At 38.9% G+C, this 134469-nt stretch overlaps 4 protein-coding genes across 9 annotated transcripts; 2 read left to right on the forward strand and 2 right to left on the reverse strand.

The window, feature by feature from the left end:
- The first annotated feature begins 2972 nt into the window (after window positions 1-2972).
- On the forward strand, window positions 2973-60839 carry RNF19A (ring finger protein 19A, RBR E3 ubiquitin protein ligase). Its single transcript, XM_066547640.1, has 11 exons — window positions 2973-3097; window positions 6018-6172; window positions 39431-40181; window positions 45972-46180; window positions 48098-48242; window positions 48795-48957; window positions 53342-53456; window positions 55467-55628; window positions 56289-56502; window positions 58133-58276; window positions 58644-60839. Exons 3-11 carry the CDS (start codon window positions 39565-39567, stop codon window positions 59317-59319), a joined length of 2445 nt encoding a protein of 814 aa, XP_066403737.1. The 5' UTR covers window positions 2973-3097; window positions 6018-6172; window positions 39431-39564; the 3' UTR covers window positions 59320-60839.
- Window positions 60840-65340: 4501 nt separating this feature from the next.
- SPAG1 (sperm associated antigen 1) lies at window positions 65341-103051 on the reverse strand. Of its 2 annotated transcripts, XM_066564995.1 has the most exons (20): window positions 101991-102016; window positions 101770-101794; window positions 101541-101682; window positions 100829-100988; window positions 100382-100507; window positions 95708-95775; window positions 93718-93836; window positions 93136-93241; window positions 90816-90946; window positions 90100-90206; window positions 87523-87685; window positions 83148-83567; window positions 82666-82765; window positions 80400-80552; window positions 75991-76163; window positions 73334-73475; window positions 72310-72436; window positions 68952-69116; window positions 66690-67067; window positions 65341-66521 (listed from the first exon to the last, which is right to left on the reverse strand). In XM_066564995.1, the coding sequence occupies exons 3-20, from the start codon at window positions 101678-101680 to the stop codon at window positions 66390-66392; spliced, it is 2910 nt and encodes a 969-aa protein (XP_066421092.1). In that variant the 5' UTR covers window positions 101681-101682; window positions 101770-101794; window positions 101991-102016; the 3' UTR covers window positions 65341-66389. The 2 variants fall into 2 exon arrangements, with proteins under 2 accessions (XP_066421092.1, XP_066421098.1); XM_066565001.1 differs by lacking the exons at window positions 101770-101794; window positions 101991-102016 and adding an exon at window positions 103001-103051.
- Window positions 103052-104493: 1442 nt separating this feature from the next.
- Window positions 104494-108286, reverse strand: POLR2K (RNA polymerase II, I and III subunit K). 5 transcript variants are annotated; one of them, XM_066547670.1, is made up of 4 exons: window positions 108201-108286; window positions 105864-105927; window positions 105059-105151; window positions 104494-104649 (listed from the first exon to the last, which is right to left on the reverse strand). In XM_066547670.1, exons 2-4 carry the CDS (start codon window positions 105922-105924, stop codon window positions 104627-104629), a joined length of 177 nt encoding a protein of 58 aa, XP_066403767.1. In that variant the 5' UTR covers window positions 105925-105927; window positions 108201-108286; the 3' UTR covers window positions 104494-104626. The 5 variants fall into 5 exon arrangements, with proteins under 5 accessions (XP_066403767.1, XP_066403785.1, XP_066403757.1 ...); XM_066547688.1 differs by having other exon boundaries at window positions 108116-108286; XM_066547660.1 differs by having other exon boundaries at window positions 108190-108274.
- Window positions 108287-117415: 9129 nt separating this feature from the next.
- FBXO43 (F-box protein 43) lies at window positions 117416-121211 on the forward strand. The gene is made up of 4 exons (XM_066547701.1): window positions 117416-118899; window positions 119766-119868; window positions 120687-120872; window positions 120963-121211. Exons 1-4 carry the CDS (start codon window positions 117416-117418, stop codon window positions 121209-121211), a joined length of 2022 nt encoding a protein of 673 aa, XP_066403798.1.
- The last annotated feature ends 13258 nt before the right edge of the window (window positions 121212-134469 follow it).

The raw sequence follows: 134469 nt of genomic DNA on the forward strand, positions 1-134469 counted from the left end.
TGATGGGCTGGAGACCAGATGATGAATTCCAGAACCTGCAGGAAACATGAAATTACCTAATAAAAAAATAGAGTTTGACTTTGCCAATTTTATGTTGAAGACAATGGTTGAATATTCAGATAAAAAATTTCAAAGGGAGACTCAGTTGCGATCAGAGACATGAAAATATTTACCCATCATATTTGATACTCTTCCAATATGACTTTAAAGAAAAGACCACCAACATATGAAATTCTGGCCCAAGGTGCCGATTTTACACTACCATGAGACAACAGTGTTTCATATGTAAATATTGAAATTATACAGAGGCCAGCAGTCCACATAAGCACAGATTATGGGAAGGATTTACAAAATTGAGACACAGTTGTCTATCTCATACCCATTTCTCCATTCCTTACCACCAAGAAGAAAAGCACTTTCCTTCTTAAGCCCTCTCTGCTCACCTCTCTTCATGTTGATATGATTTTTACCCTTCCATGTTTGACAGCATGTTGTGTGTGCTTATGCCTCCTCAGAACACATCAGATGCTTTGCTGGGAGGGCAGTACTTTTGTATTGTAATATAATACTTTGTACTTTTCTGCCAGCAACTGAATTAAATACCCACAAAGGTTAAATCCTAGATGTTCTTCAGAAAGTGTTTTGGAAAGACAGGCTAGTTAGCATTCTTAAACCTTGTATGCCTCACCAAATGCAGTGTGCATAAAGTATTTCCTCTCTGCTCAAGAGTTTGAACAGCCCCTACTTTTCCTTAATACCTCTTTGTCATCCTGTTCTATAATAATAAGCTAGCAAGCAAGCAAACAAATGTATCTTCCTTACATACCAAAATAAACAACTGCCAGTTTTGGTGTACAGCTTGTGCAGAAAAGAGTTTCTTTCTTCCCCATGCTTAGTGTATTTTGTTAATTGACTATTTTGAATACTTCTGATGAAAAGCACCTACTTGGCTGCAGGCTCTCTACTGCCAAGCTCTCAGCAGGGTGGCTGGCTGGAGGTTTGCTTTGTCCCTCATCAGCTTCAAGGAGAAACCATCTCACCACCACAGTGACTGCTCCATGTCCCAGTGCAGAATTTTAAAACACCAGGGTTCTGTTCCCCTCCTATTCTCCAGCATTAGCCAAGATATTTCAGAACATTTGTACTGATTTGCTGAATCCCTCTGGACATTTAGAAAGTAATATATTACTGAATTGCTTTGCTGGCTGGTTTTTGTTTTATTGGTAGCTGCACATTTGAGCTGGTAAAATGGTTTGCTGTTGCTATTCCAAAATTTGTTCATTAACCTACCATGCTATTCTATCTACTAATCTTTTTGTTTCTCTCTTCATTTTCTTTCCCTCACGCACCACCATTCTTGTCTTTTTCTCATTTTATGAGCTAATTCCCTTTCTCTAATTCCCTTTTTCTGTATCAAATCCCATACATAACAAAGTGTCCAAGATTTTACTCTGCAAGTTGTTGTATGTAATAAACTTCTGTATATCTTATCCAGGTGAACACAATGGCACCACTTACACACCCTAAGTGACATGTACGTGTTTGCAGTACTGGAGCCTGAGCAACTCACCTAGCCACTGGCTTTTACAAGCCAAGAGGGAACTACTGTGGTTTGTACACAACATGCCAAAATTCCAGTATAATCTCATTGGTGTTACCCTTATTTTCCACTTCCCCTCCCTGTTTGTTCTAACTGCCTATTCTGTCATTTCAGATTAAGTATCTCACCGTGGAATCACTTGTATTTACTTTTAATTTGATGTACTGGAAGTAGTCCTATTGACTTAAACGGAACTATGCACATAAATAAAGGTAAGTATACGTGCAAGCCTTTAACTGATGGTACACTGCAAATCCCACAGGAAAAGCATGGTACATTTTATTCATTTTACTATCTCTGCACATGTTAAATGCAGGCTGGGTGATTAATAACTTTTTCCAGAGTAAGTTTTCAGGTTTCATACAAGCTTAATGGAAGAACCACTAGTCATAAGCACAGGATCAGCTCCAGTTCCACAGAATACTGAAACGGCAGTGTGAATTATTAACTAGGGGGGGGAAAAAAAGCACACGATTTAAATCCAATGTAAAAATAATGTAGGCAGAGAATTCTGAAACATGCCCGAGGAGATTCGGAGTTGGGCCAGGAGTGGAGGTCAGGAGCAGCAAGCCGGCTGTGGGAGAGGGCGGCAGCTACGATAGGGTTGCAGAGGGAGGGAATCCCGTGGAAGACCGGATGGAGGTCGGTAGCAAAAGGAGAGGAGAACCAGACCTCAGGGACGGGTGAGCGATACAGGTCGGCCGGAGGCAGCCCAGGGCTGGGGCTGCTGGACGCCCGGGGCTGACCGCAGCACACGGCCATGCCTGAAGGAAGAGATGGGGGCTTGTGGGCAAATTCTGAGGCGGCTTCTGTTCCAAATGGCAAGGGGAGGCGAAAAGAAGGTAAATCTGTATCTTGCAGCACTGAAACAAGGTTTTGTCATTTTGGCAAGTGAATCAGCGCTCAGCAGCCCGACCTACTGAAACGCCCCGATAATTCATTCTTCGCCTCGCGCTTTTCCATTTCCATAGGTGTGAAGCCCACGGAACTGTACATGCATACAACGCTGTACCTTGTGCTGCTACTGTGGCTGGCAGCGCTGCGGCGTCCCCCGCCACGGGGGCAGAGACACCGCACCCACCCGGCCGGCTCTGAGCATCCCCCGCACCGCGCCGGGGGCGGCAGCGAGCGGGGACCGCGGGAGGCGCCCCGGCCCCACCGTGGGGTCCGCAACGCTGCCGCCCGCCGGGGCCGCCCTGCCGGGGGCGGGCGAGGGGCGGCACCACCGTGCGCGTTGAGCTCAGCGCGTCGCGGAAACCGACGGTCCGGGCGCCGCCTCCCTGCCGGGCAGCCCCGGCCCCGGCCCCGGCCCCGGCCCCGCGTCGCCCCGCCCCGCCCCGGCCGGGCGGTGCCGCCCCCTCCGTTCCTCACTCGCACTCACACACACATAGACACACACACACATAGACACACACACACAGACACACGGAGGCACTTCCTGCGCGGCGCCGGGCTCGGGCAGGCGGAGCAGCGCCGCTTCCTCCCGCCGACTCACAGGTATCAGGGGTGGGTCCGCGGCGGGGCGGGGGGCGCCGAGGGGCCCGGCGGTGGCGGCGTCCCCCGGCTCGGGCCTCCGCCGGCGGCCGCCGCCCTGAGCGTGGCGGCGGGTGAGGGGTGGAGCGGAACCTCCGAGCCGGAGCCGCCTCTGGGCGGGAGCCCGAGCCCGGGGGAAAGAGGGCCCGAGAGCGTCCTGGGGGCCGGGGGGAAGTCGGCGGCGTCCCCCGCTGCTGCTCACATTGCTCGAGGGTGAAGTCATCGTGGCCATTGTCTCCCCCCGGGCGGAGCGAGCGGCCCGTGGCGGAGGAGGGGGGCACGGCCGGCCCCGGGGCTCGGGGAGCTCCGGGTGGGTCCCGCTCGGCCCCGACGCGGTGTGCGGGGAGGAGCTGCCGCCCTCCGCCAGCCTGGGTGGGCCGCGGGGCCCCTCGGCCGGCGCCGCGCTCCCACCGCCCGGCAGCGGGCCGGGGGCCTGGGAACTCCGGCTCTTGAACTTGCGGGGCACCGGGAGACCTGGCACGGGGAGGGGAACGCGAGCAACCCCCGGGCCTCCAGCGCCCCGGGGGCAGCGTTCGCACCTCCCCCCGGAGAGCTTCTCGTTGACCCCTCCGTGGTGTGTTGCCCAGCCCGGATCCGGTGGGTCGGAGCAGTTTGCAGGGATAGTGCATCTCGGCCGTGAAGGCGGTGGGGGACAAGCAGTGGGAATAGCCCGCCGCGTCCTGCCGGGTGTTTTCCTTGCATAGGTCCTTCTGCAAAGCTGGGAGTTTTCCACCTAGCAGTTTGCTAGACACACACAGCAGCTACTGCAGGCGCACCTTTGAAAGATAGGGAAGAATTGGTAACAAACTGTGTGAAAGCCAGCGTGCATGTAAGTGAGCTGAAGAGGTGATGGCTGGCAAAGGGAAGGCTCCTTCTGCCTTTCTCGTTCTGCTCCAGTACTGCCTCTTGACAGAAAGAAATGGGGCTTTGCCAGAGGGGTAGGAGTGGAATGGAGTTATGGGGATATACCAAAGGGACAGTAGTAGAATGCTGTTAGTGCTGAGCAGAGAAATCAAAATTTGAAGCTTTCATGCCCTTGTGGTTGCTTATTGGATATATGTCTGTGTTTTTCCATGAGGAGCACAACAAATCTTGTTTCTGTTGAAATACTGTAGTTGGCATCGGTACTGATTAGAGCTCTATCTCAACTGTCATCAAGGATAGCATTATTTTATTAAGCACAGTTTGGGGAAACACATCTTGCAGGGCTTAATTCTGGAGACAAAACTAAACATAAATTAATTTTGAAAATTAATTTTCCCCCTCAGTGTTTTTTTACTAACTAATCTTTTTGTTAGTCAGAGACCATATTTCACTGTCTGATTAAATGTGTCTTTTTAAATTCGATGGAAAAGAAAGTTTCTGGTTTAATATCCAGGTCAGACTGAAGTAAAATTCTGAATTGCCCACCTAACAGAATTCACTTGAATGCTTAGAAATGATGGCTGTGTAACATTACTTAACAGTTTACAAAATCTGATACTTATTTAACTGTAAACATTTAAATGCTTGTACTTCAAGCTTTCAGAAAGCTGAGAAAGCACTTTTTTATTTTTAATTGCATGTGAACTCAGCCTGTTTGTCCAGAAAATGAAAGTTTTGCTTTTGCACAATGATAATAATGCTAATCTTAAAAACGAGTTCAGTAAAAGGCTTACATATGTATAACTCTTCTGTGTACATATTTCTTGAAGTATGCCAGTTTCAACTGCATTTTATACAATTCAGCATTTATAAAATGCTGAATTCAAGCTGTTATGTTTATGTTGTCAGCTATTTTTGATTTTGTGGACATAAGATCCTAATTTCTAAAAGAAGGAGCTGAAATGTTTAAGTGTGTTTTTCTTCTCTCCCCTCCAACTTAAATCTGTCAGACAAATGACACATTCCTTATGCAGAGCAATCATCAGATTTTGATTAATTGTACTAGCTGAGGCTCAGGAGGAAAGAAGATGCTTGACAGATGTATTTGTTTACCTTCGTAGTGTGTACAAATTCTGGTCTCTCCATTAGTAAATGAATCATTAAAACTCCCTTAGCTAGGAGATTCCCGGTTAACATTATTAAATGCATTAGGAAAACTTGGTTTATGTAAATATTATCAACCTGTGAAAGAACACAAGCCCTTGAATTCTTATAGCAGTTAGGTAGAGTCTTTTGTGGTGGAAAATATATGTTATACATTTTCTTTCTCCCATATTCTTAATTAACAGCATTTAGCTACTATTCCCCTATGAGAAACAGGGGAGCTACTATGAGAAAAAATTCAGACTGAATTTGTTTGGTGAGTAGGTGATTCTTCCTAACTAGTATGGTAGGTAGGGTTTTCTCTCTGTTCACTGAGCCTGTTTGATTTGTGCTTAGTCTTATTAAAGTATTCCTTACAAAGATCCAACACAAATACCAGTCCCCTTCCTTCCAGGGTGACAGTGTAGGATGCCTAAATCTTTTCATAGGTCTTCTGAATCCTGGTTTGGAAGCACTAAGAAAGATCTTTGGGCTCTGAAGTACAACTATAGTGCTCTGGACCACTGTCCTCTGATGGCCTTTAGCCAAGCTCATGCTCTCCATTATGGGGTCAGTTTACTCTGGCCCATGGTCAGACATCCATATTAACTTTGTGATTTGTTTTCTGAATTGTGCCTAAACATCATGTACTGGCCTAGCAGAATAAATTTAAATACCTGAATTAAATGAACTGATGGATACATGTTTTGGGTTCTACTCCTAGTGTGATTTCTGGTTTGTAGCTGAGATGTGAGTCAGTCCAATTCTTTCTGAGGGTCGGTGAAAGCTCTTTGAATGATTAATAAAAGTATTAATTTAAACACTGGCTTATCCATGTAGAAGCTGATTTCAGATTTTTGTCTTGTGTTTGTCTTAGCTCTGTTTCCATTGTGCCTTCTGTGTTAGCTGATGGAAGATGTGTAGCTGAATGAATTGGTGTACCTAGTACAGCTTCAAGACCCTGGGACTGGTGTTGGATCTTACTGCTAAAAGCATGTGAATTGCACCTGGAGATAGACTTCTACCAAGAAGGTAAAAAGTTACATTCAGTCTTAGAGAACTGATTGTTTATATTAGTGTTGCAATGTACCATTTTTCCCCAAGTAGGAAGAATATGGAAGAGGCTGTATCAGTACCTCTTAAAACAGTTGTTTAGGGTTTTTTTTATGTTCCTATTTTTTGCAAGAGGAGACTTCCTTTTCTTTATGAGTCTCTGAAGTGGAAGTTTTATTCTTGTTTTATTTTTAGTTAATTTCGAGTAGTTTGTATTTTGAATCATCAATGAAATAATCTTTAAGGAAAACCATATACCTTTGTGTGTTGTATATAGATTACACTTGAGATACTGTTGTGCTCTATTTTAACCCAGAAAGAAACTTTCAAGTAGAATTACACTCTTCCCCCTTAAGTATTCACCTGAGGGATTACTTCAGCAGATTTCTTCAGGCACTTAAAAAATTTATTTTATTTCTTGGTGCATTGTAATAATAAATAGGTGTTTAGTCTGTTGCTGATATTTATGTATTGACAGATTTCTTCCAAACTTGTGTAAACTTACGTTCACCTCATTATTGCAGATCTTTTTGTAAGTTTGTTTTTTAGTTGATGGAAAGAGACTGTGGAAGAGATTTCACTCATCTGAGTCATAAGGTGTCTTAGTCTTTTCTTCAGTGATCTTGACTGTTCCATGTACATTTCTGGTGGTTCTCAAGCACTTCATAACTGTGTTTTACCTTGGTTTTGGTTGCTGGTCCTTCTCTGGCATGAGTTGCTTGTTTTTTCTCCTCTCAATGCAAGTACTGATTCAAAGCAATGGGTATCTAGAAATAGCTGTAAATGCTGTGTGGGACTAGAATATTACAGGACTCTACAAGAACTTTTCTTCCTGTTGTGAGCATGTCTTATGCCAGTTTTAGAATGGTCCTTGAGTTTTCAAAGTAGAATTTGTAGAAGGAAGAAAGGCCCCACAGGTGAGCTATGAGATGTCATTTGTGATACGACCCTTAGGTCTTCCATCATTATGGCAAGTGAGAAGGAGTTGTGTGTCTGTTTTGCTTTACCTTCATTGATGTTGTAGCATACTTCTTAGAAGAATTAACCATACCTTGGGGCTTATCCATGGAACAACAAAAAGTAGAAGTACTTACATTTTAGGTTACTTTTTTTTGTAATGGAAGGATTACTGTAGATTTTTCCACTTTTAAACTGTAGATTGAAGGCAGTCACCTGCTGGGCAGCTGGTAGCCTCCTGTTGGACGTGTAGCCAGACACAAAATGAGAACAGTTGTTGTGGGGTTTTGGGTTTTTTTGAAGGGTGAGTTTCCAGAGATTCACTTTGCATCTAGACATACTGCACCAGTCTGAAAAGCTGATATAAGAGTTATTTTAACATAAAGCAACTTAGCAAAATGACCTAGTGAAATGAGCTTTAAGTTTCATATATACAGGTGTTTCCTCAGGCATTAAAACTTCCTCTCTTTAGAGGCCACCATATCCCCATATGATGTTCTTCAGCAAGACATTTAAAGGGCACCTTGCAGAAATAAATGTTTGTACCAATTGAGTTTGGTATAGTCACTTGTTTTTGCTTCCTAAATAGAGCACAACTCTGTTAATGCAAGTATCCTGTTATTGTTCAGCACAAACTGTCATTGTGGGACTATGTCAGTTCTGTTCTGCTTCCATTTATAGTCGAGACAAATTACTGTTAAACAAACATTTTTCCATAGGTCCTTTAGTTGCTCCCATAAGGCAGATTAGAGTTTACTCTAAATTGGAGCGCCTAGCTGTCCCCTTCTGTTGTTCCATTTAGTGGATGAAGAACTGCTTCAGCAAAAGAACTAACTCTGGGGAAATTGTGTGCAGTAAGAATCATGTTGTTTGTTCTCATTGTGTTTCACTGATGCTGCATATCCTTAATAAATAAAATTACCACTTTTAAGTTTCTTGGTTAATCAGATTTTTCACATAAAAACAAACTCTGTGAGCCACATCAAGTAATGAAGTTTTATTTTTATCCTAAAATGCTTAATATGTCAGACTGTTCCAGCTGTAGTGTTTAGGTGCATTGTGTACGACTTCTGGTGAGACAAATTTACACATATTTTCAAGAAATGTTTTTTAGGGAGTGCAAAGTGGTCTTGCACCTTAGGGATCTTCTGAACAGTGGAGGTTCAGATGGGACTGAGGGTTTTGGTTGAGGCATGGGGCTTTGGCAGTGCTGCCTGCTAGTCTTCTGGATATGATGGCACCACAGCACTAGTGCTGCTATGCCTTGTTTTTATTTTTAAGTATTTATACAAAATAACCTTGTTAACTGCTCTTAGACAAATAAGAGTCTTTCATAGCACCATAACAGTTGCATTCCAGAGGAAAAGAGTATTGGTGTTGCTGTGTCTAAATGCGTCATTCATCTGTTTCCTTTGCTAAAAGTACATGGTGCTCAGAACTCACTGTATATTTCTGTGAAACTGGACAAGGGGAGGGATGTTTTGGCAGATCTTCTGCAGTATTGCCATTCAGACCTCAATCTCAGGAAGAAACATTTATACTTTTTTTTAAGAAATTGAAGGCTTTTTTTATGTAAATTAGATAGTTGATGAGTGCTTTCAGCTTTTTATGACCTGCAAATTGGGGTCATGTGCCAAGGCCCTATTCAGTGTTGCAGCTCTTCCTTGTATCAAGATCTAATAGGACTTTCCCAGTAAATGTTTTATTGAGTATTAATTAACATCTGTACAGGAACTGTGTATAATAAGTGACAGTGCTGACAGAGAGTGGTTGTTGCAACATACTGTTTGGATTTCCTCCTTCATATCAAGATGGTTTTGTAGGGAACTTCCAGGTGTCCCTCAGACTTCTGATAGTGGAAGAACGTTTGGATGGGAATAAATGGTGATTGTGGTGACATCATTCTACTGGCAAAGTTGAAGCCTGATAACATTTTCTTCTGGTCAGTGATTGGGAACTATCTTACTCTGAGTCTGCCTTTCATGTTTGATAAGCAATCTAATACATTGATCAATGCAAAGAAATGTGTCTGGAAGGTGGAGCGTGTTCAAGGTTACTTTATTTTTAGATTGTGTACTGGGAAAATGACTTTAATCAAAGTGTTCTCCACTGTGTGTCCTAATGGAGGTGCTCTGATTTGGTGTTCTACTATACTATTACGTCAAATATAAACGGAATAAAGCATTTTAAATTACCTTTTTTCTCCTGCGTTGAAGACCTTGCTTCAGTTTACTGAGACAAGCAGCTACCTTTTCACTTTCATTTTACTTGTGAAGCTGTATCTGATACTTACTTTTTGTGTGATTCTGCTTTTTTCAAAAGAAGTTAAGCTTTCCTTTATATGATACTGCTAAAAACATCTTGGGAGACCAGGAACCCTTTTACTCAGGGTCAGAGATGGAGGTATCAAGCTTCCAGCTCCTTTTTAAGTGAAGGGAATGATAGTGCTTATAGTCTGTGAAGCCAGGCTGTTGCTTTCCTGAAGTGTAAGATTTTACAGTCAGTGTAAGTTTTATCTGTGGGACAACATAGAGAGGAAACCTAAAAGGCACACTGCTCTTCATTTCACACCACCATGGTTTTAAGCCATCTGCCTTTTGATTGAGAGATTTTAGTACCTAATGACCAAAAGTATTTTCCTCATGAAGTGACTAGTTTGGGTTTTTTTTAATCTTCTCTCTTTCTTTACCTTCCTATTCCTATTTGCAATTGCACTTTCTTCCCTTTATGTGCCAGTATGCTTTGTTTGGACTTTGTGGTGGTTTCTTCAGTATAGCTGAAGAAAAGTAGACTTCGCCTTCTGTGACCTGACACCAGGCAGAAATTCAGCCAGGGCAAGAATAGAAGAGAGCTTGTAAACTCAGCACAGGACTCCTGAGTCTTTCCATTATTAACAATTAAAGATGATTCCAAGATAAATTAGGTAATGGATTAACTAACTCATGAAAAGAGAACAAGGATAAACAAAGAGAAATATCCTGCTTTGCAAGAATTTAGATTATTAGGATCACATGCTGCCTGCATGTCTGGGAAAGGAAGAACAAACTTCCCTGTTTTCAGTGTTTAATTTAGTTAGTAGATAAGGTATATGATGTGCCAGATTAATTCAACAGCAAAAGATAAGTTTAAACTTTGCAGGAGGTGTTTTTAGTGGGGAATGGGTTAAGAAATGGAAGCATCCTGTTTAGTCCTGCCCAGCAATGCCACAGCTTTTTCTTTTAAACAGTAAGCAGTGAAAACAGTTTCTTCCTACCTCCTACACCCTGTCCTAATCAGCATAATATCTTGGCTGGATCTAGACCAAGAACTGCTGATTGAGTAAAACACTAAGACAGTGACATGGTTTTGTTTTCATTGTTCCTTTTTTCTGCTTTGTTTCTGAGGTGTGAAATATTGCTGGGTTTTTTTTTTAGGGCTATACAGTCATATCCTTTTTCTTATCTCAAACGTCATACAATATTGCCTTTCTGTTTTAAGGGTAACAAATAATTTGGAAGTAACAGTTGCAACCTAAATTATCTTTCACAAGCTGGGGGATCTTTGCACTATATGCTTTTTAAAGCCACTTTATGGAAAATTACATATGCACAATTAACGTAAAAGCCACAATATGCTGCATTTGTGGGATGGAGTTTCTTAAACTATCTGTATATTTGCTTTTGTTTCTCTCTGGTGGATAAAAATAAAAAAAAATTGGTAATAAAGAATATTTGATATGGTTGGTATTTCTTATGAAATGGTGAAAATGCACCTCTAAGTATGCAGATGAATAGTTTTATTGTGCTAAAAATCATTCAGTGAGAGAATAAATTAGAATCCCAAAAGGAAGGAGCTTCCAATTGGCAATACACTGAAGAGAAATGCAACACTTCAGGGGAAGCCTTGGGTAGATTGATGCTTTTATCTGTAAAAATGCAGCGTGGGTAGTGAAACTCTGTAAAATGCAGTCCTTTTGAAGTTAGAGCTATTCACCTTTAAAGTTCATCCCTGAAATAGGGTGCTTTGTACAGTGTTACTGTAGATTAGTACTTGGATATGGGTGACTTTGGAGTATTGGGTGATGAAGTCTTGTTTTGGTGATCTGATTTTCCTTCAAAAAAAGGGGGTTTATTAGATTTGACTTCATTATCACAAGTGTCAAGTCATAAAAACAATTGACTGGAGTATAGCTTTGAGTGTGTTTTATTGAAATCAGTACCTACTTGGAGTAACTTTAACTTATCTAATTTTCATTCTGCAAAACAGTGCATTTTGTAGGTGAAGAATGGCTCAGGTTTTCATTGTGTATAGAATGGAAGAACTCTGTCTATTGTAAAGACAGGGAAAATAGCTCTAGGATGCTGGTAGTTTAAGTGTTTCTCAGAAACCATGATAATGAGTGCACTAGAAATACTAGAAAGGGCAAGGTATGCCTTCTGCAGCAATTACATGACTGGTTTGGCCAGGCTTTGAAATGTGAAGGATTGCACATGCAAATGGAGAGTGAAACAGATTCTGCCACTGTATGCAATTAATTGTAATTTTAAGGTTTCAGGTGAAAGTCTCAAATGTTAAGAAAGGCCAGAATTAAAGTTGAAGAAGCAACCATAGCTGGATTTTCATTTGTGCCTACCTTTATTAAGTTACTGTTCTTAATTACACAACTGTGGTTTTTTGGGTTTTTTCCCCCTGCAGAAGCATTTTTCAGAATACAGTTGCTGTCTCTACTGGGGCATCCATCTACTTTGGGCAGAAATAAACCTAGTTTCTAGGGCAATTATTTCCATTGAATAAGAGATATAATGCAAATAGAGCAAAAAAGATTTTTATCTTGTCTGAAATAGACATCTGAATCTTGGCCGTGTTTGGTGGGGTAGGGATGTGTGTACAGTATTGATACTGCAGGTATCTTTGATCATATTTACTGTGTAACATGCCCAAGAACTTAGTTTCATTTAGACTATCTCAGGTCAGGCATCTGAGGTGGTAAATAAATTAATCCTTAATCATGTTCTAATATTGCATCTATTAACAGGGATAATAACCATGCTACTTCAGTGGAATGAGAATGGTTTTGACTATTTCAGCAATATGAATCTAACATATTGGTGCTCTGCAATGGCTTAGGGGAAATCAATTTCTGCTTTCAATGTAGCATTATGCAGTAGTTATTTGCTTGTTTATTTATTTATTTGGGGGGGGGGGCACAATGAGTAAGAATAAACAAAATCCTGACCAGTGACCTGATAAGTGTGTACCAGGCAAAGATAGTACTGGGGGGGAAGGGATAAAAGCCATGCAGTTAAACTGTCATAATGTGCTTCAGCAATCATTTCCAAATGCAGCTTCATCAAGTAAAGAGAATTATTTCTAATGTAGTTTGTGTGTTGTTTTCTATCCATTAAAAATAATAACTGAAGTCATATCAGGAGGTTTGGAAGCTACTCACTAGGCAGACTGCTGCTGTTTGAGCTAGTAGTATTTAATGGTACTGTGTCATGCTTTATAGGGATTGACCCCAGACAGTGTGATCTATGTGCTTGTATAGAGTGTTTTATCTCTGTCTTTGGACTGTAGAGGATGGGCAATAGAGGAAGGCTTACTTTGAAAGTACAAGCTGCTTCTGCTGTTTTTCTTTTTGTCACTGGCAATGTAACTTTTACTTTCTGCATCATTAATAGTGTTTTATGCAAATCCTGTTCATATTTAGCCAGTTAAGATTTTTTTTAGGCAGATACCTTAGTTGATCTAAACCCATATCCTTTTCAATACCTAATCTGATGTCTTTCCTTTTTCTCTCCTGTGATTTGGAGAGGCTTTCCCTTTCTGTTTCCTGTTCAACTACTCTGTAGAATCTTTCTTGCCTTTGTTGGCTTGTTTTCCTCCGGTGTTTGTGATCAGCCAGTCCGTTCTGTCTCTCATACATAATCTCTTATTACTTGTGCTAAAGTTCACAGATTGCTTTCCCAAACAACATCTGATGGCTTCCTCACTCTGCAGTCCCCTTTTTTGTTCTTGTATTTTTCTCTTTAGCATGCTCTGATGGAGTTGCTGTTCAACCATCCAGTTTTGGTGCAGGTTTCTGCCTTTCTGGCAGCCACCACTTTGACTATTGCTAAAATTGCAACACAGTTTAGGTTGAAATCCCACCCTCTCCACTTTTGGTTGAAGTTTCTTCTACATTGCTGCCACTTATTAGTTGGATGTTGGAAAGGATAAATCAGCTTCCTACCTTTATTTTCTGGTACTTTGATCAAGGCATATTTTTCACCTGGAAGTGAAAGGAAGATTCTGTTCAGTTCCAGGCTGGATCAAGTTTAGTAGGGATATTAGCAGATAAAATACATGCTCTTTGCTGAAGACTCGGTATCTTTTTCTCATATTCCCAATAACTTGCAAGGATGGATATATTCACATTGCTGGAAGGGTGATAAAATGTACATCCAAATTATACAGGCCAGAATTCAAATTCCAGCTTCAAAGTGTGCTAGTGTTGAACATTTCCAGAGAAAATACTGCAAGTTTTTTATTTATTTTCTCTTCTAGGATAATTTTCTCCATTAGATTGTTGTGGTTTTTTGAGCTGTGGTGGTTTTTTTGTTATTGTTTTAAATACTTTGGTTGAAATAAGAGTTCTAAAGAACATTCTAGTGTATAACTTCCAGCCCAGTTTGCTTGAGAAGATTCTAAGCAGGTTGGAAAATAGGATGTTAGAGCGGGAAGTGTCAGGCAGTCATAATAATAACTAGCCTTTCTTTTAACAAGAAAATACTTCTTTTGAAGTAAATTACTTGCTAAACTCTAAAAATGAGGTGAGTCACAGTGCCTTTAACTTACTACTTTATTTTCTGTTTTCAATAGCATGGTTATATTTTTCCAATTGGACTTAAGCTGGCTGTGTGCTTGGATTCTCCTCCCCCATAACATCTGCTGTTTAACCATGAGGTGCTGTATCCATCCTTGCTTTACAAGCCTGCTGCTGCTTTTTGTAGGACTGCTGTGCTCTGTTGTGTGCTGCTGGTATCCAGCACCTCTAGAGTGAGTTCTGGTAAATGATTGCCTTCTGGAGTTAGTGTATAAGCTAGTTTGGAAACTTGGCTAGCGGGACATTGTTAATTTAGCAAATAACCACACTGATTTAAATTGTTAATACTTGTTACCACCTTCTACTTATTAATGACTTTCTCTTGGAATTTACCAACCTACAGCCATTCATATAACGCAATTGAGTGTCCCTGCTCCTATTCAGATCCAAAGATTTAGCTTAAACCTCTGTTACAGGCAGTTTAAACGAAATGCCTGAGCTCACTCTGAAGAGTGAAAGGTGGCCCTGTTCTGAATTTGTGCTTCAGGGTGGGTTAACCTGCAACAAGAGATAGCATGGGCCATTGCTTGTACTAATTTAACCCTCTGAAGCTAATTCAGTGGGGGCTGCTTCTGTAGGATCTGAAAATATGTAGTGAAGCTTACTGAGGATAAAGCTCCTCTATACCAGAGCTTCTTGCTCTGTACATTGGAAAAGTTGTATTCTCTTTAGTATTTAAATATTTTAATATTTTAAAATGCATCCATATCTACCTACATTCATGTTGATCCGTGTCTCTGTCACACTGAGTTGCTTTGTGCATTGTTGGAGGAATTTATGTTAAAATACAAAAAACCTGCAAGCTAACCTGCTGCCTAATTGCACATTAATATAATTTTGTAAATGTATTTTTTCATGCTGAAATACATTTCTTAAAGGTATATTTAGCTTAATTAGTCTTAAGCAAGTCGAGATGTTACTGTAACTTCAGTGATAACTGATTTATAAAACAAGAAGTATGTTTGAACTGAAACTGAGGGCACATTGAAAACAAGTGATGTAGTATCTCATGGAATTATGCAATCTAGCTTAAAGGGGGATTTTGTGTTGTTAGTTTGTTTGAACTATCATGTCCCTAGGTATTTTACCACATTATTTTGGTGATGCTGAGGATTTTCTTCATATATTTACAGCTTGAAGTGACATTACTGTTTTCTTGTCACTGTGATCATTTATTTTATGCTTAGGGCCACAGAGCATGCATGGCTTGCTAGTACTGTGAAATAATACCCGGTGGTTGCTTTCTTTTAATAAAGTAGCAAGATAAAGATTAAATTATAAGTTCTAGCAAGTAACATAAGGAAATGCTTGAAAGATCTCCTGCACTGACAAAGTTTGTTTTTCAGAAGTTTAAATAGCTTTTCAATGAAATTATACACCTGCTTCCTCTAATGTATTTGTGTAACATTTTTCTTTGGAACTGCAGGAGGAAATAAATGGTTTCAAGTAAACAGTGAAGCTCTTGACTTCAAAGTACTTCTTTCAAAAGTGAAACAACTTTCCTTTCTTAAATAAATAAAAACCAAACATACCTTCCCATCTTAAATTTGTTATTTGTATGTATAAATCTGAAGGGAGTTTCATCTTCAGTCTTTCATAGCAAAAAACTATTACTGTCAGACACCTCAAATTAGATTATATTAGGGACCTGGTTTAGTGGTGCACTTAGAAGTGTTAGGTTAACAGTAGGACTCAATGGTTTTGGATGTCTTTTCCAACATAACTGATTCTGTGAATTTGTGTTGGAAAAGGTTTACTGGACTTATTTTAATTTTTCATATCTTTATTGTAGTGGTGTAAAAAGAAAAGTTGTCCATGGAGATGAGCTCTCTGGTTGAAAGAGAGAGAGAGATATTTTTTTTGTAGTGGTACTGCAGGGCAGTGTCTTTTCTTCTTCAGTGACTCCTTACCTAGAGTATCCCAAAACCAGACTAGATGGCATCTATCTCATGCTTTGCTTAACCAGGACATTACTTAAGGAATATAATTAAAATAGAATAGTTTTTACTGGCAAACGTTGCTTAATTAGGATGTCTGTAGATACTTGATTTTCAAATGCATACAAATATGCAGAATTGTTGGATGCCCTTTTGTTTTTGTTTTTCTTATACAGCTACAGTATTGAATGCTGCTGAAATTTTGTCATGTTGAGGTTTCACTGCCAGTTCATTTCTTCTGCAGATCTGACCTGTGAGGATTGCTTCCCCACATTCTCCTGGGATGCCATGTGTTTAATATTCTTGCTGTGTCTGTATAAGTGTGTGGTTAGCATTTTAAAAGAGGTGATGCTTTTTGTTTGCTTTGGTCTGTTACCAAAACTTTTTATTAAAGTTTTCTCCTTTTATATTATGCTCTGTAATGAAGTGCTTTCAGCAATCTCTTGGAAATAATGTAATTTCCAAGATTTTTACTAGTTCAGCTCTATTTCACAGCAGCTTTTTGGTAGCTTTGGAGAAATATTTATCAAGTCCATGACTGGTGAAATATTTTATTCTTGTTGACAAGCCAGAGCAGGTATGAACTACATACAAGTACAAGGACTATGTTTTATTAACTTAATGACTTCCTCTTACCTTTATTCAGGGCATAATACTAAATATTTGTATCAAAATTGTGAAATTATTTGGCACAAGAAATCTCTGTCACAGCTAGATGAGATTGTACTTTGATTCATTAGAACAAAGCTACTTTAATTCTTTTTTAAGGAAGCTTTTCTTCTCAAGTTTGTTTATTAGTTAGAATCAGTTACATTATAACATAGTATATATAATATATTGCTTTTCATCATGTATTTGGTATTTTGGGAAAGATTAAAAATAAAAACCAACACATTTGCTGGAAAACTGAGATTCTAATAAACATTTATATGGCCATAAAATTTTAAGTTCAAGGTTATCTGTGTGGTTTAATACTTATAACCAGCTTGTTCCTCAGCAAAAGTTGTGGGTTAATACTCTTTTTTAAAGGCAGACTTTGAGTTGCTAGAACATCTGAAATCCAAGGCATCAGTTAAAAAATTCTCCTTCTTGCCAGTTGTGATTGCAGACTATTCTATAGCTAATTATTATATTTCTGAGGCATTTAAAATAATGAGGAAAAATAAGATTTGGAATAAAAATAATTCTTCTGAATAATTGGATTGGTGTTACAACATTAGATTTCTTAAAAAAAAAGAATTAATTTGAAAAAATGTGTGGACTCTTATAGAGGTTATACGTAATGACAAGGGAATATGGAAATTAGAGAGAGTTATTTCACCCCATTCTGTAGAGGAAAAACTAAGAAAGTTTACTGATATGCAGAGGATCAGAGTGCTCCTGTATTCCTTTTCTTTTGGTAGCTGATACTACGATTCACAGGAGTTCAAATTTCCCCTCCACTTTTAAAATTAAACCAGTCTGAATCCAAGGTGCTTCCTCAGCCCAGAATGGTTAAGGACATAAATTATATGTTGGTTTGGAGAGACAAGTTCCTTTCTGACCCCTCTGGATGGCTGGTGAAAACTTGGCAGCTTGGGATTAAATCAGTGTCAGCTGAAAGACATCCAGTCTGCTTCAGGGTGATTCTATCCCACCTTTAATAATGCTTCAAAATGAGAAAAAAATGTGCCATCAGTTTGCCATAAAATTTATTATTAAGAGAAAAATTGTGCCTGTTCAGGATTCAATTTTATTAATTTCCTTCCCCCATAAATTAGTTTTGATTGAGGGACTGGGGGGCAGGGAGAATATTTTGGTGCAAAGTTGAAATGCAAGTGATTATTGTGGTCTCTAGTTGGGGTTATAGTCTGGTTCTGTTGTTCTTTTCTATATGCAATTAGACAGCTGTCTTAAAATGCCATGTGACATCCTGAATCAAAATAATCTGGGTATTGACTGCCATTTTAACTTTTTGTAGAAAGGATTTCTCTTGAATAGCTGGCTTCTCTATTTTTTTTTAACCTACTTATTTTTCACTCCTCTTAAATAGCAGATGGACAGACCAGAAGAAATGGTGTTCAAAGATGACAGGATTTTGCATTTGCATGGGAAAGTGATTTCAGAGGTTGTTGGTGTCATTGTATGTTCCTTCTCACAGTTCATTGAAGGAAGTCCTAGTGAAATGTAAATGCATTATCAACAACGTGTCTGTAAAATGGAGGCCCGGAGTTGTTGGAAATAAAGCCTCTTGTGTGGCAAAGCTGGAAAGAAAATGAAGGGTTCACTGTAATTTGGCACTGATGCTTGTTTGGCTGCCCTCCCAACTTTCTTATCTTGGCTGGTGTTCCATCAGTCAGTGAACTTGGATATGGATCATGATGCATCAGAAAGACACCTGTGATATGCCATAATATAAAGAAAAAGAAGACCCAAATCTGTTTTCCTTTTCTGAACAATCCATAGTTACTCTACTATCTGTTAAAACTATGATTTTTAGATCAATTTGTCTGTTGAAGTTCTGTCACTTTAAAAAAGAATGAATCTTGTGTAAGATCAAAAAAAAATCAATGGTATTTCTTCTCAAGATTTGTTATTTCAGCCTGATTAATTTCCTGTTTTTCTGCTGACCATTGACAAAAGGAGAAACAAGTATTCTCCAACTGTAAATCTAGAAAATATGTAATTGACTGTATTACAGGTGGCTGTGTGTGGCTGTAAATGATGCAGAGATTTATGCAGTACTCCCCTCTGTCAAGCTCTGGTCATGCTCTTACTTCCCTGGGTAGCACTGCTGTTCCAAGGCTTCACATCTTTTTGGGTGGAAATTCAGTTCTGATATTAGAAAGATGAGGATAAGTTAGAACTTCTGTCCTCATACTATAGTGTGAGAACAAGAATATATTCAGTTGGATTGGTGGCAAATTAAATACTGATTTTTGAAGGAGCAGGTTTTTGGGTTTTTTGTGTTTCATTAGGCTGTTGGGCTCATTGCCATAGACTTTCTTGGGTGTTCACAGTGCTGAGAGAAGAGATTTGGTATTTCTATGGATGGCAGTATAGAAGTACTAGAACATACTGGCAGGAAGATAAATGTACTTTATGAATCTGAAACCACTCTGACAAGTTAAAAGTTCATGTTTAGGGGCTGGGACCAATAGAAAATTTGTTGCACCTGTCATTTGCACAGTGGAGTCCTACATAGGCTGCAGACAGGATCCTGAACTCATAAAATTGAGAGTGACTTGTTATGATCTGGTGAACTTGGAGGGTAGTCAGGAATGCTGATTTATTTAAATAACAGCATGTGTTTTCTCATGGCTACTGATATCTTGAAATGTAATAAAATTGTAATATCTTGTATGATTTATATTTGGGTAAAATATAGATTGGCCTTTTCCTATTGAAAGACTATGTCTTAGACAAAAGCTACATCCACTCGCTTTCAGTCAAGTACCTAAGCACTTTCAACAGGGGTTTTTTTAGCATGATGTAGTTCATTCTGTAATTTGCAAATTTATGAATTAGTAGACAGTTGGAAGTTTGCAGTTTCTTTTACAAAACATAATCGAATTAAGTTATTGCTTAAATAGCTTTTTAAAAATAAAATTGGGGATTACAGTAGTATATTATTGAAATCCTTTCAGGACTTATATTTCTGAATTAGTTTTAGTGATAATATAGCTGGTTTGGCCTTTTACATATTTATTTCTCTGTTAGGGAAGATTGCTTCACTTTGGAGAAACAAACCAAGGCCTTCAAGCGTTTCAAATCATTTTGTCATAACCTTTCCTTCTAAAGGTATCAGCACTTTCCTGTTATAATTTACAGAGTCAATACATTACATTCTTTGAAATTGTTTTTGTCTGTTTTTTATCAAGTGTTTGTCTTTCCTTCTAGCTCCATATGTCTTTCCTTTCAAGGATGAGAAAAGTGTACTGTTGAATGGCATTAAATACCTCCAGGCTGCCATTACAGACTGTATATTTTGCCAAGCAGAGGAAAATGTAAAGGGTCCTTCTCCAGTGATGTCAGTCCTGTGGTGGGTATTGTAAATAGAGCAGGAGATAAAAGAGAGAAATAGTTGTTTGTACTGACACAGTCTGGGAATATTTGGGACAGATGATGGAGTTACATATGAAGGAACAAAAAACATGCTTTGTTTCTGTTCCAAATGGTGGTGGGATTTTTAAATGATTTTGAGGACAGCCCATGGTGGTGAGTGGCCTGGTGTGCTACATATATTAGAGTACAAGCAAAGGAGAGCAAGTTGTGGAGTTATTGTGGCTTAGTGCTTAGCAGCTCAGACAGAGGAGGCTGATCATTGCTGCCATCCCAGCCTGCCTGTGAGCTAAGACATGTTCTCCTCTGCCCATTGTCAGCTTTTCTGGGCATTGTCTCTGAGAGTTTGGCAAGTCACATTATCTGGCTGCTTCAAACATCTGTCTGTAAAATGAGTGATGCCTCCTTTCTCTTCATGCTTTGTTTTTAAAATTTATACTAGATATGAAAAAAAGCACTTACACATGTGATAAGTGTATGATAGAAGGGAAATATTCTTGGTAGGTATTCATTTGGACTGGGGCTGCTACATCAAGTAAACATCAAAGAATTCCTCTTCTTAGGAGTTTGTTAGCAGCTCCAAGTATTGTGTATACAACTGTGCATGCAATACTTAGAACTGACACTATCTTTTATAAGTAAGATTAATACTTCACATTATGAAACCAGGCATTCAGGTTTTTTGTTATATTTCATTCAAAATGTATTTGGTCTTAAGCAAAAAAACCTCCACCAAATATTGTGAGAATATTTGAGAATCCAGAGCAAAGGTTTCCTAATGTTTAAAAATATAGTGCAACTGCTCTGAGAATGTTATAATGTCTGTATTTTGGATCAGGGGTTGGGGTGGGTTTTTAAAATTTTCTTCTGCTTTTATTTTCTTAGAGAAGCCTTGTTCCATCTTTATTTTATTTCTGTGAAAATTTGCAAGGAATAGCAAATTTTTAGAAAGTGGTTCTGAGCATTTTCTTGAAAGACTGATTGTTGTGGCACCAAAATTCTGAACATTTCACATACAGCCACACTTTTTCAGCCATTGTAGCAAGTGGTGAGGTACTTACATTTTGTATCACAGCTGCTGGGCATCAAGTCAATGATGAGAGACTCAAGTGAGAAGGGAGAATGCTTCCTTCTGCTCTTGATTCTGTCAGGATGAGAGGCTTGAGACAAAGAGTGAGCTGTCTACCTTCAGTTCAAAGGATGTATAGGAAAACATCATGGGTAGAGGCAACAAGAAGAGGTAGAAGGAAAAAGGATAAGTGAGGAAGAGTAGGAAGTAAAGGTTGCATGAAGGAACTGAGGGTGATGTAGACTGTAACAGCTGGTTTTAAACCAGATCTCTCTTTTTATGACAGCTGTCCCTACTTCACATTTTTGCTCTCAAACTAGAGCACCTGCAAAGAAAATTATAAAAGGAAAGAGGAGACTGTTTACAGGTCCTTAACCCCTGCTAATTATTGACCAACATCTGGGGAGGAGGGATGGAAAGGTTTAAATGAAGCTTTGCCATGCACAACCGTCTCATCCACCACCTGTGTCTGTGTCTGCTGTTGTTGTCTGCTGTGTCTTCCTTTGAGATGTATTCCACAAGCCCTAGTTCAAAACACGCTGTAGCAGACTGTGGTGTCCTTGAGAGAAGGCATTCTTCCAGGTTTGTTGTGCTCCTCAGAAACCCACTGGCCAGCATTAATCAAATCTGTCACGGGGATAGGAGTTTCAAAGACAAACTAATTCTAGTTAATGCTAGCTAAGTCTTGTCACTTGGTGTCTGCAAATTATTAAATTGCAGAAAATTTGTGTAAGAGAACCTTCTCATGCCCTGGCAACAGAAAAAATACTATTGGCATTTAAATCATTAGACAACAGCCATGTTATTGGAGTGTGCTGGGATATAAGCTTAAGATAGGGAATGCCAGAACAAGGAGTCTGTGGCACCTCACTTGTAGAGTGTTTGTAGTGTTGGGCAAGGCCCTTATAGAATATTTAGGTTTTTTCCTATATGCCAGGTGTTGATCAGCAGGTCAGTGCTGTCAATGCTCAGTCTAAGTTTTGGACCTATACAGTCTTATATTGGTGCAAAACAGCCTTAGAACTTTGGCAGCCCACAATATCAGAATCTCATTTCAGGTGACAGCATTAGCTTTGGTGTTTGTTTCTCATTTTGCAAATTTGGAAAATAATCTTCCATTGCAGAATTTCTATGAAGGTTTCACAGGACTGCTTTGAAGATTGATTTGCTAATGATTTTGAAGCCTTCAGTCTGGTAAAAATATCTTAAGGATTTGTGTGGTATTTGTGAATTCAGTGTTGTATAATGTTGTTATAAAGCAAAAAATATACAACATGTAGGTATGGAGCCTCATTTAGTATGGAAATGAGAAAAAGCTGTTGCTGGAATGAGACCACTCCAGAAAAATCAGTATGTCTATGTGATTCTTCAGGAAGTTCTGAAGCTGGACACAGCCTTTAAGATCTCCCCATGGCCTGGAAATGACTGCTAGAGCACTAAGTGGCATCCAGCAGAGGTCTTCTAGCTTCTCTTACTGCATCTCACCTACCTGATGCTGTACTTCTCATTGCTGGAGTGGGAAGCAGTTGGCCCCACTTAATTTGTGTCTGCCTGTCCTGGATAGTTGGATCTTTGTTGTGCACAGGGGAAGAGATGTCCTGATGTCCCTGGAAACGGTGACAAGGATCAGGTATCACAGCCAGCCATCATAGGTGCTGAAACTGGACCAAAATTTGCATTGCCTTACAGTGCACCAGCTACACTGTCAATTGGCTGGCTGGGGGGATGCTGAATTTAGTTTTTATGGACAGCTTGCTTTCTGGAATCCTTAATTTTTGAGCACTCAAGCGTGCAATATTAAATGTCCTGGTAGTTCTTAGTGTAGCTTTCTGTGCCTCTGTTACCTGAAGAGTATTTGATAATACTCTTCAATATTACTCTTCAGTTATACTAATTTGATAATTTGTGTGTCATAAGCAGATAACTTATTTATTGGGGAAAGGACTTCCTGGGGGGCAGAAGGAGGGTAAGATTTTGTCTTCTGTAATCACATTAGCAGTGGTGAGGTGGCAATTGCTTTCACTTGTTTTTGCCAGGTATGGCATGGGTGTGTAGAATTTTAATGTACTAGAATTAAGTACACTCTAGGAAACGGTTCTATATGAAAAACTGAGTTGTTTAACACAAAGGTTTTGTTGTCCTTGTTGCTAGAAAAAGACTTGGTAGCTCAGTTTTTTTGGTGGATCTTGATACTGTAGACAAACATGAAAGGACTAGAAAAAGTGTTTTTAGTAAGGTAGAAAGTCAAAGTATAAACCAGAGTTGTCAGAAATACTGAAACATGGACATGATCCAAACTTCTATATTAATTTCCTTCTTTGTTATCAGGCCAAACTTAAGGAAGGAGTAGATGACACACAATTACTCTACACCAATAAATACCTGATAAGGAGAGGGCAGTTTCTGGACACTTGTGGGTTTTCTCTTACTGTCTTGAGAACAATTTGTGTTACATCCTTCCCTTCTTTCCCTTCTTTCAGTAATTTGAGGTTAGGTCAGATTAGTGAACAAACAATACTGCATCTACATGTCAATTGTATAGAATTCTGCTTTCTACGGTAGGTTGACTTTCACTCCACACATTTCATATTTCTATTCTCTTTCTCATTTTTCTTCTCCCTCCTTCTGTCTCAGCTGAACAGTCTTGTATGATTGTGGCTTCAGAGACAACTATGTTACTGGACATTTGGAGAGTAAGGAGAGAGGGACCAAGACAGGGAAACCTGTGAAGTTTTAGTAGTGCTTTGCTCTTTCATTGAAAAGCCGCAAATGCAGCTGAAGGTGCTGGAACTTCTCTAATGGGGAAGTGTGGGCAGATACAAACTACCTCAGTTATATCAAAACCGAAATTTAAACAAAATGGTGTGTTTTAGTGTAGCTGTTATCTTCCCAGAAAGGAACAGTCAGCCTGACCAGAAGGTATTTAAAAAGGCTGCACTCAGCATACATTTAATTTTAGGTTAAGGCTTGCTAGTATAAGTAAATAACATAAGTCTTGTGAGTTTTAACAGTCCCTTTTTGGGCACAGTGTTGTGCCATGTAAGTTGACCTGGCAGATTGTTCTTCTAGTTTATTTGCATTTATCATTCATAATCTCTACTGTACTGATGTTTGAATCCTTTTTAATATGCCTTGGCCTTTCAGCTTCCTTAAGTTCCATCACATGACTCTCACATTTGTACCATTGTGATAACTGCAAGGTGACAACAGATTTGCTCTTCAGAGGAGGGATCTTTAATAATACTGGCTAAAACTGCAGCAGAGTACTTCTGTAGCTGCGCACAACTTGAAGAGAGTGAGGAATCATTTATGTTCTTTCATACAGTATTTGATAATTTTCTGTCCCTGGAATTATTTGAGGATTAGTAGGATTGCAAATCAGAAAGGGCAGAAATAAGGACAGAAAGTGAATTGTTACAAATACTTTTGTTCATAATCATAAAAGGTGTGAGCATGAAAGAAGTGAATGACAGAACAGCTAAAAGAACTTCAGAATTAATTTCTGAATAACTTTTCTGTTACAGCTTTTTTTTAATGCAATTTTGAGTAATTGTTTAGAAAATAGAATAAGCTCCCCTTACTGAAAATAGACAGTATACCAGAAGTGTTAAAGAAGCTGCATTTTTTTCAGAATAGAATTTGTTATCTACTGTGTTCACTTACAGACTTGAAGCTTCTAAATAACTATTAAATCATTAAAGCTCCTGTTTTATCAACTTACCTAAGTTAAAATGATCTGATTTAAATGTCTCACTTGTAGACCACTAGAGCTCTTTTGACATTCTATATGCCTTATTTCTTAGGTAAAGACACTGAAAAAGTTAATCCTACAATGCAAACAGATGTGCAACCAACATTTTTGTAGGGGACTTTAGTTCTTCAGTGACAGTGATTGTGCTTGTTTTATTCTCTGTTCTGGCACTGGTGCAGTGTATGATTCATTTTTGTCTCATGCTAGCTTTAGCAAGGAAACCACACACATACTGCAATGTAACAAGGCTAGAGAAGTACATTTCAGACTGAATATAAAACAGTCATCAAGAATATTTATTTGCTCTGTTGAAGTTTCACCCTGCATTATAAAGCAGACTTGCAGGGGAAAAAAAAAGCTCTCGCACAGATGAGTTTCACATTTGCTGTAGGCACTTCTGTGCTGCCTGAAGAATGGAGCTGGTGGTAACACTCTATTCTGAAATCCCAAATACTTTCAGAGTTTGTTTATTCTTGCTGTTTCTTCCTCCCCACCCACCCTGAGAAAACATACCACATTTTAAAATTTGTTTCAATGGCCAAAAGAAAGGTCTGGGTTCAGACTAGAGCTTAGGAGTTGCACCTGCGTAGTAATCCTTACAGCTGAGGGGAGGAAAGCTGTGATATCCAGATTTGATATCCAGATTTTCTAAAGAGCAGCTGGCATCATATCCAGGTATTTTGTACTGATCTAGTCTTGCTGTAAGATAGCAAATACAAATACAGATTTGTCCAGATCACAGTGCACTGAGTTGGAACTGGATAGTAAGCTACAGTTAACTCAGTAATGTTTAGTAGTGTCACCAGGTCATCTAGAGACAGATGTGGCCCTTTGTGAATATGAAACTCAAAGTTCTTTGTGTTTGGTTTTTGTTTAAATGTCAACATCTTCTCTGGTTTGTCTGGTGTCTCTGTCAGATGCTCAGTTTGCTTCCCAAGATGATTTTCATTAACAGACTCATGTCAAGAGCTGTGGAAGCTAAGTGTCATTATCTTTGAGTGTTCAATGCAAGTTTATAAAATCCATGTTATGAATCTGTTTCAGAATGCTGTCCTCAGTTAGGGTTCTTCTGTTTCATCTGACACCTGCTGGAGGTCAGGTAGAAGCTCTGACTGAAGTGAGAAGCCTTTTATTATAAATATATGAGGTAGCTGAGAGTAAGGCATGAAGATGGTTGCAAGGTCATTTTGCTTACAGACTCGAGTGTGAGGATCTGTGACATGAGCCATCCATCACACTTGTGAGTGTGCCTTGGTGGTTTTGTGTAGCTTGCTGAGAGTGAATGCTACATTTCTGAGTGAAGAGTCAGAATGTTGCTGGTGTTGGATTGGTGCAAAGGGGAGCCCTGGTCACTGTAAAAAAAACCAAACAAACAAAAACCCAAAACAATAGGGGGGACCTCGGAGTTATTTTTTAAATATCTTTTTGGTATTATTGTTCACTCCCCAGGCAACCAGTGTGAGGTATTGTGCCACCACCACAGACCAGTGTCTGCAGGCAGTTTCAGCAATCACTTAGTCTTCAGCAATCCGCAGAGTGTACAAACTGTTAGCTTTGGCTCTGCTTTCTGCTTTTAGAATAATTCAAATATTTCTTACTTGAGGCATCTGGTTTGTTTTTGGAAGGTGGAGAAGAAGGCAGATGCGCTGCCGTCTGCCCTCGTTGTGTCTGGGCCAGGCGGGGTGGCCCGAAGGGACAAGGTGTGCCGGCCGGGGGCTGCTGCTGCCTTCGGGGCCGCGCCTCTGCCCCGCCGGCTCTCGCTCTGCGGCCGCCGCGGCCCTCGGCTCCTGCTGCACTGCTTCGTGCCCCTCCTGGCTCTGCTCGGCTGAGAGAATTTACCTGAAGCCTGCATAGCGAGCCAGTCACATGGACAGACCGTGCCAGATACAGCTCTAATCTCGGGCTGAAAAATTGAATTTGTCCTCCCTCTCTTCCTGCTCTTTTGCATTCGTGTTCGGATGCAGGAGCGCGAGCTCTGAGTTCCACGGCACAAGGGAGAATGAACGTGTAACTATTTCTAAAGCGTCTGCTGGCAAGAGAGCTCTGACGTCAGGAGAGCGGGGTGAGGTTTTGTGTGCGCACTTGCAGCGGCTCTGCTCTGGGACCGAGGCGTGCTGGAATGGAAACAGGGCTTGGGGGTGGCACTGGGAGTCGTCCTTGGGGCCTGCTACTCCCTCTATGGCCTTTGTGGGTAGAAAATGTACTTGATAAACTATGTTTGTGCCATTTGTTTATTACAGGCATTTCAGAATATTCTGTAAATATTTGTGCTGGACACTACTGCAGGATATTGCTTTTAGCTCTTTGAACTGCAATTACAGTAAGAGTTCTTTGCTGGTGTTTCAAGTGAAGATATTCTTTAGAGGCAAACTAAATATATTGCTCAAGGATTTCCCTTCCCCCCCCGCCCCCCCCCCCCGTTAACACTAGGTTTAGATAAGCAAAAAGAAAATAAATCAGTAATCAGCTACTACAATTTGAAATTCTTAATGGTTAACTTGCAAGTAGAAAGAAAACAAGGACTCAAAGACACTGTGAGTTTAAGAGCCACCAGAGAAACTGGTATTTTAGATTTAAGATGAACAGAGATTTGACTTTTGTTATTGCTGACTAAACAAATATCTATGACCTGAAAATTAATATGAAAGCCTCTGTGTTATACTCAGTTTAAGGTACTTGTTTCATCTAAAATTTATCTGGCTGCAGACGGCTCAGGAAAGCTATATTTAAGGCCATCAGAACAGAATGGAGCAGTGGATGCCACTGTGACAGGATTCAGAGTCATGCTGTAGGGTTGCAGCTGAATTAAAAATAAACCAGAAGCTTTTGTGTTTGGAAATTGTTTGCGCTGCTTTTTAAAGGAAGAAATCTCAACCCTTGAGGGCTGGATCTCAGGTTTAGGCTAACAGGTACTCATGGTTAGAGGCAGCATCTTCTGTACTAATTCAGTTTACCAAATCTGATGTTTCTGTGGTCTAGGAAGCTTTTAAATCTGACTTAAGGTGTTGGGTTTTTTTAGAGATCTACTAAAAAGAGTACGGTTGAAGGCATATTACCAGTGTTACTATTTAAAAACCACAAAGCATGGTTTTACCTCAGAACCTGAAATAAAACAGGTTTGTTTGGAGGCTGTAATTAGGAAGCGTTTAGCTGTTCTAAATAATGGAGAAAATAAGCACAGTAGCTTTTCTGTGAATTGCATTATGCTTGCTTTGTATTTTCTGCCTGTAACTGCTGGAAATAGGTAATTTCTCACAGTCTGTTGCAGAAAGGGGCCCAGCTAATGATGTTTCTATAATTATGTAGAAAGAGCTGTTTAAGATGATGCTTTTGAAGGAAAAAAGTAACGTTCAACACAGAAAAGGTACATGAGTTTGAATGTGAGAATGTGAGGGGGTGAGTGGAAAGGAAAAGGCTTTGCAATCCCTCCTCAAAAGCATGAGGCCAAGGGAGTTGTATTTCAGAAATACTTACTGTGCTGTGAGGCCTGGCAGTGGAGGTGTAATTCACTAATTAACAAGTAACAGAGCAAGTGGAATAGTGCACCTCTTGGCACACGCTCGTTTGTGTCACTGAGCACTAAAGGCTGCTCTAGCATCCTCAGCTGGCAGAGGAACATCACTGTAGGTCTTCTGCAGGTCTTTTTTGACTTTGTATTCTGTTGCTAAATGTGTGAAACGTAGCAGGAAAACTCTGAGTATTTATTTTTTAAAATTTGGTGTGAAGCTTTCTGACCATCCTGAATGTGGCAGCACTGTCAGGATCTTGTCAGCACTTTGTGACCCAGTGTGTCACCTGACACGAGGCCTCTGGCTAATGCAGTGGTGTGCAGGGGATTCACAAACTCCCCTGTGTTGATTCATGCTTGGACACCGTTAAGGCAATAACGCCTAAGAAAGTTTCACAAGATTCAGTCTTTAAAGCCACAAGTGGGTGTTTTTGTGATGACTTTTCTACCCATTTTATGCAGCAGTTGTTTTGCATAGAGAAACTCTGCTTACTCCTCAGTCTGTGTTGATGTCAGTGAAAAATGTTTGGAAAAACTCTCATCAACCTGGCTAAATCCTGCTGTGTGCTGACAGAGCATATCTTCTGGCATAGTGTGATGTTGTTGTAGGTGGGATAATTGTGCTGGCAGAATAACTCCTCCTATTGGCACGTACTGTATTTCCAGCATAGGTACAGCATCAGATGTACTTTAAATGACTGGCATTCAGCTTTTTCTTGCTGTGTGCTTTCAAAGTAGTGTTTACACTATTTACAGTGCTAGTGGAGTCTGCCTGTAAATGCTGCTAGATCATTCCCCTTCTCCTGCGCTGAATGGGCTCTGTCTTTTCAACCTGGTGGGTTTTATTCATTTCTTTTCAGCTGGACTAGAATAATCTTTTCCATTATTTTTTTTTCCAAAGACACATCAGTAAGATTTAAATTTTCACCTAGTGTAGTCATAAGCAAAGATCTGTGGCTAGTCCCTTGTCTTTGCCTTCCTTTTCTAATGTTCTTCCTTCATTTTACATTAAGTTCAGCTGTGAGATAAGTTTCATGGTACTTCTGCCATTTCCTGACGCCAATGGTTTTTCTGGAGGCAGCGAGTTTCCTGTCTGGAAGCTACAGGCAGTGTTTCTGGCAGGATGGAGTATTTTTGTTTCCCTGGCTAGACCTTTCCCTGTCTTTGTTTTTGTCTCTTTTCTCTCAGTTGTTCTTTCTTTCCCTTTTTTTTTTTTTTTTTTTTTTGTTTTGTTTAATCTTGGGCTATATTTGATATTGCAGCAGTTAATTTAGAACTATTATTCCAAAAAACTGACATGGTGATTTGAAGTATATCCATGCAGGATTTTTCAGTTAACGTGCTTGGCAGAATAAATTAATAGGTCAGGCTGCAGGAGAATTCGAATGTGTTTTGCTAGGTTTTGACCTAATCTCACCTCTTGAGTGAACAGGAGCTGTTGGTTAGGCTGGTGCAACTTTGTACCTGACCTGAGGGCAGTTTCAGAAGTTGTGGCATTAGCCATAACAGAGTTCAGAAAACTCTGTCATAGTTTCTGTCTGTATCCCTGACTTGCTGCTGCTAGAATAGACAGGCATGGATTATTCACTCAGTCATCCAAGCTTTTCTGAAAGTTTTCTATTTAATTATATTTACCAAAAGTATTAATTCTCTGTAACAAGATATCAAAGAAGACCAAAGCAGGGCAGTTGTTCAGTTCTCAAGGGCTGAGATACTGGCAAGGTAAGTTACTGTGAGTTGTCACTGTGACTTCAGACACTGACCAAGTTCTTATCCCCGTGGGTAAGGTCTTGTTAGTCAGCCTAACCTGATGTCTTACCTGGACAGCCTAACCTGGAAGAATTCAAAACTCTTGGTAACTTTTTAGCAATTCCAAATCCCTTTTAATTAGTTTTCTTTAAAAGTTTTATGCAAAGTATATCTGTATATACGGGGGGGGGGGGGTTTGAATGGTAAAATAGTACCAAATGTTAATCAAGTAATCCATTAACAGCTCCTAGGATTTCTTAGTTGGAGGCAAAGCTATTTCAAGATTGGGGGGGAAGGGGATATTGGTGTTTGTGAATTGTTTTTCTATATTTTTTCTTTATCTCCCTTGCCTCCAAAATAGAGGTTGATTATGCCAGAGATAAAACAGAGCTGGGAGATGCTGCCAGTCAGACAGTCAATAATATCTTCCCTCAGTGCAAGACAGAAACTCTGGCTCTTGGTGAATTTAAAAATCATTAGGAGCCAGGAACTGCAATCTGTAACCTGTTATATATCCCCTCAAGCTGCTGCCTCTGGTATGCTGTTCAAATTCTGTTTGTGTGCTCTCTCCGGTACTCCTGTTCATGGTTCCAGATCCCTCTACTGCAATATTTGTCCCATCTCATTTCTTGCTATGCCTTATTTCATTTGTTTTTGTAGTGGGGCAAACTTGTAAGCCTGCTTGAAAACAAAAGCTTGTCAGAATTCAGTATGTAGCCATAACTGTTTGACCAGGCAAAATTACAGACCTAAAATGAAATCTGCTTATTCTGGAAATCTGTTGGTATTGGTTATTTTCATTTTGGAACATTTTCTGTAGGAATGATCTCAGCATTCGAGAGTGTTGCAATGTTTTCCACTTGCAGGGATGGTGACACTGCAGGAAACAAAAACTGTCTTTTGTTATTTCACTGGTGTATGTCTTTAATTATTTTGCAATGTATAGTGTAGAATAAAAAGCAACTGCAGCAATGAAAGTATTAATACAGATAGATTAAACCTCTTTTTTTGGTACATAGTAGACGCAGCTTGTGCAGTTTTTAAATCTCTTAGTGTTCCACTTTTCAGACCACTAGCTAGTAAAATATTTTAGAACAATACTTATTTTTATGTATCTATATATAGATATATAAATCTCTTCACAATATTCAGAAGTGAACATACATGCCCATCGTTGCGCTGAGAGAACACATTCAGTTACTTTTGCAAGAAAAGCATAGTGTGAGGATTCTAATGATTAAAGGATTAAAGTAGTTAAACGTTTTGGTGATTTTTGTTTTGCTTCCTTCTTGGTTTTGTTGTGTTTTTCTTCCTTCAGTATTTCCAAGCCTTTGGTTTCCTCTTGGCAGAGTTTGGTGTACATTTGTTTGCAGAAGGCACCAGAGTGCACAGGAGAAGCTTTAGACACGCAAGCGCGTGCGTGGTTGAACTAAGATTGCTCTGCTGAGTTAGATAAGGGAAAATTGCAAATAGTCTTACTGGCAACAGACACAGGCCTGCAGATACACAAATAGAAAGCATCTCTCCACTGAGTTCTTAGCTTTGGTTGACCACTGCACACAACATACCCAGATTTAATGCTGCTGACTTGGAAAATTAATGTTTTTAGAATTTAAGGAATTCTTTCCCTTTTGCCACCAGACCGAGGGAGGCACTTTGGGTGTACTCTCTTCTTTACAGGCATTATCTGCAAGAGGAAAAGTTTTGCCAGTCATTTGTTCAGAGACTTTCAGAATGAGCTGAGCAGCTTGTGAGACTTCCTTTCCTAATAGCAGCTGTCATGGACACATGATACAGGATGTATTGCTCATAAATTTCTAAGGAAGAAGCATAACTTTTTTTTTTTAATAAGCTGTTGAAGATTTTTCTAGCTGTCAGGGTTAGTTTGTCATGTGCTACATACCATTGTGAATTTTAAAACAGAACATTGTATATCAGTTCACTTTTGACAGTTCTGTAGGCTTCTCTGTATTTTAAATACTGTCAATCTTTTGATTTTCATGCCTGGTCAGTCTGACTCTCTCAGTCCTTGAGCCCAAGTTCATAGTCAATCTGTTTGTGTCATTGTTTTACAAACAATATTGCTTTGTTCTGTAAGTGAAAATAGAATTTCCAGATAATTGACACAGGACCTTAAGGAAAAATAAAGTGCAGTCAGAACAAACTGAGACATGGTAACAGTGCAGTAGGGGTAATTTAATCTCTCCTTCACAAATGCTTTTCTCTTAATTTTGTATAATAGTATCCATGAATATCAGGGGGTTTTAATAACATCAAATCGAGGAATTATATGGGCTGAAAGGGGCGTTAAAGATAATCTAGTTCCAGCCCCCCTGCCCTGCATGGGCAGGGATACCGCCCACTAGATGAGGCTGATCAGGCAACCTGGCCTAGAACACTTCCAGGAGTGGGGCATCCATAGCTTCTCTGGGCAACCTGTGCCAGTGCCTCACTATACTCTGAGGAAAGAATTTCTTCCTAACATCTAACCTAAATCTCCCCATAAGAAGTCAGGTGAGACTAATTATTAGAAGACTTTCTCTAAAATAACTGACTGCATTGTAGCAACTTCCATATGTTAAAGCAACTCCTGTTGCTCCTGAAACACCCCTTGTTCCTCACTTGGCACTTGTCTAATGGTCTACATGTGCCAAGCTGGCTTATTCCAGAGGGTTTGACTTCCTCTCAAATTAGGGGTAAGGGCCCTACCCTATTCTGCTTACCATGCTGATATGGGCATGTCCCAGATTGTGTCAGCACCTTCACTGAGCCCGCTGTGAGCTCCAAATTAGTGAGTGAGTGCTTGGTATGGTACTTGCTGGGAACTCTGCTCCCAGTCTTTTGGGTTTACATAAGTTAAGTGATATTATGACGCTGTTTTTCTGTCATTTAAAGATGATATGTGAAGTTTAAGTCTTGGCATGGCAAATTTCTAAAGGTTTTGAAAAACTTTTGAGTTAGTTGTGGATTTGGGAATTGTGTTTTTGGAATAATGGCCTCTGCAGCTATCAACAGTCCATTGTAAGCATAAAGAAATGAGATGTAATTAACTAAATGATCAAGTGATTTTCACTCTGGAAAGGATTTACTACTACTATGAGCAACTCCAGTAACTTTTGTAATAAATGTTCTTCATGCTATAAGAAAAGCATTCACATACATAGCTCTTAGAACAAAGCAGGATAGAAAGTAAAAGATACTTTCACAGGAAGGTATCTGAAAGGTAAGACTTCCATAACACGTTAATTACCATATTGGTGCTCTTTTTTGAAGGAGAAAAGTCATGATGAAGTAAAATTTAATGAGCATATATTTAAAGTAGTTTTACACAGTTCAGTTTGATTTAAATGAATTATTTAAGAGGCTTTGACAACTTTTTTTGCATCCTGTATGTCATACTGTAACAAATCACTGTAAATGTTTAATAAGTATCTGTATGTTTGAGTTTGTGTGAAAAGCTTGAGAAATCTTCTGATACAAATTTGTTAACTTTCTTTTGAAGAATTAACTGTTCAATTTAGTACAAACACTATCAACCCTTTCTTTCACCTTTTATTAGAAATCAAAGAAGACAAATCAAAAATGCCACACAAATTAAGTTGAAGTGTCTTTACAGTCTTTGAAACTCCACATGGAAAATGTTGCTATTCTTGATCTTAGAATATGAAGGGATATATGCTGAAGGAGTCAAAAGCTATTCTGCTAATTGTAGCAGTTAAGCATGTCACCTGCACAATATGCGTTTGCCTAATACAATGTGCTGCATTGTGTTACCATTAAAGGATTCATTTTTCATCTTAGTGCATATAAAGGTTCTGCCAGAACCTTTGTTGTTTCAACATAATTTTCATCTGTTTTCTTCCAAGTTGCAATGTTGGTTCTGCTTGTACTAAATCATCTGTAATAAAAGTAACAGTCCTAACATGCCCTGACACCATGTGCATTGACATGACTATGGTGAGATGTTTTTCATGGGACAGAGTGTTGCAGAAGCACAGAGATGTCAAAATTTAACCTTGTCTAAGATGTTAAACTTTTCCAGGCTGTTCATCACTCTTAACTCTGTAGTGCCAGATGTATACTTGAACCTGAGGCATGTGTAAAGTGCGTAGGGATACACTCTTTTAGAAATCTTCAGGCAAAAGTGTTTGTATTTTTCCCCCAGTTTTAAACACTGCTGTGCAATGAGCTGACATTTAAAGGATGGCCATTGAAATCAGGTACTTGTTTGCCATTTCAAAATCCTGTGTGTTGGTATTTAACTGAGTAGCTTCAGCTCTTCCATCTTTTCGTTTTACATTTTATTTCACTATGTTTATAGTTCTTAGACCATGGATTAGATGGAAAGGAAAACTTGTTTTTTGATATCTCATTTAGATGATTACTGATGTCTCTATGTTAACAACATCACAGCTTAGAAATTTTAGAATTCTGTGTGATTGGTAGGAGATGCTTATTGGAAGAGGGAGGCATAAATTCTCTGTGATGGTGGTTGAAATTCAAGTTCTGAAGGTTAGTTTATTTGTTTTACGTCTCTCTTTAAGCTGGATCAGTGCATTTCAGAAAGCAGCTAGAGAGTACAGATGTTGGGAATTGCAGATGTCAGAAAGGAAGCCATTAGGAGTCAGTTTCAATCAAAAAGTAGCTTTCAGTATGCTAACAGAGTAGGAGGAGCAAATGCCTAAGATGAAGAGAGTTTATTTGGAACAGTGTTTAAGAATCCCTGTATCTCGGGCTGTTGTATGAGTCCAGTCTGGCTAGCTCTGGACTCTGGCCCACACGGTCTTACATAGACCAAGTAAAAGATGAGAAGCGCTCTTCTCCACGTGGGGACGAGTGTCCTGTTCATTGGCTTGGGAGGAGACACTTCCAGGTGAAACCTTCCAGGTGAAAAAGAGGGGGTGACATTTTTGCAGTGGAGTGTTATACCCGAGGGGATGGGGGTGAGGGTAGAGGACTGCGGCCATTGGGATACCATTGAGGAGGGGCGAGGGGAGGGGTAACCAGGGGCCAGAGCACCAGGGGATATAGCAGAGGGGTGCATGAGGGAAAGACCATGTGACATAACATAGTCAGTACAAATTTCCAATCAGCCAGTGCAAAACAACAACTAAATAAACTGTTTAGTGCAATACAACAGAACAGAAGTCTAGATTTACTATTTAAGCACCAATTACATGAGGGAATAGTTAAGGTGTTTAGTGAGGATGTAGTTACATCTATGTTTATGGTGGGTTCTCACCTTTCCTATGCTGATGTTTAAGCCTGCCTTTGTTTTGCAAACGTGTGAAGCTGTTTGCCCTGATGGCAGACTTTTTGCCCCAGATTGGACATGTAATGGAAGAGTAGGCAGCATGCTGAGCTTGTGCCTCTGGTGTGTTTGGAGGACATTTAGCAGCATGAGGGAACTGATCTCCCCCAGTAGCTGGGCTTATGGAGGTAGGCGTTTGTCACTCTTTTCTTGCAAAATCAGCAGAGTTATTCTCAGCTGCACTTAGGGCATTTCCAAAGTGTTTTGAAATTGGTGAGAAAAGCAAAGATTGTGCCATGGAGAGCCATATGAGAAGATACTTATCACCCCAGTCATCTGTTCAGTTGAAATCTTCTCCTTTGGCAAGATTATTCCCAATTCCTTTCCCTCTGCCTCCATTATAAGGTCACCAACAGCATTTACTTAAAGGAGCATGGTCAAAACAACTATTGAAGGCATTTAGCTGGATGCTTATTAGGTTTCCCTAGCAAATAGTTTAGGCAGGGTTGCAGAAGGAACAGATACCAGCTTAATACTGAGCTTCAAGTAGTTGCAACTCTAAATGTCCTTTATGTATCTTCAGATGACAAGGTGTGTTTGTGCTGTGGCAACTGGTGTTTTGTGGTAAGTCTGTGGCACAAGCAGAATGCAAAGCACGGCTGGAATTCGGATTTATGGTAGGGCTTTGGGCATGGCGGGGAGCCAGAAATACGGTTTTTCTGTAGTCGGTAAGTGCTTTTGAGGAAATGATGAAAACAGTGGTGAACTTTAAAGTTTTAGGATTTGCACTCTCTGTTTTTTCTGTCCATTTGCTGTTGCCCATATTAGTTTCTTCTGTGTGTTGACAGAGTTCATACTGGTCAGTGAGAGTAATGCAAAACTTGCAATGTTTGTTGCCTCAAAATCAGATTGTTTATTACTACCATAGTTTGTGTATCTCAGCTCATTTCAAGTAGTTGGATTTCAGAGCTTCAGTTTGCACACAGCATATCCCCTTCATGTGAACTCGTTGTTGCTGGAATAATGCAGGCATTGTGTTCTCTGGCTGTACAAAATCAAGTATTTTTTACTTATTTTGTCAGCAGAAACATGCAGATGCTGTGTTGGGTTGGGCAACATGAGAACTGGCCAGTGCTCCAGATTGCGCTAGTCAAGCTTTTATGGTTTTGTGCAGCTCTGATCATTATTAGCATTGTAACATTTGTCTTCATTTTTTCCTCTAATAAATCATCTGCTGAATCTTTTCACTTCAGCAAAGTCATCTTTGAACGTCACTAGAATGTCAGTCCAAAATTACTATATAAGGAAGAGCTTGGCTTTTGAAACTAGTTCTATGCATTTAAATCTAAAGAGCATAATTGATGATTGTCTGAAATAACTGGCAACTTTTCTTTTCAAAAGTCCTGTCAAAGTTTAACTATTTTCCTTAGAAGAGCAATCTGCTCTTTTAGAGAGACTGCTTTTCAGATCCCATTATGCAGAGAGAACTATGGGATGTACTGGTCTCTTTTTTTAAGATCATGGGAGAATCTTTGTTTATTTAAAAAGAAAAAAAGTACAACTGGTTCACCACCAGAACTGCTATTTCTTGATTTTGTACATCTGTTGGAACTGGCAGAAATGCTGTAATAACACATTCTTTCCTCTCCAGAGAAAGGGAGGAGGGGAATGCTTGTAGTCATACACTTGGCTGTGTTACTGTGTTTACTTCCTACCTTTTTCTGTTTTATTTTTAAAAACAAACAAAACCACAACCCCTCCAAAAAAACAAACAGCAACAGACTTTTTGCCTGAAATTAATGCTTTGCTTGCTATTCATTTTGTTCATGAACTCTCCTGATTTAGGAGGTTGGCACTTTTCACTGCCCTCGTGGTATCTGTGTGAACATACCAATGTTAGTAATTATCCAGTTATAAAAATGCTTTTAAGGTTATTCTTGCACTTCTGAACATACAAATTTAATTGTCAGCAATGGACTCTATCTGTAGTATATTTCAGACATGGTCTATCAGTTGTGTCTGTCTATGATATAACAGAATACCAAGATCCTGAAGAGAAGGACATCTGTGAAAATTATGGAGTAGTTTTTTTCAGTTTCACATTTTTTTATTTTTTTAGATCAGGGAATGTTTTAGTTCATTTAATGACAAACAGCGGCTGCAAAATTATTAAATTTGTTTTGGGAACAGGAGCAGGTAAAGCATCCAAGACGGGTTTTTTTGACTAAAAACGTTCCCTTAGGAGGGAAGGAAGAGTATGTTATGTTCTTGAGGTATTTATACTCTTTTAGACTCTGAAAGTAAGCTAAGATTTTTTTTTAATATATTCACACTAAGATTTTCCTCTATTAGGAAAAAAAGAAGAAAGACAAAGCAGTAATAATTCAGCATTTGAAAAATAGAATATGGTGGCTTTTTAATTCTAAAAGAACTCTAGGGGCTCAGAATGTAAGACCTCTTTTTATCAAAACCAGGAGAAGTACGTATTTCTTGGTAGGGGTTTTTGTGGGGGGGTGGGTTTTTTTCCCCTTTTTTCTCTTGTCTTTGATGTTCCCACTTGAGGAAGGTAGTATCCATGCGGAGCACTGCCATACCTGCTGGTCGTGGATTCTGAGCGGCGTTGTCTTGGCTCCCTGCTGGTGCAGACCCAGCAGCTGCCCGTGGCTGTGTGCAGAGGGCCCAGCAGTGGCTCTGCTGCCAGGGACAGCCTGGGGGCTATTTCGGTGTTTCCTCTTTGGAGAGGGATTCCTGTTTCCGCTGCTGCTGAGCCGTCCCCTGAAACTTCCCTACTCTCGACCCAAGCAGCTCAGTGATCCCTTCCGGAGGCTGCAGCACGTGTTTGGATTTGTGCCGGTCTCTAAGGGCTGTGCAGACTGCTTAGCTCTTATAAACACAGGCATTCATCTCTACATTCCTTTGTTCCTACCTTTGGACTTAGTTTTAGTATCCAGTTTCTGATTTTATCGTTTGGTAAGGTCATAGAAACCCATTTACACCTTTCTGGGGGGTTGGGAAACACTGAGGAAAGAAAAGGATGGCAGTAGTTTTGCAGGGCAGTAGCTTTGCGTGTACATTTGCAACACTGGTGCAAATGTCTTCTCATTCTTCTGTTACAGATGCAGTTCATCAAAAGTTTAAAAAATTCCTATTGTACAGTCAAGCTTCCAAGAAGTGGGAATAGTTGCATGTTTGGGGAGAACTTAGTGGTTTTGGTTGGAGATGATCTGATGCTTTTTCCTCTGTCAGAGGAAAACAGGAAGAGTTCCTTCTTTCTCTCTCTTCTCACTGTGCAGTCATTTAGGCAGCAGAGAACAGAAGGAAATTCTTGCTGTCATCTTATACATAGGTAATAACTGAAGCTTGGTATGTGATGGGAATCTGGTTTGGGGGCTTTTTTTTTCCTTACAGAAATACATCTGATAAAAAATTCAAATGTTGTCACCTTAACTGTAGTCTTTGCCGTGCCCTTCAGCTTCTATATAATCAAGCAGTGTTGGCTGTCACTCTGCAGCTCTGCTCCCTGAAATATTCAGATGCCTTATGCTATAAATATGCATACTTCTCTGAGAACCCTCAGATTCTGAGAATATCTTGAGTTGTTTAGCCACAGTGATTTAATTTCTGCTGTCAGTCTGAATGGTTCAAAAAACACTGAGGAATCTTTCTTTTAATTAACTGTATTGGATTTGTACTTGACCTCATCACATGTGCAGAAAATGTAAGGTAGAGAAAACAGAAAATTTTCCAATGCTGTAAGCCTGTTGCTAAGCTTTATAGAAGAACTTGCATATTTACTTAATTGTCACCTTGGGTTTTGGTAATTTGTACACATGCATAGACACATGCACACACCCTGCTTCCCTTGGGGGAGCAGGGGAGTGCAGATGCCTTTCTCTGCACTGATTAAGTGTAACAAAGATAGTCCTTGACCAGAAGGAAATTTCAGGCTTGTTAAGATAAGAAGGATGTAAAGGCTAGAAAAAGCTGACAGGAAGAGGTATTGGGTCAGATGGTGAGGAAAAGAAGGTAGCAATAGGAATAACAGGTCACTAGAGTGCTGTGACCTTTCAGAACCACTAGTGATTGTTGTGATTCTAATCCTGTTTTTTTCATCTCTCCTCCTAATACAGGGAATTCTTCTGAAGGATTTGCTGGAAGCAGATACATGTGAATTTTCTGCATGAAGACTCTCAAACTGGATTACATAATAATATGCCTGTATCCTCTGCCTCTATTTGATCCTTAAAAATGATTAGGATTGTATATGAAATTTAACCCCTTTCTGATGAGTGACCTAGACATGAGTTTACATCGGCAAATGGGCTCTGATCGGGACCTCCAGTCTTCTGCTTCCTCTGTGAGCTTGCCATCAGTTAAAAAGGCACCAAAGAAAAGAAGAATTTCATTGGGCTCACTTTTTCGGAGAAAAAAAGACACGAAACGCAAGTCTAGGGATTTAAATGGAGGTGTTGATGGAATTGCAAGTATTGAAAGTATTCATTCAGAAATGTGTACAGACAAGAACTCTATTTTCTCCACGTGTACCTCTTCTGATAACGGAACAACCTCTAGCAGCAAACCAAGCGGAGACTTCATGGAATGCCCCTTGTGCCTTTTGCGGCACTCCAAGGACAGGTTCCCGGAGATAATGACTTGTCACCATAGATCCTGTGTGGATTGCTTGCGTCAGTATCTGCGCATAGAGATCTCTGAGAGCAGAGTTAATATTAGCTGCCCAGAATGCTCAGAACGCTTTAATCCTCATGATATTCGTTTGATACTAAATGATGACATCCTGATGGAGAAATATGAAGAGTTTATGCTTAGGCGATGGCTGGTTGCGGATCCTGACTGTAGGTGGTGCCCAGCTCCAGATTGTGGGTATGTATTTTTCCTGTATTTGCAAAAAAGTCACAGTTATAAATACATCATTTTCATTGCATTATGATTTTTGAAAAGTCACTCACTTTACTTAGGGTGTTGTTACTGTTGTATGAATAGGTAGCAGATAGAATTCTGTTTAATAAGAAAAAAGACAAGAAATCAAAACAAATTAAATTGAAAACAACAATAAGAACCTCTCCAAGCCACAACCACCTTCCCAAATAAAATGCTTTCTTGAGTAGGTTTTCCTTTTTTTTTGGCACAGAGGGAGTTTCAGCAATGTCAAGCAATTTTTATTGGTAGATGCCTGCCTTTATTTACAGCAAGCAAAAGAAATTTAGATGTTGCACTGCCAAGGTAATGATACAAAGCTCAAACTGAAGAGAATTGAAAAATTGGTGACTGTAATTTAACTTAATTTGTTAAAGCACTGTGGGCAATTTGGCTTTTGAACTGTGAAAAATGATTTAAGCTTTTCTTTGAATTAAAAGGCCTCTCCTGCTTCAGATATCTTCCATCTTGTGGCTGATTGAGACAGCACTTGTTGCCTGTCAGCAGGATTCTGATGTAAGATAATCAGCTTGTTCCTGCTTATTATCTGGGGAACGTAATGTTTTAACTTTGCTTTAATACTTTAAACAGTTCTGAAATCATGCTGAATTCTAAGTAGGCTGAATACTAGTGAGCAGCAGCTCATCATGCTTTTGTGCTGCTGGTGTCTCATAATGCCATTGTTCAGCAAGCTGCTTTTTAGAGATTGTTTGTGTTATCATACTGCTTAAAGATTATAGACATGACTGCAATCCAGATGTGCAGTGCACACTAAAAACTCAGAGGCTGACAGCTCTGTTTCAATGGCTCACAGACGAGCAGTAAGAAGAATGAGGAAGAGGAAGAATGTTCCAAGAGAACAAGCAAGATAGGACTGACTGTTAGGTAGATTAAATACTCCAATATTAATAACCAGGTGCTTAACGTTTAGGACTTATTTAAAATACAATTTTGCTTTCATACTTTGAAAGAAACGGAATCTGCTAACGCAAGTCAAAAGCAGGGACTGGAAAGGTGATAGTTTCGTATCTGGTCCAAAGTGGGATGGCATTGCTGTGGCATAGTTTGAGGACAGAAGGAAAAATAACTTGAGAGATGTTTTGGTTGCATGAGCTTGTAACAAAGTCATATGGACAAAGCCAGTACAGTTTACTCTTAATATTTTGATACTGAAAAATAAAACAACCACTGGAAGGTATTATTTGATATTCAGAAGCATGCTTTGCCCTGAGTTTTTGTGGTATAAGCAGTTATTATTCAAGTTGAGGAGAAGCATTTAAGACCTGTTAAAATATTTTCTATTATACCATGTTTGTGTTTCAGATACTTTTTTAGTATTTAATTAAGTAGACTAAGGCAGGTTTGTTTAACCTGTTTTGGTTTTTATGCATCAATTTTCTTATCTGTTTAAAAAAAAAAACAAACTTCTAAGAATCTTTAAGTGGTCAGAGCTGTGATGATAATTGCTATGGATAATACCATCATAAAAATAAAAAGTGGGTGTTCAGAGCAAAGTTCAAGTTCCATGCAGTCATATGGGACCACAGCAATGCATTAGTGTGCAGCAAGTATTTAAGTCATTGCTCCAGAACTGCTTGTTGCATGCTCCATACTCTGGGAGGGGAGTCCTGTGAAAAATACAGTATATTTCCAGGCAGATAAACTCTGCCATGTCTGTGTGAAGGGAATAAACTTGTACTGCATGGGCAACCTTATGTTGAGCTTTTGGTACCATGATTTTTCCTTATACTTGAAGTGGCAGGGAAATGCTTCACAGTGATAGATGAGTTGTGCTTTTAATGCACAGATAGTGCCCCCTCACTGAATTCTCATTACTAAGTTTAAAGTGGAATAAAGTTGGCTACTTGGGTACTTCTCAGGAGGATCGCTGTTTTTGGTTGTCATCCTAAACAAACAAGGGCTCTTGCAACCATGTTTTGTCTTTTTTCCATCCTTCTGATTGTTTTGAAACCTTCAGAACCTTTAGATCTGTTGGGCAGCAGGGATTGAGAATTCAGCAGAAGTTAATCTAAGTACTTTAGGGGAAAGGGCATACATACTACTTGAACAACAGACAGACCATCAGTAGTGCCTCCAGCAAGAGTAGTACCTGTGTATGAATCCTCCTGTTAAAAATTTAAATTTGGCTTTCAGGCAGCCACCACAGCACTGTCTGACAAGTCTGTATGTGCCCAGCTGAGGGAAAGCACACAGAGGGAGGTAGGAAGGAGAAGTGGGAGTGGTGTGGAAAGTAATAATGGGGATTTGATGTTGTGGTGGAGCTTAGTAGAAAGATGAAGGAACTCTACAGGTGTAAGGTTTAGGGAAGCAAACACTACTCAGACTTCCACAGAAGAGCCTTTGCTAACAAAGGCTGTTCAGGGATGATGCATGACATTCAGTGCACACAAACTGCAGATCAGCAGACATTTACTTTCATAATTATGTGGTGCAACAGTAGTCACAGTTTCTAATTGCTTTGGCAGCTAATCCACTTGTACAATATGCAGTTAAATCTGGGGTTTATTTCTTTTTCTGAACAGTTTTTGAAGTGTCGTACTGGCAGAATGCATTAGGGTTATGACCTTTTAGCATGGATCAAATATTTCATGAAGGAGATGGATGGAATGCATTTACTAAATGTGCAATTAATCCCAAAGTAGGAGAGGTGCAATAACTTCAGAGGGTAGCATAATTTCCTGAAGTTGACTTGAAGATTGGAAACAGTACTGTAATAAATAGGAAATTGGTGTGAAATTGAGCATTTTAGTAGGAAAAAATTACTGTACAAATAGATAAAAAATGGATGGTGCAAAACAGTGCTTCAGCTCTTCTTAGTGTGGATCGAATGTCCCATGTAGTACTGTTTCAGGGTTTGGGCGGCACACTAAGTCAAAAATCTGGACCAGATAAAGAGCACATAATTATAAAAAGTTTGATCCCTGAAATGAAAAAATTGAGGGAAACTAGATCAGTCTGTTAAAACATAGGAGTTTTTTTTACATCATGGGTCTCCTGGGTTCTAAGGAAACAACAGTTAATGGTTAAGAACTAAATAATTCTTTTTCTCTCTGTTTCAAATCTATTTGAGTAAAAACAAGTCCTAGGGTCAGCAAAACAAGAACCAAACAGATCTTGAAACACAGTTATCTACAGTACCAAATGTATTGCTCTTACTTCTGTCCCAGTGGAGAACTTCTTATCCTTCCCATAGAAGAACTGCAGATCAGTTTGGAGGAGAAGCTCTGCCCTGGATGGGCTGAGGGGCCTCCTGCACTGCAGCAGCCCCATGCCAGAATGGTCCATACCACTGGCACCACACACTTTCTGACCCTGGGCTGCTTCACCCACAGCTTCTGTTGCAAGCTCAAATGCATCCTGATCATGTTGTTACCTGAAGCACTGTGGAAGTCTGGACCAGCTCTAACCTACCAGCAGTGGCTTGATGGGAGACATTGTCATAGGTGATCCTTCCCTGAGGAAGGAGCACTGGTACAAAACCTCATGAGCCTTCTCCTAGAACAATATCTTTATAGTCTGTTTTTCATACCAGTTCTCCAGTGTAATTTTAACAGGCATCACTGAATCAGTATTCCAGATGAGTTCTGTCTTTTCTTCTGTTTGAACTATTTAATGGTTTTGCTCTGAGATTGTATTGCTGACATTATTAGAAGAGAGCAGTGATGCCTTAATGTTCATACCTTTATCAGGTAAAAAGCAGATCATGCAAACGAGTACAGATTCTTCTTCTATCTTTTCACTGTGCAGCCTTCAATTAATGGCTCACTGCCTCTGGTTTTTGTTTTACTGGGTATTAATCTGAGTTTGGTTGGTTGTCCCTTCTCTCACCCCAAAGGACTTTAGGCCTTCATATCTCCTTTGAAAAGATCGCAAACGTTAAAATTAAACCTGTAATCCTGTACAGTTCAAACTGAGATTTTTCTCTGGTCTAAAAAGTTATTTTCTAAAGGTTTGCCAAATTCATCAGTCCCAGTTAGGGAGTGCTTTCAGGGATGTGCCCATGCTTTATGAGTGATAGGAAGGTGGCAGGATATAAATTGATACTTTATTCTGTGTCTTAGACTTGAGATATTTTTGGTCTAAGATTAGCAAACTTTGAATGTATCGCCGTATGTTGAAGGAGTGTTTGGATCAGAGTCTCTTTGTGTACATGCAAAGCAATTATCTCTTCAGTTTGCAGAAAGTGGGGAAAATGAAGCTGATTAACTTGGCAGCAATATAGAAGAGTCTAGCAAATATTGAAATAAATCTCTACTTGGAAAGCAAGAAATATTTGTAAACAGACAAAAGCATGTATCTCATTTGTAACTGCATCATCTGTAAGTTAAATGTTGAAAGCCCTATTTGTTTGCAAGATTTCCTAGGGAGGAACATCAAATATGCTGTTTTAAAACAATAGTGGAAGGGACAGGATTTGCATTAGCTTTGCAGAGTTTCAGATCTAGCTACTTCAATAAAAATAGCTGAATTTTAAGATAGGCTTGTAAGTGGGAATATTTTTAAAGTATCATTACTAATAAAGAATATATTTTGAGTTAACTTATGCAACTGCTATAAAATGGACAGGGGGTAAAAATAAACAGTCTTTAAAAATAAAATTACCTTAATTTGAACAGACAGAAACTTAAGTCTTGTTGCATTTATAAATCTGTTGAAGTTCAACTCAGGGACCCTGTTTATGGGAATAAAAGCATACATCTGTTTTAAATGTTCATACCAGTGGACTTAGTATTATATATTTAAAAGAAAGCTATGACATAAAATTATTGAAAAAAGCTACAATGGATATGAATCAATAAACATGTATACATATGTTTGTATTTACTGTTAATGTGAACACATTGTGTTTTTTACTGTGTGAACTTTGAAATGCAGGTCTAATGAAGGAACAGTTTTGTCACTTCAGCTCATTGTATAGAACTGTTCATATAGTGTCTGATTACAAAGCAGTGTGACACAGTTTTGTAAGTGTCAGCATTCTTGGAGGTTTTTTGCTCTGTAGTGATGTCAGAGTAAAAGTGGCATTGAGGCCCAAACTCTTACCAATTTTTACCTTTGTATTAGAAATGTATTTTTAAAAATGCCTTAATTATTGAGAAACCAAAATCCTATTTATAAAATACTTGGTTCATTGTTTTGACATTTTAAAATACAAAGAGTTAACAAACATCTATTTAAAGTAAGTAATAGTATTCATGATAAAAGGCAATTAGTAAAATCCTAAAATGTCTTGCAGTGTCCAACCGGATGTCGTTACAGCTGTAGGTTACATTGCAATGGACAGGGTCAATCTAAGACATGCCCGGAGTGACTGGGACACTTCTGAAACTATAACTTTTCCTAATTGCTTCAACACCTTTTTTGGGTTTATTGTCCCACTCTTCTAAACTGTGGTGTTTCTTGGTGACTGTAAACCTTACAGTATTGCATTCAGCTTCAAATACAGTATATTTGAATACTGCATGGAGTAAAGATGAGTGAGTGTTGCAGTGATGATAGTATTTCTGTACAATCTTAATCCAATGCAATGGCAATAGAGTTGTGGAAAGAGGAGTTTAGGAGCTGGTGCTGGCCATCTCCTGAAGGAAGTAGTCAACTTCTGATGTCCACTGCCTTTGTACCTGCTCCAGCTGCCCTGCCAGCTGTGTAGTCAGCTTTGTTCTATACTTGGAGCTGGTTTTGTGAACAGAATTCTCTCTCGCCCCGTTGTTAAAGGTACGCAGTGATCGCGTTTGGATGTGCCAGCTGCCCCAAGCTGACGTGCGGGCGGGAGGGCTGCGGGACGGAGTTCTGCTACCACTGCAAGCAGATCTGGCATCCCAACCAGACCTGCGATGCCGCTCGCCAGGAGAGAGCCCAGAGCCTGCGCCTGAGAACTATTCGTTCTTCATCCATCAGTTACAGCCAGGAATCTGGAGCAGCAGGTATTTATCACTGGGGTGCTGTGTCTGTAAAACATCTTTTCTGTACATTTGCACAGTTAGCCCTAGATAAGGAAAGAATGGAATAGTTATAGGGTAGATAGATACTAGATGCTTTGTCTTTCAGAAACATAAAATAAATAATTCTAAATTTGGATTAAAATGTTAAGTGTTATGCTTTGAAGTACTCTGTGACCAGAACATCTGACTTAAGTCTTAAAAGCTTGTCACCATTTTAAGTTCTTTGTAGTTGAAAAATGGGAAATCAAACTTGCTGCTAGGCATCCTACATCTTGCACATTGACATTTTTAGTTGTATCACTTTGTACACTTGCTTTCTCCACTGTAGGTGAAGTTCCCCAGCTGTTAAAATTAAAACTCGTAACCACTGATTTTCTGTTTTCAAAAAGACCATTACTCTGATGCCAGCTTTGATGTTTGATATCTTTGTTAGTACTAATTTCTGGTTTTCCAGGAAAAGCTCATCTGTCTTGTCTACCAGAAGGCAAACAATTCCATCTCTTAAAGCTGAGCTTGTTTGTAACTCCCAAAAAAAGCAGATAAACTATTCAGAGTAGTGTTTAGCACATCAAAATTCCAGTTTGCTGTTGATAAGAATTGGCTCTGAATTACACCAAGCTCTGATTTATTTGGCAGCTTTTGTCTCTGCCTGAACAAGCAAGGTAGATATTTGGGATAAAGAGTCCCACTTGCACCTTGTAGTTAGAGCTATTTTTCTCCAATCCAGCCCCTGACTCAAGAGTCTCTAATTTGTAGTTTGCACTGGCTTATTTTAACAATGCATCCCATCTTGCCCTAAAAATTAGCATCCTGCTTTAGCTTTCAAATAAAACTGAAAATAAGCTAAATAAATTAGCACACCAGCTCCTTTCCTTACCCTTTTGGTTCCTCTCAGCCTGAAGAGCAGTAGCTCTGCCTTTCCTGTGCTGAAGAATTTGCTCTGTGTACTTTCTGCCCTGTAGGCTGTGCATGTGCTCTCATGTGGGAGTACCTAATGAATCCTTTCAGCTGCTTACTCCTTGTGCACTGAGCTTGGTAGAGGTACTTTTTTCTGCTGGTTCTGCACCCCTTTAGGTATTCTTTCTATCAAGAGCTCTCCTTTCCCTTTGTCTTACCTAGTAGCACCGAGGCAGTAAACTTGGAATTCTGTGTTAGGAGCTGCAAGGTATTTCTGCTGCTGTGAATAAATAGCTTGTCCTGAAGTGCAGGTGCTAAACAGGAGTGAAGATCACAACTGTGGGGTGTGTGTGTATCTTTCACTGTTGCTCAATGACCTCTTGTTTGACAGAGCTGATCGCTTAACCTCATTTTTCCACATTTGACTTGGGAACATGGAGATTTTCCAGAGTTTTCTTCTGCTCCACTATATTTTTTGGGGGCGTTAGTAAGTATAAAGTAGGGCTGTGAAAAGGACTCAAGAGGAGGTTGGCAGTACCAAAGAAGTACATTAATGTGAATGAGGAGATGGATTTAAGATATGTTAACAGAGTGGAGACTGAATATTAAAGTACAAGATTCATAACAGCATGAAAGGTAAAAAAGGATTATATTTAAAGAGACCTTATTATCAGTCCTGTGTTAGCATACATATTTAATGTCAGACTCTAATATATATTTCATTAAGCTTAGAAAATCTTGAACAGAGAGTATGCATTAACTATTCAATTACTTGAATGTGGTCTACTACACCTTGTTTTCATTAGTTTTGCTCAGTCCAAGGTTTGTAAAAACAGATTTGATACCAAGTCATGGCCAAATGAAGATTTGTAAAGCAACCTTATAAAAAACTTCAGTTTTTCAGATAACAGTTCAATCAGTTTTCCCAAATGTATGTCTGTATTGTGATTATATTTGATTGTCTAAAGAACTGATATGATTCTAATATTTGTCTTTAAACAGCTGATGACATAAAGCCATGCCCACGCTGTGCTGCTTATATAATAAAAATGAATGATGGAAGCTGCAATCACATGACTTGTGCCGTCTGCGGCTGTGAATTCTGTTGGCTATGTATGAAAGAGATCTCAGATTTACATTATTTAAGGTACATTTAAGAAAAAAAATTCTATGTGGTTGGTGATTTGTTTTCTAAAGTATTTAGAAGGAGATTCCCAAGTGCTGTAAGTTTGGCTTTCTTCTTGGAGTAGAGAATCACAGTTGAAGTGTTCATATTAGAGAATTAAGTCAGTTTTCAATATATGTATTTAAATTAGTGGTTTATTATTTTTATTTTAAAATATTTTGTGAATTTTATGCATGCAACATGTTCTTAGTACAAATCAAGTATTTTGGATTAACACACTCTCTTTTTACTGATGTCCTGATACATTTATATTGTCCTTGTATTAGGCAATACAGAAGTTCTGATTATACAGGTTACTGTGAACCATAGATTGGCGTGTAGCAATATGCTGCTTGTTACATTGCAAAATATGTTCTCAAGGCAAAAAAAATCTGATTAAATAACTGATGGTGTGTTACATCTGTAACTTGAACCTAGGGACAATAATTTTGTAACTAGAGAAATGTTCAGTAGTGTATAGCTACCTTGATTTACTTACTGCTTCTTTACAGCATTCTTATTTCTCTCTATTAGCCCATCAGGTTGCACATTTTGGGGAAAGAAACCATGGAGCCGTAAGAAGAAAATCCTGTGGCAGCTCGGGACACTTGTTGGAGCTCCTGTAGGAATTGCCCTGATAGCTGGCATTGCTATTCCTGCTATGATTATTGGAATTCCTGTCTATGTGGGACGTAAGGTAAAAAGTGCTTCAACTCCCAACATGCTTCAGGTTTTACCTTCTGTTGTATGGCTTGGGTGATACTATGTTCAGTTGGGTATCTTAACTGGCCTCTAAAAGAAAAAGACAAAACAAAAACCCAAACAATCTCCAAAATACCAAAGCAGCCAACCCCTACTTTAAGGATATTTGTGTCAGTTGTAGAGGAATGAAAAGCAGTGTTTTTAAGAATCTAGGTTCTCTTAAAACTTGCAGAGCAATACACTGAACAATATCCAATTTCTACATCCTGCCATGAAAGTTCCAGCATGCTTTTTCAGAATTGCTCTGGTTTTAATCTGTGGCTTCCCTTCTGTCCCTTAAAATGAAACAATTTTTAGCGCACAAGGAAGACAAAAAGGATTTTTTTTTTCTGAAAAGCAGCTAGTTACCAGAATTTTAGTATAAAATTATACTTATTCAGGCTTTTGTATTCACATATTTAAGCATTTATACTCAGCAGCTTGTTAATTGCCTTGGGCCAGTCCACCAATGTGGAACAGTCTTCAGTGCTAGCTAGCTTGCCTTCATTTTACTTCTTCTAGGAAGGAGCTAAACATGATCATGCTAATCAGAGGGCAGTTGATATATTTCCTCTTAAAAAATATAATACCTTTTACTATAAAGTAATCAACAAATTCTTATATGCAATTTAAGCTATAGTAATAAATTATCTAGATCTTTAGGAAATAGGCTTTTTGAAATTATGGCTTGGAAGATTTATTTATCTGCTTTTATCAACATGGATTCTTGCAGTGACTGGCACAGACTCATAATTCTGCATTTGTTGGGGAGGGAAGGGGGAGTGTGTCTGCTAGACAAAATGTTTAGGGGTACAGCTTTTCCACTGTATTTGTTTAATCTTTTTCTTTCTAACAAGTACCCCGCTTTCTGCTACAGTTGGGGTTTGACCTTTTTATTCTGTCACAGCTTAATCCCATACAGTCACAGGAACCTTGTAAGTGAGGAGAGGAAGAAGGCAGCAGTTACCTGTTTCAAATTGCACTATTAGCTTTTCTCATTATATTTTGGAATAGGGCCCTATCACAGAGCACCTTTCATGTACTAAAGTCTCAGAGCATTAGTCTGTGAGGGCAGCCTGGTGAGAATTTCTGTGGTACCCCAGTGCTTAGTGGTCATTTCTCTGTGACCCTTGTCAAATATTTGCGCTTCGAAACATCTGACAATGGAGATCCCACAGGCCCTTCAAGCTTGGTTTTCTTAGAAAAACTTGGTGTTTTTAACATAGGTATAAGAAGAGAATTTACATGAGATTCCTACTGCTCTATTCTTCAGCTGATGCAGAGAATCCTTTTGTTTTGCAATATGCTGTTACATATTTAATGATACTTCAGGTCCATTCTTAACAAACCTAGCACTTCCAGCTTTTCTTGATGAACTGTCAAGAAAACACTGGTTTAGGTTTCTGATTCTCCTCTTCTGGATTTCCTTGTAGTCGTTCATGCCACCTTTTTGTCCAGTTTGAATACAGCAGTGAAGCTGCAGCATTACTACTGCTGAGTTAAATGAAGGGGTGATTCTGTGCCAGTAACTACCAGTTACCTCCTCTTCAACAACATGCTATCTTCATTTTGTGTACTCCAAAACACAAACTCTTTCCCACATACTGGTAATACAGGCAATTGGCTTCTTCCTACAGGTAGTCTTGAACTCATTGCCATTCAGCTGCATCTGGTCATTTCAGGCCATTTTTTCAGCTTCTCATGACTGGAGTGAATTCTGGCATTCTTGTAACCATGCCAGATTGTACTGGCCTGAATTTCAACACACACGTTCCTCTCCTTCCATCTTCCACATTAATGAAAATGTTCAATACCCTTGGATCCAAGGCACATCTCTCAGAAGTACAGAGTGAAGAGTCTAAATTTGGGGAGTTACAAAAAAATGACTATTCACATGTTTTCTGTAGTTTAACATGAAGCTTAGTAGATTTCTCTCATTCTTTTTTTTCAGTCTGGACTATTATAACTACTTGAGTGTCATGCAAGAATGTAAGAATTTAATTAGTCAGTGTGTGACATCTGTTTCTCCCCATCCTCAAGGCTGACTTATCTTGTTACTGGAGAAAATTAAATTGGCATGATTTCTACTTGAAAAAAAAAACCCCTCAGTGTGACCTTTTTGTTTCCTACCTTTGCTTTGATGTTTACAAGGTCTCAATTTTCAGGAAATGAAAGTTCATTCATTGGTCTTCCTCAGCTTCTTGGTTTGTACCCTTTTTAAGATTATCATTGCCATTTAACCATTTCCAGTTTTCCTGGATTTTTTTTTCCAGACACCTACTAATAATAATTTTCAAAAATTACTATTAATGACTCTGAAATTTGGCCTGCTGAGATATTTCTCAGATCAACTCATGTAAGTACACTCCAATCTGCTGCATTTATACAGATCTTACTTCTTTGTCACCAGTTGTCTGGCTCACGGTTGATCTTTAATGGCAACTGAAGGGAAAAGAAAATAGGAACAGGTCTCCAGTTTCATCTGCTGGCTGTCTTTCATTTTTGTTAAACAGCAAATTGATCCAATTTGGTCTTCCTCTTACTAGCACTGTACTCATAGAATAATTTCTTCTTGACTTTGATATCCCTTGCTTTTTGTCTCCCCTAGGTTAACCTTTCTGATTTTGGCCTAACACCCTCATGCTGTTCTTCTATACCCATTCATATCAGTTTGACCTACTTTCTCTTTGCTTAATGCTGCTGCTGCTTTGGTAAAGGAAGCTTCATTGTTCTTTTTCAACTTTCTGTCTGTCCTTTGCATTGGAAGAGTTTGTGCTTGTGCTTTGATAGAGTTTCCTTGAGGAAGTGCTAGTGTTCTGGTTTTATAGATATAAGTCTTGAAACCTGATAAGTTTCTGTGTTTATTGAAATCTCTCTTCTGGCTTAGTATTTTTGTTTGGTTATTCTTTATTATTTAGTCAATATCCAGAAGTTTCTTATTTCATAGTAGTTTCTACCAATGTGACCTTCTATCTTGATGTTTTAAATCAATTTCTACTCTGTAACGTCTTCCTTCCATTCCTTTTTTTTGCTTTGTGTTTAAGGAATCCAGTAACCTTTATGGATGTCTGCTTGTTGCATTATGCCTTTTGTTTCGGGAGTTAAAATTGTCTGTTACAGTAAAATTCAGCACCTTAGGTGATCCTGCTAATTGATCAGAAACCTAATCTTTCTGGGTTTATAATTCTTACATACTCACACTGTGAGAGTGTTCATGTTCAGTTTTTCCTTTTTCATCCATAGACATGTTCAATATTCAAGTGCTCCCTCACTCTGTATTGTACCTCAGAGCAAGTAAATGCATTCTCGTTGCACAAAGCACAGTGCCTTCTCTGCCTTTTCCTTGCCTGAACAAAGACTTTGTTTATTCCAAAATGAAAACAGCCTTACCAAATCTCTAATTGAAATTATATTTTAGAAAGCACAGCATTCAACAACATGCTATTTAGAAAGCATGACATGCAACTTGTTTTTGTCATTGTCTTCTTGTGTACTCATCTTTTGTGTTCTTCCTTAGATGGAGTGAGGATTAACTTGGCTTTGTGACAGCCATTGAGATACCTGTTGTTCCTTTGTAATTATATCTTAGATGTAGTGCATACCTCTGAGAAGCCATGTTCCTAGGGAGAGTAAATGAAACACACAAATGTGAGAAGTCTCTGTAGCTCAGTGATCTTTAAAGGCCTCTCAGGTTCTTGTGGGGGTTGTGGCAGGTGAGTTTAAGGCAGTCACATTTCAGAGTTATTGCAGACTTGAATAATCAGTAAGAGGTTTGGGCCGCAGGTTCCTCAGTAAACAGAAGCACAGCTAAGACTCAGGCTTGCAGAAACATTTCTTGTCTCAACAGCTTGTCATGAGGGGGTGCTGGAGAAGTGGAGTTCTTGCTTTCCCCTCCGTCCAGGCTGTGTTTGGTGAAGGCTCTCTTGTGGCTCTGTTATGTCAGCCTGTTTCTATAGATCTAGTAATCTGTGAAAGTTTCAACTCCATACTGTTCAGGGAAAAGACAACTGGGAATAAGATGTGTCAATTTGATCATATGTGGCAATTCCTTTATCCTGAATGTTATCTGCTTTTCCCAGCCATGTAATCTGGAGTAATGATTAAACAAGGCTCTTCAATGACTTAGCTCTTCAAACTTGAGGCTGAGAATAAATGCTTAATTGCTGGGTGGGAGGACTTCTTACTTGGAGAGTAAAATTAGGATATGTATAAATTTTATTTTCTTTGAGATAAGAAATAAATTGTTGCATAGAAGTGATGATTGCACTTCTTCCATCCTTGCAGCAATGTATTATTGATGTTGATAATACTCTAAACCCCCTTTCTTTTCTTCTTTCAAGATTCACAATCGATACGAAGGCAAAGACATTTCAAAGCACAAGCGAAATTTGGCTATAGCAGGTGGTGTAACCTTATCTGTAATTGTTTCTCCAGTTGTAGCTGCAGTAACTGTAGGTAAGCAAATACTACTATTTTGTGTCTTGGTAGCACCTTGCAACCAGAGCTCTATAAACACTCATGAGTAACACAACTAAGTGCTGCAGTTTCCTTTTATAGGTGAAGGAACCAAGACAAGGAAGAGCTTATACATTTATTGGGGCAGAGTCAACTTGATTTTAATGTAGCATTTCCTGAAGAATTAAGACTAATTTTTATCTTGAAAATTGAAGTTTCTACATTGTCACTTCAGGCTTTTAAGACTGAAATATTTAAAGGTTTTTTAAATGACCAAGAAAAAAACTGTTGCCACATTGTCTATTCATATTTTAATAACTTCATATCAAAATTTTCTCCGTGCAGAACAAAAACAAAAAAATTCTCTTACACTTAACTTTGCAGTAGTTGACAAACCACTTGTTTTGCTCTGGGAGTCAGTTCAAATTACATCACACTTTTTATCATGGTGATTGTTGAGTATAGCATTTAAGGAGAATCTTGCTGTTCCTTACAAAATAGTTGTCTCATCTTCCCAGGTAATTTCAAGATCACTGTAAACCCAGATTGTTTCTGAAAGGAGGGGACTTGCCTGGCGCTGCCTTCTTCTTTGTTGCAGCACAGGCATCTTCACAGTTGCTCAGTAAGCTGCTGTGGATAGCTAACTCACACTAAGACACACCATTTAGTTTTAAGTTGGATCAGCCCCCTGTACACACATTTTGTCTGCAGTGTTCCCCCTTGTGCCAGAAGCAATGCTCAGAGAGTAATGAGTAACGTCCAGAAGATGAGGCCACTTTTAGCCAGTGATGATTCAATTTGGCCATGAATCTGTGGCTTTAAACTGCTTGTTACCAATGGTGGACCACTGTGCAAATGAGGATATGCCAGCCATGAAACTGCTGTCAGTCTGCATTGCATTGTTCTCATGTGGCTGTGGTGTCAGATCCCTGCTAAACAGGTGGTGGGACACAGAGTCTCACAGTTGTATTTATAGGTCTGCCTTACTTCATTTCTCTTAAGCTGTTTCTTATTCCTGAACAGAGATGAAATGTGGCTTTTCAAGGAAAGCACTTGGGTTTTATGTTGTGGAGTTTTGCTCTTGCCCCATTGCCATTAACAAATAGCCTCCAGTCTCATGGCATTGTGTGGTTTTCAAAAGAATGACCATAAGAATATGGAGTGCCTCCTTGAATGTGAGCAATTTCTATTGAAGGAGACTTTGGAACCCTTAATTTAGATTAGACTGAGTAGCCTTTCTATTAGGTCTGCTTCCCTCCTGATATTTTCAGAGTATGCCAACTTGACATTTTTCAATCTGCTGGTTTTTGTACCTTCTATATAGTTCCATCAGCAAAGCCATAGGATGATTTAATTCATATGCCAAAGGACTAACTTCCATCTTCCACTCGAAGTGGTGGGATGGATGTGTATCTGTCTGTGCTTTAGTCTACAGTTCCTTCAGCTGGTTCTCCTTAATTCCTGCCACCATCCTCCATTGAATTGTTTACTTTTAAAGGAAAGCTTACATTGAAAAATCCCAGAGTAATAATAATGTTAAGTCTATTAAATTGATAGCAAAGCCGTGTCTCCCTTAAGTGGATGTAAATTGAAGCCCATTATTAAAGTAGTAGAGGTGCTAATTTTTTCAGTTGAGCAACATTTGAAATAGAAGTCTGCTGTTTCTGCCTCTCAGGTGGAACAGCAGAGTCCTCAGTGGAGCCTTTCTGAATCTTTAGAGGACTTTAATTTTGTTTGTAAATTATGTTATGGACATATGGAAAGTATTAATTCATCAATCATTAAGTTTCTCTTCCTGCCAAGGCTGACAGAGGACATTCTGCCTGCTAAAAGTACTTTCCTGTCATTTTACCTTTGTGATTTACCAATATTTCTTAATTTTGCTCCCTCTTGATCTCTTTCAAGTGTAATATTAATCAACTATTAAGTTATCTTGGAAAATGAAGTTGCCTTTATGAAAGGCTCCAAAATAAAAGTCAATTTAATGAAAAACTCTACTTCCCTCTGTAGGTATTGGTGTTCCTATTATGCTGGCTTATGTGTATGGAGTTGTTCCAATTTCTCTCTGCCGAAGTGGAGGCTGTGGTGTGTCAGCTGGCAATGGAAAAGGTGTCAGGATAGAATTTGATGATGAAAATGATATAAATGTTGGTGGAACAAATGCAGCTGTAGGTAAGAAAATTCAGTGTTGTGTTTTCTATAAATATGTGGGCTTTGTGACTTGTATTTTCTGTCTTGGATACTAGAGTAGCAACTTGCATTTGAGGCTGCTTCTGCTCATTGCTGAAATTGCACCTCTCAGATGATAATTGCTTCTCTGTGTCATTTTGTGCTGGGCTGTATTACAAAGTTATTGCCCATTTTAATCAAAGCCAAACTCAAGTCTTCTCCATAGGTAAGAGTTTTAACATACCATTAATGCTGCTCTTTCAGAATCCTGGTTTGTGAAAGCTGGTTAGATTTTTTATTTTTTGATAGGGCCAACTAAAGACTGGTCTGATGCTTCAATTTTTTGATTACATGGCATTATGCTGTGTGATGGGGTCTCTCTGCATTCCTTTTATCCATGTTTCCTATCCTACCCATGGTTAATGTTTTGCTGTCTTAAGTATGTGCTGTCAGGCATAGCCATTATAGCAGCACCAAGAAAGGTGTCTTTTAAAATTATTTCTGGTTTTGGGGAATTTTTTTTTTTACAAAGTTCTCTTTTTGTGACCATGTGTTTTATAAATCCTTCTTCTCAGCATAATTTCAGAAACAGCTTTCATGGTCACATTCCAGAAACAGCTAAGTGCTGCTTCCATAGCTGAGGAGCCTTGTGTGTTTCTGCAGATACGACGTCGGTGGCGGAGGCGCGGCACAACCCCAGCATAGGGGAGGGCAGCGTGGGGGGCCTGACGGGCAGCCTGAGCGCCAGCGGCAGCCACATGGACAGGATCGGCGCCATCCGGGACAACCTGAGCGAGACAGCCAGCACCATGGCCCTGGCTGGGGCCAGCATCACGGGCAGCCTCTCAGGGAGTGCCATGGTCAACTGCTTTAACAGGTGAGGGGCCTGCTGCCAGCCCTGCTCCCCCTGCAGCCACAGCCACTGCACCTCCTTGGCTTCCCAGTTTTTGTGTGCCATGGAGAGTGCCATGGTGAGCTGCTTTAACAGGGGAGGGGCCTGCTGCCAGCCCTGCTCCCCCTGCAGCCACAGCCACTGCACCTCCTTGGCTTCCCAGTTTTTGTGTGCCATGGAGAGTGCCATGGTGAGCTGCTTTAACAGGGGAGGGGCCTGCTGCCAGCCCTGCTCCCCCTGCAGCCACAGCCACTGCACCTCCTTGGCTTCCCAGTTTTTGCTTTTCAGTATCAGTTCCTATTTAACAGAAGTGTCTCTGGGAGATAAACAGTTCATGCCTGACAAACTTACTGTTTTTCAAGAGATCCTGCCTGACCACAGTCCTCAAGACTTTGCTTTTGTTTAGGCTGAGTGGGGCCTGAGATCTTGTTCTCCTGCTTCCCCAGGAGAGCTGCCTGTAGCCAGGAGTCAGAGGGGGGCAGCTCATCTCTAATGCAGCTGGGTTCTCTGGTGCACCTCACCCAAAATTCAGAACTGCTGACTTGTTTGGTCTGCAGGCACCAAGCTGTGCCTTCAGAACACCTGGGTGGAGTATGGACTCCAAATGGACATCAGGCAGGAGGGGAAGCAGATGAACACCTGGCCTTGCCAAGGTGCCAGCTTCTTGTCACATGCTCAGTGCCTTTTGTGAATTTGGGCCTTTCTGGGAGTTGGCTCTCCTGCACCCTGAAGAGAAAGGGACTGTGTAGAAAGGATTGTTAGCATGTGGAGTTCAGAATGGAATATGCTCCTTAAATCAGCTGCCAGCACTGCTCATTTGAGTAATTTGGCATTCCAAGGTATATAGAATAAAGAGAGTGAGATAGTATCAAGAATTCCCCTCCGCTAGGACAGGTGTACCAGGCTGTGACTGCTGAGTGAGATATACATACCCTCTTCTATAAAGAGCTGAGTGTTAAAACAAAAAAACAAAACAACAACAAACACAAACACACCAAAAAAAAAAACCAAACCCCAATTTCAATGTCAGTGCACAGATAAACAAGACATTTGGAAAAAAGCTTGTAATTTGATTTCTGGCATATCTGCTGAGCCCAGCTTAAGATTGCTCAGGTTTCTATTATTCCTGTTGTAGTTGATAGCAATACAATGTAAAGCAGAGTACAGAACACAGTTCTGTGCCTCTTATTTGATTAGCAGTAATTTGCAGCAGGGGATTCATGGGTACTATAATGTCTTGAATTTATGTACCCTTCTGATTGTTTTCACCATTTTTAGAGTACAGTGTACTATCTGCAGAAGAGCTGTAGCTGAACCTAGAAGCTGTCCTTGTGAATCTCAGGAGGGAAAGAATCCAGAACTTTCGGTTAACATCTTTAGGAAATTACTCTGTTTTTGCTTTGAGGTGTTTTTGTTTGCTTGGTGTTAATAAAAAAATAGTAATTTTGACAGTGGGAATGGAGAACGTGTGTCAGTAGGGTAAATAAGCCTATCTGTACTGGAGTGACTCAAGAACTCTTATTTCATAATTACTGACTTATTTACTCACTGCCATCTACAAAGTGTGCTTTAACTGTTGTGGTAGTATATGTAACTTTCTCTTTCTCTTTCAAAGACTGGAAGTCCAAGCAGATGTGCAGAAAGAACGATACAGTCTGAGTGGAGAATCTGGCACAGTTAGCTTGGGAACAGTTAGTGACAATGCCAGCACCAAAGCAATGGCAGGATCCATTCTGAACTCCTACATCCCTTTGGACAGGTAAGGGAAATGTGGTGAAAATAGAATATTTATAAGCCTTGCTTATTAAAGGATATTTTAAGCATGCCTCAGCTATTCTGCATTCAAGAATACACTTTGAAACAGTAGATTTTGTTACAAATGGAATTAGGTGTGACTGTTTTCTGCATTTTGGCAGGGTTATTTCCAAAGAGGAACGCCATTGCTGTAGCTCAGTGAAGCGTTTGGTGGTTCAGACTTTGTGTTTTCCTTTGAGCTGTTTATTTGGTTAAACTTTTCCCCTTACAAGATACACAGTGAAAGTGAGAGGGATGTATGAAGGAAAGCAGCAAGAGTTTGTTCCACCCTCCGACGACCTCTTACACTGACGGATTCTCCCCTGTTCTAGGGAAGGTAACAGCCTGGAAGTGCAGGTGGATATCGAATCCAAGCCAGCCAAGTTCCGGCACCACAGCGGGAGCAGCAGCGTGGAGGACGGCGGCGCTGCCGGGCGCGGCTGCTGCGGCCCGCCCGAGGGCAAGGCCGGCGCCACCAAGTGGTCCAAGGACAGCACGGCGGGGAAGAAGTGCAAAGGTAAGCTGAGAAAGAAGAGTAGCATGAAGATTAATGAGACGAGAGAGGACATGGATGCTCAGCTGTTGGAGCAGCAAAGCACAAACTCCAGTGAATTTGACTCTCCCTCTCTGAGCGATAGTATTCCATCTGTAGCAGATTCGCACTCCAGCCATTTCTCTGAGTTCAGCTGCTCAGATATGGAAAGTATGAAAACTTCCTGTAGCCATGGCTCCAGCGACTATCACACTCGCTTTACCACAGTCAGTGTTCTCCCAGAGGTGGAAAACGATCGCTTGGAAAGCTCTCCACAGCTGAGTGGAATCCCTGTGCCTGTTCCAGCTGCCCCAAGCACTGATGTTCCACAGCTGAGTTACATTGCTGAGGAAAGCATTAATAACGGATCTTCGACGGATGTAGATTTAGGGGTTGGTGAAACACTGAAAGAAACAAACAACAACCATTCACAACAGGCTGTGGAATTAAGCACTGCTATTCAGACTGAAATGTAAATCTGTAAGTGCTGCAAAAATCTATTTGCCACTAAAGAACCCTGTCAGAGCTGGTTGAATCACATGCGACTTCCGTAAGTTTCAGGTGACCAGCAGAAGCAAGGTTTTGATACAACTGCATTTTCTATATACTTATCTGATAAGGCAAAATACTTCCTATGGATCTTCGACCTATATGAAGAGACATGAAGGCTTTAACCAAGTGCATTACAGCAGTACAAATATGTCCATGTTTTGTATTTTTGCCACGACTTTGCTTGAAAGCGTATACTTGGTGTATTTAGATAAAAATTGGTAAATTCTTAATATGTTAAATGCTGAGATGAATAATATGTCCTGCACTGTTCACTTGGAAAATATGGGGTTTGGGATAAAGGGTGTTAGTTGAGCATTAGTGACTTAAAACCATTCTTGTGTGAACTCTTAAAATTAAGGGAAGCAAAGACCTGCAGAGACCTATACAAACATACTTCAACAGTGAATATTCAGAATGACAATTTTGTTTCATAACTGGACACACTGTATTTAGAATGCATGTAGAATGAACTGCATATCTTCAGATGGATGTGGCCTGTGTCAGAAGTGTTTGTATGTATGTACACTTTGAGCAGGGTTATGGCTTTTACATAATTTCAAAACATAAGAAATTGGTACTTAATATATGGTGGAATGGAGACATCACCTGTGTAGAACAGTGGGGTTACCTATTTATTCATGCAACCAATCATGCAGCAGGTAAGGCTACTATATAGTGTATAAAAAGTGTAAAATAACAATCCAGTGATTTCTAAGCATTGTAGAAAAGCAGTCACCTTTCCTTAGGGGGAAAATTGGTGCCCCGTCCATTCTTGGTGCCTTTGGAAAAGACTGGGTTTGAAGTGCCTGGTCGCCTGAGGATTTTACTGTAATGTTTTCCAAAATGTCCTCTTTGGCCACCTTGGATCACAAAAGAAAATCCTAGTGAATAAATGACTGTCATAGATATAATAATGAGGTATTGGCCTACCAAAGACTCACTCAGGCTTTAGTGGACTTGACATCTCTTTGCAAGACATGCTTGTCTTCAGTCCCAGAATCTTAAGTGCAGTGCAATGACTGCCCAAATGCAAAGATGGGTTCCAAATAAGCTGGCTTTTTTCTTTTTTTTTTGCAAATGGAGGATGTACAGCTGAACACAAGTTGAAGTTGGCCAAAGCGCCCACACTGTTAACATTTTTGGCTAAGTAATTCACTAAAATGAAAAAAGTTGTGAATCTCAGAATAACAGTTAACAATGTTCTGTCTTGTGTTTCATGTATTGCCATTATGGTGCTACTGGAGGTTTGATTGGATGAACAGAATGCCATGAGCTACAGTCCTCTTCCATGACTTATCCTCACCAGTTTCAGTAATAGCTTATAACACTAGTGCCAGTTACGTTATTTGGTAATGCTTGTTACAGTATTTGTATATTTGCAATTCGGTTTTGCTCAATAATATGCGTGTAAACTGCATATCTGAAATAAATGTCTAAATACTGACTTCTAGTGGCCTGTTGTTTAATGTGCTGACCAGCCTTATGAAAATGTGTATGTTCCCAGGGAGCCTTTTTTCCTGACTGCTCCTATCTCGTGCTGCCTTTAAATATTTTTATTTGATTAGGTGTGCTTTGGAAGTTGAATGTTCTGATTCTTGGAAGTGTAAGATCTAAAGTCAGTTGCGTTTTGTACAAGATTTCAGCCTTCTCTAAGATGAAAAGAAATCTGATCTGCTTCTTTGGCAGGCAGAACAGTAAATGGTTTTGGGAGAGGGATGCAGTTCTGGCAGGAGCTCTTTAAACAAAACTGCACTATCTTGGCACAAGTCAAATGGCTGACTGAACTCAAAATCTGTTTTCTCCATCTAAAGTGACGCTCTTCTCATGGCCTGCACAGAGTTCTTTCTGGAACACCACAGACTGGTCAGAGTTTCTGGGTAACACCTGGTGTTTTTTGCTGAGCTGAACTGCCTGTTCCTTTGGCTCATTTTCTCACCTGCATCATGAGAGGCCAGGGAAGTGAGAAACTAAAACCGATGGAGGGATGCATTGCAGAAGCCCAAGCTCAGTTGCCTCACCCGAAGCCCATATGCAAGTTATACTTCTGTCAGATGGAAAAGTTATTTCAGCAAGTTCAAACCTACCTCTTAATTTCTCAGGACCTCAGTTTTGCTGTTCAAGTAATTGGAAATATGGTTTACTCTTGTAAATAAATTTTATCAAATAATAGCATTATTTTCACTCACTCGGAAAACATCTGATAATTTTATACATCACTTGAAGAGGTTATGTTAAAATGCAGCTAAGTTTTTTTCTGGACATAAGTTTTTAGCAGCAAACCATTTTGCTGATTAATTTTGTAATATTTTTTAATTCAGAGGTAATATTTCATACATGAGGCAGTCTTAACAGTACCAGTAAATTTAATGCAGCACTGAATTTTGAGTCTATAAAAAAGTAAAATATACACTTCTATTAATACACTAATGTAGAAGAGGCTTCTCTTATTTACAGATCTACTGTAAAATTCACTAACTTTTTTTTGCACTGAAATAAAATACAGGGGTGTCCCTCATGGGACATCAGATGTAAACTTGATCTTTCCTGTAATTTATTTCAGTACACCCACATGGTAGGTTTTTTTCAGAAATTTTTTTTCATGATTCCTGGCTGATTTGACTAATTCATGTCAGGTTGTGGATCTTGAGGAAATGTATTTTAATACCTGCTGTATCTGAGACTATTTGAGATAGTTAGAACATTATAAAAGCCATCATAAATGCTTTCCTCGTGGTGTTTGCATGTCTATTGTAGTGAAGCATCCAGGCTTGTACACCCATCCTTTCATTCAGTCAGTGTTACAAAGTTTTGCATGTATGAGCTAATTACTTTTTACTGTTGCATAAAGATTTTTTGACTGACTTACATCACTTTCAGTCATTTAGATCGATTTTTAAATAGTTGCCTACTTAGTAATACCACCCCTCTGATGGATAATAATGCATTTTAAAGATAATCAAGCAGAAGGTTGAAAAATACTAGAATTAATGAGCTTAAAACCCATGAATATTCTAATTCAGGTGAAATTGTGGCAGTCTTGAACAGAAACTTTGGAATGATGTTGAGATTTATTTAGAATCACTTCCTGAAATGACAAAGATCTGAGGAGCACAGTTACCACCTTGACTGCTCCTGCCAGTCCCAAAGGTGACACATGGATCTTCCCAGATGGAATAATCTGGTGTTGCTGTGGGAGCAAAATGGTTTTCCTGTGAGGACTGAAGAACCCCCAGGCCCAGTCGTGGTGAGAAGCACAATCCCAGACTGGTGACGAAGATTTTGTTGCCTTTGGTCTCAAAGGGTAGGATAGAGAGAAAAGTGGCTGTGAGGTACTTGGTAATCAAAGCTGGTCTGGAGGAAAAGGAGGAGCAGGATCCACAGCCTTAGGGCTGACACTGAACTTTGTGCTGAACACAGCCCCAGTCCTGGCAGGTGGCTCTGGGGATGAATCTGCTGTGGCACCTCGCTCTGTCCAGGCCAGGTAACTGAGTGGCTTTGAGGTGTGACTGCCTCAGCACCTGCCTGCACACAGGGACCAGCAGGAAGCATTTGGGGAACAAACCCAGCCAGCTGCCAGGTACAGCTCTCCTTGCACCAGATCCTGGTGAGCTGGCTTTACAAAAGCTGGCTTTATTGTTGATTCCATCTCAACAATAAGGACATTAAAATTCCCAACAGCCTCAACTGGAGTGCTTGTGTTTAGGCACCAGAGCTGTGCTGCTGTGGGGTTGTGTGGGCTCGAGCTTCCCTTTGCTCACAGGCTGCATTCTCAAGCACAGCATTCTGTGCACTTTATCCCCTTATAATCCCTCTTGCTTACGAGGAAAACCACTCCCATGTTGCTGACTGTGTTTGTGTGGGTGGCATTTAGCAAGGAGCAGCCGAGAAGTGGCACAGGCCTGTAAGGAAATGGCACTGCCACATCTGGTGGCTTTGTCTGCACTGCAGTGTGTTACATGCCCTCGGGGAGGGCCCAGGAAGGCACAAGGACTCGGTTGGTGATAACTCATCCCCTCAGCCAGCCGGGCTGAGCCCCTGCTCCAGCTCCTGCCCTTTGTCCCTTGGGGAGCTGCAGCTCACAGGCACTGAGCAGAGTTACACTCACCTGGGTCATAAATCTTGATTACAGCACGGAAGAAGCTTTGTTCCCTGCTGTTCAAAACGGTGTTATGTTGTTTATTGTAACAAACAAGTCTTCTGAAAGGCCTGGCAGTCACAGGAGTAGCCCTTTATTTGTGCAACTGGATTATGTAAAGCAGGGCAGGTTCTGATGAGTGGAAATACATCCCACATAAGGGCAAGGAGTGTGGTTTGCCAGTAACTGAGCTCTCACCACCACCCACCTGCACCTCTGGGCAGGGAGAGTGGGAAGAGTGGTGGCCCTGTGGTCCAACCCTGCCATGCTGACACTCAGCCCTGGCAGCACCTGCCAGCCTGGAGCTGGCTTCCCAAAAAACATCAAAAATACTTTGAAAGGATCAAAATAACAACAGTGTGACCCACCCCATTCCTGTACTATTCCCTGGCCACTGACTGCATTTTCAGTGGCTACAGAAAGGATCCTGCTGTCATGTCCTGTGTGAAAAGCAGGGATCTGTCCAGGAGCAGCTGGGTGTGTGTAGGCCTGGGACACATCCTCTGTGCTCGTGACTGGCTGCATTACTGCCACTGCAGGGTCACATTCACTCCCCTGCTGCCATCACCTGCAGAACCAGTGCTCTCCTGCCTTTGCCCTGCTGTTGGGTTTGGTTGTTTTTACAGAGGTGGAAGGTGACACTGAGGGGGTGAGTGACAAGCCAAGAGCACAACACCATGCTGGGATGGGGGTCTCCCTGCCACAAAGCCAGGTAAGACATTTGGGGTGCTCTTGCTCCCCCCTTTTGCCCACTCAGTTGTTTCTAGGTGCTGTGCCCAGTGAGGCCATGCACTGCAGTGCTGAGGTGGCAGCTACAGTCCTACCTTTGCCTGGCAGAGCTGCCAAAGCTGCAGAAGAGATTATGGAGGGCAGAGGGAAACAGAAAAACCAGCATAAATAAAGGCCAAGCACAGAGCAGAAACATGATTTAAAATATGGGAGTGTACAAAAATAGGGGATAACTAGACCAGGAGATAGGGACTGTCCAGGGAGAGGAGCTCCCAGCCCAGCAGTGAGGAAAGCAGTAATTCAGCTCTGTGGCTTCTGCTGACCATTACACACATGGGACACAAAACACATTTTGCAGCAGGTCCCATGGTGAGCAAGGAGCTGCTTTTGGCCTGCAGCTGCTCCTGTGCCACACCTGGGATGCTGCAGCAGCCTCTGTGCAGAGGCCACTCGGCCTCACCTGGCCAAGGGCATTGTGACAGGTGACCCCACCTCTGCTCTTCAGCTGCAGCTGCTGGGGGCTGCAGAAATTTCTCCCCCAGTTTCCCAAACTAAGGCAAGAGGAACTGACTTAGGCAGCCCTTACCTGTCAAACAAATGGTGAAATCCACCCAAAGACATTCCATTCTGCAGCCCCCGCCCCCAAAATGCCCCCCAGTGCCCCTTCAGTTTTTAAGACTGGTGCCCTTGTTTGAACTGTTCAGGGCCAATCAGCAGCACAGTCCCTTACATGTGTTTGATTCAGGTTTTTTCTAAGTTCTGTGTCTTTAGAAATTGTTCTGCCTGTCCATCAGGCCCTCCCAAATGCTGTCTAAAAAAGTAGCCAATCTCAACGAAAGCTGAAGGAGGCAGGACCATCACCAAAATGACTGCAGGCAGTGCTGGTGTTTTACATCCTAACAGCCTTAATCTGAGGAGATCACACACAAACAAAGTGAAACCTGTTAATTGCTAAGTATCAGTTGTACTGATGATGCTTTAGGAATTAAAAGCCTCATTCTTGGCCCTCCAAGCTGAAACTCATAATCCACATGTCAGAATTATAAGCCTAAAGTGCACTGAACCAGAAAAGAAGCCATAATTGTATTTCTCAAGAAAATAACTTTATTAATTAGTAGACACCTGAGAAAAATTTTCATTAGAACAACATTCTTAATGATATTTCTGCAGTGCTAAGTGAGTTTGATATACATTTATATCATCTGTGCAAAGAAGGCATCAGGGTATCTGAAAAATTTAAAAGCTTCACCTTTGAAGGAACTTTGTCAGAATCAAATATAAAACATAAGTAATGCCTGAAATTAAAAAAAAATTATACTGGTCCAAAAAATTGTTGTAGTTTTATAAATATATCTGTAAACAGAAATAGCTGGTATTTTAAATAATCTGAATACAAAACTCAGAGTTAAATATTTCTATTGTGCAGTGCAGCTACCTGTTCTTCTGTCGCTGCCCAAGAGAAGTCAGAAAACCAGCCATCCTCCCGCACACACAGGAAAGGAGTTCTCTGTGCACTAAAAATTACTCACTTGTTAAAAACATACCCATCCATTTAATAATTGTTTCCATGACAAGAATCAATAATTCATTCACCTTTTTTGATAAGATGTAATGAGCCAAAATATTTAAATCTGTTTTGTACAGACCAGGAATAGTGAACAAATAGATGGTCCACAGGAGTTTTCTGAAAAATGTTAATACTTCTTGTAAACTCATTTTAGCAAAGTTACTGCTAACTGACCCATTTATCTTGAAGACACTTCTTTATCACAAGAACACAGAACTCACAAAATGATGTAACAAGTGATGACTAAAAGTGTATTTACCTACTGTACCATCAAGGTATTTCCCATTGCATATATAAGGTAAAATATATTTTTCTGAGTCTAAATAAAATTAGTATGCCAAATGAAATTAACTCTTTTACTGAACACAGAGGGGCATTAAATTCTAGAGATGTATACAACTACCAGAAGAAAAGAGCAGCAAGTTTTAAATGTGCATATGCTGTCAAAACAAAATAGAATTCCAGCAGTCCAGGTAAAGACCCACTTGAACCCAGGCAAGTCTGCAGAGTTCATTCGTCTTCTAACATGAACTATATGCATGCAGCCAATAAACTTTAACTTCTTAAAGTTCATAAACCTGTTTAAGGCTCTCAAGATCTTCCAGTGAGTACTGATCACTCTGGCTTTCTGTCAGTAAGTCAAACAGATGCTGTATCTCTTCTTTTTCATTTTTGCTGAGAAGAGCCAGCACCACCTGAAAAAATCCCACAACAAATTATTTTATAATCAGCACAGGTTGAGTGAGAATCAAAATATCTGACAGAGACACATAAGTCAGTGTGGTTTTTCCTTTTAAGATATTAAAATTTCCTTTAGATTTCTGTGCAATTTAAGTACCCACTCAATCAGTCTAGGTTCTTACCTTAAATCTTTTGGCTTTGCTCAAGTAGAACAGGTGCTGATATACAAGGCCAGGATCTTTTCCAGCTATGTAATGTTCCAATGACTGGATAAAAATCAGAAGGATTTCTCCTTCAAGTTTGTTACTTAGCAGCACTGGCAGTGTTTTTGGATCAGTAGTTGTTAAGAGATCTGCACAAGCAGCTTTATCCTTACTGGCATTCAGTGCATTGATGATCTGACCGAAGTCGTAAGCGTTGGGTGGTTCTGAAACACGGAGCCTCTCCGAGGATCTCCTTGGCACTGCCTTTGGAACAGCCTCCTCAGCAGCCACGGGCTGAGCCTCAGCATCTTCTGATGTGGCAAAGTGCCCCTCTCCCTGTGCATCAGGGTCAGTCTCCTTCACAAACAAAGGGGCAACAGATCACTTCATGTGGACACAGAGATAACCAGAAGCTTCATAAACTGCACTTATCCATCACAGCACTAGATTAAAGCTGGCACTCTGCTCTTCAACAAAGAAGTGCACCCACCTTCTTCCATGTCCTACTGGCCCCAGAACAGGAGCTCTCTAATTCACCTTTAAAGGCTCACTGTCCAAAGTGTATCTTTTACACCTCCTTTTCACTGCTTGGCACTGCACTGTGGAATCACCCCTGCAGAGCACCAGAAGAAAGGAGGACTCCACACATGTATTAATGTGAAGTTCCAGAAGACAGGGACAGCTGGAGTCAAGGCAGCAGACACCCATGTTCCATTTCTCTGCATCAGATTGCTGTTTGGAGTCTTGCTTTGGAGGGAGAAAGCTCAGCATGGATAACCTGCCTCACTGTCCACTTAACTTCTCCTGAGGCTGCAACCTCCATCAAGTTTCACGAATCAGTAACTAAAAATTAACTACGGGGCCAACTAACTACATTTGCTAAAATCTATTTCAAGCCATCAAGAGTTGTGAAATTATTATAACCTGACTAAAACTTACTGAACAGGGTCTGTCAATGCCAAGTATTTTGAAAAGTCTGAAAATACTATATTGCATAGAACAGGAGATTAGTAATTTTTGGAAAATACTGCATTTGGCTTATAGACATTTTGTTCTATTTTTCAACAATCCTTAGAATCAAGGGAGAAACCTTGTCTGTCTTTTATATAATTATAGCTTGATTAACAAAGAATAATGATGATAAATTATTTTTCTAATTTTGTTTTTCTTTACAGTCTGTCTTCATGGAAAAAAGACAATCTTGTACTACAGCAGGTGAAAGAGGGGAGCCTCTCCACAGGGGCAGTTGTAATGACGCCAGCAAACATAAATGCTTCCTGCGTGATCCCTAGGAAAATTACCAGTGCCAGCAATGTAGTTAGCTGGTCTCTGAATTATGTGGTCACTTCCCAAACTGCCTCTAAACACCTTCCAGGTCCTGTTGTTTGTCACAACTCAGAGCTTAACTAACACTATACCAGATTATGCCTGTTACATAAAATCCCATGAGCTCGTGACAACCTGAAGTACTTCAAGAACATTTCTCCCCCCCCCCCCATATTAATAACTGCAGTTTCCATTATACCAGATTCTGAAATTACATTATCAAATTACAGTACCACTGTTCAGACTGGTAACTATGTATTTTAACTATACATTTTTAAATGAAAAGGGGGAAAAGAATTCTTTAACGACCAGCAAAGCTACAATCCAAAAATATCAGATGACTGAGAAAATCCTTTCATCACCTAATTCTACCCAGAACTGTGCAAATCTAACATTTTGATCTTGTACATAACATTACATCCTGTGTTTCTTTTATAAGATCCTATAGATGTTTTACTCTTGCTCTTTAGGGTAGGATTTCATTTTTCAGACCCCTAACTTCAGGACCAGCACAGGAGCAGCCAGGCCATCTGCTGACCACAGACCTCTGCCAGCACAGCCCCAAAGGCTGCCCAAGGAGCACAGAATTCAAAAATGAAACTGCTATTTCACAGCTGCACTCTGTAAAACATATTTCAAAGCTTAAGCAGCTTTTGTTTACAAGGAGCATACCCTCGAGTTTAGTGCCATCTAAATGGACTATTTTCCTTCCTGCTCTAGTTCTGAATACACTTGTGAGCAGTCCAAGCTTTATCATATGTAAAACTCCTCCAATATGCCCTCAAAATTATATGAAAAATACAACACCATCCCCACAAAGATACAGATTCAAGATGGACAAACAAAAGCTTTAGTATCTCTTCAAATGTGCAGCTTCTGTTGTGTTTGCTTTTAAGAAATGAGCAGGCACACCACCTCTTGTATGGTTATCTTCTTCCCGTGTGCTTGCTGACTGCCATCTCCAGCACTGCTGTCAAGGTGAAGCAGCTGGGTTACCTCCTCTAATTCCTTTTGTGCTTCAACAACATTTGGATCTATTAGAAGTACCTTGTTGAAATCATCAGCACTGGCTTGATAATTCTGTAAGTAGAAGAAAATATTTTTCTCATAAGCGCCTCCCTAGAAAAATAAATCTGAAGTGCCATACTGTTCTTTACAAGTAAGAAAGGTAAAAATACTGGGATCTGGACACTAAGTAGACAAAAATAATCTAAATACTGATCGTGTGATTTCTTTAGAGGGGAAAAAGGAAATGAGAATGAGTTAATACTCTGTGACTAAATATTTCCAATTAAATATGTAATATGAAATAATTTATTTTCAGAAACCTATTCCCTGTGTCAGAGAGCAAATTATTGAAGTTTGCTGCTTTTAAGCATGATTACTTACAGTGTAACACTGCTTCACAATTAATATAATGTGAGTCCAGTAAGTCTGCATACTTGCTTTGCCAATAAGAGAATTAAACTGAACTTTGATTAAAGATATATCTAATCTTCCTGGGCTTCAATCCAATAGACCATCTCTTACAGTGAAATTTTGCTAATACTTGAGAAGACTGGGATTATGTTACAACCTCTGGGCTAAACAAGATTAGGACAAACACAGTGACAGAGTGGCATTAGGACACAGTTCCTCAATAATCAGTCTTGTAATTTGTTCCATGCTTTTATTTCCCATTTTTAATGTATAATTACTATTTTTAAACTAAATTTTCTAAAGACACAAAGTTAATAGCATCAATTGAGGAAGACTGGAATTATCACAGTCTTAGTGTGATATCACACAGACATAGGAAAATCAAGACATCTCAAGGGCTGGAGTATCAAAAATAAAGATGAAATGAAGCAGTAAACAGTAAAAGACCATACAGACAGCAAAAAAACCAACAATTTCTTGTGTGAGTGGTCTTGTATTGCTTCTGTTTGGTCTTGTATTGCTTCTGTTCCCAAGCAGCATCAAAAGGTTACTATTAAATAATTTGTATTATGGAAAAAAAATCCTCACGTAGCACCTGAGGTACTTCCTCAACCTCAACTGTAACAGAGGAGCCAGTGTCCAAGTCACTCAAACTCCTTCCCACATTTTGTTCCAAACTGGTGGCCAGTATTCAAGGTGCAGAGGGGCTGCAGAACTGAAGCCTGCCAGGTCATGAAGGAACAGAGAGAATGAGAATTATGTACCCCTAACAAAGGAATGCACACAGGGGCCAGGTTGCTTTCATGAGAAATCCACTACTAATTAAGCTTAATCATCTGAATTACAGATGTGAGGATTCACAACTACAGAGAAAAGAGATTCTGGAACAGACTTCTGGAAACAGTAACAAGGGTCAGCAACCAATTCTACTGAATTTAAAACTGCAGCCTGCCTGACTGCCCAACAAAAATCACACAAGATGACTGTACCCAAAGCAGGAGGGTGGACTACCAGCTGCAAGAGATGCTGTTTGGGGTCCTGTGTCCTAGGTCTAACATACCTCCCCAACATTTTTCCTGATCTTCCCTTAACTACATCCTGGTAAATCTGTAAAAAAACCCCTCATTTACTACATTAAATTCCACTGCAGCTTTTTTAGTTAAATGTGTGTCTAATTACTTACAAATAACACTTCCCACCTTAGTGAGGTTTTTGCCAAACTATATGCCTTTAGCTCATACAATTCTTCATTACAGAGTAATTTGTCAACTTCAGATAATTTTTGTCATTTTATCTGAGTTTACCTTTCACTTTCATCTCTGAAATTAGCAATAATGAAGGCATTAAATTCAACCACAACAAAACATTTTGGGAGTCCCCAGCTCAGGCTGTTCTGAAGGAGTTTATCAACACTATGTTTCACGTTGTCTTCAATAATACAAAAATAGCACTTTTTCCTGGGATATGCAAAAAGCAATTCTCAGCCTTCTTCACAGGTGTGTAATATCCTTTTTACTGTCTGGTAGAATCACATTTACACTGATGTTTTATCAATTTTAACAATATAAGCTTAGAGGTGATTAATAACAGGTAGCTTAGCACAGTTACAGAAAAAACATTACAAATTGGGACTTATCACACTTCAAAAATTTTATAGCTACTGCAACAGAGGAACAAATGTATCACGTATCATGTTCCTAGGACCTGCATTTGGAATTATAACATGGGATGAGAACAGACTGGTATGCTGCTAAGCACAAACAGGTTCTCAGGTGCCTTGTAAGCTGAGACACCATCCAGTAATTTTTTGTTAAGGCATCAAACATAATGGAGGTCTGAGTAAGCATCCATGCATCTGAAGGACAATGATGAAACTTGGTGTACCTCCAGTCCACTCCTGCAATGTGGAAGACAGCACTTCAGATGCTTGTTTAAAGACACTTGTAAATTTAATACAAAGCAGGTGATGAGAGCTGCCATCATGAGCCCACAAAATCAAGAAGCTGATAATTCAATACCAAGTAAGAGCTGATGGGTAGAGCAAAGATTGCTGTGGGAGAATTGTGGAGTGTTAAGGCTGACTTAACATCACTGAAGATGGGGAACCACCAGAGGGAGGGACAAACAGAACAACATAGTTCAGTGATGGAACATGAGATTTGAAGTCACATTCAGGATGGATATGATCAATGTGTCTGCATTTATGATGATCAGGTAAAAGGATACTCTAAAAACTGTATGTAAGATGAGCACTGTGGAAACACCACCATCTCCATGCAGATGGAAAGGGAAAGGCTGAGCACTGCCACTGCCATAGAGTGACAAAGTACAGAACTGACAAAGGCCTGTAACGCAGTGGGGGAACAAAGAAAAAACAATAATTCAAACCTTGGTTTAATATGATACTTAAACATGAGCAGATGCCAAGACAGCTTGAGATTTTGGTTTGGACAGATGAAGACAAACTTGGAGAGAATCCATTTGTCATCAGCAAAGTCATAGTAAACTCCTTGACAGATAAAAGAGACTGGGATACCCAGAAGGACAATACTAGAACATTAGAACAGATTTGAAACTCACTTAACCAATCTCCAGTCAAACCTTATTTATTGCAATATTCTTGTATTTTCTCAAATTATTACATCAACATGCAGGTTTTGATGTAGCAGGTTTTGATGTAGCAAAAATATTTATATAATGTTTTATGTATGCCTAATGCTCTACAAAGTAATAAATCATAACACTGAGTACTTTGTTTGTAGTCACCCTTTGACAGCAACTACCTCATTGCCTTTGAAGGGGATAAAAGCAAGTTTAGAAGTGCTTAAGAACCTGGCATGTTCTTTTTCCTCACCTGTAATCCTTTGTACGCTAGTGCTCTTCTATAAAAAGCTTTAATATTAGAATCTTCTATCTGAAGAACATGATCACAATCCCGCTTGGCCTCTTCATATTTATACAGTTTCAAGTAACAGAGAGCTCTAACACAGAAAAACAGAATACACTGCAATGTAAGTAATTCTGTAGTGCCAACATCTTCTGACTCACAAATGTTAATTAAAATACTTCAAACAATTCAGTCTCAATGTGATTTTTTTTAAGTACCATTAACTATCAAGAACATCACTGGATGGATTTAGAGAAGGCTAATTCCTGAAAAAAAACCAAATTGCAAGTACAACTAATGCTTGAAGTTAAACAGGTATGCAAATATTTTAAAAACAGAGCCTACATTAGTACAATATGATAGCATAGTGGTTAATGTAATACAGATTTTATACAGCCATTCTGGTTAAAAAAGTGCTCTGCATTAAATTAACAACACTGCTCTCTGTACCTAATTATTACTTGGAACTCTCCTATTCAAGTACTGGTCTAATCAAATCCTTCTTAAGTTTGTAGGAGCTGATAAGATTACAGCATAAAGAATTATACTGCTGAATTAGGTCAACCTTTAAAATAATGCTGATGTATGACTGTGTTCTTACTTTTATTTTCTCAGAATGTACATTTTCTCTGAATTATTACTCTTCATATCTGAGATACTGCTACTTCATGTTAAGTTTTTAATTCAAATCATACCAGTACTCTTAAAAAAATCCCAAAAACACTACAAAATGCTATGCTAATTATAACTTCTACTATTGCTTACTTTATTTATATATAAGATTTTAAGATATATATCAGTGACATTAATACTTGCTCCCCTTGAAAAATGTTTTTACAAGAAATCCATTTTGTTATTATAAGCACCTACCAAGTAGGGAAAAAAATCCCTTTTTCACAACAATGAGTGAACAGATGCAAAATCTCTATTTGAAATGAGAAAATGTAACTACTGCTATCCCACAAAGCAGCATTAGCCTTTGGATCTTTACCTGTTAGTGTAGACAGTACATTCCTCAGTATTCAACTTCATGCACTCACTGTATTTATTTGCAGCTTCTTCATATTCCCCCATTTTTACAAAATCATTCCCTTCATTTTTCAACCTCTTGAACTTCTCTGTAGCTTCCTCACCTAGAGCAGGGAAGGATCACAGTGTCACATCAGGTCAGTTTGTTATGGGTGGCTGAATGATCTGTGCAGACTGAGGATTAACGCCTGGCAGTGGAGTCCCTGCACTGTCACTCTGCCTGTCACTCTGTCACACTGTCCCAGTCTGTCACTGCCCTCGGCCATTCCTGTCCCCAGCCTCCCCTGCTGCTCCAGCCAAGGCACAGCCACACCTACATTTGGCTCAACAAATACTTCCCCATCCACCAGTGTTACTTCTCTGCTGAACATAATGGGAATGCAACAGATAGCTCCAAGCTTTCCCAGTTTCTGTGTGGTAGAGAGGGCCTACCTGTGAACACTGAGGCCCTGCTTTTACTTACACTGGTGGAGACTTAATCAGCAGGATTAAAGCCTTCCAGATCTCCACCATCACACCAAGGTGGCCATAATTTGATCTAATATTGTCTTTGCAATCATACCACAGTTACTAAGCTAAACTGACAGTGACAATACTCTGTTAAGAACTATTTCTAAAATATGCAGTGAGGAACCTTGAAACACCTAACTAGACTTTTTAGTGTAGTAACTGTGTTATTCCATAATTGCCTTCCTTCTTAATTCCACATCATTTGCTGCAGATGCTTTTGGGTTAGGCTACAGTTTTTAGCTGTGTTTGCAGTGAAAAACTGATCCCAACTGCAGCTTCATGACTCTGTTGTGAGCAAACAGTAATTATCAACACAGCTCTAAGTAAATCATAATGAAATAATCCACTTTTTGCACTGTGCTAAAGAATATGAGCCTCCTGCCAAGCTTCAGGTTTTCAACACTGTATATAACCAACAATTTAAACCTATAACTGAACTCACTGAGTTCTTTTATAAAAACATGGCAGTTTCCTATGCCAGAAAACTACATGTAGAGTTGGGTAAAAATAAACTACATGAATCACACAACTAAATTATAACTTGAGTTGTAAGACACAAAGAAAAACATACAGTTGTTGCAAAAAACTGTCAGCCAATGGTAAGGATTAACTACTGACTGAACATTATTGTTGGCAGCCTTTCAGTACCAGCTATCACTGTCAGGTCTCACTGATGCAGCAGAAGCCTGAGAAGGCAACCAGAACCTTAAGAGTCAGCCTTCAGTGAAGAAAAGAGTTACACAATCATTGTTTAACTTTTCTAAAAATAAAGCCTAACCAAAGCCTGCTCTATTTGAAATAGACATGACTTGTATCACAAAGCTGCCAAGCACTTGGAGGACACTCAGTATTGCAGTAATGCATTATAGACACATAACCCCATCACTGGTACATACTTGGCCAACAGCCCAGTTACAAACTGCAGCCACCCCTGTTGTTAATTGAGGGGAGAATATCTTCAATACTACTTTATATTGAAATAAACTCAAAGGGAAACCAATTAATACTTGAATAAGGAATCATAGGGTTAAAGCCTTTGCAAAGGGAGTGTTTAATGTCAGTAACAACTGAATCAGAGAGCTTCCTTCACTTTATTTACTAAGGGAGAAAAATGGAAACTGCAATGACGGGAAAAAAAGTCAGGAAGGAAGTTAAGTTTCCCAGAGTTCAGCACTCAGTGATTACATATGGACAAGTCCAGAACATCTTTGAAAGGTGTCTCCTAATCTTCTGCCAAAGTTGGGTGTTTGTTTGGGTGGTGGGTTTTTCTGGGAGAAAACTGTTTTTTAACTGTGTTATGATGTCAGGGAAACCACTGATGCTCGTGTCCTGGGGGTCTTCAGGCAAAACATTGCCAGCAGGGCATGGGAGAGGATTGTCCTGCTCTGCTCTGCACTGGGGCAGCATTACCTTGAGTGCTGGGAGCAGTTTTGGGCACCACAACATAAGAAAGATCCAGAGAGCATCCAAAGAAGAGCATGGTGAAGGGTCAGAGGGGAAGCTGGATGAGGAGTGACTGAGGTCACTTGGTCTGTTCAGCCTGGACAAAACTGAGATCCCCACAAGGGGAAACAGAGAAGCAGGCACTGATCTCTTCACTCTCATGACCAGAGACAGGACTCAGGGAAGTGGAGCTAGGGGAGGTTTAGGATGGGTATCACAAAAAGGTTCTTCCCCCAGAAGCTGGTTGGGCACTGGAACAGGCTCCCCAGGGAAGTGGTCACAGCACCAAGGCTGACAGAGTTCAAGAAGGGTTTGGACAATGCTCTCAGGCTCATGGTGTGACTCTTGGGGTGTCCTGGGCAGGGCCAGCAGTTGGGCTTTGGTTATCCTGATATTTTGCCAGTGAGTATTACTGCAGATTTTATATAACTTAACTTTATATAACTAAAGTACATGCTGCAAATGACACTTGGTTTAAAAAAATTACCATAACTGCTCCACAAAGCCCATTAAACTCCATCATGTAAATGGCAGTAATTTATGTTGGGTTTTCACAAAGGTCTCAATGAGTGTTTTCTAAAGCAGTTTCTTTGACATTGTTAAAACATATTCCATTTTGTAATTAGGTTTATTTTCTGAATGTGTATTTGCATTAGCTATACATACAATTCATCTGCAATTCTTCTTCTCTGTTGATGTCTATAGTACTTGGTTTATTCTCTGAAGTGAGGCTTCCTCCATCCCACCTGTGCAGCTGAGCAGCAACTGGAACAACTGGAATTGGTGGCAGCTTCTCCCTCCAACTGGGACCATCCTGATCTATTAAAGTCTTTGTTATTCTGAAAAAGAACAGCCCCACCAACATGACTTTTCATATATTTAACTCGCACTTCAGTAACTTAGAACCAGTTCAATACTGCAATGTTTCAATTAAAAAAAAAAAAACAAAACTTGAACAATTATCCTTAAGGCTAAGTTGAAAAATATTATCACAGCAGTCAACAGTATCACACTCATTTAAGATTTAGACTTTTTCCACTTTAGAGTATTATGGAAGCATTTAGAACAAAGCTGACTTCAGCACGATCTGTAAATATTCAATCAATGACTGATTCTGTAACTAAGCTCTAAATGCTGCCTACCACATCAAGTAAAGAAATACCAAAAAAAAAAAATTATGTATTTATTTTGGTTACTCTTCTCAGCTGTTCACAGGTGTTACCTGAAGTAAGTGAGATTACAATATTTTCAGGTAAAATGTGATACTTAAATTTGCAAATGTCACATGAAACCTCTTCCACAACAACTGTCTAAAGAAAGCAATGCAGGTCACAAACTAGTCTGAATTAAGTTGCATTTTATAGTTATATAGTCAGAAATGTATTGATCAATGCCCATTTAAAAATATTTTAATTACACATAAAAACTGTCTAGTCTTTCTTAAACCAACATATATATATATATATATATGTGTGTGTGTGTCAACTATTTCCACATATATGTGGTTCAATCCAAAACTATTTAAGTGGGAGTTTCCCATTGCCTTTTTCTCTTTTAGAGAAAAGCATAAGTTGACATAGTAAGTGAAACAATTTAAGATTTCATGGTTCTTTTAGAAATTTTGTAGTGTTAAAAAAAAATTATGAGAATTATGAGAATAATACTGTGATAAACATCTCCTAGTCTCAAAATGGGCTTAAAAATCAAGTTCAACTAGTAAAAAGTCTAATTCATAATTTAAGAAAGGAAAAATCTGAATTGAGTAGCAAAGCAAGTCCCATGGACACTACAGGAAATAAAACTAAAATTTTTTAATCAGGTGCACTTCCATCTAACACAGTATGAAAAACATACTACATGAACACACATCCAAAACCAAAATTAAGAACCTTGAAAGTGACATGAAGAACAATATAGAATGAACATAAATTACCCAATGGAGTTTTCTTATTTACTTTTCTTCTTTTAAAGTATTTGAATAGCAGCTATTTAAAAAAAAAAGCGTCAGTCTAATACTTTGGCAATAGAATCAGAGCACTCAAGACCATATTCTTTTCCCATTGTGGTCTTATCAAAACACTAGAACAAAAAAGCAGCCCCAGTTCTAATCTCCTTTATGTAGAACAGAAATTACCAAAATATTTTAAAGAATTATATAGATTAAAAAGTCTGTTTGTAGAGCCATATAATGAGTGTCTTACACCATGCTGCATAAAAACCATGTGGTTTTGACTTGAAAGTCAATTTCTTCATTAACAGAATATCACATTCCATAGTATAATTTAGTTGCTTTATTTGTTTTCTAAGTGACCAAAACCACTATTTTAATCTGTGTTAATGTGTTAACTGCACATGCCTTTGCAGGGGCTCTCCTCTGCCTGTACCATTCCTAAGTATCTCAGAGGACATACCAACAATGTGGCTTGTCCAAGTACTGCTTTGCTCTAATTTCACTACAACTTCAGGATTTTAATGACAGCCTGAACCCAACTACTAAGAAAAAATGTGGCACACCATCACAAATTGAACAACCCAAAGATTTACTCAGGTTGTTTTTTTAGGCAACAAAACAGTACACTTCATATTAACATATCAATTAATTAACTTCAGATATTTCCCATAGAAGTAATGGAGTAATTCCACAGGAAACCAGAGTCATATTGAATTCCTATTTGTTTTTTCATTTATCATAATGGGCTTAAAAAGTTGCAGGAAAAAACTCTTAATTCATCAAAATCCACAGAAAGAACCCTGCAGTATCTGATGATTAACTGACTTCTTGTAATATCATAATGTAAGCAGAGTTTTTTGCAAAAATGCATACTTGTGTGCCATGATTAGCTTAAAAAGCACAGGTGTCTCATGAAAAAGCTGGGACAAACACACTCATTTCCCACCACCAAGGCCCCAGCTTGACCCAACAATCCTGCAGTTCTGGAGCTGATCACAAATTTCTTTCTGAAGTACAGTACTCATATGGGACTTTGCAAAAATAGCTTCTGAGCTATTTCAGGCAATTTGCTCACTGATACTAAAGGAATTGGGACAATTGGAATGAAGTTTCAGTTTAGTAGGAGGAAATGCATAAACATATTCCCACACATTAGAGCTTCTGTATTTCTAACAGAGAAAAGTAAATAATGAAACACTCAAGAGGAAATTAAAATACATGAAGTAGAAAATCCACTGATGTTCACAATGCTAGGAAAATGCCACTAATTAAAAGCATGCTTGAAATGCAATCTCCAGTTATTTGGCACACACCTTTAAATGAGCCAGTCCTTCCAGTTTATCTAAAAACATCACCTCAGGAATCAATAAAAGACACAATTTAACATCATCTAACCAACAAAATGAACAGTCAAATAACTGTTTATACTTGTTTCCATTATGCACTCAAACTCTTAATTATTTCCTTTTGATTGCAAAATGATCAGACAAAGGTTTGATATTAAAAATCCTTGTCTTTTATGTGAGTATTAAAAATATGCAATTGATTCTAAGGTTTTTGAAAAGTCTGCTTAGCCACGTAAGCACAGAGAGACAAGCTTCAATGTGGTTTATCAAACCCACCCTCAGACACAAGTAGGATGATGAATTTTTCCTGTCAGCATCCTAAAGCATGGCTATACAATTTCCCACAGAAAATTCAAAACCAAGAACTCCTCCAATAAAATAAGGTTGTTAAGACCTGATCCTCCTAATATTAAAAAAAAAAAAAACAAAACAAAAAAAAAATTACATTTGGGGTAGTCTCTTTAAGTTAAAAGACAGAAATGTTTTTTTAAAATTCATATTTAGAAAGGTCTCTTACTTTGGAAATGAAAATGAAAGCTTTAGCACAGTCTCAGTTGAAGTTTCAAATGATAAAATATTTTTTTTTAAAAATATAGTTAAAGTTCAATTACGCAGGAGGTCTATGATTTAGGAACTAATAATTTGCAAGCAAAAGTGAATTACCAGCAGAAGAGAAGAAGGAAGAAGCAGCTGAAATAAGGTGATGGGTTGCCAGGGAGGAAAAGAGTAATGAGCAGTGAAGCTAAAAACATAAGGAAGGCCTAGAGAGGAGAAAAGGAAGAGTGTTAAGGAGAAAAGGGAAATCAGCTTATTACTAAGCAAGTTCCAAGTCAAGGAGAAATATGAAAAGAGTATCTGCAGATAAAATAAGCCAACAAGATTTTAAAAAAGTGTAATAATTACATAGATACCAGGATAAGCAGCTATTCCACCAATCCAAGTGCTCTATTATCACCACAGATACAGAAGATCACTAAAAATTTTTGTGGTATCAAAAAAATAGGACTTCTAAGAGATTATAAAGTGCCACAAATTTCCTCTGGTCAAATAAAGAGAATTTAAAGAAAGATATTATGGGCTTTTTAATGAATAGTGAAAGTGCTCATGGTCTTGCCTTAGGAAAAAAAAAACCCACACTAGATTCCACTGTAAAAGTCACATGCATGTGGGTTTCTGCTCAGTGATTAATGGCTGTTCTGTTTTCAACTTTATAGTATTAAAAGTATAATTAGAGAAATTGAAAAGTCTCTCTTAGCAGAAAGAATTAATGCTGAAAGTATTAATACTTGAAAATAATATTCAATTATATTTTTTACACCTCTAAGCTTTGTAGCCAACCACTGTTTCAGGCTATTTCACTATTTCCACAACTGCAGCATACAGAAGGATTCACACTTAACATAAATCTCCAAGTGCCACAGAAAGACTGTTAATATGTAAAGGAAACAGGATGTCAGAGAAATGGCATGGACCTTAAGAATTACTTTATATAGTATAAAATAGAAGTTAGGGAAGAGAACAAGTAGAAGCACTATTGAAAAATCCAGCCTTAAAATATTAAAAATATTACATTTTTGAAAAACAGGAAAGGAACCCACTGCTAGGAGAAGATAACTGAAATAATGGGAAAACAACTAAAAGAACACCCAATCCTCCACCTATAATGAACTAACTCTGCAACAGCTCCAAGGGTACAGAACAGAGGGAGCATGCAAAACAAACAAATTTGAATTGTCTTCTCTTTTGACTGTTATGAGAGCATTTGTGTGTGCAGTTACCTGTTAGCACTGTCGTTTGCTGCCTGGATGCTGCTGTCTATCTGCAGGATTGTTTTGTAATCAATGTACGCCTGTCGGTACCGCTCCATTGACTCGCTCGCCATTGCTCGGCGTAGAAGAGGCTTAAGGGAAAATGGCTGGAGCTCCAGAGCCCTGGGAAGACAAGAAGAAAAATGCAGGATTGAAAAGGAGTAACTGAATTAAGTGAACCATTTCATGATATACATAACTATATGCAACTCTGTGATTTCAGATGGCACTTACAGTAAAATAACTAAGGAAAATGGGTCTGAGTGGTTCATATCAATGCCCTAAATTACACCCAGTTTTGAAATTGTTAGTGCTTTTACTACAGCTTACTCTACTCAAAGCTCTGTCTTCCATCTGGAAAACTGCTCTCATCACCATGATATGATTAATGGAATGGCACCTGCTTATGAGCAAAAGCTGTTTTTCCTAAGTCCTGCCTAGATTCACAAGGATTTCAAGTATATGGTGCTTTTGCTTACATGACTTTCAGTTCTTCCTCCTTAAATGAAAGTATGCACTTGAAAAACCCACTGACTAGGACAGGAACATGCATGCACTTTTCTTTGGACTTAGGTTTTTGCCTGCCTTTTGTCTGTTTACATTTTTGATTGTCTGTCTGGTCAACACCAACCTCAACACTGTGCAATTAGAACCCCTTCCCAACACATTTGCATGCTGCATTTTTCCAGCAGTATGAAGCAAAGATTTTATTTCTCAAGAACTACCTTCTTTTCAATGATTCTTGCTAAAGAGAGAGAAACTTTTGAATAGTGAAATTAAGATGAGTCTAGACAACTGGATTTCATGAAGTCATAAAGCCACGCAGACTGAGATATCCCAGCTTTCTGCTACAGACATGTTTAGCTCCAAGATTAGACAAGGCTGCTCAGGGATTGATACAGCTGGGCCTGAAGACTCTCCACGGGATCTCTGCCCAACATCTCTGGGCAACCTGTTGCAATGTCAAGCAGTGTTCATGGGGAGAAGGCTTCTCCTAGTACAACCCTACAAAATTTTTTACTTTGAAATCAAGTAACCTATTTGTAGGTAATCTATTATATTGTGTTGCCTACTGAAGATTTGACATTACATGTGTTTGCAGTTCTGCATCCCAGTCTCTAAATTTTTTCTACCTCTGTATTATTTCTACCACTAAGCACTATGAGTTCTTGCACATCCAGGAAATATGCATGACATTAAGGACACTATCATTAGATAGTAAGAATAAAAAGCTTCTAATTGGTAAGAATACAAAACCTAAAACTTCTGTATTACTGATTCCAGCTAAAGTTTTACATACTTCAAACTTCCTCAATAGAAAGATGGGTCTTAGATACACCATCTCAGCCAGCTGTCTGCAATCCTGCATCTATTTTAACAAAATAGTGCTAATGAGTAATTTTTTTCAGAGAACTTATTCTGTCAGGTAGAATACATACAGTAAGTTAAATGTTTTGTACCTTTGTACTAAAAAGGTACATGCATATTTTATTTTTTGTTTTGGAGGGCTTTTTTTAACAGTAGTGTTATGCTGTACAAAAAACCGCACTGATTAATTAATATGATTTCTAATTCTTTTAAGATTCTTTTTTGCACCTTAAGCCTCAGCATTATAAACTCAATCTATGGAAATATTAAAAAAACCCAAACCATCAAAAATACAGTATTAATTTAGTGGGACACAGTGTTTGGAAGTTACTGAAGGTGTCTCATCTTCTCTAACTCCTGTATTCTTAAAAGCCACAATAAGCAGAAAGGATTTTAGCTCAATTCCTTAACAGCTGTAATTATTGTTTATAACTATGTCAAGTATATATTAAAAACCCCCAAACCAAAACAATAAACCAACAGAGAACACACACACATACACCATACATGTGCTCAAAAGCAATTTCCAATACCGTGACAAGCATCTGGCTTAACAAAGCTTTTACATATCTGTTACTGTAGAACTCCACTGTAAACCTGCTTTGGTATTATAAACTCGAATTCCACTATGCATTTCTGTGAACATAATAAGCTTAAAAACTGCCCGTACACAGTAAGACATTAAGTTAAAAATTATTTCTTTCCTAGTTTCATGTGATTGTTTATGTAACAAAGGTATCTGTCATTTAGACAAGGAATCAGACTTTATTGGTACTGTTCTGAGTCAAACAGCACTAGCAATATATCAGTTAAAATGTTTAATCATCACCAGGAATGTTGTTGCTCTACATGGGAGGTTTCAATTTACCTGTTACAATCCTGAATGCAGTCACTGCAGTTCCCTTCTTTGAGGTAACATGCTGCTCTGTTTGAGTACAAGATACTTAAATCGTCTGGACTTTGTTCTCCTAAAAGAAGTTACAATGAAAATCAAATAGTATTACTGAATTTACACTTAAGAATTAAAAACCTGCATACTCCAAGCTGCACTGCAGCGATGCAGTTTGCTGACACTGCAAAGCAGTAAAGAGCTTTCTTTGATCATGTCGCCTGGAATATGTAAGTATTCAAACATAAATGTCAACAGCTCTACCCCTAGAAAATTAAAACATTATTTCACTCATCATTCTGTATCTTCTGTCACGTGAACTGCTGTCTACCGAAATGATGCAAGATTTACTGCATGGCAACTCCTGTCAAAAATCCAGGGGCAGGCTAAATTCATTCACTTGTACTTCCTTTAAATCATCTAAACAGTTCTAGATTTAAAGTATAAGGTATTACACTCACCAAGACCAGTGACATATTCAATTGCTTCCGAATATTTGAGCACAGCTTCTCCAAACTGTCCACTCTTAAATAACTCGTTTCCTTCACTTTTTAGTTTTGCTGCAGTAGGAGGAAGTGAAGTGGAGCTGCCACCACCAGCCGAATGAGAGCCTTCCCTATGCGGTGTGGAGATCTCAGCTTCGGCGCTTTCACTCTTCTCATCGCTGCGTAAAAAGCCATTAACTTCGCCTTCATGGTCCGACAAACGCTTTTCTGACTTCTTCTTTGACGCGCCTTTTTTTCCCCCGCTCTCAGCGGAGTCCTTGTGCTTGTGCGTGTCTCTGTCCTGCTGCGCCTTGCCTTTGCGGTGCGACTTTCTGTGCGCGTTGCCCATCGCGGGCTCCCCGGCCGCCGCCCGCGCCGCCGCTGCCGCGCCGGAGCCTGCGAGGGCGTTAATGAGGCGGGTTAGAGCCGCATCAGCAGCGCGAACCATCGGCCCGCCGCGGCACGGGGGGGCGGCACAGGGACACCCAGCCGAGCCCGCGGCACCCAGAGCCAGGGGGGCTTTGTCTGCCTCGGAAAACACTGCTGAGGACACACAAAAATTCCTTCTTACAAGTAACCTGCAGGTGTTACTGAGAAGGGATTACTACGAAGCCTCATTGCCCCTTGCTGGGCACACGGGAACCCCTGTTCAGGTGTCAGAATGGTACAGGGCTCACCTTGACATTAACTCTTTAAATACCGCCTATTACAACACGGACGCTTTGATCTGCCGTGACCAAATCAAATGCCTGCGCGTTAAAGTTAGATCACAAGCTATCAAACTTGTAACGTTATACAAAACTTCCTCAAATATAATATGGAATAGGCAGGATAAAAGCTTATAAATCCTTCTCATGAAGATTTCATTTAACCATGTCAAAAATCCTTTTATGCATACTTGTGATCATTCAACCTTTACCGCTATTTATTACAAATTTATTTAGGAAAAAATCATAGAATAAGGGTATTAGATAATAAAATATCTATCTTCCATATTCACCTGAATTCCTACCAGATTACCACCACAGTATTCAAAGACAGATTTCTGCAGAGCCTCTCAATACTACTAAGCACACAACAACTCTGCCTTTTGGTACAATTAAGATGCTATCTTCCCCTTCCCTTAACCTGATGTTCTTATCTGCCCAACAGAATTTTTTCAACTATTGGAACAATATTTTCAATTGACTTTAACAAAATATCTGACACTGACTCAGCATGGAGGAACTCCAGGCGGTCCAAAATGTTACTGCAATCAAACTGAACAGGATGGGAAAGCATAAGATTTATAGAAACAACAAATCCTCTAGTGCCTCCTACCTAGCTGAGATCCCTGTTTTGAAATACCATACTTAATAATAAGTTCATACTCCACAGAGCGAGCAATGATAAGCTAAATCTACCCACACAGACATTTTTGTAAAACTTAAATTATTTATATTTGATACATCCACCCACTCACTCATCCAGCTGATGGTACCAAATACACCAAAAAGGCTTAAAGTCTATTTGCTAGGGAGAATGGTGGTAAAAGGCTTGCTGGGCAGATGAATGAAGACACCAGTATATTAAAAACTTCCTTAACATACATGCTAAAATACTTTCATTTTACATACACCAAAACAGAAAAAAAAATAAATTTAAATGTCACAGACTAACAGGTGATAGGACAAGCTTTTACAAAACATAGTGAAACACTGTCAAAGAGCATCCCAGCTTCTAGAGACAAAGAGAAAGCAAGGCAGGCACACAATATGTGGTGTGAATGTTATTAATGTGAATAATCTGTAATTCCTGAATACAGGAAAAAATTTCCTAAAGATGAAGTGCACAGAACCAATCCTGGATTAAACAGGAAGCATTTATAGCATTTGGAGTCTGGAGTCCCCCTGACAATAGGAATGCTGATAGTTACCTTATGTAGCTGCTGGGTAATACTAATTGGTTAAATACTTCAAGTCTGAGTAAACAGCATGCAAAAAAATGTACAGCTATACTTCTCAAATATAATTCTCATTGTCTTTTAGTTTCAGTCTTTAAAAGCAATGTTTCTCTACTGGTCTCTACAGAGAAATTAAAGCAGTATTCTGGGTTAAAAAAAAACCACCAATACTTCTGAACTTTTCTTAAGGAAAAAAAAATTCAAGACACCTTAAAAATTTGAAGGAGAATTTGAAGAAAGGTAATGAAAAGTCTGGACGGAATTTTGACCAGAATGACAACAAATACACACAAGCAAGAATTTTAATTTATGTTATTACTAAAATAGCAAACTGAAAATGGAAGGACCATCTTAAAACTAAAGAAATCCCCACTGAATACTCTAACAGGAATATTTGAAGTTTGGTGAGTGTTTACTATTATATAATATATAATAATATATTACATATTATATTATTTAATACTGCAATAGATCAATTATATACCACACAGCTCAACAAATTTGTCTTAATTAAAAGGGGCTATTTCAAATGTATCAATTTATCTTTAAACTGTATTTATTACTTGAGGTTATAACTTCTGGAAACATGTCAAAATACCAGGTGCTTTGTCAAGCATATGATTTTTAGTTTTTGCAGTGCCTGAATACTGGGTTTTGTAGTTTCTAGGATGCAAGCAATTTTCTGTTTCTATTGTACAGAAAGGGCTCGATTTACTTTTGCTTTCATCTACATAGAAGATGAAGAGAGACTACACTCTATTTAGACTTTTTTGTTCAAAGTTCAGAAATCAACTTTTCAGCCCTAAAGATCACAAAAAATTTTTTTTTTCCAATCTCTAAATTGTAAATTCAGTAGGAATGCATCAGGGTTACCAATTAGAATGTGAAATAAATGTGACTACATGACTGGACTACATGGACTACTGGACTGCCTGTGATTACAGGACTAGAGGTTTAGTCTACTTATTGCTGTTAGGTTCACAGAACATTTTTTATTCATTAACTGAACTGAATTCATCTTTGTTTCCAGTTGTACAAGAAAATACAATCTATGAAAATACTTTCCACTTAAATCTCAGAAGTACTTTTGTGTATCACAGGAACACCTTGGTGAAAAATAAGAAAATACTTTCCACTTAAATCTCAGAAGTACTTTTGTGTATCACAGGAACACCTTGGTGTCAACTGACAATCTTCCCTATGTTTAAAGGCCTAACCTTTCATCAACAGAATGGAAGTCTTCCTATGGAGCTAGAACACAGTCATCTGAATGCTCACAATAGAAAACACCCCCAAATCAACAGACATTTAAGGCTAGGGACATGATTGCACTCCTTTCTTCCAAGGTTTTAGCTCAGGAGATTCAGTAGACACCAACTGATATAGGAAAGTATATTTTCCCTAATCTTGTGTGCCAGTAATACATTATTATATCATACATTTACAGTCATACATTCATGATTAAGCTGCAAAACCCACAGACTGATTTAGTTTCAAGATAAAACACAGAAAACATAAAAGCCACCGCTGTGACTTTAAATACCTTAAAGAGCCAACATAACTAAAAGAAAGGAGAAGGGTGAAATCAGCCTAGGGATTTTATTCTGTTGCAGGCCAGAGGCCAGCCATGCAGCTGAATCTAAAAGCAAGCTGCCAATGCAAGCCTTCCTAGCCCCTGCTGCCTCACCTCCTCCTGCAAGCCATGGATTCTGATTATGCCAGTGGCTTCACCCAAAGAGCCTTGCAGTTAACCACACACTAATCCAGGAATGGGAGATACGCTTCAACTGCTTGTAAACTACATCCAGTACAAGAATTACAAGAATTACATGTTGTTTACCTCTAATACAAACTTCCAGGGCATAGAGATGAGCTCTTACAAAAAAAAAAAAAAAAAATTATAGTTTCCAAAACAAACAATAACAAAAATTATAGATGTTAACAAATTATACTTGATCATTTTTACACCCTTTGATGCAAGCATGGGAAGAAAAATGAGAAAAATGTGCTGGTGGAAAGGCAGGAAACCTGTGTGAGAGAAAGATCTCAGGAACACAAAATGTTCCCTCACCAGAAGAAATTTTTAACTGGGTCCACATCAAAGGGCAGGTGTACAGGGAAGTAGGTGATTTAGAGCACACAGGGCACAGGGAAGTAGGTGATTTAGAGCAACATTTTCCATTTGTCTCTGTTATGCCCATTCTAGAAAGAATTACAAAGATGTGTAATAAAACTGGGTTCTAGATTTCACACTCAGATCTACTTTAAGTAGTCAATGTAAGTTTAGTCTTCAAACAGGCAAAATTCTTTGCAAGAATATATGGATGAATTGTGTGAATAAACATTACTACCTCAAAGACAACTATTTTTCCTTAGGTTAAAATAAAGTAGGAAATGATAAGACATTACTTTTATCTCCACCACGTCTTTCACGTTCTTCTGTATTTTCCTCTCTTCCTTCACCACTTTCTGAATCCTCTATCTCTTGAATAAGTATTTTTTTTCCTTTGCCTTGAGACTCAGATACAGGCTTTAAACCTTTCAGTTTCTCTTCAATCTCTAGCAGACTTTTCTACAATAGAGAAAAAAAGCAGCAATAGCAGAAGTGTTTTTATGATGTATATAAATTACAGTTCACGTACAGCAAATACATTCTGTTAAATAATCCATGAAATCCTGAAGAATTATCAAGATAAATGTTGCCAATATAAAAGATGGTAATAAATGTGAATTTTACAAGAGTCAGCATCAAACCAAGAGTAATAGTCAATTTCTGTCTCTCTCACAAGAAATAGGCACAAGATATCTTCACATCTTTGTGTGAAGTTATCACATAAATAAATAAATACTTTTCTTGAATGCACTGCTTATCAAAAATAAAAAAACTAAATTCAACAGGAAAAAAGTAGATTTATGATTGTGAGATCTGGCATGGAAGAGATGTGGAAAACAGGTTCTCTAGAGAATCTCCAAAAAAGCCTAAAATCAGAATCAAAATTTATGCTACGGAGAATCTGATGTCAGATGGACAACTGATGGAAAAATACAACTGAGAGAACAAGAACCAAGAGACAACAGTCCCTTAACAGTGTAGCAGAAGGACACTGTGGAATAATGATAAGGTTTGCTCCTCTTATAAGAACTGCAATTAAATTATCAAACAGCTTCTCATTCCATAATATTTTTCCATTACTCAAAAAATCCCCTTTAACTGCACTTGGAATCATCAAGGTTGGAAGAGACCTTTAAGACCAAGGCCAACTGTTAACCCAGCACTATCACTGTAACCCATAAACCACTAAATCACTTTACATTGTCAGAGCAGAGTAAGACACACCCAGCATTATGTGGTATTCTGAATGTAATTCAATGCTGTGCAAGAAAGTGCCTCAGTACTTTCTCAAGAAAAAGACAAGAACAGGATCAAGCAAAGATTCACATGGACAAACTACCCTGAAGAATTCCAGTTACTGACAACCAATTCACTTTTCTCCTAGTGATTCTGGATATGAACATGCACTCTGCATATGTTCCATACATTCATATTTATCTCAAGAGAGTTCTGAGGATTCTCCAAGCAATGAGAAACTTGAAAAAATGCCCTGCCAAGCACTTCTCATTTTTGTATGTGCCAGCCAAGGCATAATAGCTGGCATGAATAAGGACAAAGTACAGATATCTGCTTTCAGCTACAAAAGCACTGCTCAGCAAAGCAAGTAATGGAAGAGTGTAATCAAAATGAGTGACTCTGTCTGGTATTATAAGAAGTCTCAGCACAGCCTATTTGATACATCTTTTCACATAGACTGTTGTACAATTTGTCATCACAGACTCACAAGCTATTTAGATATTCAGTCTTGTAAATAGAAAATAAAAAATAAAAAGACCAAAATCTCTTTTAGAACTCAGATCTAAAGACATGTAATTAATTCTTTGCTTGATATGAAACTCAGGAACTATTCTGGACAGGAACTTAGCTCCAGGAGCACCCTAAAAAGGATAAATGCTGTATGTGGTCAATTTGACACAAGAGGCATGTACCACTTTCTCTGGTACAAGCAATAGTAATAAATAACTCCATGGAAAGAAGCAGGAATCAACAAGCTGCTAGCAGCTTACAATATGCCACCAACAAGAGCTGGACAGAAGTTGGGACAATTGCACAGCATCCAGAAGTCATATGTAAAAACATTGGGAGGGTAGTAGTGTGATGGACTCATAATTAACATACAATGAGCAGTTTACTATCAAAACTGCCCAGTACTGAAGGTTCTCAGGACACACAGAGTCCAAATGCATGGACTGTTCTAACCTGCAAAATATCCCTAAGATATCAATAAAGGACACAAACCAATCCTCTCCTTAACAGCTAGAGTAACAGTAGTTCAAGGACCATATCCTGACCCTAATTTTCAAAGAAAGCATCTGGCTTTCTTTGAAAAGCCAGAATTGGTTATGAAGAGTCCAGATTTATAAGAAGGTACAAAAGGTTTTCCAGTCTACTCTGGAGATGAAAAATGAGAATTTATAACACCACACTGAAGCAAGAGCAGAATCCAGCTCTCCTCCTTTTGGGTAAACTTTACCACTGTAACAACAAAAGCTTGGCATCTGTTGGATTTTTCTTCTCATTATGTACTCAAACTTAAATGCACCTATCTCAATGGATCTTTTCAAGAGAAATTTCCAAATAGCTTTGATCAGCAAGACACTAATACTGCAAGCATGTTCAGCAGAAAATGTTTTAGGCACCTAAATTACACTAAAGAGAAGGCTTTTCCTCACAATCAAGTCATGAACAGAAGATCTGGCCACATTCAATACCTAATTTCCACCACATGTGATCTTGGGAAGCTGATGAATGGCACAGCAGATTGAGTGTGTCCTCAAAACTCATAGTTACATCAAACAACATGAACTGCACTCACTTTAGGCTATAACTGTGTACAACTTCTTTCTAGCCATATTCAACTCGCTAATCTTTACCTTAGCCATAGAGTTTTCTGGTTCAACAGACAACACTTTATTCAGATCCTCTATAGCTGTCTGGTAATTCTGCAGATGCCTGTGGACAGTGGCACGACGCATCAAAGCTACAAAAGAATGAAGTGTATTTTTTATGCATTTAAAGTATAAAGTGAATAAAAATACACTGTTTTTTCTAGACATAATAAGTGCAATTGTGCAGTTTATAAAATTCTGCACTTACTTCTATATTACTAACAACTGTTTTCTTGATGATCTTTAATGATGCAATTTCACATGACATCTTTTGAGGCAGTCATGAATTGTGAAGCACCTTTTCATAATTTTCAAATTTTCCACCTCCATCCATGCAAATACAGTTAGCTACATTCAAGTTCTTGACTTCAAACCAACAACTTTGCTTGTTTTCATGTCACTTTTAAATTAATTTATAATTCAGTGTGGGTATTATGGAAACACTGCATGAATACAAGAGGGCTTATAGTTATCATATGGAAAACGTGCTGCCATGTAAGAATTCCCTTTACATATCAACAGGATGAACTGCATAAAACTTCACTAACCCCCAAAGAATGACTCAAATTGCTTTGGGGAGCTATGCAGTTCCCTTATTTGTATTTAGACCTGATGTAAGCTCAGTTCAGTCAACTTACAACATGTACCATTTTATTTGCTAGAGGTAAAATATTACATTGAAATTTTATTTTCTACTTTACCTTTTATGTTGCCAGGTTCCATATCTAGTACCTTCTCACAATCCTGCAAAGCATTGTCCCAGTCCTGAAGTTTGATTTCTGCTTGAGCTTTGTTGTTATACACAGCTGCAGTTGGTATTACTGATAAACTCCTAAAAGAAAGGGAATATTGCTTGTGTTAGAGTCAGAGTTAGAAAACCTGAATCTAGAAAAACTTCAGTACTGGAAGCTATAGGAATATTAATACTGGTATTCTAACCACAGTAGTGGTTAGAGACTCCCTTCTATGTGACCACAGGCAACCATCCGCCAACTAGATTTACTGTCTTCAGAGGCCTCTTGCTTGCCAGGACTTAGACCTGAGATGTTGCAGAGGAGATGCCATGGTTCATCTGTCACTTAGACTACTGCCTCCTCCTGCCATCCATGTAGAGTCCAAAGAAACTGCCAGATGGAACCTCTGAGAGATGAAGAGTAACTACACAGCTCTGGGGATTATGATGAAAAGGATGGTGGTGGGGGAGGACACATGGGATTCTCCTTGATCTTGCTTGTAAGATGGAAAGATTCAGCAGTGGATAAATTGTCCAGGTCCATGTCTGGCTGCAGGGCTGGTATTGTAGGTAGGGTTTTAGTTTCTGTGACAACAGGATCATCTCTGAGGAACAAGGACAGCTAGGATGCACATAACAAAATGGTGTAAGGGAATCTTTGCCAACGACCTTGTTAATGTTGCAAGGAAGACCCTAAACTGTGCTCTCTGGAAAGAATAGCAATGATAGTGCCTGGGGGACAGCACACTGCAATAGACACAATTTCATTGTGAAAAAAAACATGGCTGAAGAACAATCTCAAATACTTCCCCACAAATGCACAACACATGGGAAACAAAAAAAAGAATAAAAGCTCTATGCAGCTATGTTCCCAGTGGGATAATCTGTGCGTGCTCTTTAAAAAGGGTAGGAGGGTGAGGAAGAAGAGGAGATGCATTCTAGTCTAAGCAGTGATTCAATGTGTGAAGGTTTGTCTTCACACACGAGGAACAGGCAAGAGACTGACAAGCCAGTCAAGAAAGCCAATGGGTAAGAAGAAGAGGTCAGAAGAAGAGGTGATTTTCCATTCTAGTCACAGATGACCCCTTCAGATTATTAACAATTCACTCCAAAATATTTTATTTAAATATTTATAACTCTAAGAAAATAGATTGCAGATAGGATTAGAAAAGTGACCAGTTAGAACAGCATGGTGTCACTATCATACATTTCAGAAGGCATACAATGCTCCATGGGGGTCAAAAATGGAAAAACTCTCCATTAGAAAGGATTCTGCCTATCCTTAATTATTAGTACCTTATTTATGTACCAAAAGCAGATGTTTTTACTTATTTTTATATTATGTATTTGTATTTTATTTATTGTATATGAAATACAGCTATAGACTTTTTTAATGTTTGTGTAAAAAACCCAAACAAAACAAGAAAGATCCTTAGGCTGCAAAAAACCAAACTCATCATGCATCAAATGCCTCAGTTAAGCAGCTTGTGCTCTATGAATATCATTCCAAGTGTGCACACACACATACATATATACAGATCTATCTATATCAGCAACCTCCAGATTAATTTTCATAAGCTTTTCTACAAAACCCTAACTCCTTCATTGACATTATGAATGATAATTCCTAAACATAAATCTTTAAATATTTATTTTATTTCTGTTCCACACTATTTCTATTCATTATTTTCTCCATACTTATCTGCACTGACCACAAATGTATTAACTTTCTCATACTTTTTTCAAGGTTATCCCACTATAATATCATAGCTCATTAATTATCTTTACATTTCATCTCACAGTAGTGTCATATCATTATCCTCCATTTACACTGGTAATTAATACCCCAAGATTCCCAGGTACTGTAAATTTCTAAACAACAACTTTGACACTTTCTGATTTCTAGGGTTTTTTTAAGTCCTTACCATTTCAGAGCACAGAGTTAAATTACATTTGTAATTATTTAGTTTCTCAGCACTCTGATTATCCTTTTATTTTTGTAAACATGCCCTTGGAATCTCAATGGTTTAAAAAAATCTGAGGAAGTTTGTGACAACTGCAGATTGCATTCCATCACTTTCTAGCCCCTTCTCTTCCGACAAATAAAAATTAATATGAGGATGGATCAGTGCTTTAAATATTCTTCTGTCAAATCTTTCTGCCCTTTTGAAAATAATCTAATTGTCACTAGTTGCTTCAATAAGAAGTTGCTTCAATTACATTGGTCTGAAACCAACGTTCACAAGTAGGAGTTATTAAAATATAAGAACACGATAGTATTTACTCACCGAGTGTAATATGTCACTGCTTCCACATAATCGCCAGTGGCAAAAGCTTCATTGCCCTTTTCTTTTTCACGAGTAGCAATAAAAATTTTCTCTCTCTTTGTCATTCCTAGCAAAAAATATTTCTACATAACAACAACTAGCAACTTGCACAGATGTAACCAAAACAGTCAGATAAAATACTCTGAATCTCATAGTTTGCATTATTTTAAAAGCACGTGGCTTGGTAAAAGAAAAATTTGTATTTTATTTTCTGTAATAAAACACTAAATTCTTCTGATAGGCATACAAATCAGAATGCAAGAAAAAAGCAGTTGGCTAAGCTCTATGATTAATTTATAATACCAGATATATGCTTTACTTCTTTACCTTGTGTTCTCAACTAAACATAAACATTCTTACTGTTTATTAAGCAAGACTAGATTTTTTTCAAACATGGCTTCAAGCTCACTTTAAATCTAACAACTTTTAGCATCTCTAGGTGCTGAAAAATAAAGGCACTTTATTATATACTTCTTTAATTAGTATCCATACTCTACAACACAGTATTACAACCAAAGAAAAATTATGTTTCTAAGACATTACCAGTTGTGTCAATTTTCTTTTCAATTATGGGAAGACTTGGCCTACTGAAGAATCTTGCTTTTGAGTTACTTTCTTCACAGTCTTCATCAATTTTAGAACATTCCTTTTCCACATCAAACCTTTAATTCATAAAATGACCAATTCAATAATTCTGCATGGCAAGACTCCTCAGCTGACAGAAAGGCATGTTGTATTTTCATTACAAACCAAAGGAAGAGATACAGGCTGCATTCATTTATTGGTGACCAAGAAAAATCTCTGCCTCACCTCCTCACCATATTCCCCAAAACAGACAGGTAAAATTTAAGAAACAGTATCATCAGGCTCCATCCCAGCCCTATCAAACATCCCCTTTAACCTTGGCCAAAATACCTAAGAAACAGCTTCAAAGCAATTTATACTGTAAACTTGAGACAACATTTCAAAGCAGCTCTAAAGCAGCTTTTGAAAACAGAGTTTAGGAATGTATATCAAAGAAATATTGCTGCTGTAATACTGTAAAATAAATATAGTAATAATCAATTTCTACACTATACATAAACATTGTTCTTACTGCTTTTCTGTGTAGGGTGTAATGGAAAATAGCCTTTTCACAATAATCTGAACAATATGAATAATTTCTTTCTGAAATCAAGATACTATTTTGAAAATTTCTCCAACTCAAAACCTTTTCACATAACACTAATTGTTCTCCATTTTGAATCTGATCTTTTGCTAGCTTACTTTTACCTATTTATTATAAATTAAGCACATTTCAAATATTTTTTAAAAATAAGAAGCAAAACTCTTTGTTTAGAAATTGCCTAAACAATTATTTGAAAGCTCTAGAATTATCCTCAAAGCATTTTAAAACCACTATATGCTTTAAATTGGAAAACATCTTTCAGACAGCTCTGTTTCATAATCCAAAATAAACAGTGTACTCATAATCCAAAATAAATACCCTCTATGGAAAAATTCACAATCTGTACTATTATCAGCATGTTAAAGCACTTAAAGATTGTGTACATAAATGTGTAAACAAAATCTGTACAATTACTTTGGAAAGATACAGTACCAAGAGTAAAGAATAAATGAAAGAATAAATTGTTGCAGAAATTATTTTTATAACCTAATTTCTTTGTCCACATTTGAGCAGAAAGGCACCAATTTCTGAAAGATACATGCATGAAAATAACTTATGCAAAACAGGGTATATGCAAAACTTATGCAGAACAGGGTTTTTGTAAGGGCTTTGGGATATAGTTTCATTACCCAAACCCCACAAAATCCCCATCTACTGCACTGGAAATTTGTGCCTCCTCACTCTGATTCTATAGCATTATAATCCAGATTTCAGGAACTACAGAAAAGCTTCTACAGTGTGCAACACAGGAATAACAATGTGCTGTTTGCTTTCGGTATTCAACAATTTGGGCATGAACCTGTCACGTAACTTGGGAAGGTGATGTGCCACCATTACAGGATGCAGAATGTCTTTGTATCAGAGCTCCATCCATTCTAAAATAGTTACTGTCTAAACCTCTATTAAGTGTAATTGCATCTGAGTAAACTGATGCACCTGCCTGAAGCTCATTCTTTGAGGTTAGTGGGGCTCAGTGCAGGAGTAAGTATTCACCAGTTTTGTTTTCAGTGTAGAACTGTGGCTTTATATATAGACAAGTCCATGTTTATAGGTCCATGTTAAATAACCCTACAGCTGTTTTCAAAAATCTCATCAATTAAGTAATCAATTTTTATTTATTTTTCTGCTGCTTTACTATATTTCACACACCTTGTACAAAAGTGTAGACTAACTTGTTCTCAACTGTTAGCAAAACAATGTGTCATCTGCATTTTAACAGAATATTTATTAAGAAAAACCGAAGTTTCACCAGTGTTACAGTTCCTTAAAATGCTGACCTTAATACTATGTTTCTGCAAAATACACTGTGTTCCCTAGTTAAATAAGATTTATTAAAAACTGAAATATAAAATTAATTAAACATACTTGTCCCATTCACTGTAATCCCGTGGTATGTTTTTCTTGCTTCTTTGTTTGTTTTGCAATTTTTTATTCTAAAAGAGAAACAAACAGCCATCTTGTAAGACAATTTGTTGCAGTGGAATTTGCAGTGTTTTTTTTTGGTTTTGTTTCTGCAGTACATATTTTCCTAGTAACCACCACTACTCATGACTAATCTTAGTTCAGTCTTGAAAATGTAATTCATCTTGGTTTAAAGAAAATCTTGATGCATTTCACAAATCATTGCAATCTGAGGGGCTCCTGAGTCTCACACTTCTTGTCCGCTGTCCTGTCACATCACAGAGGCACTGAATGAAACTTTCTAATGAGTATCTTGTGATGCCATCTTCCCAACCACCCTTTCAACATAGCAAGGGAGAACTCAGTCTTTAGAAGACCCAGCCTTGTGATGAGGTGTTTGACACTGAGAGTGAATCAGAACCTGGTTTTAGGCTTCCCTTTCCCAAGAGAATTCCAGGCACAGATTTTGGTAGCCCCTGGAACACTCACAACAAATTTGCAAATAAATTACTTCAAAGTAGTGTCTGAACTTCTTTTTACCATTTATCACTTTACTAAAGTCAATTCCACGATTATTTACATCCACTTTAGATTTTAGACAAGCTTTATCATTGAAGCTTGCCTTACCTAAGATTTTATCTTGAGGATGTTCCTTCAACAATCAGTTCTGACAATCAGATTTGACTGCCTTGTATCTCAACCCATCTCCTACACTAATGGACTCTATTTCCCTAGCTGTCCCCTTTGGCATCTCTTCTACCTCCGTCATGAGACTATACTTCTATGCCCCTCCCTGCTTGTTGACTTCAAAATGCTTAATAGCAAGGTGTGGTTCCAAACAGGTATTTCACAGTGGAACAGCCAGTTCAAAATATTCCCATCTACCCTATCCTGGCCATTCAGTCCTCCTCTTACCTTGCAATCCAGCATTCACTGAGTTAGACCAGTGTAATTCTTTGTAGAATTGCATATTTACAATTTTCTGTGTTTAAACAATCTGATAGAGATCACAGTACAATCTCCAAATATCTGTACCAGTTCAATTCAGCATGTGATAAACTGGACCAAAGAAATGACCAGAAGCTTCCTAAACTCGCTTTGCCAGTGGTGACACTGTAACGAGGACATACTTCTGCAGCTGGATGTAAACACCTCAATTTACATAATGCAAATGTGACCCTTCCTGTAAACACTTCTGACTATCTATAATGTTAGGTTACACAAATTTTTGTAGTATATAGCTCCAGAATTACTCTTAATGTTATGTCTTTCAGGAAGCGAGACAAAATGACAAATATGTTCAGTGATCAACACATGTTTAGAGGAGGGAGCTCCTAAATACTCCTAAATACACCTTCCTGAAACATGAGTTATCCTTATATATCCATCCTGGTGTATATTACTATTTTAATGAATATCAAGTTTTTTTTTTTCAACCAAAGTACTTAATTTAAATGAGCAAAAATACTGCAACTCTCAGAAGAGACTCTCATAAGGTACTGACACTAATACAACTCCAGCTCAGGGAGAGAACCACAGCATGTACATTTATAGAATGAGGAAGAAACATTGACTCAAAAACCCACCATTTAAAAAAAAATCTCAAGTCTCATATATTTGAAATAATTGTAATCAAGTTGTGATTCCAAGAGAGTCAGGAATTTCTGATCAATAATATTTCAGAGGATCTCATCCAAGAGGCTTTGATAAAAAATGTACACTTGCATGCCATGGAACTCAAAAAAATAAATCTCTGTGCTTGTCATGTTTCCTGCTACAATTCATAATGTATGAATCCCACTGGGTTTGAAGCTCACTGAACATTTTCTGGACCAAAGATGAACACTTACAACTTGGCTTCAGTACAGGTGACACAACTTGGCCTTGGTTCTCCAGTGGGCCGTCCTAAAACATTTACTATTCTATGGCAGCTAACCACTGTTATTTTTTAATTCAGAATATCCAAAACAACATGAAGGCTATTCAATCCTATCATGGTGGATTTTTATAACATAAAACTTGTATGCATTTTGCATGCCCTGGGCTGTGGCACGAGGAGGTATCTGAGGATGCAAATCTTTCTGGAACAGTATTAGAAAACCATGTTTGGCAAAGAAGCCTAAGCTGAAATCCCATCAATACAGTCTTTTGAATATTAATATCTTTAAACACATGCTTTTACTTCTCTCCTGGACAAAATGAGGCAGCAAAAATTATAATTATGCAGTGTGGACCGTTAAGACAGTTCTGGGCAGCATGATAAGAAAAGAGGGGTGTAAAATGGAAATTTCCACATTGTGTTATAGAGGGGAATATTGCAAAAATTTTACTCTTTTTCAGCCCATTTTTTGAATCCCCCCCATGGATTCACAGCAATTAAAAGAAAACACTTTACAGAGTTACAAACTATCAGTAGTGAATTGAAATTACACCTACATATAGTATCAGCAAGAAAATCTGATTACAGACAAAACAAGATGCTTTCATTTACCAAATTTGTACCCATTAGTGCAATCCACTGGTTTAGGGTCAATAATGATTTCCAGAACTGGATTCACTGAAAATGCTGAACTTCTTATGTATCAGATCAGATGAACAGTCTCCAACCAAGTAATAACATAAAATTATGGATGGCTTTGTGCATTTATTTCCAGCAGAAAGGATAAATTTGGATGATTCTAAACTTGAACCCACTTACAAAATTATATGATGCCAATCTGAAAAATAATTATAGTCCCAATTGATTAGCCAAACGTGTTTAAAAACTGTAAGATGACACATACCTTTATAAGAAAGAAATAAAGGAAAAAAAAGAAAATCTGATTATGTACATTATTCAATTTTTTGAGATTTCATGTTGCAGGTATTAAATTTAGTGTGTGCTATATAAACAGGTTCTTTTTATTCAGTGGGAATCTAGTGGTGATACAACTGTAGTGCTGCATAAAATATTTCAGGCTTTCCTGCTCTCTTCCAGGACAGGTTACAATTCCCTTAGAGGTTGTCTGCTTAGACAAAAGGAATGGAAATCACATACCACAGGTAAAGCATAAAGCTATATCTAGGTTTCCTGGGTAATAATGCTAACACCAAAACCTAGTAGGGAGAACAAAAGCTGATGAGCAAAAGAACAAAATTTGATGTGAAGACTGCTGCATGGTTTAACGGAAGAGGGAAAAAAGGTGAATATTTTGTCTTTGAATGGAGAACACATCCTCTTTAGTAACATGGCATATCCTAGATTTCAAGACACTTTCCATCACTTTATGCTAACATGCTAAACTGGGTCTACTGAGTTCACATTGTATTAAACCATTTTCTGTTCTAGCAATTACACAGGACATGAATCAAGGATAAAGCTATAGTGGCACAATCCATCTCAGCAAAATAGGACAGTCAATAGGAACATACATTGCAAAATATTAAAGAGTACACATTAATTAAAAAACCAAACCACAAACCAAACCAAACAAAAGCACACCTCAGTCTCAATACTAACCACTTATAAAACATGCACTGGAATCTCCAGCCTCTTTGTATACCACATAACAGAGACTGCCTAGCTATCCCAAATGTCTTGGTCCAACATCTATGTACCAGCTGACAAATAAGAAGTAGTTTCTGACAACATAAGAACACAGATCAGGCATTTACTAATACATAATTATTCAAGAAAATAGGAATTAGTATGAAAGATCACACGACCTGTAAGGATCCCTTCATAATGTTTCTGACTCACAAACCTCCAAAAAGAACAATGCTTAATGAATTTCCTATTGCAGTGTCCCAGAATTAAAAAAAAAATAATTTTGAGAATCAGACTGAACTGATTTGTGACAATACCTGACAATTCAGAAAAATCCCATCCACACCTACTTGTCTGCCAATCACTTCAGCAGCACTGTATTTAGTATTAGCAAGAAAAGCTGGCCAGAAAAAAAATATTTCAGCCAGATAAATAAATGAAAAAAAGTAAAACTCAGCAAAATGTAAGGAAACTAATACCTGGGGGGAAAATGTAAATATGTTTTCTGTAGTCATGAAAATTTGTTAAGTCTGCTTAAGGGCTAAATTGGGAATTATGCTGTACAGCTGCAGTGGGAACATCAACACAAGGTACCAACACAATCAAAGGCTACATATACACCATAGCCTACCCAGTACAGGAGTGGCTACAGAGTAAAACAATTGCTGCAGAGGCTCTAACATCCCCACTGTATGAGTTCCAGGGTGTTTGTTTTGGACTGGCTTCTGACTGGTCCCATGGAACAAAAGCCTGCTGGCAGCTGGAGAAAATCTCCTGGCATAATTTCATCCAGAAGGAGCCTAGTTCACATGCTTAAGCAGTACTTGGAAATATGAATCAAAGAACATAAAAGGCTGTTTAAAGAGATCTGCTTTGGCAGTGAATTCTTGATCAGAATTAAAACATTATTGCAATACACATGCTAGTACTAAGAAAGCACTTTTGTTTAAGCACTGGTCTCTTGCAAGGGAGCTTAAAGGTCCCTTGCAAGAGACCAATGCTTAAACAAAAGTTTTTATTTTCTGGTTAACAAAATAAATCTAGTAAGAAAGGCACAATGATTAGAAGTTCATACATATAAAATCTCCCAGTTTTAGAAAAACTGGAGATACCTCATCAGTGGGAAGGCAGCTGCTGGAACAACGAATGGGAGGCAAGTTATCTTGTGTTTCATTTGGTGTGTCTGTTCTCAGGAGCTGTGATTTCTTATCATCTTCATTCATTTCTGCCAGCCAGCTCTGGAAATAAATAAATAATTTTTTTTTTACCTTAAGGCAGTAGAGCAATTATCCTTAAAAAGCACTGCTCTTAATGGGGAAAAGCAATTAAGACAAAGAGCAATAGTGCTTTTTTGAATAAAAAGTGATCTGCAAAAAAAACCAACACGTAGAGTTAAAATGGGCAGTTAATGTTCAGTGACATTAAGCAAAAATAAATTTTAAAACATAATCCTTTGATAATTTCCTCTTTTAATCAAATAATTATATTCTACTTAGGCATAAGAAGATTGATACATCACAGTGATTGTATTATGGACCACTATAAATGAGATCCTGTACCATCAGTTCACTATTAATTGCTTGCCATTCTTCAGCTGTGAAATCAGAAGCTGTGGCTGCAGGCTTCTCTTTCCTCAGAGCTCTGCTCCTTGGATCCAAACACTCAATTCGCTTCTCACAAACCAACGTCAGTTCAGGGTAACACCCCTCCTCCCCAGACCTTTAAAATGCAAAGATAGAAATGTTAACAAAAAAGAATTGCACCACATCCTCCATGTTTCCCTCCATGTGTAGTCCATACAGTGACTGCAGAGGACTATTTTCCTGTTACAACCCAATTTTACTAACACCTAATAACATTTTTATTAGAAAATCCCAATTAACCTTCAACCATTTTCCAATGCCCACATACACTGTTCAAAAGTTCTCACCACAGTGCTCATTAAAAAGAAACTTGTGTCATTTAAAGCAAAAGTTAAACAGGTGTGGCATCTGAAATTGCTAGTCATGCAACATGGATCATGAGGGAACCAAAACAGAGTGGCAGCATTTAAAAAAACCTAGCACTGAGCTACACAAACTTTTGGATGGTTAAAAAAAGACTTGGATTTCTAGTGTTATCATTGGGACACTTTGAGCATGATCACTTTAACTTTGTACTTTAATTTTAAATTAGAAAGTCACAGACAGGTTCAGACAAATAGAAAAGGGTTCACTCAAATTTTACAGAACAGGAATGTAATTATTAATGAAGGTAAAAAAATAAATTTACCTTAATACCCTGAGAATCTTTTCCAGGTGCTTAACATCTGTGCATTTTTCAATGAATTTGTAGTCCAGATGACTAATAGGTATTTGATATGTTTTAGTGGTTCCTTCACCCAGAAAATATGGTACTGATTCATCACCCATAACTAAATATTAAAAGAAAAAAAAAGTGATTCTGTAAGCTTCTAGTTACATTTTGAAGTAATGCAAATTTAAGGAATAAAATTGCTTACTCGCCACTGTCTCATGCAAGCAGACCTGTAAAAGAAAAAATATCAGATTTGAAGGCCTGATCACATTAACTCTTGCTGACTAGAGGCTTACTGACAGAAATATGAGATGTGCTTTTTAAAAGTATGCAACTCTACTGCAAGTCAGAACAATTCAGAAAGACCTCTTAAAGAAAAATTGCCCATTTTTACCTATCACATTCTCTGTTTTATTTAACACATACCTGTTTTAACCAAGTGGGATAATCACAAAGGAGAAGATAGTGAAGGACACTCCTTTTTTCAGAGGGAAGACATTAACCAATGCAGCATATCTAAGGGAACAAAAATCTTTGGCTTCTCTGTAGACAAAATGAATTCAATTCTCTTTCCTCAATGACTGCATTTTCTGGGTCTCTGATTATATTACACACGAATCTGAATCTTTTCCAGTAAGTCTGTTAATGAAGAAATGAGGGATTCAAATAAGATATTTCTGTCTCCCTGTCCCTTTGATCTGCTCATGTGCATCTTTTTCTGTATTGACCACAAGCTCTAGGGAGCTGAAACCTTCCCCCCCCCCCCTTTTACATAGTGCACGAAGCAATCAGTTAATTTTGAAGAAATACAATAAGGGCAACTAGCTAGTATGTGAAAACAACTATGTGTAGTTATAAACCAAATTAAAATAATTGTGTTCTAATGTCTTGCATAATTACGCACATTAATTTGTAGTTACACAAAAAACGTTTACAATACAGTATCACTTAAATAATAACTAGTCATAATTAGGTGCTGCACAGAGATTCTGCCCCAAGACTTTGCGGTTTCAGTACTGGAAAAGGAAGAAGTCGCACGGAAAGAGGGACAAATGTAGGAAATAATTAAAGAAGAATAGAAGAATTAAAAGCTCATCAGCACCGGCGGTTTTTCCCGTTTATTCCCGTGGCCGGGAGCTGCCCAGCACCAGGGCACCGCGGTGACCAGGGCCCCCGGTGACACAGCCCGGCTCCAGTACAGCCTCCCCACACACCCCTGGCAGGATCGGGGCTTTACCTCCAGGCCGGCCCCCGGGCTGCCCTCACGCCCGGCCGGAGCCGGGGCAGCGCGGCGGGCCCGTGCCTAGCAACTGTTGCTATGTACAACATGGCGCCGGGGACACGGTGCCGCCCGCCCCAGGGCTGCCCAGCCGAGGCTCCCGCAGAGCCCCGCCGGGCTCCAGCGGCCACACTGCTCTTCGCCCATCGGCACCCACCTGCCCGGGGCCGCGCTGTCTCCGGGACACGGACGCGGCCCTGCCCACACCGCAGCCGGGGGCCGCCCGGCCCTCGCCCAGGCCGCGCAGGCGCAGCTGGGCTCAGGGCGGGGATCTGGGCTGAGGGGAGCGCCTGCCGAGGGCGGGCAGAGATGCAGCGCCCGGGGGTGCAGCTGTGGTCAGCATCATCCTTGTGTTTCAGCGTAGTATTTCACTCAGCGGAGAGCAAGCGGTCCCTCTCCCGCTGCCGGTGTCCCCAGTTAAGTGTTGCCCGTCAGCTCTGCACTCCTCCAGCGCTGCTCTCCAGAGGTCCATGTCCCTTCCCGAGGGCACTGGGGGCTCTTCGCCGCCTTAGTCCGTCAGCCAGAGGCACCCGGCCTGCCCGCACGGGGACCAAGCCCGCCTCCGTTTGCCGGCGAGCTTCGGCAGCGCTGCTGCCGCCCGCTCCTCCTCACCCTTCCGAGCAGCCGTGTCACAGCCAACCCCTTCGTTCTGCTGTGCAGGCGCAAGGTGCACGCTGCGCAGGCCAGGCTGGTGAACTGCTGGCAATTGTGTAGTAAAAAAGGTTATAATTTATACCCGAGTGTATCTGGTTTCCAGGAAAAAAAAAAAATCTAGTCTTTGTAGCATAGATCAGGTACCTAAGAAAATCTTAACCAAACAGCTCCAAAACAGCATCTCAGAATGCTCTTTTTATCCCCTATACCAAGCCACTGCCGTTCATTTACAAGTCATCACACAGTCATGCAGACCTTAAAAAAGATATTATTACAGTGATGAGATAAGCAAGTTATCTCAGCACCATTAGCACCATCAAAACGGAGATCAGACACACACAATCCAGCAGTATGCTGTAGTACCCTTCAGTAGTATTATGTAACACACATTACAAACAGATGCAAAAAGTTTTGGCTCATCATCACAAACCCACCACTTTAAATTACAGACCCCTGAAAAGTCACCTGAAAAGCAAAACAAGATCCCACTTTTTTGGGGTGCTATCCAAAAAATCTTTGTAACACAGATCTAATTCTTTCCTTGAATACAAACAAGTCAAACACTTAAGAAATTTCTATTTCCGCATTGCTTCTTAATGTTTAACTTGCCTCCCTTTCCCTCTTCTTTCAGGAGAAATGATTTTTTCATACTTTCAGACATCCATACTTTTGACATGTCCACAACTGGGTGCCAGAATTGGGTGCTCTGATGTCCTTTAAGATTTTCTTTTTTGAAATCCAGATCTGTTTCAAATCTAGCCTTCTATTCATTTTCAGTAGAATTTATTCAAACCACAGTTATTTTATGCAGTTCACCGGAGTCCAAAGAACATTTAGCAAAGTTAAAATGCAAATAAAGTTTAGATGAGAGTAATGAAAACAAAGATAACTCAAAAAGAATACAATTATCACTGAATTTAAAAAACACTGCATACTTTGACTACAATTTAAACAACAGCTTTAGAAATCTACTGATGGAAGACAATATAGACAAAATTTAGTTTTACAATGAACTTTAATATTTCAATCTCTTAAAACACAAATAAGAGCGTGCATTTACACACAAACAGTTTTACAGAACAAAGTTATCAGAAAGATTGTATCATGAAGTCACTATCTTCAGCAGACATCATCGAGCATCAAAAACGACCACTGGAATAATGCAGTTAAAGAAAAAAATATGTTCTGGTTGAAAAAAAGATGGGGGAGAGGAAAAGAGACTGTCTAAATCTAATCACAACTTTCTACATAAAGTATTTCAAAAGTCATTTTTAGTAAGATGCTGAATAATATCAACAATTCACAGTATGTTACCCAGCAGATTATAGTAACTTAATATATAAACAAAATGGGGAAAAAGAAGAGAAAGTGCCAGAAAAGAAATCCAGGTGCCAAATAACACTGCAGAAATTGTGCTATAGTAGCTTGCTGTACTGAATTGATTTTTGACCCTGAAGAATTGCTATGTGATTTTTTGAATCTTCTGTTTGAATCTTCTGTTCTGTTCTTGTCTCCATCCACAGCTTTCCAAAGGCATTCAAGTGCACTTGTAAAAGGATACATCTTTTTGTCCTTTTCTTGTACATTATTCTGTAGCCACATTCTCTGCACCTGATAGGATCTCTTGCCTTTATTTCATTTTCTGTATGACACTCTGATGTTATGGAGGAAGAAAAAGGAAATGGGGGCAAAGAAGAACAGCACTGTTAATGCACAGATAACTTTGAAAAGGTGTGATAGTCAAATTCCTACTTGTGGCAAACAAACATAGCAAGTGTAATTAATCTATATCAAGAGCTCAATGGTAACAAGATACCATGAAAAAAAGAAAAAGAGAAAATAAAAAGCAAGCTTCATTTACATTAAGATAAAAGAGAATCTTGCTAAAATCACCCAAATATTCTTGCATAGAACACATTCCACACTTGATACTAGATAGTCTACTAATGAAAATTTCAGTTCATCCCTCCAAAGTCCAAAGTCTATTGCCTTAAAAGACAAAATATTCCAGGGATTCCTGAAAATCACTAATTTTTAAGTTGTTGATTTATCTATAGGTAAGAGAGAATTTGACTACTGTACTTCAGGAATACCTGAGTGCCCTTACAGCACTGTCAATAAAACATACAGAGATCGAGGAGCTCCACACAGCAACACAAGCTCTAGGGAATTATCTCCACAACACTGTGTATGTACCCCATATGTGTGTCACCATCAATGCATAAAGCTTTAAACATCATCAGGACAAACACTGCAACTACTTCTATCTATGTACCCTTCCGTATAATGACTAAGCACCATTCATTATTAAAACACCAAATCTCCAGTAACAAGTAATAAAAAAATCAGTAATGTCTTTTCTTTACCTCCACAAATGTAAATCATTGGCTGCTGCTTTGGAGGCTGAACATCCTTCTGTGAATCCATGTTCTAAAACAGAAAATACACAACATGCACATTAGCTTGGGTGTGGGGTTTTTTTGGTTTGTTTTTTGTTTCCAAGGCATACACAATCACTTTAATATCTCAAGCTGAAGGTAAGAGAATATGAAATCACTTCCTTAAAAGTAAATACAAACAAATTCCATTTATATTTGATGCACAGGGCATGGGTTAATTCAGGTTTAAAGAGACTTCAGAAAGTCATTTAGTTCGACTTCTTAAAAGCAAAGTAACATCAGGTTCCACAGAGCTTTACCACTCTGGTATAGAAAACCTCTAAGGATGAGGACAACACTGTATTTTCTATTAAACAGTATTTTAAACATTAAAGACTAGTGAGTAATATTTTTTTTTTCCTCCTTCCTGCCAAAGTTAAGAATTTCCTTGCTGGAAATATAAAGTTCAATAATTTCTTATATGCCACTCTTGTAACAATGGTGCTAACAAAGAAGGTAAGCCTTGTCATCTTTCTTCCTCCTCTGACACACTAGCTAACCTGATACACTATTTGTTGTTCTAAGGTATTAGAAATACTGGGAACAGACTGTGGGTAGAAGAGTAGAGGAAAATAAAAAGCAAAGCAAAACAAAACAAAAAAACCCCACAAAAACAAAACAAAAAAACCCCAAACAAACAAACAAACAAAAAAAAACCAAAAAAAACCCCAAACAATGAGTGGTCATACATGAAATTCAACCCTTCAAATCCTACCAAATCAAGAGTAATAACTCAATGCTATTCTCCAAACACCTCTTAATGTCCTGTAATCGTTTTGATTGTTCAGACTTTAATTTAAAGACAAGTATTTCTTCATGGCATCAGACTAAATAGTTACATATACTCCACAAACACTCTACCAATCTTTAAGTAATCCTATCCTAACATGTAAATGTCCTTACAACCATGAATTTTAAGGTGGTTACTGTACATAGATAAACACTTTTCCCCCACCAAATTTAAGTCTAGACAAGAACACGAATATTTCCTATTAAGTTTTTTGAGGCTGCTGTTTTCTGTATTGCTGTTCTGACACAGAAAACAAGAATTCCTAACCCTTATACCAGTAAATAGCCTTCTTGATGCTTCCTTACGAGAACAGCTCTCTGATGCTTTTGCTTACAGCAAATATTATTTTCCTCAGCTTCAGAGTTTGTTTCAGCATAAATTCAGCTGGGAAAACTATGATACTGAAAACAGGGCAAAGACATTTCATACTTTAGGAGTCTGATCAACACTTGAAAAACCATCTTTTTAAAACTCCCACTATGTCACTCCATTTAGGAGAACTGGAAAGAATCCATTAAACTCTACAGCTTTCAAGTATGCTACACCATAATCATAGTGGTATCTTAACTCACATGTGCTACAGTTTTTTGTGTCAGCACGTTGCAGTAAGATATGTGCAGCCACCCATTACCACTGGAAAACAGCAGACTCTTCTAAAACACAGAGCTGAACTAAGGTGGATCAACGTTGTAGCTAAATAACCTGGGTTAGTGCTGCTTGTGCAGCAAAATTACACTGCTGCTAAGGGCAGCAGTGAATTACAGTTCTGTGTTTTGCATAGTTTAGCTGGCCTTCACACACCCTGCAGCCCTAAGTGCCACCAAGCTGGCAGAGCCAACAGGCCCAGTGATGCACCAACATGTGCTGGGGTGGATCCATTGCAGAGACCTGGGGGTACCATGTGCAAGAGCACTTCAAATCACAGAATGGGAAAGGCTGGAAGGGACTACAGGGTCATCTGATCCAACCTCCCCACTTAAGCAGGACCGTTCTAGAGCACATGGCACAGGAGTGCACCCAGATGGTTTCTGAGTACCTCCAGTGAGGGGGACTCTGCAACCTCTCTGAACAACCTGTTCAGTGCGCAGTCACCCGCACTGTAAAGAAGGTCTTCCTCCTATTCAGGTGGAACTTCCTGTGCCTCAGTTTCTGCCTGCTGCCTACTGTCCTAGTGTTTGGCACCACCAAAATGAGTCTGGCTTCGTTTTCTTGGCACCCCTTGCTTCAGATATTTTTACATATCAATGAGGTCCTCTCTCCGAGCATCTTTTATGCACCCGTAAAAGAGGCCAACCCGCTCCTTCACGTCCCGCAGAGCCCATGAAGAAGAAGGGCAGATAGCCCTCTCAGCCCACGGGCCGCAGGCCCCCCATCCCGGCCCAATTCCGACCTCCCGCACCGTCCCGCGGGTCTGGCACGCAGAAGCGAAGCCCACGAGCCTGGTCCCGGCCTTTCCCTGCCCACCACGGCCGCACCAGCACCGCCCAGCAGCGAAGGGAACACCCGGAAGAGCCGCCCGCGGGTTCCCGCAGCTCCGCCGGCCTCGCCGCCTCCCCGGCGCACGCTGATGACGCGCGCCCGGCGCCCGCGGGGCGGGGCGTGCTGCGCCCCGCCGCCAGCTCCGGCTCCGCGCCGTCAGTGGTAATGAGGCTGAGGCAGTAACGAATATTCCGTTCTGGGTGTTACCCACCTGAGGGAAAAAAAGGAGAAAAAAAAAGGCACACAGATTACAGATTATTTTAAGACACAAGCTTCCATACGAATAGCAGCGTCAGTTGTCAATGAAGAAAGTAGGCAGCTGCATGGTTAGGTAAAATGAGCCCCAAGGTACCTGGTGTTTTCATTCTTTTATTTAGCTGTACCCAACATGTTCGGGATAGACAATGCCCCGCGCCAGATCTGGTCATACGGCTGCGGAGTTTTAAACCACCGAGGTGTTCTACCTCAAGGTCCCCTCTGTTTTCAGAAGCATTTTAACAAAAATTTCGTGGATAAACCCGGCATCTTGATATTTTGATGCCGTGATCGGTATCGTATGTACCCGCATGAAGCCAGACTTACACACTACAAACATATATATTGCACATTTTAAATGTAAGGTTCTGTTATGAAAGAAGTTCATATGTCTGTATTTCCCGATGTACTGAACTAAAACAGTGCGGGCAAGATTTGAAACGACCCCTCTTGCTCTTTGTCACTGGCTCCACCTCGCTTGTGGTAGGAATTTTGAGTCTTCTACTGACAGTTTGTATAATTAGGTATCTTTGCTGTATTTCTTTCCTCCCTCCCCCCATGTTTAAGGAATACTATGTTTTGTGAACATGCCAATTTAAACTACTAGATCGTTCTATGGTTCTCTAGTTTAAGGAAAGATCTCTTTCTGTTTCTCAATATTGAATAAAAATTGTTTCCTAAGCATCCAAATTAGTACGGATGAGGTTTTAATAGTTGTAATTCATTGATGTTCTCCTACCAGCAAATCACCTTCATATAGGACTTGTATCTTCCCTAAAATGGACTCAGGTAATAATAAATAGTTGTAGTTTTCCTAATTCTGTGTTTAAATTAGACGTGATGAAATCAGTAATGGCTTCAGACTTGCTTCTTCACACTGCTCTTTAAGAATAAAGCTACACGTAACTTTTGGAATGTCAGAATGAAGCACGGGCAAGAAAAATGGTTTGTAAAAGGCAGAGGTATTGTTATAGGTCATTACTTGCATCCACTCCTCTGCTACGGAGCCGCTGGTATGGGTGGGTACCAAGAGGTTTAAACAGAAGAGAAAAACAGCCTGATCTCTATCTTTTTTTGGTAAACGCATGGTAAGAAATTAACAAGTCCTAAAAAGGCAAATAGCACAAAAGAACCCCCCCTTCCCCCCGGTATTATTTCTCTAGGCTCGTTAATATTTTAAAAACGCGTTTGTCAGCTGACAAATTTAAAAGGACTTAATAAATATATCTCCATGAAGAATTTAGTTAATCCTCTGAAAATAATGTTTCCATTATTATTAAAGAAATAATGTAATTGTTTGATTATCGGCATCCTTTCAACATTCACTTGGAAAAATGGGATGCTTTACCAGATCTTAAAGCTTCGGTTACTTCAGGCGTTTCCGATAAAATCCGCCCCTTACGTACGAGAGGAGAGCTTTGGTAAGTCCCATTCCCATCTGCTGGTAAATTCTAGCCCTAAAGATGCTCCTTCGGATTTAGAGTAGCAGAGAGTGTTGAGACTGTGTGAGAGACTCCCACTGTACTGTAAAGTGAACTAATTCTTAGGGAATGGGTAGGCAAATGAGAGGAAAGGCTTGTGTGTCGAGATGGGGAAGGCACAGGGGTACAGGTGCTTTAGACAGGGGAAAGAAATGCAGCCGTAACCGAGCGCAGTGAGAGTGTTGCAGAATGTCTCACCTCATTTCACTTGTTAGAAGTAGCGTTCTCAGGTTTTGGTTGGGTTTTGTTGTTGTTGTTTTTGTTTTGTTCGTTTTTTGTTTCTTTTTGTTAAAACACACTTTGTAGTGTGACTTCTGTGTATTGCATAAAATGTCGCAATTACGACTTGTTAAATTTCTTGGATATTTTTGATCCAGCTCGCATAAATCCATCCAGGTTTGAGTGATGGAGACAGAGCTCGCAGCGGCTGTCCCACTAGTAAGCTTCCAGGTTTACTGAGAAGGTATTTTATTTAAAAAGTACAGCTATTTGAAAAACAATTTTTTTTCAGTTCCTGCGAAACAGACGGTACTACAGAAAGCACTTTCAGAAAAGTTCTACTACCCTAAAGAAAGTTTTTAATGTTTTCTCCTTTTAAAAATGAAGGGGGAGATACTCCAAGAGCCTTTCCTTTTTTAGACATAACTGTTACCTTGTAGTCAAATAAACCGATATTCTTTCCCTAAAAATGTCGGTTTCCATCGGCTCCGGGTAGGGAACTTTTAACCCCTTATTTCCTCGGGGCCCTCTCAGGCAGCCTCACACCAGGAGGAGCGGAGTTGCCAAAGGGGAAGGCTGAGAAATTGCCAGATCCTACGAACAGGGCTTACGTTACTTAAACCGGGAGTTTGCTTATTAAAATGTAGGTGTTGCTTTTAGAGTCGGTTTTAGGTCTGACATTCCCCATCCCGCCGGTGTGAAGCCTCACGTTATCCTTACCGAGCCCAGGAAAAACAGCCATCCATGTGGTCGTAGTTTTGGCAGTTTTGTGTTTGGGTCGGGATTTTTGTTTGGCTTTATTTTAGTATACAGAAAAACTAAAACCACAGCAAAACTCAGCCGCCAGTTTCTGAATTACTACAAGATTTTTAACAAATTAAACGGGAGTAGCCCGTAGGCCGTTCACGACAGGACAAGGTGTGGAAAATGTGCTCTCCCCGTAGCCAGGGAGAATGGTCCTTCCTGGAATCTCTGGCAAAAAGTATACGGGGAGATTTGAGGAGAACCTACGCGGTGCTGGAGTCCGGATCCTCCTCCCGACTGCTTTGAAAGTGATGTACTTGACAAACTATCTGTGACTGTTTAGTCCTAGGCTGTCGGGTAAAAAGGTGCTAATTAACTCAAATTAACTAGCGCCCTTATAACCCAAAGGCTGTGGTGCCGATAAGGATTATTAGCTGTGAATGCCTCAGGCACCCCTGAGGCACCCCTTAGCGCCGGCGCCCCTGCGCCTCCGCCCCCCATTCCCCTCCACCGTAGGGAGCGGGAGTGGGCTCTGGCAGAGGCGGGAAAACCTCACCCTCGCTGCGCTCCTCTGGAGAGCAGAGCAGGGGCAGGAGCGATTCGGGGACGCTTTAACAGTGGGCTGGGTGCGGCAGGGGCCGCGGGGCTGAAGTATAAAGCGTGAAGAGCGGGGCAAGCTTCGCCGCTGTTCCCTCACGTCCCCGCGGGGCGGTCTGGGCACTCCCGGTCTCCTCAGGCTCCCGGCCGGGCCAGCGCGGAGGGGGCGGGGAAGCAGCGGTTGGTCAGGGCGGGTAGTTCAAAGCCGAGCGAGGGAAAGCGGCGGCGGCACGCGAGGGGCCGGTGTGGGTGGGGAGAGCGAAGCGGCTCCTCGCCAAGGGCAACGAGCCCCGGGCCGGGCGGCGAGAGCTGCTGAAGTTCCTCCAGCCCGCCTTCACTCCTGCTCCTCGCTTTCAGCCCTGCTCGGGGTGCCCCGCCGCCGCCTCAGCTGCTCCCGGTGGGAGGGCGGCCTCCAGGCTCCGCTCCTGTGCCCACCGGTTTGCCCGACGAGAAAGCGAAGCGGTTGCTTTGCTCGTGTCCGGCAACCCAGGGGACTGAGAGACCCTCGGGTGCTGGTCCTCAGCTGCGTCTCAATTATCGCCATCGCTGGGTAATTAGGCATTGCACTTAACACATATATTTGTGGAGTGAAAGCTCTCAGCTGGGTAATGTTTCTCTTGCACCTCTCTCTTTTCTCTCCACATCCTTTCTCACTTCAGGTTATCACTAGGGGTAAGCAATACTTTGAATACACCGCTTTTGCATTGGAAGATCTTGATTTGCTTCACAAATTAGGGTAAGTGACCCACATCATGCAGACAGGATTTGGCTGTGTCATCTTCAGTATTATTACCAGGAAGGTATCAGTGACTTTGGGGCCAAAGAGCAGAGTCTGTTTTACTGCAGATACCATATCTATTTAAATAACAGCAAAAATACTTCTGTATCACCAAGGCTTTTTCTATTTTGTTAGCAGTGTCACCACAGTGGTTTTTAAAAAAAGGCAAAAAATGTCTTGTTTAATGCATAAGTGTTCTGTGTGTATTACTGAGGAATATAAGTTGCTAGGAACAGGTGTGACTCCATCCTAGAATTTATGTCTACATTGGAGATACCATTTATATTACCTTGTAGTAACCAACATTTTCATCTCTTTAGGGTGCTTGGGAAGACTAAACTTGTTAGAAATTATTCCTTGTCCAAATCTGTGAATCCTGCCCTAAATTTAGTTTGGGTCTCTGAATATGAATTATTTTGTCCAGTAAACTCCCAGAAAATTTGCAGTTGATTTGTAAATTGATTTGAGAATGGAAAAATTAATAATAGATATGAGAAACGCACACAAATCTGTCCTTAGTACATATGGATTTTGTTACTTCCTCTGTAACTGCCTAGTGGTGTGACCAGTCTTTCCTTCCAGGCACATCTGTTTGATGACATCTAACACAAAGCTAATAAAACTTTCAGGAACTAGTTAAAGATCCCCAAATGAAAAAGGTGTGGTGTTATGGCTCAAATTTAGTAGATGAAATTCTCATAATAAAAAAGTGTTTATAAAAGGTAGTGTTATAAGAGCTTTTGTTATGTATCTCTTATGAATAGAAATAGAATCTTTGCTCTATTATGGGAAATGTTCAGCACCTCTGAAAGGCTTTTCCTTTTGTATTTGTAAAATGAGACCTCATGTTAAATTAAAGCTTAACTTGTACAGGTACTACATTTTGGAAAAAAATCATATGCAAGCTTGAGGTGTATACTGGGGTTTGTGTAAATCCCAGAATGGTTCAGGTTGTAAGGGATGTTAAAGGTCATCCAGTTCTGAGCCCCTTCCATGGGCAAGGCTACCTTCTACTAGATCAGGTTGTTCTGAGCTACATCCAGCATGACCTTCAGCACTGCTAGTGATGGAGTAACTTCTTTGGGCAACCTGTTGAGACACTGTTCCAGTGTCTCATTGCCCTCATAGTGAAGAATTTCTTCCTAACATCTAGCCTAGCTTTCCTTCTTTCAGTTTAAAGTCCTTACTGCCTTGTTTTATCACCAAATGTGCTTGTAAAAAGTCTCTGGCTTTCTTGATGGGTACCCGTGGGGTACTGAAAGGCTACAATTATTTTTCCTTGAAGGCTTCTCTTCTCCAGGCTGAGCAGCCCTCACTCTCTCAGACTCTTCAGAGCAGAGGTGCTTCAGCCCTCTGATTTTTTCATGCTCCACTTCTGGACTCACTCCAACATGTCCATGTCCTCCTTATTTTTGGGGGCCTCAGGGCTGAAGGCAGTACTCAATGTGAGGTCTCAGAATTGTGAAGTAGGGGGTAAAGAAGTAAACATAAGTATAAAAATGTATTGATGAATTGAGAGGTATAGAAAAGAGGTGAAATGAAGCTTAATGGACGGCCATTCTTCACTTTTTTTTTTTGTCAATTGGCAATTTTATTTATTTTCTCCTGTAATGTTTTCTAATAGATCCGAATCAATGTCGTGCGCTCACGAGCTCCCCCTGCCGGACGCTGGCCGCTGTACAGCATTATATTCGGCTTCTACTAGAGTTACCCAAATTTCTTTAACTCTGCTATTCTGACCTCCCTTATAGCTGCAAAATCTTGTTTTGCTGTGATTTTTGTGTTACTTGAAACACAAGTTTGCTTCTTTTGTACTGTAATGTTTTAATTTTTTTTCTGTTCTCAGTTCTCCCATAGAATGCCTGAGAGTGAACCTGCAAGCATGAGGTTTTCCTGTTGTTGCTTCTTCAGCATCCTGCCTGAAAATTAATTTTCTAAGCCTGGGAGCCTTTGGGCTTTTGTTAAATGTGTGGTTAGTTTGACTGTATTTAAGGGAAATACTAATATTTTGAAAGGTAAGTGTGGATGTGTGACTGGGTTGGTTTTTTTTTGGTGGGATTGAGATTTTGAACAGCTGTCTCTAGCATTCAGTTTAAATTTCTATCAACATTTTTGGCAATAATATCTACTGGCAACATTTGCTAACTAACTGTAGTTTTCCAAAATTCAGCATAAAAATGAAGATAATGCCCTCTTGTTATGATAGATTTTTTATAGGTCTTTGTCTTCTTACAAAAAGAAGAGCTATGCTCATGTGGTCCTTTGCTCATAGCATGAATAATCAACTGAAGTATAGCAGTGTACTGCACAGAGATTCCATACCTTTAAAAATATAGGAAAAAGTTCTTTTCTGGTTCATGACAAAGCCTTTTCAGCCTATTTCCTAAAACCATGGAATCACAGAATGTGTAAGATTGGAAAGGACCATAGGGAAGGATCACCTAGTCCAACTTTCCTGCTTGAGCAGGGTCCTCAGAGCATATTACTCAGAATTGTGTTCAAATGACTTTTGAGTATCTCCAGAGGAAGAGACCCCATGAGCTCTCTGGGTGGCCTCTTCCACTGTTTTGTCATCCTCACAGTAAAGAAATTTTTTTCTCATGTTTAGGTGGAACTTTCTATGCAGCAGTTTTTACCACTGCCTCTTGTCCTATCACCAGGTACCACCAGGAGGAGCCTGGCTGCATCCTTTTGATACCCTCCCTTCAGATACTGCTAGACATTGATAAGGTCCCTTCTCCAGGCTATACAGGCCCAGATTCCACAGCCTTTCCTCATAACTCAGGTGTTCCAGTCCCCTAATTATCTCCATAGTTCTACTGGACTCTCTCCAGTATTTCTTTGTCTTTCTTGAACTGGAAAACTCTGAACTGGACATAGCACTCCAGGTGAGGCCTCAACAGGGCTGAGCAGAGGGTCAGGACCACCTCCCTTAACCAGCTGGCAATGCTTTTCCTCATGCACCACAGGGTACCATTGGCCTTCTTGGTCACCCTGCTGGCTCGTGGACATTTTGTTGTCCACCAGGACCTTCTCTGCAGAGCTGTTCCCAGCAGGTCAGCCCCCATCCTGTACTGGTGGTCCCTGGGTTCCTCACCAGGTGCAGGATCTTCATTTGCCTTTGTTGGGTTTCAGATGGTTCTCTGCCCATCTCCAGCCTGCCCAGGTCCTTCTGAAGGGCTGCACAGCTCTGTGGGGTATTGGCTGCTCCTCCCAGCTTTGTGCCATCAGTGAACTTGCTGAGGGAGGTGTCTGCCCCTTTCATCCAAGTCACAGATGATGAGCTGAACTATAGTGGGCCCAGGATCAACCACTGGGGGACACCAGTACTTACAGGTCTACTAAAACATGGAGAAGTGATTCAGATGAAACATTAAATGCTATTTGGAGTTGGTCCTGCAGCAGCAAAGAAGTAATCTCTAATTCACTAAACACTAAGAGCTTTGCCCTTGTGTTTCCTATTTGTGCTGTCACTTGTTTCATTGTGTAAAACAGAGAACAAAAAAAGCACAGACAGAAAACAAACGGGAAAGAAAGGTACTTATAGATGTCAGATCATATAGATGTCAATAGATATAGATGTCTTATAGATGTCAATCATGTCAGATTTCAGTTTGTTGTTGTCTTGGAATTATTTTCACATACCTGTCTTTGATAGAAGAGTTTTTCTCAGTTATGTATGTGGATTTTGTTTGTTTAAGTCTATTTGATTTCATACTGATATTAGCAAGATTGTGTATGTCTCAACACCAAGCTGTCATTCTGCTGTTTAACATCCTTTTCCTTTTGAACTTCTCTTGTTGCTATCTTCTTACAGTAGAAAACAAAACAAAGCTTTTTTTTTTTTTTAATATTGCAATTATCTTAAAAAGTGCTTTCCATATGGGTCAAAAATGCTGATTAATGATCCAAGATCATCAAAGAATAGTTCTGCCTCCCTTCTCTCGAGCAGTTTGAGTTCCCATTGCTAGTATTATTGGCTTAGGGCTAGATTAAGAAAGGACTGTTGGGATATTAGCAATGGCTTAGCAGTTGGGGTTGAAGCCACCTTTAAAGACTGCTACTTCTGTTTTGAAAGTTCAGTTGCTAATTCTAGGCTTTTTGTTCCTTTTAGTTCTAGAAGCCAGTTCTAGAGGCAACATACTACAGTAAAAGGTGCTGATTCAAACTCTTGAGTCTTGCAACCCTGATGGGAATGACTTTGGTGTCTGTGAGAACAGCCCTCTCACTGCATTAGTCATAACATCTTTTGTACAGTTACTGTGCATAGAAAGCAGTGACCCAATGCCTCTACAGTTAGGGTGGAGAAACTCTGCAGTGTGTGAGTGGCAGAAGTAAGCCTGTTGCCACACCTTTTATTTAAGTGTGTGCATTAGCCACGTCTAACCTTTCTAGAAAAATATATAATAGCTCTTAAATTCTATGTACCTGGTGAGTAGTCATTTTCTTTAAAATGTAAGCCTTCAGAACACTCAGTTTACCTGCAGAGATGACCAAAAGCAGAGAGCTTCTTTACAAAATAACACTTAAATGTTAAAGCAGATAAAACAGCACTTTTCACTTTGTAACTAGAGGTCAATTTCATTCCCTCTGGGGACTCTAGGGATCTAAATAATAGGGAGACTTCTAGACTTGTAACTTCATGATTAATCCTCTTATTTTACTTAAGGAGAAAATGTCTTTTGTCTAAACTCATCTATTACCAGAGCTTCTGCTCATTTTTGAGTACTGAACTATATAGTAACAGTGCTAATAAAAATCTTGGCTCTACTGGAATGCTGGGGAGTTTTGTTGCCAATTTCAGCACCAATGAGCCTCTAATTGCTGTGTAGCTTATTTGAAGTGCTTTTCCATAGTTGAGGAATGTCAGGTCAGTTAGCTAACTGGATATATGTTTTATTTGCCTCACGATACAATGTGCATTTTAATCACTTAATTCTAACCATCTATTTTTGTGTTTATGTATAAGGACTGTTTCTACTGAGACTAATGACAACACTTTTATTATGACTATTATCTGATAGACTTGCAAAATGCTTTCTCTCTAATCTGAGAGGGTTTTGGTGACTGCTTTTATTGTTTGTTTCAGAAACAACAGTGGTATCTTTATTTACAAAGTCAAAGTGTCAAGCAGAAGATGTCAGACAGTCATCTAGTGAGGTTCAGTACTCTTAAAAGAAATAGATTAACACCTCCCAGGAGCAGCTTTAAATACTCAAATTTTAGAGACACGTGTTGCACTTCAGCATTTCTGGACAGCAGATGCAATGAGTCAGGAGAAGATCCTGAGGCAGACCGCGAAGAAGCACCCAGTGTAACAAGTGTATTATTGCTACAGGAGCATTCTGAGCACGTCCATCCAAGTGCCTTCTTTCCCAGGTCACCATTGATTGAAAAAGAATTTAATTCTATCTCATTATCAGAAGAAATAGAAACAAATAGAAGTGCAGATTTTTTTGAAACTCCTAAATCAGGTAGAAAAGGCTCCTCACTACGCAGAAGGCTGCTTTTACCCAATACTGTCAAAGCTGGCACAACTGTAGGATGCTGTGAAAGACAACTTAGTTCTTCAGGAAGCATCAGGAAAAAAATATTCTCTTGTGTTTTGAGCTCTGAAGAAAAGCTTTCACAAACTGCTGCATATTCTCCAAAAGATAAAGATTACAAAACTCTGACAACTAGCACTTCAGAACCTGAGAATTCTAATCCTAATTCTCCAAAAAGGAGGCTTTCCTTTTCACAACAAAGGACTTCTACACTAGAGGAGTCCCAGTGTAAGGATCCTTTATTGTTAGAAACAGAAGGTTTGTCTCCAATTCAGTGGAAGGATGTCACTGCTAGTAACACTAATGAATTCAATGAAAATGTTCTTATGAGTGTTAGAGATGGGGTGCTTAGGACTCCTACTTACAGTAGGAGTAGCCTACCTGAGGCCAGTGAGGGAAAATACCTGACTTCTATCACCAGTCCAGTAGAGAACTTGAACTTTGGACTGTGTGATATAAACTCTCCTCCTGTTAAGGTAGCAAATTACCCAGATCTTTCAACGCCTGAAGATAGTGGATATAATTCACTTCCTTTGGACAAATCAGGAGATTCATTGTCTGATTATGAGGGATCTTTCCAAGAGCTCTTCCAAAAGCACAGAGAAGATTCCAGAACTTTAGACAGTAAAAGAAAGACAAGAAAACTTGAGCGAGTCAGAAGGTTATCCACTCTTCGGGAACTAGGCTCCCAGTCAGAGACAGAAGATAATCATGGCAGTCCTACTTCAATGCATGTGTTAACAAAAGAAAGAGACTATGTCAGTGAAGATCATGAGTTAGTTCTAAAAGAACAGCCTAGTGGAGACCTGGTTGTTAGTCATGGGGATTTCTCAAGAACTCCAGCTCTGAAAATAGTTCATGAAATTTGCTTGCAAAGACAAAGATTGCACCAAAAGCAAATCTCAGAGAATATTGATGGAACAGAAATATTTGCATTAGATCATGTTCTTCCTGGACTTATTGGCAAGAAAATGGGCCTTGAAAAATTAGATATTTTAACAGAATTGAAAGATAGAAATTTAAAACATGTTCTTGCTATTGTTTTAGATGCTTTGACAGTGGAAAGTCTATGTAGGTAAGTACTGTTGCTTCACACACACAAAAAAAAAGGAAAAAGGGGCGCTTCTGCAAATGAATGAGAATAACTTCTGGAATACTGGGTGTTGTTGTCAACAAAATTTGGTTTTTTCCGAAAAAGAGACATTTTCTCACTGTTAATTAATAGGTCTTTCTGTGTAGATCTAAAAAATAAATAGGGGCATTAAAAAGCTGAAGAACCATGAAAAATTAATAAACTCAAAACTAAATCACAATACTTGTAAATTTTAAAATATATAAAAATTCCTTTAAACCTAGAAAGTAATTTAGCCTCATTACAAGTTCCCAATAGTGCATAGCACTCAAAACACATTTTCTAGAATTTTTCTTGTGTATTTTATTTCCTCAGTTATTTCTAAGCACAAAGATGCTCAAAGAAATTTGATTCGTGAGTAATCTTCTTGATTAATTTCTAATCAATAGCAACTGTTACATTTCACACAATGTTCTTGATCCCTTTGTTGTAACAAAGGGAATTGGTGAATAGATGGAAGTCTAAGGGCACAGATGTTTTCAGAACTCTAAACACAAGTGTGACTAGAAACAATTTTGGTAAGTGGCTCATATGGAGGAAGAAATTAATTTATTTTCTAAGTCATGGATGCTGTACTATTAATGTTGCTGTTGTTCTTTAGACTCTTGTGTTATACAGTGATAACACAAGATGTAAAGTATGAGATCTGTGTTTCATAACAAAATAAAGAACTAGTGTATAGCAGCAGTCTGTAAAATGACCAAGAGTTTATGAAACCATGCAAAAATCTTTACTAGGTAGTCTTGCTATTATGACTTCTGCACTACCTGAAAAAAATTGAAAGTGGATTGATTTTTTATTTGTTCCAGCATTTGGAAAGTAAGCAAAAGCTGGCGTGAAATCATTGTACAAGACAGAAATGCAGATAAGAGGAGAAAGCTGTACACAAAACAGCTGAAAGAAGCAGCTCGGGTAAGAGAGTTCTCAAACGTGATTTTTTTTCTAAGTATGAAAGAAGATAGAAGGAAAGATGAAACATCTTGTATAGCTGCAGAAAAGTAACTGACAGAGACAGTTCCAAAATGAGCAGGTGATGGATTCTAACAGGAGAATGTAATGGCTCTTACTGCTTTTCAGCTGTCTGCAGTTTGAGTACTGGTCTTTCAACCATGTAAGACTCTTATTTACTCCTCCTGCCCTTTCTTGAGAATCCTGTAGGATCTCTTCCTTGACTAATTCTAGCTTTAGATTTTAAACTCTACTTGTGCCATTGTGCCATGCTGTTCCCCATTGTCCATTTCACTCTAGTCTGCATTGCTGTAGGACCTGCTCTACACTACCTCCTGATAATTTTCAGGACTGATTGTGTCACAATGTCATGGTGTATTTGTGAACATCAGAAGGACATGTAGAAGGTTTTTAAGGGGCATCTAGAGAAATAAGCATATTAATAGCAGTATATTTTTTCAGATCTTCCACATGATACATGCACATTTGCTTTTGAGATGCCCTTATTCACAAACATGAGCACCAGTAGAGTGCGCTAAAAGGGTTTTTACCCTCCTCATGTGACTTAGTTTTTGTTGATCTCTCTCAATCCCTTGCTAAATATAAACATTTAATGGTAAATACTTGTGAGATATATATATATACACACATAATTTTATCTTCTTATGTGTTGTTGCAGAGGGAAAAAAACCCAAACAAGTAAAATCTAGCTGCAAATCCTAAATGAAATAAAATCCTAATTTTTTCCCTTTTTTTTTTTCTAAATAATTATAAACTAACAGGAATATTTATTGAAGGCTGAAGATGCTGCTACAAGACTTAATATTCTCAATAGATCTGCTCTAAGGCCTGTTCAAGCTCAAGCCAGAACTCCTGTTTTACAGACACCACCTTCACACACTGAACTTACACCTAGGAGATGCAGTTCTGTTCCCCACTCAGCTAGTAGGCAGGAAGAATACATGAAAGTAGGTATCTAAGAAATGCTTTATTTTCAGTTTTTAGAACATTTTCATTTACTAGAATAAATAGCTGTTTTCTATCTCCTCTTGCTACAGGTTGCTAAAACTCTGTTCACTGATGAAGCTCTAAAACCCTGTCCAAGATGTCAATATCCTGCTAAATATCAATTGGTAAAGAAACGGGGACTATGTAGCAGAGAAGCATGTGCGTTTGAGTTCTGTATTTTATGTCTGCAGGCATTCCATGGGTCAAAAGAATGTAATAGTTTATCTGCAAAAAGGAAGAATAAAAAAGATGCTCCACCAGGAAGTGCCCAAAGCAAAAGAAATTTAAAAAGGCTCTAAATTTGTAAAGCATGTAACTAACATTTAATTCTTTTACCCCTTCCCCTAAATCCCTGATCTTGTTCCTATGCTTCCTAAAGGTATGCATTTTGAAAGCATCATCCCATTTGTTCTTGTTGACTTACCAAGATAACCTCTCTTGTATATATCTTAATTAACATGGTAGAATTTGGTTTTTTAAAAAATGAACATTTAAAAATATTTTATGTTTTGTTTTACCTGTTGTGTAGTAGGTAGAAACTAACATCTTAATTTTTAAATAAAGTGTCTTAAATGTAGTCTTTAATATTTAGCTTACATGACCTCATTGATGTTTAAAAATGTTATTCTTGTCTTAAAGACAAATTAAAGAAAATTATTTCTAAAAAAGTCTTTGAAATCAGATTTATTTATTCACTTTAAATTATATTAAATATTTTTAAAATGTCTCAAAGTGGGACACTGTACATTTGCAAAAATGCTTCTATTAATATGGATGGTAAAATGTCAAAGCTTACATATTAGTTGTCTGAATTTTTTATTGCAATAATTAATCTATTGTTCTCTTGGCTTCTGTAAAGGAATTCAGTAGAATAGTAATTTATAAACTAAACTGATGCTGTGTGAATATTCTGTTGTACTGAGTTTTACAAAGTTTTTGTCTTGAAAACTTTGGGTAGTACTGTATGTACTCACGTATCTGAAAATGCTGTGGCATCACCTTTGCTGTTGTGAATTTAGCTTTATGCTTAATCTGACTTGACTTCAGCTCCCAGATACTAGGTCACCTTCACAGTTCTACTTGAGCAAAAGGATCATCTACAGCTGAAAATCACTCTTATCTCCAGATATTTATTTATCTCCTAATAAAGGAAATTGAGGTATCTTGCTCTTGACCTAAATATGATCCCTTTTAGAAAACTAACTCAATCTGCCTCTTGGACCTCCAACAATTTTTGTGTGGTTTTGGTTTGTATCCAAGCAATTACAAACAGCTTGAAATACAGGTGACAGAAATGGACACAGTACTTCTATGAAGATATAAAATCAATTTCTACAATAATATTGTCCCACTTGTCCTTTCAAAAAGTTTGTCACAAGCATCTTGCAGAACTCTTGTCAGCTGGTGTTTATTCCTCACTCTCCCTCTGATGTTGTCTTTTGTGTTATATTTTTTTGAAGACTATGTGTATTTGTAGGTAACCCTTAACACTGAGCTATTTTTAAAAGTCAGATAGAAAAAAACAATCCAAAAGAAGACTTTGCAAGTAAACCATAAGCTTCATATTTGCCTCTTTTAATATTTAGTCACACATCTCTTTATTTTTAGTGTCTAAAATGACAAACCCCTAAGATTTTTTTCTTATTTTTTCTTTATTTATTTTTACACAATCTGTGGATGTTTAAGCCAAATGGACCAGGATAACAACTTCAGGATGTTCTAGAAATATCTCTTCTTAGTTCTCACCTCTAACTGTTGTGATCTCTAATTTGTTTAGTACTTTTATCATTCTTGATTTTTAGCCTAGTAGTTTCTCATTGCATTTGGAAGGAGGGGAGACAACATGGTTAATGAAATGATAAGGAAATTTTAACACTAACTCTATTAACCAAATGTTATTGTTAAGGAAAAAGTCAACCCGATATATTTGCCAGAAGTTCACGTTTAATTAATATAAGTATCAGCACTTTAATTCCATACTTATATTTGTGTTTGCTGAGCCTTTGCCTTGTTCTTAGGTTAGACTGGTAGCAACTTGGAGACTGCTCAGTCTGTTCTAAGGGAACAATTGAGGCAAAGGATTTGGGGGCAGGGTAGGGAATATAGAAGTATGTGCACATAGGTTTGGTTTAGGAAAAAGGGCATTCATTACGGAGGAGGAGACTGCAAGTGGGATAATGGTTAAATTACTTAATTTTTAAAATATTTATATTTCTCTAATTGTTTAGAGCTTTAGGTGTTCAAGGTCTACTTAAAAGTTAATTTGGTTCGAAGAACCATTGAATTTATTCTTTATTTCTTAGGTGTATAGTAAGTAACTATACTTTTTCTAGAAATGCTTAATACTTTCTATTAAAAGTTAAAATGAACAGCTTTCTAGATGGGAAGTTCTATTACACAAGAATCTGAATATATGTCATTTATCTTTATAAAAATTCGGATTAGTTTTGTTTCTTGCTGTTGAATTACCAAATAAAGTAGGGGATGGTAGTAAACACAATGCAGAATAAGTACTGCATGTCATAACGCTTCTGACTGCTATTGTCATCACTGCATGTTACCTTTGCTAAATACCAATATCTCTAAAATGTCTCAATTAAAAAAAAAGCTTTAAATGAGTTCTTGAAAATTATTGGAAAGTTATGATAGGCAGTGAGAGTATCTAGCTCACCTTCTGCTGTGGAGTGCTGCAGCACAATTCAGGAATGCATGGGGTTCAATAGTTCTGAAAGTATTCCTGAAATAGGTACCCTTAAGTGGAAAACCATACAGGAACTCAGTTCTCAGTTTAAGAATCAGTTATTAAATATATTTTCCATTTGAAAAAATTTGGTAATGAGTTTGTGAGTTTTTCCAAAGCTTATAGAGGATAGAGAGTAAATCTGTTCTGGTACAGGCATTGTTTGTTTTTAAAGGTGGTATTTTTGATGTCTACAGCAGCTATTCAACAAGGAGAAGCTTGAAAGGAAAAAAAAATAAGTCCTCTTTCACAATTTAAAATATTTTTCTCTTCTTTTGGTGTACTTAGAAGTTTCTTGGCTTTTTTTCCTTCTAGATCCATCTCACAAAAATGTCTTCTTGACACATCTCTTGTTCAGTGGGGTCTATCACAAATGTAATCTGGCAATTACAAAAGTAATCTATGCTCTGCTGTCTGAGTGAAATGTGTTCTCTGTGGTCTTCACTGCTTTATCAGAGGTGGGGGAAGTGAGAAGCCAGACTTCCCATCTCTGTGTAAATGTATTCTCTATGAGAGTGATAATTTTTAAAAAATTTCTTTTAAAATAAAATCAGCTTTGTTCCTTGACACAAGGGAGAAATAAAGTAGTGATGTGTTATTCTTTACCTACACATTAATAGAACACAAGGTATATGATAAGTATCTAATAGTCTCTAATAATTTGGGTGAAAGGAATCAAAGCACTTTAATTATAGGATTGCTTTATTGACAGAAATTAAGTAATGGGGACAGGAGAGTGGCAGTAAAGAGTCCCTGTTAGTATGCTTTTTTCCTCTATACTGTATCTCTCAATTAGTCTCCATCACATATCACAAAGCTATATGAGTCTGGATTTTGATGAAACAGCAAAAGAGAACCTAAGTTCACCATAAAAAAACAAACATCCAACACAAAACCAAACAATCCACCCCAGCACACAAACACCACCCCTAAACCCTGAAAATGACCCCCCCCACCCCACGTCTCTTCCAACAAAACAAAAATGTCAACCAGAAAGCAGTTTACAAGTAGGGATTCGTGTTTGTTTCGCTACTGGCTGAATTAATTCTTGGAGACCTGAGGGCTAGCACAGAGAAGAAGGATGCAAAAGTACTCCTGGAGTAGAAATGACAATGATCAAGAGTATTATTGATGCCTTGTGTAGGCTGACCTAGAACAGAGACTAGATGGAGCTAAAGAATAAAGTAGGTATTTATTAGGAGGCATCAATAGATCCACCTTGGGCAGCCCAAGAGCCCAGCCAGGGCTACACCCAAGGTGAACCCAAAATGGTCACAAAATCGATGACCAGTTGTGGGGCCTCACACTTTTATAAGTTCTGGTCCATTTGCACATTGGAGTTAATTGTCTAATTACAGCTTTAGCCCATGAAATCCCGTCCTTATTTTTCACTCTTCAGTCCACTGTTGTTTATGCTCTTGGGACTGAGATTTGGATCAGCTGTCCTTGGGTCCCCAGCTGGAGAAGGAATTATTTTGTCTCCCTACTCTGTGAAGAGAGCTTGCTATGCCCTAATATGAAGCCCAGACCCACACACTAAAGCAGCATAGACTCTGAAAAATATAAAAGCTAAAATCTGAGACATCATTCTAAAATGTCCTACCCACAGTTATTCTCCAGCTCAAGATTTCTTCTTAAAACTGATAACAGATTGTTGGAAAGGGAAGAGTGAATTGTCTTTCCCTCTGGAACATGGGGATAGTGTTCAAGATAATATTTGGGTTAGTATTGGGCTGCTGTAAATTTTATTTTTGCAATTCTCATTTCCCTTCAGACAGACATGATCTATATAGTGGGAGAAGTGGCATTGCCTACAAATGCCCAGGGAATTAATTTAGTTTTTTGACCATGATGGTTTGAGCCAGAGCTGTGGGTTTAAATTCCAAAATAGAATTATTGGAAGTAACCTTTTGCTGCTGACAGATGTTGCTGCAAGAATTTTACTTCATAAATCTTTTTTTTTGGAGCAGCAACCATAAACCTCAAGTGGTTTGTGAGAAGGAAATTGAAATTACTTAAGTCTCTGATCATTCTTTCCTTGGTGACAAGTATGGAAGAGCTTAGGCAAAAAATGGTTATAAATCTTTGAATTGTTTATAGACTAGGGAATGTTAGTATGTTTTATCACTAACTAGCCAAAAATGATAAAAATTTTGGTCATTAAATTAAGTAGCTCAACACCATATGTCAGATCATTTTCCTATTCCATGTATTGGTTACTCTTTGAAACACTTTAGGCAATTGAGGCCATGCTGATTAATTTTAATACAAGAAGTAATTTATTTTATTTCTGTTTTCATAGGCACATGAAGAAATATAGCAGTGTCAGATTAGAAAGGGACTCCTGGAAACTAGTGCCAAGCTCTTATGTCAACTCCTCAAGCTCTGTCTTAAAACTGGTTAGAATAGTGTCCCATTACCATGTTGGTGACCTACTCCAGATTGCTCTACTAGTCACTTAACCTGTTGCCTTTTTTTAGCACTGCTTTTAAAATAGCTATTCTGTATATCTAATCCTTCCCTTAAACTTTCCCAATATTATGATTGTTCTTTCACTGACAAAAATCCTCAGAATTTATTCTCATTTCTTAAGACAATCCAACAGCAACTGTTGTGTCTAACAACTCCTCCCTCTTCACTGTTTCTACTGGAATCTATTCTTTTATTCAATTCAACCAGTATCCCAAGTGAAACCTCCTGAAGAACTAAAATAATAATATGGCTTTCTTTTCTCTACAAGAAATACTTTGACCAATGTATACTAAGATAAGCATTTCTTGTATAGGTCTTCTGCACAGTCACAGTTCAATCACTTGGTGTAGTACTCCCATATTCTTCTCACAAATTTTGGAAAGATCCAAATTTTTTTCCATTAATTTCTACTGAACCTTAAATGTGTAATCTCATACTTTGTTCTTCTAAGCTTCAGGCTTTTTTCTTTCTCTGCTTTAGTCTTGCAATGATTTAGTATTTGATGTGATTATATTATATTTTTACAGGTGCAAATTTTTTGTCTGTGCTGAATCTTATGGGATTTTTGATGCAAAATATCTAGCAATTTCTGTTACCACTTGTCAGATGCTGCAGCAGAACCTGACTGCTTTTTGGGAATGATGTGTTTAATTTTAGTTAAACAAAAACAAAGCTTGTTTTCACTTTCTTATTTTCTGAGCTCTGATTAGTTGAAATACCCATTAAAAAAAGACTTAACACATTTTTTTCTCTTTGACAAGCTTCTGGAGAGTGTTAGAACTTACCCAAACTTGTCAGAAGCCTAACTGCTAGTAAGACCTTATTGAGCTGGGTGCTAATGGATGAGTAGTAATGAAACCAGCCCTTCAGCTGAAAATATTGATGGCATGACATTTTAAATGAACTTACAAGCAGTGTCAAACACTCAAAGTTTCATGTAAAAGTAGACTTTTGACTTGAAGACTGGAGTTCAAGTGTTAAAAGCCCCTCTAATTTTCCCCTTCTGTGCTTTAACACTCATTCTGAAAGCAATTCTGTAACAGTGCTTGTGTCTTAATGATGTAGGCCCATTTAATCTCTCTGTAGGCAAATGGGATGTGGAAACCATGCATGTATTTCAGCTGATGCTTTTCACTCTGGACTCATAGTGAAAAACCTATTTCCACAAACTACGTAAACTTAGATACTGTGTCATGACTAGAACCAGCTGAAGTGGTAGGAGGATAGTAACTGGGAAATGAGGGACAACTAGTTGGGAAGCAGTAGTGCCCTAGATAAATTATAGTAATGTTTGGTAAAAATTTTTGGAGCTGCAAAATTATTGCTGAGATACTCAGCAGTTGTTCAGCAGTCTTCCACTTCAGCAAAAATGTTAATTATCATCCTAAAGCGCTGCAGATGCCTAAATGGAGAACTCTTCTCTCATGTTCACTGAGCAGATACTGAAGTTCCTAAAGTCCTGACCTGGGTGTAATACATCATTAGGGGCCTGAAGAACATATTTCCTACAAGTGCTTTGTTCTGCCAGGACTCAGTACCACAGTACCCAGACCATATTTAGACCACTGGGCTACAAAATGAAATTTTCCTCTGGTTTGAACACATCACATTTTCCTGGTGCACATTTTGGTAGATTAGATGCTCTGGACATGGCAGCCATAGCAACATTTTTGGCTTTTAAAAATGAGTTCTGCTTTTGTTGCAAACATTCTCTCCTCTTTTGAAAAGATTTATACAAAAGCAGCACTCTCATAAATATTGCAATTTCAGTGTTCATTTTCCTTTATGCTTTTGCCCTTGTGTACTCTGTTGTGATGCACAAAACCTATTACTGGGATGCAGTTACCTTTCAGCATTTCTGCTGGAAGTGTTTCTGTTAAGAATATGTTCAAGACTCTGTATCCCAAATAGGCATAATGTGAGAAAGTACAATGAGTCCCATTTTCTGCTCCGAACAGAAATGCTCACTGGGACACTGTAAGTTCCCGTTCTGGACTTTTTCCTTGGTTTAAATAATTTTCATAAAGTAGTACAGGGAGAATGTCATACAACACAGAATGGATATCAATAAAACAAACTAATTCTTGAAATGCTTTGCTCAATTAACTTACTTAAATGTGAAACTATCCTAATGTTGAACTGCTTTCCTCCGTAAAAATAGCCCTTAATTTAAATGCTGATAATAAAATACCACAAGGGGGCACCAAAGGTTTTTCTTACAGAACAGAACTCTAGTTTTCATTCCCTCTTTAACCCATACAAATTAACTCAACGTTACAAATGCAAAATATTTTGAATGGCTTAAAGCAGCGCTGGCCATAATTCCTGCCCCAAGGAGCTGCTTACCAAGACCTACAAGAGGAGTGGGCATCCTGGGAAGCAATCCCAGGTATTACTTCTCCAGGGCCTCCTTTACAAGGTGAAGCTGTGCTGGGCCCACAGCCAGCTACTACAGCAACCAAGCAAGATTGTGGAATTACAGACTGGCCTGAATTACAGCAAGATCATGGAATTACAATGCCTCCTGGCTCAGTTCCTCTCGCAGCCATGGACATGGATTATCCAAGGGTCTCCATGCCAGTCTAGAGTACAAAACATAACTCTTTCACACAAGTGTTGCAGTTGAAACATTTGAGAATTCCTAGTTTCAGAAGGTGCAAGCTCTGGACTTTATTCCCCAAGTACAGAAAATATATTTGATAATAAAATCCAATATGGTTTCATGAAGTATGAATAAAAGTGCCTCCTCTATTATGATTTTTAAATGACTACAGGAAAAACATTGTATGCATTTTATGCATACTTAAATGATGTTCTTAAGGCTTTAGTAAACAAGAAAGGAAATGCATTAACTTTTTCAGACTCAAATTGGAGAAGTCTAAGTATTCCCATGTAACATATTTGAAACAATGTCAGAATGACAGACAGCATTTTAATTTTATTTTATTTTCAGTCCGTTTAATGAAGACTGGGTGAGAATTTGATAACTTAAAGCATTCTTTATTTTTCAACTAGGTACTCCTGGAATCTAGGAGAGCAATAGGTAGTTAGGAAAGCAAAAAACCTACAAAATAAGATGGTTGTAATTTTTGGATGCTTTTCTGAAGCATTATTGAAATCTTAAGGAGCACTTCTAGTTATGGATTCTCATATAATTCTCAGAACCTGTTGAGTAGACACTGCTGTGTTCTTGAAGTGGAGGAACATGGAATATTTTTCTTTTTTTCCTCCTTATTCTTTTTTTCTACTTGCTCATTCTCCCAATCTATTTCATTATGGATCTCTACAGCAGCCACAACAATGTAACAAAAAGATGGGAACTGGTGGTCAGTGAGATGTTTTATCTCAAACAGCACTGCTGCTATCCAGATTTGATGCACCAGTAATATTTCACTTGGTTAACTCAGCTGGGGAATCCTGGGTTTGGGGGCTGCTGTTTACACCTGCTTGATAGCAAGACAGGGAACACATGCATGCATCTAGTGTTTCTTGTTGCTATTTGACACTTACTGCCAGCAGATGATCTGCTAGGGGACGTTTGATATTATTGGCTATGCTATTGCTACCTGCTGGAGCTTCTTCATTATGCCTCTTGCATTGGATCTTTGGTGGACTGGAACACCTGTTAAGGCATGGTCAAGAAACTGACCGGTCATAAACCAAGCTGTGAGTAACCCCAGAAAAAAAAGTCATGAAATCTACTTGCGCAACTAGAAGTAGGAAGTGGTTGTACATTGGAAAAGCTTAAGTTAGCGCAGCCAAAATGTATTACAAACCATGACTCCAGTTTATCTACATGGAAAATAGATAATAGACAATAACAATGCAATCTTTTGTACACAGTGCCAAAACTCTGGATACATCCCATGACAGTGAAATCTCTGTGAGAAATAACTGTCACCGTTTCTTCTGATCTGTATTATGTTTCAGCTGAAAGATATGCTACATTAACTATAGTAGCGCTGCTAGCAAAAAATTATCTCTGCCTTGCTATAGACTCATGCACCATGTCAATGTTTTTATCTTGTACATGGTTTGATAGCTGTGGCTCTAGTAATTCTTTCCTGATTTTCATTGTCTTTGCAGAATTACTTTATTTCTAATAATAATTTCTAAATCATTTCTATATTTCTATTTTTATTTCTAATAATTTTATTTCATAATTTTGCTAAATAGCTTTTTCAATTAAGTGTTAATACTCCCTTCCACAATTAGGAAAGGTGGTGTGAAATTCTCCTAAAGCTCTAGGAGTTATGTCTTAAGACAATAATAGAAATTTATAAAGACCTCAGATGACTGCAGGTGTGTATGCAGAGGCATATACACTACTTGGCATGTAGTAAGGGTACAAATGTATATCATAAATTGCTAAGCAGTCCTTCCAAATTCTGGTTCATCTTCCAGGCATGTCTCTGTATCCCCCTAATGTTTTTCAAGACCCATTTTAAGCAAATGGAAGTCAAACCTTACGTAAGGCCTTTAAATTTGATAAGACACCTCTACATTGTCCTGATAAATTAGGATTGTTTTAGGAATCCTTGGGCTGTTGGCAACATGGACAAGTCAAGAAGTATTCTCCAGTGACTATCCAAATAAAGACTTCTGTAGAGGTAAAGCTCTTTGGACTTCCCTCTGAAAGTCTCCTCCAGTTAAAGGTTTCTAATGTTGATAGCCCCAAGCTAAGTCCCATTTCTTCCTTTACTGTTTCTGGAATAATAGAATTGTTTAGGTTGAAAAAGCCCACTAAGATCACTGAGTCCAGCCATTAACCTGACACTGCAAAGTCCACCACTAAACCATGTCCCTAAGTGACACATGACACATCAGAAGTCCCTTTAATACCTTCAGGGATAGTGACTCAACTACTTTTCTGTGTAGCCCATTCCAGTGCTTGACAATCCTTTTGGTGAATGATTTTTTCCTACTAGCCAATCTAAAACTCCTCTGGTACAACTTAAGGCCGTTTCCTCTTGTCCTATTGCCTGATATCTGGGAGAAGAGATTGACCCCCAACTCACTACATACAGCCACCATTCAGGTAGTTGTAGAGAGTGATAAATCCTTTCCTGAGCTTCCTTTGCTCCAGGCTAAACAACTCCAGCACACCCAGCTGCTCTTCACAGGACTTGTGCTCTAAACCATCCCCCAGCTCCACTGCCCTTCTCTGGACACTCTTCAGCATTTCAGTGTCCTTGTAGTGAGGGGCTCAGAACTGGACACAGCACTTGAGGTGTGGCCTCACCAGTGCTGAGCACAGAGGGACAATCACTGCCCTGGTCCTGCTGGCCACACTATTGCTGATACAGGCCAGTGTACTATTGACCTCTCCAAATTTATTTTTAACCACTTGCTTTTTTGCTTTTAACCTAGACTATCTTCAGGAATATTATTTCTCTCCTTTTCAAATTCTTTTGACTGCTCATATTTCCAATAATAGTTTTCTCAGGTGTTTGCACTGATTTTTTCTGACAGCTACAGAATTGCATTAAACTGTGCCTGTAAACTGGGACTATCAGATTCAACACAGAGGCTGTACCATCACCACAGGCAGCCTCTGTGTTTTTGCCAACAGAATAATTTAAGGCATTTAAGGGCCAGCTATCTGACACTGGACTTGTGCTTCTCTCTTGCGATATGACTCCCACTTTGGCACTTCTGCAGTCAATATTTAAACAGGTTTCCTAGCACCTGTTTTCAGTGTATGTGATTGCAGCTACCAGATGCAAAACTAAAATCTCCCTGGTAATCATGTGAAAAAGAATCTGTGGTTATATTCAACTGAAGTCAGACTTCTGTAAAAATATTTAGGTATTAAAGGTATCACAGCAAGAAATGCCCACTTATATCTGAGAGGGGGGAGGTTTCTATGGAAAATCAATAGCTGTCCCTGAGTGTCTCTCTAGAGCTGTATCTGCAGTTTTGTAATGAGTATTTGCTATGTTTTGAATGCATAATTATTTATGTGAAAATTCATGACTTCCCTATGAACACTGCTAAGAATCAAGCACAGGTTAGCACCTACAAACACAAGTGTGCATTTGGATTTAGTAAAGCAATCCAGTTTATGTTTTGTCTATACCTGAGTCCCAAGGAAGCGTGTTCATCCAGCAAGCTGGCATAGCTAATATGTGTGGTTCTTTGTGGGCAAACCTGTCTCAGCAGTTTTGATCTGCTTTGCCTGGGCAATACCTTGAAATCCTGACCCTCACAGACATAAATTCCAGAAATTTGTGGAGGACAGATTAAAATTTTGAGTGAAAGTTCAGTTCTCCAAATGAAATAAGCAGAGGAGGGAAATGCCAGCAGGTATGAAGTGGACCAATCAATGTTTTCCTTCCATTTGTCTTCCAGTGCAGCATCTTCCTGTGATGGCCTTCTGACAGATCACCATTTTCTAAAATTTCTAACAATTTTAAGCCTAATTTTAGTGTTTTTTCTTTATTTTGTCCAAAATTTTATGGGTGTCTCCTTTTTTAGAACTTATTCCCCATCCTGTCTAGCCATTCATCTTTACTACAGGGTAAGATGCTTTTTGGGATAAATCACAGCTTTGACTATATTTATGAAACATCCTGTAGGCCTGCAGGTCTGCTAAGTAATAATAAAAATTAAAATAATAATAATAATAGAAATTAAAATAAATTAAGAGCATGGAAAGAAAAATGGGAAAAAGGAAAATGAGCTTGATCTTTATATCTCAGCTTTACTAGCTGGTGAACTTTTAACTGGCAATGTAAAATCAGGGCTGGAATGCACACACACAAGGTATTTGATCTAAATGTGGGTTGTTAACTAAGATAATGAAAAAGTGATGACTGCTGATAGATTCTCCATGAGAGACTACAATGTATATTTTCTGATGAGCTTAATCCTAAATGTAATCTTTGAAGCATGTTGAAACAGCACAAAGACCTAGGAGTTTTATGTCAAAATATAGCTGATGGCAGAAGGAGAGGAAAAGGACCTTTTTAAATTTTATTTTTATTAATTGACTCACTTCCAAAATTCAATTTTTTCTGAGCTGTCTTGTACTTTCCACTTCTAATTTTTTTTTTTTTAAAGGGTCATTCATAATGTCTCTTTTGTTTTTCTTCAAAAGTTGCAAGCAATTAGGGAAGTTTAGGAGAAAGTTATACAATGCAGACTATGTTTATACTTACATCAGAAAGAGGGGCAGGGGGAAAATGAATGGAATGAATATTAAACATTTAAAATCATATTAAGTAGTTTGGTTTTGAGACAATCTAGGCCCATAATACAATGAAGTGCAATTCTTCTACCTGTTGGAAAGGTTTAACTTTGCACTTTATGGGTTGTTATGCATATTTCTCTTCCATATAGTAAATTTCTCTTATATTAAGTTTAACTATTTGAAATATTTCATAGTGACAATAGAATATGTCCTGATACACAGCACTAGGAAATTCAATGCTAACTTAATATTTGTCATGTCTTATTGAATAGAGTCTGCATACAGAGAATGTAAGAACAGTTAATACTTCATCAGAATACTGATATTTTAATTGTCCATAGGTAACTTTATTCTTTACTTCTGTTGAATATGCTCTTCAGATATATATATATATATGAAATGTTTGCCTGAAATGTGTATCTTGAAGAACACATTATTCAGCTTATCTTTTAGGCCTTTGGAAATACTATTGTCCCCTTCAGGGACACCCCTTCCCCCCAAACCACTAGCTCAAAAGCTAATCACACAGCTAACAATATTTCATTAAGACAATTAGAAGAAGTATTATTCTGGCATTTAGCAACTGGACTAGTGATTTTGTTTGGGCAGGCATCCCCCAGAGTAGGAATGCACATCTGGAGTAGAGGGTGCAAAATATCATGCGCTTCTAGGAGATGAAGCCATTTTCCCTGCCTCTATGGTAACAGATTTGCTGCTTGTTCATTATTAACACTCATCAGCTTCTGGACTTTAAACTGCAGTCCTCAGGCACGTGCATTTGTTCTGTTTTTACTTACTATGGATTCCACCAAAGTCATGTATGAGTTAAAATACAACTTTTTTTCACAGTTGAGTGTTACAACTGGATATACTCTGCTCTGTGAAAGGGGGCACAAATGACAGTTTTCTGGGAATAGCAAGGTCTTAGTGCCTTTTGGGCACTTCCCAAGCCTGGCTGATGGATTAAGCTTCTCAGAGGAGCCCTTCATGTACCCTTCATGCATCCATGACATCTTGTACAACTCATCCCAGAGGGATTTTTGCCAAGCTACTAAAAGCAGTGCTGGTCTGGAAACAAGCAGCAGCAGAGAACCTTTGCGTGAACTTTCATGCCAAAAAATCCTGAAGGATTTATGCAGTTCTGGGATAAGGT

Source organism: Molothrus aeneus, chromosome 1, assembly GCF_037042795.1.
Source record: "Molothrus aeneus isolate 106 chromosome 1, BPBGC_Maene_1.0, whole genome shotgun sequence".
In the NCBI taxonomy this organism is placed as follows: Eukaryota; Metazoa; Chordata; class Aves; order Passeriformes; family Icteridae; genus Molothrus; species Molothrus aeneus.

Excerpts from the sequence above, each read along its gene's own strand:
- RNF19A (XM_066547640.1), top strand. The coding sequence starts at position 39,565 with ATGAAATTTAACCCCTTTCTGATGAGTGACCTAGACATGAGTTTACAT. Across the intron at positions 46,181-48,097 it reads CCAGGAATCTGGAGCAGCAG|CTGATGACATAAAGCCATGC; the intron begins GTATTTATCACT and ends GTCTTTAAACAG. Across the intron at positions 56,503-58,132 it reads ATGGTCAACTGCTTTAACAG|ACTGGAAGTCCAAGCAGATG; the intron begins GTGAGGGGCCTG and ends TCTCTTTCAAAG.
- SPAG1 (XM_066565001.1), bottom strand. The coding sequence starts at position 101,680 with ATGGGTGATGAATCAGTACCATATTTTCTGGGTGAAGGAACCACTAAA. Across the intron at positions 100,508-100,828 it reads CAATTAATAGTGAACTGATG|AGCTGGCTGGCAGAAATGAA; the intron begins GTACAGGATCTC and ends ATTTATTTCCAG. Across the intron at positions 66,522-66,689 it reads GCAAAGCCAAAAGATTTAAG|GTGGTGCTGGCTCTTCTCAG; the intron begins GTAAGAACCTAG and ends GGATTTTTTCAG.
- POLR2K (XM_066547670.1), bottom strand. The coding sequence starts at position 105,924 with ATGGATTCACAGAAGGATGTTCAGCCTCCAAAGCAGCAGCCAATGATT. Across the intron at positions 105,152-105,863 it reads AATGATTTACATTTGTGGAG|AGTGTCATACAGAAAATGAA; the intron begins GTAAAGAAAAGA and ends CCATAACATCAG. Across the intron at positions 104,650-105,058 it reads CAAGAAAAGGACAAAAAGAT|TGGTCGTTTTTGATGCTCGA; the intron begins GTATCCTTTTAC and ends GCATTATTCCAG.
- FBXO43 (XM_066547701.1), top strand. The coding sequence starts at position 117,416 with ATGTCAGACAGTCATCTAGTGAGGTTCAGTACTCTTAAAAGAAATAGA. Across the intron at positions 118,900-119,765 it reads ACAGTGGAAAGTCTATGTAG|CATTTGGAAAGTAAGCAAAA; the intron begins GTAAGTACTGTT and ends TATTTGTTCCAG. Across the intron at positions 120,873-120,962 it reads GGCAGGAAGAATACATGAAA|GTTGCTAAAACTCTGTTCAC; the intron begins GTAGGTATCTAA and ends CTCTTGCTACAG.